The sequence below is a fragment of the Artemia sp. Qi Xiang Cuo genome, chromosome 14 (assembly GCF_049724085.1).
Source record: "Artemia sp. Qi Xiang Cuo chromosome 14, ASM4972408v1, whole genome shotgun sequence".
Classification (NCBI taxonomy): Eukaryota; Metazoa; Arthropoda; class Branchiopoda; order Anostraca; family Artemiidae; genus Artemia; species Artemia sp. Qi Xiang Cuo.
Window position 1 is genome coordinate 3,092,523 of NC_142807.1, and position 144,179 is coordinate 3,236,701.

Here is a 144,179-nt window from a genome sequence, read left to right on the forward strand (position 1 = left end):
GTATCAAAGTGTCTTCAGAACCAAATACGATAGAAGAAAATAGACTAAACGTACTGATATAGCATGTTAAGAATAAGAGCCGTGGCTAGGGGCCACACCTTCATAAAAATCTCATATAACACCTTTAGACCATAGAAGCTAGTGCAATATGAGCTTGTTTAATTTTTTAGTTGAGATGTGTCTTCACATCGGTAAGCAAGCCGTTTTACGGCCGGTCCATAATTGCAATAAGTTCAGGAACGCCACATATGTAAACGAACCATAAACTTCGTTGGATAAAAATATCCCCAAAAAGCAGTCTTCAGAGTATTCGCTTTATCGTTGCTTAGATTTTTAAATTTCATGGCAAATGACCAGGGATGTACAAACGGGAGAGGGCTAACGACCCCTCCCCCTCAATGCCAAATTTTCTTGTGTTTCTAGGCATTTATTATTTGAAATATTAAATGAAACTAGCTTTTTTATTATTGCCCCCCCTAAAAAAATCCTGTGTACGCGCCCTAAAACGACGACAGTGAAAAGAAACATACATTCACATGTCCTGGATGTCCTAAATGTTCTAAATGCACAGATCTTTAGTGTAATCAATTTAATTAATTAATTAATAGATTAATTAAATTAATTGCAAACATTAAAGACTAAATAGCTGTTTAGAAGGAAATTTGACTAGCTTTATCCCAAGTATATTTAGCTAAAAATAGTGAACTACACTAATTATAACTAATAAACTTAATTAAGCTAAGTAAGTCATTAAACCATTGAATACCAAATAGTCTTTCAGAAGATAATTTGACTAGCTTTATTCTAAGTGTATCTAGCTTAAATTACTGATCTAAATAGACTTATTTAAATCAGGCAAGCCAATTGAATAATTAAAACAATTGAAAATTTGATAGTTTTTCAAGAGGCAACTTAATATACTTCACTAAATGTACTTTACTAAAAGTACACTGAAACACACTTAGGTACACAAAAACAAAAGAGAACACAAAGAAACCTGAATAAGTTTTGCTTTGTGATTACGCGTTGCATTCAGAAACAGCAACTCCGTTTTTTCTTCCTTTAGTAGAAATAATTAACTTGGCAACACGGCTGCTCAAATGCATTCTCTACCCTTGGCAATTTGTTTCCAGATAACAATGTCTATCCATAAACAGATGCAACCCTATAATCACAGATATAATGTAATTGATTAAAATAACAGCGATATAAAATTTGGACAATTAAAACCAATTTGAACAGTGGCAAACTTCTCCAACTAGGAAACATATTATTCACCATAGTGATTTTTACTTTAAAAAAACCATGAGATTTTCTTTTGAAGCAATTATTAAAATAATAATCTCTTAAGGAGATACGTAACCCAGAGCACGATTAGTACTGCAATACTAAGATTTCTAGGTCACAACCTAGGAACAGGACCGTGAATAAGGGGGACGGACATCCCAATACCTGCGCCTTAAAGAGTATTAGTGCAAGATTTGTTTTCTTTTCTTTTGAGTGTAAAATGACATAACGACTTTTTTTTTAATTAAAATGGCTTCTAATTGATTTTTTTATGATTCTTTCTAATAGGTCAAAAGAAAGCTAAAAGTCTGAGAAACTTTACACAAACAGCATACAACCCCAGAATATAATTGCATGATACGGCCAAGAAGATGTTGCATTCAATTATTTGCTACCAACATAAAGGGCCAATAAATTGCCACATCATGCCACATTCATTTGTATTCGTGACAAGGCCGTACCCAGGATTTTCTTCGAAGGGGGTTTTACTAAAAAGAAGGGGGGTTTTACACAAAAGAATCTCAAAAAAGCATACAAAATATGTTTATCTCCATTTTTGTTACGTTTTTACGAGTCAGACAAACATTTCGGGGGGAGGGGGTTCAAACCCCCTACCCCCCTGGATACGGCCTTGATTCGTGAATAAATTAAAAAGGAGAGGAGGGGAGGGTAGCTTGAAGACAAAATGTCTGGGTTAAATAATAGACACCTGGAGAAAGGGCTTTGACCAAGACTAGGCAAGGCAATGTTTCGTAATTACGGAAAACTTAAGAAGTTAGCCTTTTAGTCTATAAGACGAACTTTTCCTGCACACAGAGGGCGCATAAACTGGGTGAGGTTCTCTTTTTTTACAAAAGCTTTCACAATATTATTCTGTGTGCAGAATGATATTCTACACACAGAATATAACACATCTGTGTGCACACAGAATATAACACATATGTGTTATGTATAATATAACACATTAAACAGCTGAGACACTTGCCACAGTTAGATATGATAGATAACACTTTTTTAAAGCTAATAAGTACTGTAATAAAGTTTAGGTTCTCCTAGCATTGGCCATCAGGAAGCTCCATCTAGACGGATCTGCACTACTAGGAGGTTCAGTTCTTAGATTTCTTCTCGAAACAGTTTGCTCCTCAATTATGGCAGGATTATCACACCTACTTTTCACATTTTGTTTATAGCGATACAAATCACTTTCGTCCCTTTCTTCCCATTGTCTTGGATGAGAAGTTGGTTCAACGTACAAAGGGTGTAATCTAGGATCAGGATACAGGGTCTCTTGTGACGACAAAGGCTTTTTTGTCGTTGGTTCTCTGAAAATAACTGGGTTCCGCATTGGGATACATTTTGACGGCATTGAAAAGTTCACAGAGATATTGATTTGATGCAAGAGAGACGATGATTGTGTAATATCTGGAAGCAGTGGCTCGACTAAAGCAAGTTCAATAGACATGGGGACATAGAATGTTCCCTTGGGGTGCAAAACAAAGATCGGTAAACTCTCTTGTTCATACTGTGGCTCTTGTTTTTGCCAAGTAGTTAGTTCGGCAGCAGATGAATTCTCGAAAGAGTTTGTATTATTCATGGGATGGTCATAATGTTTTAACGAGCCCTTAGACACAGAACGATAGGCAGGTTGTTGGTCAACTTCTATTTTCGTCTGCCATGCATTTTGAATACATACTGATCTTTTATCATCCTTTGAAAGACGTGGGCGCTTAATATCGTTGGAATCTGAATTCTGACTGCTAGTACGAGGAGATGTAGGCCTAAAAAAAACACTGAGATAAGTATTACCAAACAGTTATATCACAACATACCAAAGAAAATAAGAAATAACGGCATTTGCCAATGAAAATCAGCAAACACAGTACGTAAAGTTTTCCCTTCAGTTTTTAGTTAGAAACAACTTGCAATAGTCACCCTCTTGCTGTGTCGATTAATGATGCATGAGAAACAGCTAAAAGTTCTTGGATTCAACTTTCCTTTTTTTTTTTTTTTTACTAGCTCAGTCGGTTTCCAATAACTGTTCGTCTTCTTTTTTTTTTCAGGTGTTCTTTTCTTTATAAAATTTTCGTGTTACATGGAATTATATTTTTTTTTCATCTTATATTTTCTACATAAGTCATCTATTTTTTTCCGGATGTGAACTCCTCCCCCTCCCAAACAAATTATTTTTCCCGAAACTGATACTTTTGCATTAAACTTAAAATGCTTAGGACAGGGGTTCGAGTCCTGGTGTACCTACCGATTTTAGAAAAACTCGAATTAAACCTCGTCATAAGAAAGGTAAGAGTGAGGGCGGGAATTATAGAGGCATTAGCTTAGTTTCTGTAGGAAACAAATTACTTAGCATGAAGATACTTTTTAGGTTTAGAGATGCTGTTGATAAAATTTTAAGAGAGGAACAGTGCGATTTTAGAAGAGAGGATGCGTCAACTAAATTTTCAAAAAGCAGAACGGTACCAGCGCAACGCAGGCGAAAGATTTTTTATTTATTTTTTTTTTTCAGTTAAGAAACTGATCATAAGATACGATTTTGAAAATTGCAAGCATCTGTAAGGTAGGGACTTTTTAGTGTTTCATACATTTTGGGATGAAAAAAAAAAAAGGCTTTATTAAAACTAATTGGGAATGATGACAATGATAATCAACGCTGAAGAAAGCAAAAAAAAAAAAAACTGAAACTATTTGGCTCCATTTTCAATAACCTAAGTTGGGAAAGCAAAAAAAAAAAAAAAAATCAAAATCAAATAAAAGAACAAGGCGTACGAAAGAACGAAGAGGATAAAAAAAGAAGAAACAAAAATACAAAACGACGATCTGGATAATTTTCAGCCAGCGAACAACAAAACAAAGCAGACATTTCGGCAAGGACCTCCGCCAAGTCGTCCACCAGTGGTCAAAATATTATATATAAAAAGACAAAAAAAAGTATTTCAAATATTCAAGATTATAAAAAAACATTGAAGAAAAAAAAAACAGAAAAAATAAGCCACTTTATACATATAATGCAAGCAAAAGTAAAGGTTGACTGAAAGTCAAACCATGAATGAAACGACCATTCAGATACTATATTGGGCACTCATTCTATCAATGGCTGCAGATGTAGCCAGTCTATTGATCCGTTTTGTATAAACATTACAAGTTCATTCTTTTTTTTATGATGAGAAGGGATGTATGTTGAAACTGTCTTTGTTAGATTATCATAAATACAATTAATAAAATATCTTCAATTTAGTATAAAATACATTTAATTGGGAAAGGCTTTCAGAGAAAATAATCAAAGGGTTGTTCCACATTTTGCAATGAAGAAGTGAAGAACTACGGAGCCAAATTAATGAGTCAAAAATCTTTCCCCGGTTAAATCAAAGCGTACAAAAAGTATCAAGAGTATCAGGACTAAAATACATCGGGTATTGTAAGTGAAAATATTATCAATAGATCTGCTTCAATACTTCTGTTTTGATTTTTCTTTTTGTCTGACCTTTCCAAGTAAACCAAGAGTTTGCAGGAAGCCTCCCAACCCCATCCTTTTTGCATTCCTGGTATCGGTGCTTCACCTTAGGTAAGAATAAACGAGCCGAGGATACTTAAGCATACACCCAAGCCTGTGTTCTTAAAAAAAAAGAAAATACAGGAAACTTGATCTTAAAATCTGTCAAGTCTTGCGATTCGAACCGTGGACCTCCACATAACTATGAGCTATAACAATAAAGTTTGCGGAGTAATGCTTTAAAAATTGTTGATTTTTTTTATAATTAAACATGGCATCCTCCAAAGTACACCCCCCCCCGAGCTATAATGCACTTCTCCATTTGCATTTCTCATCTTCGGAGTATTCGCGAAATTATTTCTGTGTCACCCCTGACAAAGCCTCTAAAGTTGATTCTTTAACAGCCTCCAAAGTCTGAAAATGGAGCCCTTTTAAATTTTCGCTAAATCTTGTGAATAAGAAAATCAGAGGGGATTAAACATGACGAGTAGGAGAAGGTGGGTCTAAGATTTGTTGTGGCCGTTTTAACTAAAAACTGCTTAACAATGATGGCTGAATGCCCACGACCAATCTTACCACAAATCGGATCTCTTTCAGCAAATCTTTTCACGCCGACTTTTCGTTACTCCCACGTTGTAAGCAGAATTAACTGTCTGACGTTAAAAAACCCATTCTTAGAACACAATTACAAAACCATAAGCATAGCCTTGATTTTCGATCTTGACATCCTGGCTTTTTTTGGTCCGTGGCTAATCTGCTTTTTCTCATTTCATGATCTTCTTCTTAGTCTAAGGATTGTACTTGTCATCTCAAGCAAAGACACTGTCACTGCAACCCTCGCCCTAAACATTCGACGGGAATCAGGAATTAGGAGGGGCTCATTACATTAAAATTTTAGAGTAATAGTGCCCTTTTTAAGTCAAGTGATTGAAGGGCACCCCCCCCCTCCATCATTTCATCAAAAACAGCCAATAAGAATTTTGAGATAACTATTTTGTTCTGCATAATTGAAATGGGTCAAGTAATTTTGTCTTTGGTGATGACACCCCCCCTCCACAACTCTCAGGTTAAGGGTTGTAAGCAAGGGTCCTCAGGGCAAGGATTATGTTCTCAAGGATTTCGGAGTTTTCCCCCAATTTTTGAAGGAATTTCATCGAAACTCGTTGCTATTAAAGTCAATATCACTCTTCATCGTCATAATAGCAAAACACACGTGCACAAAAACAGAGCTACACTCAAAATGGTGTTGTTAAGACAGCTGAAAATTAATTGCGCGTCTGCGTGAAATGTAAACAAAGACTGCGTCAATACTATAACTCCTCTAGTGTTGCAATCGCCTTCACAAAAAAATGAGTCCGCGAATTTTATTGTCAAACCTCGTATTCTGGGTCTTATTAGCAGCAGTAGTTGCAGTATCATGACTGCAACTACTGCTGCTTCTCAAAATTCTTAGTCATGTAATTTTTAATGGACCCGCTGTATTTTTCAATTTCATTCAAATGGGATTTGGTCAAGAAGCGAATTAGGAATTCATACGACTTCTGGGTCTTATTAGCAGCAGTAGTTGCAGTATCATGACTGCAACTACTGCTGCTTCTCAAAATTCTTAGTCATGTAATTTTTAATGGACCCGCTGTATTTTTCAATTTCATTCAAATGGGATTTGGTCAAGAAGCGAATTAGGAATTCATACGACTTCTGGGTCTTATTAGCAGCAGTAGTTGCAGTATCATGACTACAACTACTGCTGCTTCTCAAAATTCTTAGTCATGTAATTTTTAATGGACCCGCTGTATTTTTCAATTTCATTCAAATGGGATTTGGTCAAGAAGCGAATTAGGAATTCATACGACTTCTGGGTCTTATTAGCAGCAGTAGTTGCAGTATCATGACTGCAACTACTGCTGCTTCTCAAAATTCTTAGTCATGTAATTTTTAATGGACCCGCTGTATTTTTCAATTTCATTCAAATGGGATTTGGTCAAGAAGCGAATTAGGAATTCATACGACTTAGCTGCATCCACAGTTAGTTTCAAAGATTAAGTCGTTAAAGTTTCATTAAAGCTTATTAATAAAAGAAAAGTTAGCAAGAAAAGAGTCAACCTTGTCCTTCAAAGGCTTATTGATGTTACAGGTTTTCTCAGTCACGAATAGCATAAAGTTCTGATAATTAATATTATTGGTTTATAACCTATCAAGAAAAACAAAATATGAAAGACTGAAAACCGAAGAAAAAGAGGAAAAACGAATATACCTCAACAAAACGTTATAAAGTCACACTTCTCCGCAAATTAGTAGATTTATTTATGTCGGCGCTGGATTTTATAATTCGTTAATCAACGCCTAGAAATAACGTAGTAATATGGTGCTTCTTGGATTTGGTGCTATTTTTGCTCCACATGGATAAAATGATAAAGATCCTCAAGAGCCATTAATGGCGCATATGGCACCAATATTTATTGACGTTTCAGTTGCAGAGTCTTTTTTACAGGGACAGGCACAAAGCCTGTCACCCAGCCTTGCAGCAGATGGGAACTCCGAGGCCCATATTGCCAAGCCGAGATTGGTCCACTGCGCTACCAGAAGTAAACTCGTTTAAGGGTTGCTAGGTCATATGGTTAGAGCATCATTCCAATAATTGTAGAACATGAAGAGAAGCAAAAGGAACTTCAAAAAGAAGCAAGAGCCACCATATGACGGCTCAGCCCCGTCTCCTTTTTTTACTTTTTCATGACAAATTATCTGGCTGATCATCATAACCTATTTTAAGGATTTTTCCTACTTTTATGCTACTATTAATCGATGCTGAAACAAGTAATTACAATACATTTTTCTGTGTATCTTTTACAGCATGTTTCGCAGCGCCAAGGACATTAAGCACTCGATATACAACTGTGCCTCGAGCTTGGTTGAATCATTAGATATTAAAAGAACAGTCAAATCTCAGCTTCAAGAAATCAACATACGGCTTAGATGGAAAACCCTTCCAGAGAGTGGATTTTAGATGAATTTTAAAGCATAAAGGTTTTTTACAATACTCTTTTTTGGCCGTTCCCTCCTTCAGGTAATCAGAGCAATTGGAGTTTTTAAGAACTTTTTAAGCAGATGTCTTGTCTTGAAAAATGGTGCAACGGTGCTCGGAAGGAGGTAAACAAATGAACTTGTAAGTAACTGTCGTAGACGCCAGATCGATCCTTATTTTTAAGGGTACGAATTGGTCTTTCAAATCTACACCCTGAAACAGTAACAGTAGCTCGGTGACAGCACTAACAGTAACAGTAGCACCCTGAAACACCCTGAAACAGTAGCTCGGTTCTGGATCATTTAGAGTAGTAGCAAGTGAGTGCCAAACAGTCCAGCGTGAAACAGTCAGTCATGACAGTGACAGTGACTCTGATAATCCGATAAACAGGAATTTCCTAACTGTAATGAAGTAAAACTTATGTTATTAGTGTTTGGTTTAGAAGAGGACATACACTAGACCGTTACCTATTTTTGTACAAACTTTAAAACATTACAGGTAGCCTAGGGTAGGAGTAAAAGTATTAGGTTGAAAACGACCTTTGAGATCCATATTAGGGCTGTCTGGGTAATTATGACTAGGGATAATGCCAAAAATTCTTCCTTCATTATTTTTTCCTATCAGAAAAACCCTGTGTAATTGATTTTAAAATTTACTTTCATATTTCTAATGATTTTTGAGCCTTGTACTTTCCATATTCTAATGCTTTACTATCCGTTTGCAAGTTTTTGGTTGTTATTCTGCCGCCCTATGGTTTTAACATTTTTCATTTTCGATACCTGATAATTCGATAGCAAAATTTTACCATTTTGACATCTGAGATTCAGTTTTATCCATGTATCAAAGTACTTTTTGAAATTTTCTTTAGACTGAAAATACATCGTAAATTGGTTGAAAAAAGAGCCCATCTCCTATTTTCTTTTCAAACAAGTTTGGATTATTCAAACTAATAATTAACTTTTTAAAATACAATTAACTTAAAATTCAATTTAACAAAAAAAGTATGCTTAACTGATGATCAAGTAAACTAAACAAGATCAATTAAACGTCTGTTATCCACAATTAACCAAGTCGATGTAATGAAATATCAGTTTATCTTACCTGAGATCATTATCAGCGCCAACGTCAGCAACAAACCTTTGCTTTATATTATTTTTGAACTTGTACGCTCCATATTCTGAAGATGAACTGAATGGGCTTGTTGGTGGGGTTTGTCGTCCGTCAAACAGCCTAGGTGGACCATAATCCACGTTGTCGTTATAACTATAATTGTGGCATTCTTCCAAACTTTTTCTAGTTAATACTCCATTTTCTTCCGGAATTCTTCGATCTGGAAGAGTTCGCTTCGCCTTAGGCCTGCAGAAGGCTTCATAATCTATAAAAAACATTACAAAATGACAAAATTGTGGCTTGAAGCTGCATCTTCATCTAGTTATTTTCAACAACATCGTTTTGTTGGACAATTAATTTGAGAGTAGGACAAATTACTTATCGGTAAATTTGAAGATAATTCGGCTACAATTGAAGCGATTGATCTTTACTTCCGTTCAGTAAATTATTTTGGGTTCACTTTTTCGCCAGCTAAAAAAGATCTTTGCTTTTAGTGTGCCAAGTCTAATATACTGTGTAAATGTTGCTTACGAATTATCTTATTGCTTGCGCTACTATTTTTTTTACGTTGTTTACGTTATTTTCGTAAATGTGATAGGTACCGCCATAAATAAACCTTTCGTAAGTAAAAGGTAAATTCAAAACGATTATTTTTATTTAACAAGCCTTGTGACAAACCTTTGTGCTGTAAGTAGTAAGTACATATTGAATTTGGGGACTTTACGTTCCCTGGCAGCTTTCCAGTGCATGTACCTATGGATCTGGTTTGGTGGGTATAATCTGGTTTGGTGACTTACCAGGGTCAGTCACCTATTGCTACGAGCGGTACATGCCTTACCAGACGGGTTTCTAAGGCAACACCCACGTTTTGGAACTAGGAGCGAGATTGTAGGTTGCAATCTGACTGGTTTCGTTTCACGGGTGCATTAATAGAACGACTAATGTTTTTGAAAAGGGTAATTACTTCTAAGTTCAATAACCAAGTTAAACTTCCGATGGTTAAGAAAGCGTAACGGGTAATTAAAGTATGAGGAATGGGATGCTATAATTAGAATGGTTTTAAGTTGAAAATTGTGACGTAAAAATAACTCTATTCGCGAATTTTTTGCGAAAAGATATTTGTGTGAAGGTATTGCGTTGGTTAAGAAAGCGTAACGGGTAATTAAAGTATGAGGAATGGGATGCTATAATTAGAATGGTTTTAAGTTGAAAATTGTGACGTAAAAATAACTATTTGCGAATTTTTTGCGAAAAGGTATTTGCGTAAAGGTATTGCGTTGGTTAAGAATGCCTCACGGGTAATTAAAGAATGAGGAATGGGATGCATGCATCAACAATACAAAGAATATGCTCAGATACTTAATAGATTTGACGCCTAAAAGAGACATTGGTAAAAGGTATTCAATAGCTTAATTGAAAAGTAACGATAGAATGACATTGTGACTTGACCTAGCTTTACCTCCCCGATATGGTCTGTATGATACACAAGTAACGTTTGAAATGTATTGCCAATTTAAAAAGAAATGCCTAGAATGGATTTTGAGGGGGTTGGGTTGCTTGAAGGGTTGAGTTGCACGATGGTTCAGTTGAAGGGGGTACAGTTACACGGGGGTTTACTTAAATTGGGTTGAGTTGCACGAGGGTTCAGTTAAAGGGGGTACAGTTACACGGGGGTTTAGTTAAATTGGGTGGAGTTGCACGAGGGTTCAGTAGCACGAGGGTTCAGTAACATGGGGATTCGGTTGTACAGGGTTTCGGTTATACAGGGATTCAGTTACATGGAGGGTTCAGTTGCACGAGGGGGGATTTGCGAATTGGAGGAGATGGGGTGATAGTGTACTGTATAATACACAAGTGATGTTTTGGAGAGTATTGTCAATTTAAAATAGTTTAGAAATAAAAAAAAAATTTAACAAGAAATGGCTGAAGTGTTTTGAGGGAGATGGGATTGCATGGAGGGTTGAGCTGCACGAGGGTTCAGTTAAAGGGGGTACAGTTACACGGGGGTTTAGTTAAATTGGGTTGAGTTGCACGGGGGTTCAGTAGCATGAGAGTTCAGTAGCACGGGGGGTCAGTTGTACAGAGTTTCGGTTATACAGGGGTTCAGTTACATGGAGGGTTCAGTTGCACGAGGGTTCAGTTAAAGGGGGGAGAGTTACACGGGGGTTTAGTTAAATTGGGTCGAGTTGCACGAGGGTTCAGTAGCACGAGGGTTCAGTAGCACGGGGGTTCAGTTGTACAGGGTTTCGGTTATACAGGGGTTCAGTTACATGTTCAATTTTTTTTTCAGTGTAATTGTATTTAGTGAATATAATGCTAACAAGGGGAATTAAGTTTTGAGGGGGATGTAAAAATGGTACTTATTTAATATCCCGGTAAACATACGACTAGAAATGCTTCAGGAGAAATAGACTATTGCTTCTTTCTGAACTAATCAATATTCCTTGACAAATATTTTTCTATTTTTACTGTGTTGCTATTATTCAAAACATTGCATTTTATATGCCACATGAAACTAGCGAATAATTATCGTGGCTTCTTAGGTGTTCAATTTTTTTTTTCAGTGTAATTAATAACATGAAAAAATGATGAAATTTAGATTTGGCTAAGCTCTATTTTTACTACTTAATATGAAGTGGGGGGGGGGTGAGGGCAAGTATTCAGTTAAAATAAAGCTAGGAAGGGGGAAATTAAGTTTTGAGTGAGGTGTAAAAATGCTACTTATTTAATACCCCGGTAAACATTTGACTTGAAATGCTTCAGGAGAAATAGACTATTGCTTCTTTCTGAACTGTCTGGGGAGTGGGTGGAGGCAATTATTTAGTGAAAATAATGCTAAAAAGGGGGAAATCAAGTTTTGAGGGGGGTGTAAAAATGGTACTTATTTAATATCTCGGTAAACATACAACTAGAAATGCTTCAGGAGAAATAGACTATTGCTTCTTTCTGAACTAATCAATATTCCTTGACAAATATTTTTTTATTTTTACTGTATTGCTATTATTCAAAACATTACATTGTCTATGCCACATCAAACTAGCGAATAATTATCGTGGCTTTTTAGGTGTTCAATTTTTTTTTTTCAGTGTAATTAATAACATAAAAAAATGATGAAATTTAGATTTGGCTAAGCTCTATTTTGACTACTTTATATGAAGTGAGGGGGTGGGGGCAAGTATTCAGTTAAAATAAAGCTAGGAAGCGGGAAATTAAGTTTTGAGGGAGGTGTAAAAATGCTACTTATTTAATACCCCGGTAAACATTTGACTTGAAATGCTTACCAAAGAGTATTTATATTCTTGTCACTTTTCGTTCCCCCAATTTTTCAAAGCGGGTGTTTACAACTAAGGGGGAAACCGGCCCGACCAAAGAGTATTTATATTCTTGTCACTTTTCGTTCCCACAATTATTCAAAGCGGGTGTTTTCAACTTAGTGGAAACTGGCAAGACCAAAGAGTATTTATATTGTTGTCACTTATCTTTCCCCCAATTTTTCAAAGTGGGTGTTTACAACTAAGAGGAATGGCAGAAGGATGTATTAGCGATGTTATAGTGGAGGGCGAGTTGCTAGCGAAAAGCCCGTGTGGATGAGTTGAAATAAAAATTTTAACAAGAAATGACTGAAGTGTTTTGGGGGATATGGGTTGATTGGCAGAAGAATGTATTAGCGAAGTTATAGTGGAGGGTGAGTTGCTAGCGAAAACTCCGTGTGGATTAGTTTAAATAAAAAATGTTAACACGACTTGGCCTAAAAGATCTTTGGGGAGAGAGTGTGATTGTCAGAAGTGCTTAGTAGTTATGTTATAGCTGAGAGCAAGTTGCTAAAAAATAATCTCAGCTAATAAGGGTTTTTGACCGTAAACTCTTGTTTTTTGTAAGAAATTAAGGAAAATACAATTCGGTGGTTCATAGGTGAAACTTAAGTCCAGGTATGGATCGAAAAATAAACTATTACTGTAGAATCTGAGCTAATAAGGGTTTTTGACCGTAAACTCTAGTTTCCTGTAAGAAAATTATGGAAAATACAATTCTCTCGTTCAAATGTGAAACTTAGGTCCATTCTCTGGTTCAAATGTGGAAAAACCCGTGTGGATGAGTTGAAATAAAAATTTGTTAACAAGAAATGACTGAAAAGTGTTTTGGATGAGATGGGTTGATTGGTAGAAGGATGTATTAGCGTAGTTATAGTGGAGGGCGAGTTGCTAGAGAAAAAACCGTGTGTATGAGTTGAAATAAAAAATTTTAAAAAGAAATGGCTGAAAAGTGTTTTGGGGGAGATGGGTTGATTGGCAGAAGAATGTATTAGCAAAGTTAAAGTGGAGGGCGAGTTGCTAGCGTATAATCTAAGCTAATAAGGGTTTTTGACCGTAAACTCTAGTTTTTTTGTAAGAAAATTATGGAAAATACAATTCATTCGTTCATAGGTGAAACTTAAGTCCAGGTATGGATCGAAAAATAAACTATATCTGTAGAATCTGAGCTTATAAGGGTTTTTGACCATAAACTCTAGTTTCCTGTAAGAAAATTATTGAAATACCATTTTGTAGTTAAAATGTGAAACTTAGGTAATTTCTCTGGTTCAAATGTGAAACTTAAGTCCTAGTTTTGGATATTCATAATTAATAAGGACTGATGGCTCTAGTTTCATATTTTTTTTTCATAAAAACAAACTATTTTTTTTTAAGCTTCTAAATTATTAAACCTTTTTTTTTTTTGTACTTATCTTAAAATGACAAAACAGGCTTACGACTCAAACAATTGTACTCTGTGATTGGTCAGAGACACAATGTGGCTTTCCCACTGGTATTCTATTTCCGGATATTGTCACTACCTAGTCTATTGTATGTATTAAATCAGTATTGTTTACGCAGTGGTACAATAAACACATAAGTCATATCTTTAAAAAAAGTGAAGATGGATCTTTTTGATAAAGTGTGTTCACATGTCAATGTTATTGTAGCATTGAATGCTGACAAGGAGAAGTATTTAAACTATGAAACAAGTAAAAATGGTAGCACTATTGGAAATGTATGTGTGCATTGTCATGACAGTAAGGAATTTAATTTAACTTTGGACATTTTGAATCTGTTCCATAAAATAGTTCACCATGTTCTCTCTTGATATTGTAGTTATTGTCTTCTCTTAGTTCATAATCAGTAGAATAATCATTATTCCATTTTGAATCATACACAATTTTTACTGGTGTCTCATGAACAGGCTCAATATGCTTTTCGTCTTTGCTATTATTTGATTCATTGACTGTTTGATGAATGCCAGTAACGTTTGCTGGTGCTTTGTTTTTCATCGTTTCATCTTTATATTCCATAGTGATATTTTCTGACAATCCCCATTTTATTTTTCTGGCAATTTCACTGTCTATTATCACAATATTTTTACACAGGTAACAGTTTCGGCACGTAGAAAAGATATGGTTTACGATATTAGTAGCAGAGTAGGCCTTTCTTTTCCTCTTTGCTTTCATTTGAATGCGAATACCTAAATGCCGACGAAAGGTTCTATCAATAGGTAGCATGTTACCTATAGCACTAGCATGAAGATACCCCTCTTCATCAATTATTATTTTTATGTTGGCATTCTCTTTGAGTACTAACATCTCTGGAAATGATACTTTCGCATATCCACCATTTGTATAATTGAATTTTTTTTGGTATTCCAAAGAAATTTAATTCCAAAGTGTCATGACAACGCACGCATACGTTTCCGATAGTGCTACCACTTGTACTTGTTTCATAGTTCAAATACTTCTCCTTGTCAGCATTCAATGCTACAATAACACTAGCATGTGAACACATTTCTAATGGGGGGTCATCCACATGTTCAATATACACTTCATCTTTGCTATTATTTGGTTCATTAATTGTTTGATTAATGGTAGTGACGTTTGCTGGTACTTTTTTTTTCATCGATTCATCTTTATATTCATTAGTGGTATTTTCTCCCAATGACCTTTTTATTTTTCGTGCAATTTAACTGTCTATTACAACATTATTTTTACAAAGGTAACAGTTTCGACACGTCGACAAGATATGATTTATGATATTAGTAGAAGAGTATGCATGTCTTCTTTTGATCTTCCGTTGAATGCTAATACCCGAAAGTTGACGATGGGGTGCAACAAGAGGTAGCATGTTACCACAAGCACTGGCAAGAAGATGTCCCTCTTCATCAACTATTATTTTTATGTTGGCATTTTCTTTGAGTGCTATAATCTCTGGATATCTCGCTCTTGCATATCCACCATAAGAAGAGTTGATTTTTTTGGTACTCCAAAGAAATTAAATTCCTTACTGTCATGACAATGCACACATACATTTCCAATAGTGCTACCATTTTTACTTCTTTCATAGTTTAAAAACTTCTCCTTGTCAGCATTATATGCTACAATAACATTGACATGTGAACACACTTTATTAAAATGCTCCATCTTCACTTTTTTAAAAGATATGACTTATGTGTTTATCGTTCCACTGCGTAAAAAATACTGATTTAATACATGCAATAGACTAGGTAGTGTCAATATCTGGACATAGAATACCAGTGGGAAAGCCAGCTTGTGTCTCTGACCAATCACAGAGTACAATTGTTAGAGCCGTAAGCATATTTTGTCATTTTAAGATACGTACAAAAAAAAAAGTTGAATAATTTCGAAGTTTAAAAAAAATAGTTTGTTTTTATGAAAAAAAAATATTGAATTATAGCCATCAGTCCTCATTATTATGAATATCCAAAACTGGACTTAAGTTTCACATTTGAACCTGAGAATTTACCTAAGTTTCACATTTGAACTACAAAATTGTATTTTCCATAATTTTCTTACAGGAAACTAGAGTTTATGGTAAAAAACCCTTATAAGCTCAGATTCTACAGAAATAGTTTATTTTTCGATCCATACCTGGACTTAAGTTTCACCTATGAACCAATTAATTGTATTTTCCATAATTTTCATACAAAAAACTAGAGTTTATGGTCAAAAACCCTTATTAGCTTAGATTTTTCGCTAGCAACTCGCCCTCCACTATAAATTCGCTAATACATCCTTCTGCCAATCAACCCATCTCCCCCAAAACACTTTTCAGTCATTTCTTGTTAAAATTTTTGTATTTCAACTCATACACACGGGTTTTTCGCTAGCAACTCGGTCTCCACTATAACTTCGCTAATACATCCTTCTGCCAATAAACCCATCTCCTCCAAAACACTTTTCAGACATTTCTTGTTAAAAAATTTTTACTTCAACTCATCCACACGGGTTTTTCCACATTTGAACCAGAGAATGGACCTAAGTTTTACATTTGACCCAGAGAATTGTATTTTCCATAATTTTCTTACAGGAAACTATAGTTTATGGTAAAAACCCGTTATTAGATTAGATACTAGAGAATCTATAGTTTATTTTTTGATCCATACCTGGACTTAAGTTTCACCTATGAGCCAACAAATTATATTTTCCTTAGTTGTCTTAAAAAAAACTAGAGTTTACGGTCAAAAACCCTTATTAGCTTAGATTATTCGTTAGCAACTCGCTTTCCGCTTTAACTTCGCTAATACACCCTTCTGCCAATCAACCTATCTCCCCAAAACACTTTTCAGCCATTTCTTGTTAAAATTTTTTATTTCAACTCATCCACATGGGGTTTTCGCTAGCAACCCACCCTCCACTATAACTTCGCTAATATATTCTTCTGCCAATCAACCCATATCCCCCAAAACACTTTTCAGTCATTTCTTGTTAAAATTTTTATTTCAACTCATCCACACGGGCTTTTCGCTAGCAACTCGCCCTCCACTATAACATCGCTAATACATCCTTCTGCCATTCCTCTTAGTTGTAAACACCCACTTTGAAAAATTGGGGGAACAAAAAGTGAGACGAATATAAATACTCTTTGGTCTGGCCAGTTTTCCCTTAGTTGTAAACACCCGCTTTGAAAAATTGGGGGAACGAAAAGTGACAAGAATATAAATACTCTTTGGTCGGGCCAGTTTCCCCCTTAGTTGTAAACACCCGCTTTGAAAAATTGGGGGAACGAAAAGTGACAAGAATATAAATACTCTTTGGTAAGCATTTCAAGTCAAATGTTTACCGGGGTATTAAATAAGTAGCATTTTTACCCCTCCCTCAAAACTTAATTTGCCCCGTCCTAGCTTTATTTTAACTGAATACTTGCCCCCACCCCCCTCACTTCATATAAAGTAGTCAAAATAGAGCTTAGCCAAATCTAAATTTCATCATTTTTTTTATGTTATTAATTACACTGAAAAAAAAAATTGAACACATAAAAAGCCACGATAATTATTCGCTAGTTTGATGTGGCATAGACAATGCAATGTTTTGAATAATAGCAATACAGTAAAAATAAAAAAAAATATTTGTCAAGGAATATTGATTAGTTCAGAAAGAAGCAATAGTCTATTTCTCCTGAAGCATTTCTAGTCGTATGTTTACCGGGATATTAAATAAGTACCATTTTTACACCCCCCTCAAAACTTAATTTTCCCCTTTTTAGCATTATTTTAAATTAATAATTGCCACCACCCACTCCCCAGACAGTTCAGAAAGAAGCAATATTCTATTTCTCCTGAAGCATTTCAAGTCAAATGTTTACCGGGGTATTAAATAAGTAGCATTTTTACACCTCACTCAAAACTTAATTTCCCCCTTCCTAGCTTTATTTTAACTGAATTCTTGACCTCACCCCCCTCACTTCATATAAAGTAGTCAAAATAGAGCTTAGCCAAATCTAAATTTCATCATTTTTTTTATGTTATTAATTACACTGAAAAAAAAATTGAACACCTAAAAAGCCACGATAATTATTCGCTAGTTTGATGTGGCATAGACAATGCAATGTTTTGAATAATAGCAATACAGTAAAAATAGAAAAATATTTGTCAAGGAATATTGATTAGTTCAGAAAGAAGCAATAGTCTATTTCTCCTGAAGCATTTCTAGTCGTATGTTTACCGGGATATTAAATAAGTACCATTTTTACACCCCCCTCAAAACTTAATTTCCCCCTTTTTAGCATTATTTTCACTAAATACTTAATTCCACTGAAAAAAAATTGAACATGTAACTGAAACCCTGTATAACCGAAACCCTGTACAACTGAACCCCCGTGCTACTGAAACCTCGTGCTACTGAACCCTCGTGCAACTCGACCCAATTTAACTATACCCCCATGTAACTATACCCCCTTTAACTGAACCCTCGTGCAATTGAACCCTCCATGTAACTGAACCCCTGTATAACCGAAACCCTGTACAACTGAACCCCCGTGCTACTGAACTCTCATGCTACTGAACCCCCGTGCAACTCAACCCAATTTAACTAAACCCCCGGGTAACTGTACCCCCTTCAACTGCACCCTCGTGCAACTCAACCCTCCATGCAATCCCATCTCCCTCAAAACACTTTTCAGCCATTTCTTGTTAAATTTTTTTTTTATTTCTAAACTATTTTAAATTGACAATACTCTCCAAAAAATCACTTGTGCATTATACAGTAAACTATCACCCCATCTCCTCCAATTCGCAAATCCACCCTCGTGCAACTGAACCCTCTATGTAACTGAACCCCTGTATAACCGAAACCCTGTACAACTAAATCCCCATGTTACTGAACCCTCGTGCAACTCCACCCAATTTAACTAAACCCCTGTGTAACTATACCCCCTTTAACTGAACCCTCGTGCAACTCAACCCAATTTAACTAAACCCCCTTTAACTGAACCCTCGTGCAACTCAACCCTCCATGCAACCCATCCCCCTCAAAACACTTTTCAGCCATTTCTTTTTAAATTGACAATACTTTTCAAACGTTACTTGTGTATTATACAGACCACATCGGAGAGGTAAAGCGAGGTCAAGTCACAATGTCATTCTATCGTTACTTTTCAATTAAGCTATTGAATACCTTTTACTAATGTCTCTTGTAGGCGTCAAATCTATTAAGTATATGAGCATATTCTTTGTATTGTTGATGCAAGCATCCCATTCCTCATTCTTTAATTTCCCGTGAGGTATTCTTAACCAGCTTAATACCTTTTCGCAAATACCTTTTCGCAAAAATTTCGCAAATAGAGTTATTTTTACGTCACAATTTTCAACTTAAAACCATTCTAATTATAGCATCCCATTCCTCATACTTTAATTACCCGTTACGCTTTCTTAACCAACTCAATACATGCACTCAAATACATTTTCAAAAAAAATTCGCAAATATAGTTATTTTTACGTCAAAATTTTCAACTTAAAACTATTCTAATTATAGCATCCCATTCCTCATACTTTAATTACCCGTTACGCTTTCTTAACCATTGGAAGTTTAATTTGGTTATTGAACATAGAAGTAATTACCCTTTTCAGAAACATTAGTCGTTCTATTAATGAACCCGTGAAACGAAACCAGTCAGATTGCATCACACAATCTCGCTCCTAGTTCCAAAACGTGGGTGTTGCCTTAGAAACCCGTCTGGTAAGGCATGTACCGCTCGTAGTAATAGGTGACTGACCCTGGTAAGTCACCAAACCAGATTATACCCACCAAACCAGATCCATAGGTACATGCACTGGAAAGCTGCCAGGGAACGTAAAGTCCCCAAATTCAATATGTACTTACTACTGCTGTATCGCATATTCAGCTTTTTTGTATATGAGAATTCCCTGAGCATGCAGTAAAATTCTAACTTAAAACAAACAGAAACTACTATGCACAGATAAATAAAAAGAAAAGAAACTAAAATGACCCCACCCTACCCACTTCAAACACCCAAAGACATGAGTTCGTTTGCGCTTTACTGAAAACAATATGTATGTCGAACGGTGAGTTTTGTATTTGTTAAAACATCAACAACAAGAAAATCCTGATAATAATCAGCATTACAGGAATGAAAAAATATTTCTTAGTATAGTTACATTTGTAACTTTCACATTATTTACAGTCTTTCCATACTTCACTGTGAAAAAGTTCAATTCCAGGAGTGAAATTCGGACTTTATGAAAACCAGGGCCGTTCCTAGGGTTGGTGGTGCCCGGAGCAAAATTAATTACAGTACCCACTCTCTCCCAACTCAAACATAAAACAGCCATAGAACCCCCAGCCGCGGTACAAACCCTCTGTCACAAGACCCGCGGCAGCTTGCCCCAGTCGCCCTCTTCCCTCGAGCGACCCTGGCGAATATTAAGGATTAGAGGTTTCAGTTCTACGGTTTTAGTGATAAAACACGGTCATTTTTAGTTTAAAAAACACTAAGATTGTCGCTAAAAAACGTTACGCAAATAAACAGAAATTCATTTCTGAATGGCCAGGTGGGAACTAAAAAAACACATGATAGTGGTTAACTATTCGAAAAATGTACTACATTAACAGAGAATTTGTATACATTTTTGCCTCATGCTTGTCCCAGAGTACATGGGTAATTTTTATCGAAAATGATCAGAAATAGGGTAATACAACACCCCCCCCCATCCTTATCTAAAGAAAACTGGAATTGTACCTCCATTATGCACACTGATTTTCTAGTCAAGAAAACTAAGCTTGTATTAATTGATTTAAATTCGGCAAAGCCTTTTATTTTCTTTCGAAATGCTGACTATTCACATGATATTATCCCCCGTTTCCCAACACGAGAAACTATCTAGCTTTTAGAAACCCCGTTTTTGGGAAACGTGCTAGATCGTTGGGAAACAAAATGAACATGCCAGCTAGCAAGACTGTCGGGGAAATAGAAGATAGTAATTAATTGATTTTTTCACACTTATTTAAGTTTGTCTGCTTATGGGGTAAAATCTTCAAACAGAGAATTACACGTTAGTTTAAAAATATTGCAAGTGTCAAAAACAAGTAATGCTGTAGCCGAGGCTGTATCCAGGATTAATGTTCAAGGGGGGGGGGGGTGCGAAAAAACTTAATTTGTTTGTATGAATTTTTATTAGTTTTTTTACGAGTCGGACCAAATTTAATGGGAGGAGGGATGTCAAACCCGGTATCCCCCCTCCCCTGGATAGGGCATGGCTGTGGGTATTGATTGTTTGAAAGAGAATTAGATATAGTTTTACGAGCAAAATTTTGTTATTAGGTAAGTATGTATCGTTACGTTAGTACATAATTCAGAAAAAAACACGTTTCTGTCCTAAAAATTACCAAAGACTAGAAGAGTAAAATATAAATATCTAAAAAACATTTTGAACTCTTTGCGCAATGGAAATTTAAAGCAATGTTATTTTCAACAACTGAGAATGAATTTTTAGAAGACAAAAAAAAGAAAAAAAAGACAAAAAAATGGAAAAAGAAACACACAGGGCAGTCATGACGCATTTTGGATGATTAGGAGATCGGAGTGTCTCCTAATCAGCCTTTTTTCCTTTGTTAGTCTCCTCGCTAGCAGATACGAGATAATTCTTACCAATAATTACCAAGATAATTCTTCTGAACCAATAGGCATTCCAAACATGTAACAGGATATTTTTTCAATATTAGGATGATTAAGAAAAATAAAATTATATTCAACTTTAGCGTTATTAGCGCTATTCGGCTTATTCCTGTTAGTTTCATAACACCATGGTAGGAGCTCGAACTCGAGGTTACTAGTCTCATAATGTAAAAGACGAATTGGGCAAGACTCCTTTAACTTGGCTCTTATCCAGAACTGCTGCTAGTGTGGGCTAGCACATTTTCTCATGAGGAAGAGCCAAAATTAACAATCAAAACGTAATTTTTTAGTATTTGGAACAGAAGTGATACTTTTATGACCGAGGCCCCTTTTGTCCCCTCAGAAATGGTTTTATGCCCCCCCCCATTGAAAAATGTGAAAAGGTGCCCATGGCTACAAGCAAGTAAAAAGTAAGTCTTTCGATAAATACCATGATGAAAAATTAATTCCGCAGAACTAGAAAACTGGACTAGAAAAAATAACCTATTGAGGGTATTCAAACTTCAATCTCATGACGGTGAATTTTTGTATCAATGCTATTAAGGCCAGACATTGCGTACTAAATCATTTGGTGTGCACTTGAGGTATCGAGTTAAAACCAAATCCGGCTCGGGGAACTCTTCAAATTTTGTTTTAGTGGCATTTTTTCGAAGAAAGGCAATATTGTTCAGTTCAAAACTGTGAATTTCAGTGAAAATTAAAGAACAATCAATAAGTTATTTTTCCCATAAGGTTTCATCTTCTTATTGAAGTCTGTTAAATATAAACCAAAGAAAGACACAGAGATTGCTGCCCTAAACTTTAATGTCTAAAAGTGTGCTTTAATGCCGTTGGTTTATTTTAGTGACGTATTTTCGCAAGTCAGTCAGATTATTCTTTATTGCTGGAGTGGCTAACATCTCCATTAAACAATGCCCATAAGCATCAATTCCCTGATGCTCAAACCTGGCCCTAAATTAAACCAGCTAAAAGAACTAAAAAACCTGTCTAGCCCTTTTGTGTGAAGAGTTAAGCCAGTAAAAAGAACGCAAATTTTTCGAATTGAATTTTGTCATTCAAAGATGGCTGGTAGAGTGTTTCTCACTCTACCAGCCAGTATTCCCAACTCCCATATCAACTGTTTATCACATGATCTTGTGACTGTGTCTTGGAAGATTTACAATGGGTTTGTAAAGAAGTTTAAAGATTTATATGTGGCTGGTGAGGGAAAAATGACATAGCCGTGCTACCCGCTAGTCACCCCCCCCAACCCTTAAACTTGCTGAGCAGACAGCCTCCAAATAAAAAAAAATACTTCAGGTACCACGGCTACAAACCATTGAAACACACATTTTTCGATAAATACTTAGATAACTAAAGAACCTGTGACAAAGACGTAAAACCGGATCAGAAAAAAAGAACCTATTAAGGGTCTATGAACTTCAGCTTCGTTTTAGCAGATATTTACATTGACACTGTTCATACCAGGAGGCTAAGAACTAAATTGCTTCGCATACACCAGGGTAAAAAAACATTTGCATACTAAAAGAGGACCCGGAGGCACAAAACCTGTATATCAATCTCAAACAATGTCAAATTGTGTCAAAAACCTGTATATCAATGTCAAATGTCAAAAAAAAAAAAAAAAAAAAAAAAAAAAAAAATTGCATACTAAAAGTGGACCCGGAGGCACAAAACATGTATATCAATATCAAACAATAACCTGTATTTCAATATCAAACAATAGCGTTAAACAATGCTAAAACCGTACTGCTACTACACACAACTCATTGCAGCACCAAACCACCCTGGTGCTGCAATACAGCTCTGCATGCTCCTCTACCAGATCCAACCGAAACTTCATCCTTTACGCCTTCCCGTGAAGTTCAGATTTCCTATAAATCCGTTAACCTCATTCAGGAGAGACTTGCTTTTTATCTGACCCCGTGTGGATTGTCAGAAACCGCAATCTTTAGTAACCTATCATCCTTCATTCGTAAAATGTAGCCTAACCAGTTCAGCCTTTATTTCATTATAGCCCTAGATAATAGAATCCAGTCCCATTTCCAGATCATGTCTGATATAAGGTCAGTCAAACAAGCAACTTAACCTGGACATTTCCTCCGCAAAACATTAGCCTATCTTAGCTTACAGCTTGTATCTACTCACCTTCACTGGGCGATGCACATCTCTTGTCACACGTTCCAGAAGAGTCTTCCGATCCGGATCCTCTTCTTGAATCCCCAGAATCTCCTCCTGTGGATGACGATTGTGGATTATCAGAGGACGAAGGGGATCTGGTATGTCCTTGATGTAGGGGAGGAATCATGTCAGTCTCAGGTACAACAGAGGACGAACTCTCGTTCCCGTTTCCTTCTAAAAAAAATTAATTATAGGTTTAAAGGTCCGTCCAGGTTTATCTTACTGTTTTTTGCTTTTTTTAATTAGAGCTTGTATCGTCTTAGCTCTCATTCATGTTTCAATAAAAATACATTCAGGGTACGGTATAAATCGAGGGTAAGACCAAGTTATAAATAAATAAAGACCTTCGCCTTCGAAGACAATCAAATTAACTGATAGATAAAAAAAAAAAAAATAAAGATCGACAATAAAATAAATAAAACAAATAAAACGGTAATATAAAAAATACATAAAAATCGACAATAAAAGTAAACAAATCGATAAACTAATAAAACCGACATTGCAACCATTCGAAGTCACTTTCTTTACGTTTAACTACACATTTAATTGTGCGACAAAGAACGTGATTTAGTTGCACATGGCGTTCTTCACTTTCTTTGGAATTTGAGCCAAAGCCAATCTCCAATTGGCATTTTTTGCATATCTGCGCACGTATATTTTTTAGGAATCAAACATTCTCAATTGTTTCATTTTCAGCGATGAAGCGTGAAAGTAACGTCTTTGGTCCTTTTTACCAAATCCGTCAAACTGAAAAAAAAAACACAGTGCCTTTCTCCTTTATTTTGGGTTCAGTTACTTACAAATCAGCTGTTGTAAATCAAAGGGCGGAATGCTGCACAAAATGAATTTTACAGGAGAGCGGAAAAACTGAAAACCGTGCCCACGTCTTTTTTTACTTATAAATTGCCCTTTACTTTGCCCTTTTTAAAATGTTTAATGGAAGAAACAGCCCCAAACCTTTAGATTTTTTAATCCAGAAAATAATATTAATAATGCAAGGCCATTGACAGGAGCCTTATCAAAAATGAAGAACTCAAATATTATCTAGTAGTAATGCATCCGAAATTATTTATAAGAAAAAAATATGCGTAAAAGTTCGAGAACAGTCTCACAAAAGTCTGGGAGGGCGATTTATGCAGGGGGAGGAGGTGCCCAACGCGTATTCTTGTACGTTACATATAATTAAAAAAAAATTAATACCCATTTTATAAAGACCCAGTTGTCAGTAAAGAAATAAAGAAAAAAAAAGTTTATTAGGCATTGTAGTAAATCATTACAAGTAAATCTTGACATCGGAAGCTCTATAACTAATTATTTCTGTCAGTGAGAAAATAGGGCATATCGCATCTTGAAAGAACAAGACTTCTAAATATTTTGAGTAACCAATTAAGTAAGAAAAAAGCGAATTAAACCAATTAAGTAAGGAAAAAGCGGATTAAACCAATCAATGAAATTTGCTTGCTTGCCAGAGGCCAGACTCTAAATCCAATTACTGCAAAATGTCACAGTCACATTTTGGGCTGCCGCAGACGAACTGCTCTAATGACATTTATTCCGAAAAGCCCATCGTACCCAATAAAGTACACTACCATAAAATTTTGACAGGGGTGGGGGTCATGCTTATTAGAATAAACAGGAAATATTTTGAGAATCCAAAAGGAAAAGGAGAAAATATATTGAACCATTTGATGTCTTAATTAATTGAAGGAGCTGGAATTTCTATCTATTTTTTTTTACCAAATGCAAAAAAACATTTTTTGAATTATTGTAGCGACATTGTCCTAATGACATTTGTATTGAGAAGTCTATCATGCGAAAAACGTTCTAAGGAAAGTCCGGAGACTGTTTATATGGAGAGCTGAACAAGAGAGAAGCAAAAAAAAGTTGATTTTGTTATAGGAAGCAAAGGCTCTTGAATTGTTTCCAACACGTGTGCAAAATCGTGTCCTGAAGGTAAGTAGAATCACGACATAGCATCTAACACGTGAAAATAGTATTGCCGCAAGATTAGTTACATTTTGAGGCCATAGCATATAAACACACATTGTCATGTAATGATAGTACAATGTAATGTGTACTATCGAATGATAGTACAAGTATAATGAGGTATTCGTCACTCAAGAACATTTTCGTTACTGGCGGACTGAGGGGGATGTCTAAGAAGACCAGACCCTCCCTATAGATGGTTTTCAACGAATGTGCAATGAAAAAGATTCAGAAAACAAGCATTTGTATTCTAAGCTCCTCCAACGAAGAGATGTGTAAACATTTTAGGCACTCAGACACAGCTTTGAATAGCTAGGCCTGGCCACTTGGAGTCAGTATTAGGTGTAATTGACTCTATACTTGACGTGAACAGAGGGCTGCTTTTACTTAGAAAAGATTTTCTTCTTCTTCATCCAAACACTGTCAATCTCCTTCGGTTTCAGACATTTGCTTCGGCTGACTCTTTGCTACCAAAAAATTATATTCTACCCATAAAAAAAAGTATAAGATTTCTTAAATATCTTCCAGCCTCTTTTCTCCCGATCCTACCTCAAATCGTACATTCGGTTTGGCGGTCTTGCTGGGTTATAGGAAAAAACCTAGCCCGGAACTCCTTAGATCTACAGCCAAGCTTTATACGATTTTTTTTATTCAAACATTATGTGACTCATCCTAGCCCCTTCCTACTCGTAACGTCCAAACGGTGGTTGACCCTTTTATGAAAATAACATATTTTGTAAATTTCTTTGAGAACGTGAAAATGCTTCAATTTTTTTTTATCGATAAGCGCTTGTTATCTTAATTATAGAAAGTTTCCAGGAAAGCTCCAGTAATCACTTGAACGTTACGAGGGGAGTGGAGGCAGCAACCACTCTCCTGTTCAGGGATTTTTTTGCAAATTCTAAATTTCAACGTTGTTCTTTGTTTGCATTTGATTTTTTTTTTTTTTCGTCAATTTAGCCTATTTTATGTTCAGCTTTTTTTTCTGTCACAAAATACAGAGGCTTCGCTATTGAAGAGGGGCTTCGCTTCGCTGTCATCTCCAAAGAGATGAGAGCCGATTCTAATCCTCTGATCCCTCGTCCTAAGGGATTTTGGACATCTTTACTACGCCTGTATCAAAAGTGGACAACTGGGCATAATATTTGTAAATTTGCAGACGCTTTTGATGCTCACTAAATAGCTTGTAACGTTGTAAAAAATAATTTTGCAGTTCTTAAAATTTCAGAAATTAACTTGTCTATTGACTCAAGATGGTTGAGTTATCATGTGACAAAAATAAGCATGTTCTGCCAAAATTTTACAAAACACGTGATTATACCCGGGTATACAACTGGTATGACTACTTGCTAGAGAGAATAAAAATTCTCTCTCTGAAACTCTTTCGATTAAGAAAATACAAAAAAATCACCTCGTGGTTAAAAATCACAGGTTAATGGGTTCATTATTTAGGGGTTCACGCTGAATTACTATTTGCAAACGACCAAAAGTTTTAAAAAAGCAAAATAGTGTTATTAAATTATATAAGAGAGAGACTGAAAGAGGCTAGGAGTGTAAGTAAAAGTTTGAGAGCATTTTACCAGGACCACATTTTGGGTAGATTTATCAGAGCTGATGAATTCCCAGACAGAAAAATTAGCAACCGTTATGGTCGCAACTGAATCCTAGCCCTCCTCATCCTGTTGCCTGGATAACCCTAGGATAAACACTAAGTTCGAGGTTTTGTTGCTTAGAGTCCTTTTTTGTACATATTTCTCGTCAACAGTGGATTCACAATGGCAATCTGAAAAAAGATCCAACGAAATAACCAAACTTACTGTTTACAGTACTTGTCTAGAATCCGGTTCACACGCGAGAATTGAAGTTTCGTTAATACTAATGAAATAAAACAAAATAGGATGAAAATAAAACAGTTCATGAACAAATTTGGGTTATATATTTACGCATTAGGGGGGGGGGGTAAAGCATAGCATATATTAAATACGTAACCTAACCTAACATAGGTACCTTTTTTTGCCCCTTTAACCCCAAAATTAAAGTTTAAATATCTTTCACAGAGTGAGCAATACCTCACTATGCTGAGGAAACTCCTTAGGATCTTTGACATTCTATATGCGGTTCTTCTCACGTGTGTACCCGGATTCTAGACAAGTACCCTGTTTAGTCTAGGGCCACATATAGGCATAAGGAGAGGGGCTGGAACTCAGCCCTGACGGTAGCGATTAAAAAGAGCATTTAAGGACAACCTGAATAGTACAATTATCTTTTACTTAGTGAATTACTCAACTTGTCCCAGGTTTCCAGAATTTTGGCTGAAGATTTATTTCTGAAAGGGAAGTGACCTAGACAAAAGTTTCACTGCCAGGACTACTTACCCTGGGCAATCAAACAGTTTGTGGTAACCACAGTTTATAGAATTAGCAGTATGGTCATTTCCTATCTCACCCATTATAAAAACCCAGACCGGGGTGCGAGTGCTCCAGAGAACGTTTTTGCAGATATAAACATAAGCGGCATCTGATCTTTTCACGGGTAGACAAGTCAGATTTCTCTTGGACGTGAAACTTGGCTTCAATGTTGGAACACTAATTTTGAAGAAACTAATTTTAAATTAATTTATTCCAATACATACATGAAAATCGGTAACTAGTAGTGCAATGTTATTATTAGATGTTTTTAGGAATTAAAAATAGGTTTCGAAGTCTCAAGTTGGTTTCAAAGGCATTTTGAGAAAGTTTCTGCCAAAATACGTGTTCCAGGGTAATTGGACCACTGATGGCAGATCAAATGAGAGGAGCTATTTGTACGCGCCGATATAAATATATATATATAAATTATATATATATATATATATATATATATATATATATATATATATATATATATATATATATATATATATATATATATATATATATATATGATTAGTTCAGATGTTTATAGGAATTACAAGTAGGTTTCGAAGTCTCGAGTTGGTTTTAAAGGCATTTTGAGAAAGTTTCTGCCAAAATACGTGTTCCAGGGTAATTGGACAGCTATCGGCATATATATATATATATATATATATATATATATATATATATATATATATATATATATATATATATATATATATATATATATATATATATATATATATATATATATATATATATACTACGAAAACTTTACGAAAAAAAAAGTTTTTTTTAAAGAAAAGCAAAGGCCATATTAAACTTAAGATCAGCAAAAATAAAAATTTCTGAAAGTTCCCTAAGAATTTTACGAAAAACACTTCTTAACAGACGTTTGGTATTTTCTTGGATAGGGCTATTATGGCAACTTTTACCACAACAACCAATAATTAAAACCCAAGTCCTAAAATTGGTCTCAATCAGGAACCCTCATCGCCATCTAAATTCAGAAAGTACAAAGATTTTCAAACAGAGGTGTTTATTGTTTAAAGTTCAGGAAAGGTCTGCCCATTTCATACGAAAACATTGATTGAAAACGAAAGTAGTCTTATCTAGAAAATAAATATCATAGAAAATAAACATCACGACGTGTTAAAAAAAATGATACACCATCCAGTGGTGGATCCAGAGGGGGGGGGGCGAGGGGTGCCCCCCTATAGTAGTATAAAGTAGCGTAATTTACCTAATTAACGCATGTTTGCATTAATTAAACTTGCTCCTAACTTAAGTTTGTCGGATCAACCTATTTTGCGCCCCCCCCCTAAAAAAACCTGGATCCGCCCCTGAAACCATCACACCCATTCCACCAGTTATTAGAAGAAGAAGAAATTCCTTATTTTCACAAATTTCATCAACCCCTCGCCCCCTTTTTTTTATAAAATCCTACAAAGGCCGATCAGTTGAGTCCACTGTATGTAAATAATAGATTAAGTAATAATTTGTATATAAATTAAGTCATACCTGTGAGCTGGGACACTTGCAAACCACTTGGCTGGCTTACCATGTTTTTTTCTGATTTCGCAATTACGAATAATGCACTTTGTAACCATTTCTCATTGATAGACGAAAACCCACTAACCCGCGAATGCAGAAATAAGTGGGAGGAGCTTTTTGTTCGCACCGAAAATAAAGACCAGAAACGATCTGCGATAAACTTACTGGATAATTCTATAAACTGTGGTGGTAACGAACTGTAAGTAAGGAGCGATTCTGGTCAATAGTAACCGAAACTCTTAAAAGCGGAATTTTGATACAAAAAAGGATGCATCAAAAGAGTTTTTTTTACGCTAATTCCAAATATATAAAATTCATTCCGTTTAATGTCACCCATCAAAAGCTACGACTCTTAGAAAATTTGCCTGATTTTCGAAAAACACCCCCAAAACGGCAAGCAATCTGAATGAAAACCATATAATTAGATTCATCATATAGGAAACGATCACGGATGTGTGTTTATTTGTTTCTTTATTTTTTCTGGGGGTACTCGTATCAAACCGATGGCTCTAGGAGATCGGGAGAGGGCTCATTCGAACAAAAATTAAAAAATCTTGTGTACTTTTTAGATGACCAAAAAAGATTGTGCCATAGGAAAGCGGCATTCTCTGCCATTTTGTGGCACCAAACTACGATTTTACCCCAAAGAGGATCAAGTTGCTTTGGACTGAAAATTCTGAGATAGCAAACCGATTTAAAGGTATTGAAAAACTATGTATTGAGCTCCCTAGTTGTAGAGAAAGTAATGCCACATGGTGGCACATACGTTAATGAAAATTCAGACAATCCATACAAGACAAATGGTTAATACGAACATCCATTTTAATCCTTGATTTAGGAGGTTGCTGGCAATGCTGCACAATACAACAATAACTAAGTTGATTGGCCTATTTTTTATGAAATTATGTTTAGTGGTGTATAATTGCCTATCAGCTATAATGAAAGGGGGAGGGACAGATGTCTAAAAGAGTGTATTTCAATTCTCTAATTGTCTAACTCTCCACGAGTCTTGGGATAAAAATAGAAAGGGATAAGGAAGAACTAACCTATCATCTCCCTCCATTTAGAATCAGCCTGAATAATGGTGCTGCGGAGGGATACCTCCCAGCTTATTGCAGGAATTTTTTTTCGAAAGTTTCGTTAAACTAAACTAATATGTTTCAGCTTTCATAACATAATATATAGGGATGTGTAAGTGCGCATCAGCTATTACAATGGAGGGGCGATGGGTCGTTTTGTAGGCGAGGGGGAATAGATGCTTCGAAGAGTAGCCTACGTTTTACTACCCCATTATCCTGAAAACTTGACTAAATATTCAAATTTTGTCTGGAATTTTAACTAAAACCCAATATTTTAATTCTAAAGCAGAAAATGGAAAAAAACAAGTTTTCTCCACTGAAAGTAAGGAGCAACATTAAAACTTAAAGCGAACAGAACTTATTAAGAGCCTCTTATCGTTCTATTTAACCGACCCTTGTGTTTCAGGAGACGTTCTTGAAGAATTGGGACAAAAAGTCAAACTGAGGAGGGGGCAATCTCCCTCTTATACATAATAATTTCTGTTCGTTTTAAGTTTTAATATTGCTCCTTACTTTCAGTGGAAAAACCTTGTTCTATTTTTTAAATAATATAGGGGAATCCAGCTCCCCCTCCATGGAAAGATCCTCTAGACAATTCAGTCCCGCGGAAAATTCACCCCCGATAACTACCATTAACATATCTCTATGTAAAATTGAATCTACTAAGAGAAAGTAAGACAAATAAAATATTTATCGTATAGGAATTCTGGCGAATCCCCCAGTGTAAAATTTTCCCTGAAAAGTTCACTCCAGAAAATCCCCTCCCCGTGAAAATTCTCCTGGTGAAAAATCCCCCAAAAAGAAAATTCACCCTTCCCCACCCGAAAAATGTATGCATATTTGCCAACAACTAATACTATACATAGCACATTTCATGAATTAAAGACCTTTCCCCAGGGGCTGTGGGGGTCATTTCATCTCCAAAGGCATAGCTATTGTACTTTTCAACTATGCTGAACAACATGGGTATCTCAAAATTCTGATCGAACAACTTTGGCGGAAAAAGGAGCGTGGTAGGAGGGCTAGTTTCCCTCTAATCTTTTTGGTCACTTAAAAGGGGCATTAACGCTTTTAATTTCCATTCGAATGAGCCCTCTCCCAATATTTTAGGACAACTGGTTCAATGTCACTCCTGTGGAGAAAAAACAAACAAATAAACACACATCCGCGATCTTTCTTTTGGCAAAAAAAAAAAAATATGCCAAATTCCACATTTTTAACTCTACAATAGAATTCTCTGAAACGCTAAACTCCTTGACTTTTTAGGGCGAATTCCTTGACTTTAAGGAAGTGTTTGACCCTTTTTCCGAAAATCAGGCAAATTTTCTCAGTCTCGTAACCTTTCAGGGGTAAAACTATACTTAATTAATCTTACATATTTCGAATCAGCATAATAAGTCGATTTTTTTTTTATATATCAACTGATACCAAAACTCCGCTTTTTAGAGTTTCGGTTACAATTGAGACGCGTCACTCCTGACTTACAGTTCGTTACCACGATTACTACTACTAACACTACTAACAACTCACCGCAGTTGTTACCCATCCCAACCTATTCAAAACCCCCTTCTTTACATCCTTCCAAGAAGTTCCCATTTCCCTTAAATCTCTCTTTATGACATCCTTCCACCCCAACCGTGGACGACCTGCTTTCCGTTTAGCCCTTGACGGTTGGCCGAAAAGGATAATTTCGGCAATCTGCAATCCTTCATCCGCAGAACGTGCCCAAACCATCTCAACCTTTCTCTCATTATAGTCCTAGAAAGCGGGATTGAACCGCACTTTTCGTACAGCCTGTTTGAAGTTGTTTGAAGTAAGATCAGTCAACCGGGTACCCAGAACAATCCGTAGGCAATTTCTCTGGGAACATCTAGCAAATCTTTATCCGCTTTTCGGAGCGCCCATGCTTCAGAACCATTTTTGACCACTGTCATCACTGTGGCTTCCAATATTCTAATCTTGGTTTGCAGATACATCTTCCTATTATTCCAAATTTTTTTCAACTGTGAAAAAAACCCTGGGCCTTGGCTATTCTACTTTTGACATCTTCACTGCACCCATCGTCTTTACTAATAATACTACCAAGGTAAGTGAAGCTGTCTCACCTGATCAATCTTTTCGTTAACAGACATCACCTTTTCATCTTCACTTATAGCACCCTGAACTCGCAAAACCTCTAAAAGCTCATTCATTTTGCTCACACTTTCATCTAGGATGCTTAAATCATCAGCATAATCTAAGTCCAGGAAAATTTTTCCTCCCCGGTACCCCACATTATATCTTGGTTAGGCCTAGGTATGACTTGAAAAACGATCGAAAATAACAAAAATAGAACAAGTTTTCAACTGAAAGTAAGGAGCAACATTGAAAATTAAAAAAACTAAATTATTCCTTACACGAGGGGGCTGGCCCCTCCCCGACTTCTGGCTCTTTCCGCTAAAGTTTGACTTTTTGTCAAGTTCTATAAGAACAACTGCTGAAACACAAGGGATGATGAATTGGAATAAGAAGCTTTTTTAAAGCACTAAAAAAACGGCTAACTTAGCTAAAATATCAAAAACACCGACATGGGAAGGCGTCATAACATCTAACCGTCAGGAGACCTTCGTCTACAAAATTCGTCATAAGACCAAAAAAAAAAATTCGTCAGAACCACTAACCGTCATAACATCTAAAATTTTAAAACTTTAGTTTTTTGGGGTTTAGGGGGGGAGGTACCTAGGTTATGTTACCTATTTAATATATGCTATGCTTTACCCCCACCCCCCTGATGTGCAAATATATAGCCGAAATTTGTTTCTCAACTTTTATATATTTATTACTATTATATAAACTTAAAAATTTATTTGACGGATTTTCCTTTTAGATGTTATGGCGTTTAGTGCTTGTGACGGTTAGTCGAAATGGTAGCATCCCCACCCACAATAATGAAACAATGAATTATCGTCAATGGTAATTGTCTCTTGGAATGCGCCCTTAGTATAACTGTTACTACTTTTCGTTAGAACGGTGGAAACGAGCCTAAATGTGTTTCAATTTTGACAGTCTGCATGTATTGGCATTTATTTCAAATACTAGAGAATGTGTGTCAGAGATAAAAACTCCCGGTTTCGAATAACATTGTGAAGTCACGTTGCAAGTTCACACGACTTTTCTTTGATGCTGAAATTCTTCATTAGAGTAAATGCAATACTGAGCCAAAGGTTATAAAACGTGAATGATCAAATAATTTCGGAGAAGACTGAGCTATGCAGTGTGATAGGGGGGGGGGACCGAAAATTTAAAGGAATCAGATCAAGAACTCGATTGTGGTCGCTATAATAGACAAGAACCATTTTATTGAGCAAAACTCTCTAAAGCAACTCAGTATAAAAATCATGCAAAATGAGCGCTAATCTAGAAATAATTCCCAGTTCTTTGTCCACTGACTGAAAACGGCTTTCGTTGACTGCTTATAGTTTATTTTTCGCTCTTCGCAATTTATGTCATGCATAGCCATTAAAATGGAAGGAAAATGTTGAAACGGATAAAAATGTTACGGAAAACGGAGTGATTACCGAAAAGTATTAAACAAATAACGCATAAAAGACGGTAAACTTGGAAAAAAACTATTTCATGCAGATAATAATCCGACTAATAAAAAGTCCGACTATTTTGGCTTGACATACGGACGTCTCTACCTTCTTATTTTTGTCTCGTTTTCCCTGTTGATAAACGCTTCTGAATGTGAAATCGAAATACTCAGATTTTGTATAATTCTATAAACTATTTTCTTTTGCCTTGTTTTTTTTCTAGGTTCACCGTCTTTTTATCATTTTGGTCCATTTTCAATATCTTCATTTTATTCTAAATATAAATGGAAAAAAATGCGGTCTAAGAGATTATTTATGTCATGCATAGTCAGTGTGGTCTTAGAACCTACTTCGAAATAATTCCTAGTTCAAAAGCTGGCGTAAAATACGTCAGTAGCGGTCGTTTTTAACTTGGAAAAACCCTCAGCTCTTAAGCCCTTTTTTCAAAGATTGAAACCTCAACACAGTAGCAAGTTTAATCACCCTGCAGGTTTTTAATTTAGGTCTAAAGCTGTGTTAAATGCAGGCATGGGATCAGGAATTAATTTTGGAGGGAGATGGAGATTTCGGGCGAGGAACCCAAATATGTCGAAAAAGCAAAAAAAAAGGAGAATTTAAATTACTATTACAAGAAAAAGCATATGCATTAGAATAAGAAATAAAGAAAAGAAGGAAACTAAGAATAATAAGAAATAAAATATAAGAATATAATATACAAGAATATAGAAATAATATATAAGAATAAGAAAATAATAAAAAATAAGAATATGAAAAATAAGAAAAACAAGAAAAATAAGAAAAATCATAAGTATTTTGAGGTTAACAGGCTAGTCCTTATCCCATCCACCATGATTATTGGTTCACTTACAAGCATATAGTAGAGAAACATTCCAGGTTTTATTTAATAACCTAGTTAGTATATTTGATTTAATGATGAGCCCCTTTAACATGCATCCATACAATAAGAAGCTAAACGGGGGGGGGGATTCCAACACAAAATTAGTCCGGAGGATCTCTTATCCCAGGTAATTTTAAATAAATAGGAACCCTAGAAACGAACTTTTTTAGAAACCTCCTTGCCTCCCTGATCAATCTCAATGCGCCGAGTCTGTGTGAAGCGAAGTCTTACAACATATAAGAGCTTAAGAATTTTCCAGCGACGGTTAGAGTAGATCCTCAGATAAGTTACTTCGAGGCCGAAATTCAATTCACAATTCTCATTTTTGTACATTTAATAGTGTTATCAGGGGTTTCTGGACAGATCTTTGCATATTCCCCGCCCCTCCCCCAATGCTGTGCAGATATAATATACCTGGATAGGTTACCTTGTATATTTGTATAAGATTTTTAAGCAAATCTGGTTCGCTAAAATGAGAAGCACACTCATTTAAATATTTTAGATGAAACAGGTAAAGATTCAATTTTGGCTCTTTTTCATAATTATAAAGTGCCAGGAAGGAGGAAAGGTGAGCTTTGAACTTTTAAATTATCTAAGACCTCAATGGGACCAATCTCAGAGGAATCCCACCGCCCATTTGTACACCGCCCTCAAGTCAACCTGCAAATATGACGTTCAGACGACACTGAATTAAAGAAGCTAGAAACAATCACATGGCAAATTATCTCAACCACGTGAGTGCATGCCGTTTTCGTTAGAATGGCATATGATAGTTGTGCTTACTATTACTTAATTAAATACTTATTCTTTACATAACAGAAATTTGGCAAGTCTCTAGTGACCTTGAGAGCCTTGTGAGCTCACTAATGCTGTGTCTAGTACACTCTTTGAATGTATACGAAATAAATCAAAATAACAAAACAATTCAAATAATTAAAGATTAAAAATATAAATTTGAGTCGTTAAATATATACTTGAAACATTTTTTAGGTGATTTAATATTATGACTGAAGACTGAAGACCACTGACAAAAAAGAAAACCATGTTTTCCCGAGAAAAGAAAACATGTCATCTGGTGTAACAGAGCAAAATCCTAAATAGCATCATTCAAAGTTTGTCTTAAATATTTTATTTATTTCAATTTTTTTTTTGAATTATTTTTTCATTTTCGCTCTACGTTAGACCGGAAATTAACAGACTCGCTTCTGCCAAAACAGAGCAAGATGAATTTTTCGCTATTCATTTTCCTTTTCCTTTGCATTTTTCCTTTTTGTCTACTTGTAAGTAATAATTATAATCCAAATTCAGTGTCGGAAGAGATTATTCAAAAACTCAGCCATATTAAGGGCCTGATAAAGATTTCTGAAATAGCACTTGCATCAAGTAGACTTTATCAGCCTAACTTAAAACATAAGAGTTAAAAAAGGATTTAGCAAAACCGTTTCGTTTCTAATTCTTGTTTTATATTGGACGGATTTCGGAACAAAGAATATAATACTAAACGCCTTATCTCAGGATAATTATCTTATATTTCGTATTTCCAGACTCAATAATGCCTAAACATGTCAAAAGGAAGAAAAATATTGCAAGAAAAAGTCATGTTCGATCATAAACAATTGTGCACGATACACGAACCCTTTTATAATTAATAAAGCTTGTCCAAAAAAAGAAAATATCATGCTACTTTTCCATCAGGATTATCACATTGGGCTCCTTGAAAAACAAATATGAGAAAAGAACGTGAAACGCTATTATAGAAACAAGGGGCATAGGGTAAATACTTCCCCTCCCCTCAAATCACGAAATTTTCACTAGTTCACCTATAATTTTTATGCGAATTAATTTACCCATTTTTGGCAATCCATTCAAAGTTAAGCTCCCCCCCCCCCTACCGATATCCTACTCATGATCTAGATGTTCTAGCAACGATAGCAAGATGTCCTGAAATAGGTAGCTTGGGAAACTAAGGTCGTTTGGTCCTATTTTTTTTTTCTCTGGAATGTAAGCCTATTCCCTTTGGGTCTTCCTTTTTGTTATCTATTAAATAAAAAAAACAAGTTTTTAAACTGAAAGTAAGGAGCGACATTAAAACTTAAAACGAACAGAAATTATTCCGTATATGAAAGGGGCGGTCCCCTCCTCACCGCCTCGCTCTTTCCGATACATTTTTTTATTTTTTAAAAAAACACAGTTGTGACACAGATTTACACTTTAGCGAAAAGCGCACGGCGTTGCGGAGCGGACAGCCCCTTTCATATACGGAATAATTTCTGTTCGTTTTAAGTTTTAATGTCGCTCCTTACTTTCAGTTTAAAAAACTTGTTTTTTTTATTTAATTTCTGGTCGTTTTTTAGTTAATGCAGCTTTTATTTGCATAAAATTTTTTACTTTTCTTTTGCTAAATGGATGTCTTTACAAATTAAATTACGTAACTAAATTCTATATTGGTATTTTTTTCTTCTGGCAAAAAATACAAAGTGGCAGATTTTTGCAGATATGAGCTTGAAACCTATGTTATAGGGTATTCTGATACGCTGAATCTGACGGTGTGATTTTCATTAAAATTCTTTCACTTGTAGGGGATATTTCCCCCTCTTTAAAAAATCGAGTAAATTTTCTCAGGCTCGTAGCCTTTGATGAGTAATACTAAACTAAATAAATTTTATATATTTAGGATCAGCATTATAAACACATTCTTTTGATACATTTATTGACATCAAAATTCCGTTTTTAAAAGTTTCGATTACTATTGAGCCGTATTGCTTGTTTTTTTATTGTTTTTTTTTTATTACGTTTATTTTATTACGTATATGAAGGGGTTCTCCCCTTAGTCAATAACACGCTCTTCACGCTAAAAATTAAAAAAAATTTTATTCACAAAGCCCTGAATCACAAAGGTCGGTTAATTAGAATAGATAGCTCTTTTGAAATCACTAAAAAAAACTGTAGCGTAAAGAGCTAGGTAATGAATTGGGGGTGAGCCCCCTCATATACGTTATAATTCCTGTTCGTTTTACGTTATAATATTCCTTCTTACATTTCATTTGAAAAAACTTGTATTTTTTATTTAATTTCTGCTCGTTTTTTAAATAATGCTTGGAAATCCGGCGCCCCCTTCATCGAACTGTCCCTTACCCCAAAGAAACATCCTCCACGGAAATATTCCCCAGAGTAACCCCCTCCTCTAGCCCCCCCCCCCTCTAGAAAAAAACCCTGAAAATGGTTGTATACTTCCCAATAACCAATAAATAATGCTGGCAAGTCCGGCGCCCCCTGCATGGCAATTTCCCTTCCCCCATGAAAACTTCCTTCATGAACAGAGCCTCCAACATAACCACCGACCCCCCCATACCTCCCACAACCAGAAAAAAAAACCTCCAGAAAACTTCTGTATACTTCCCAATAAACAATACTATTTGTTAACATTGGGTAAAGTTCATAACTTTTAGCCCTCCCTCTGGTAACTTCGGGGGATTAAGTCATCCTAAAAGACATATTTATCATATTTTCGACCATGCTGAACAAAATGGCTATCTCGAAATTTTGATTGGGTGACTCTGGGAAAAAAATAAGCGTGGGAGGGGACCTAGTTGCCCTCAATTTTTTGGTCCCTCTAAAAAGACACAAGAATTTTTAATTTCCGATCCGCGGAGTCCACTCACGATATTCTAGAGCCGATGGGACTATAAGATCGCCTTTGAAAAAAAACAAAAAAAACAAAAAAAAAACATAAAACCGCACCTATGTTATTTATTCGGGCAAAAAATGATAAATTCCACTTTCTTGTAAATAGGAGCTTTAAACCTCTACAGTAGGGTTCTCTGATACGCTGAATATGATGGTGTGATTTTCATTAAGATTCTATAACTTTTAGGGGGTATTTCCCCTTTTTTTAAAATCCGACAAATTTTCTCAGGCGCGTAACTTTTGATGGGTAGGACTAAACTTGAGGAAAGTTATATATTTGAAATCAGCATTGAAATCTAATTCTTTTGATATATCTATTGGTATCAAAAACCCGTTTTCTAGAGTTTCGGTTACCATTGAGCCGGGTCGCTCCTTACTTACAGTTCGTTACCACGAACTGTTTGATAATTATTTGATTATCTTTTTATTGATATTTCACTGGGCACATGAGGGAGTAGCTATGGGGGTGAAAAGTTGGAGAAATGTGTTTAAATTGTGTTTTTTTTTTTTTTTTAAAGGAAAGAAAATTCTATTTGACTATTTGATGACTAACAGCAAAGCTTGTCGGGGAAAGGAAAAAAAAACGCATTTTGCATCCTTTGTTAGTGAAGGAAAAATTATTCCCCCCCCCCTCAGAACAAAGTTTGAAGTCCCAATGAGTTGGCAAACCTGAGTCCCAGACATCTACTCAAATTTTAGTTTTTCGTCAGTCCGATGTTGCACTTCAAGAAGAAGCTGATAATTACACAACGAATTTTAAATAAAAGGATGAAAAGTTATGCATAAAAAGCTTATATTTACCAAAACATTCTACAAAGAAATGCAATCTTAACAAAAAGGAAATAGTCCAGCTAGAAAAAAAAATTCTCGTGAGTGGTATATGTTCTCACGAACCTTGGCCCATACTAACCAAAATTTAAAAAGGGTAAAAAAAAAAACGCCAAGAGAAGATGAATCGCCGTTTGAAGCAGATTCAGGAATGGTAACTATTATGTTGATTAGTCTTAATGGCGAAAGTTCATTGCAGAAAACAAACTTATGGGAATTTCGAAAAATAGCAAGAAACCCCACAAAAATGATTTCGGATTAAATGAAAACTTCCCCATTGGATTGAAAATAGCCAAAAATATAATCTAGGGTAATTAAAGACCCCCATCTTGATCAACAAGGAAAATCAATTTTTCATATGGGAAGCAGTTATGTGTCTCCTTTTTTTATGCTTGCTTTTTCGGGGTTTTTTTTTCTGTCGCCGCTAGTGGGGCGCTGAAAAATCATAGAGATTTTAATGGCTCATTTGAAGGGAAATTGCTATTTCTAGTGCCTTTTGCAAGTATTAAAAACATAGTAATAAATTAAAATGCAGTTTTTGACAAAGACAGCATATTCATATTCAAAGTGATGTAACCTTTTAGGGCAGTGATTCTCAAACTGTGATACACGTACCCCTTGGGGTACGCAACAATTTTGAGGGGGTACGCAGCCAGCCAAAAAAAAATAACTTTTAAAGTCTAGAACTGGCGATTTTATTTACATTCAAGCTATAGTTTACTAGTATCGGTAACTGAGAAGGGGTACCTTAAACATGTTGTGGGTAAAAAGGGGTACAGTGTCTAAATGAGCTTGAGAACCACTGTTTTAGGGTATGGTGTGATGATTGAATGACTTCACTACCTGATTCTCTGGGGTTCCTTCTTCAGTAGATCTGGGTAAGAAAAGCCAAAGGCTTTTTCCTGAATGTTTCAAGTAAATATTGCTAAAAACAATGTAATGATATTTGTAAATGTTTTTAAATAATATTTCTTGCTTGGTGCTGCACTGAGCTGTTAGTAGTATTAATACTAGCTAAACCGGGAATCAAATGGTATTTTCTGTAGTTCTTAGGGTTTTTATTGGATACCTAAAAAGAGGGATGAGATTTGTAACAAAAATAAACCAAGGGAATTGTAACTAACAGCTAATTTCTTTTTATTTTAATTTATGATTTTTCTCAGGATTTAATGTGGAAGCCCTAACATTTAATGATTCCCCAAAAGAGCAAAAAAGCTTTCTATTTCATCTAAAAATGCATTTTATTTCATTTTAGATCTTTTTCATTATTTATTTCATTATTTTATTCTATTTCATAGTTTCATCTAAAAAATTTCATTCTGTTTCATCTAGATTTGGCCTACGGACAAACTGTAGAAATCCTTCTATTTCAGCGGTAGTGCCTGTTTCTGTAGCGCCGCATAAAACGAGACTTCTTGGAATCGGCTATTATAATTGTTGTGTATATCGGAAGCAAAAATTCACTAGGCGCTATGTTATAAGAAATATATGTTACAGGTGAGTGAAAAAAACAAAATGTCTTTTGGGTTTAACGACTAGTATATGAACAGCGTTTCTTGATACTTAAAAAACTTTAGGCACCAAATGTATGGTAGAGATAGAGACTATTATGACAGCGAAATTTCAATTTCTTACTGTTTCTATTGTTAGATTATAACTATTTCTAATCATTATAAAACGTGCTTTTGAAAAAAAAGTAAGGTTTTCTAAGTAGCCTGAGCACTGATGAGTAATAAGATTAAAGAAAACGGATTGAACGAATCAATTGAGTATTTTAAAAGATTCAAACCAACGATATCAGTTGAAAAAAAAAATCACATAACGCCCAAGAACATATCCAGGAATTTGTTTTCGGGAGGGGGGGGGGCAAAAAAACTTTAAAAACGCATCAAAAAGGGTTTTTATTCTGTTACGTTTTTACGAGTCGAGGGGGGGGGGGGTAAACCACCTAACTCCCCCTGGATACGGCCTTGATAACAACTTTTGAATTATCATAGCTAATCTGCCAGATCCCTTAGATTTTTGCTGGCAATCCAATCTAAAAAAAAAAAAAAAAAAAAAAAAAAAAAAAAAAAATCCTAAGAGATTTTGCAGCTTGGTCATAGTACTTTGACGGAGGTATGTCCCCACCTTGTGCCACCTTCAGTAGCACTAATACATTCTGTTTGAGTAGTATATCGATCAATGCGTGAGTGATAACCATGAGTTGAAAATTGGGGGGGGGGGCTTTGCCCTCCTAGATTTAGAAAATACCTTTGCTTAGTATTTTTTTTGAAGGTACCATTTTTTGGTATCTTTATTGAAAAAGAAAATCGAAAAAATTGACCCCCCTTGATTTTGAAGACTACATAATTGCTCCTGCCTCAAATTTTCTTGAATTGACGCCACTGGTTAAGTTTAAGAAGTTTGGTTGTGAATCTCAGTTTGACAAAAATGTCACATGACACCTTTTGAATCATCGCACCCCCTGCTTTCCCCTGACATCATAACTTATAAAAAATGTTACAAACCTTTCACAGTTTTTTCACAGTGTTGACGGAGATGTGTCACCAATCTTGTGCAAGTCCCTTCGGGTGCGCTAACACATTCCGTTTGACTTATGTAACGAACTGTCTCGGTCATACAGTCGTTAAAACCTTTTCTGTACTGGTCTGGACTTCTGTATAATTGATCCAAATAGGCCGTAATTTCGCATTTATATGAAAGACATGTTGATTTATTGGTTTGGAGTCTACGGAGGTCGTCTCCCTCCCTGCACTCCCAGTGCGAATGGTATGGAGGCGGGGGAATAAAAAAAGAATACAAAATCAAATTAAATGACATACACATAAAGGCCCTGAGTTTGCTAGGGGGGCTTTCTTCACCCGCGTGCCTATGGCTGAAACGAAATATGACAGAATGCTATTCTGGCAAGAAACGCAAATAGTTATGAAAGAACAAACTTTTTTATTTATAAAACAAAAAATCAGAAAGAAATTGGATTGCGACTTCAGGCTAATGTATCTATCACACAGGTAATGTGTATCCCCTAAAAAAAAAATCGTAGTAAAAAAATTTAGCCTAAAAACCGTTTTCAATCCCACGACTGTCATTTGTCTCTCCTTGATATTAAGAGCCCCTAAAAAGCTAATTTGACTAAGCTAACTTAGCTTATAATAATAATTTCTCATCAAAGCATTTGATTCCTTCTCAACTTCGAAAGTTCTCGCACAGAAAATATATATGATAATAATAATAATAATAATGCAGAGTGGGACTCACTGCGAAAGACAATGAACAGAATTAAACCTAAGTACATATTTTGGCTGTATATTCAACATCCGTTTCCAGCCAAGAATAAAAACCAGATGAAAAACATATGAAGCTAGAAAAAATTCAAAACAAAAAAATGTAAAAGGGAACCAAAAGAAAGGGTCTCAGCGCCATTCCTCTATGCGAGTTTAGCTAAGACTGTCTACTGCCGGTGAAATATTCGCTTAGATTTTATACTGTAAAACCAAAAACAAATGACAAATATAATTGGCATCAAATACTGTTTATTTTTTGAACTCAATCAAAAGCCTTTTTAGAGCCGAATCTGAAAGGCCCTGGCAACCATCAAATAGACTAGATATTTTGGCTAATAAATCAAAGGTAGCCTAAATTAAAATAGTATCCAGCAATTCGTCTGCTTTATGAACTTTCTCCGTCGTTTGTTTTATAGACTTGATCATTTTAATTTCGGAAAGGTTCGAAAATACTTTAAATATAACAAAATTTTTATCTGTAATAACGACATAAATCTTTTGCTAATCCTAAATTATAAAATTCACCAAGCTGCTGGCATGCGCCATGGGCCTGAACATGCATCGTGTATCAGATAGCCATTTCAATTATTTCAGTCTTAGTGCAAAATTGCTTTTACCATCAAACTCTTTTTTTTACTTAAAAAAAGTACAAGGTACTTCTTTTTAAAGTGCAAGACCTGACCATCAGGCTATTTGATGCATGTATGCATTGTTCAAAGAGGTAGGGTTATTTGTCTCTCCAGAAATAAGAAATAATAAGACTGGCCTAGGGAACTACGTCATAGAATTAAGGCAATGGTATTAAGAGCAGAGTTGGTATTAAGAGCAGGCTGTATCAACACTTTGTAGCTGTTACGGTTGAAGGTTGGATCTAATATTTCAAACCTTTTGCTGTTCTTGAGTCATAGCTGTTTTCAAAAGACAAAGTTGCTATCTCTAGCAGCAATAAAAATCAATGCTAATTCTGAACGTTAAAACTCACCAAGTTGTTGGCATGCACCGTGGGCCTGCAGATGTCTCATATGCCGGATAGCCATTTCAATAATTTCAGTCTTTTCTATTCTGCCCCGTCCTTTTTTCATGTAGGAAGATGGAAGAAGGCGAGACAGATCTGCAAGGCAATTGTTCATCCTGTCGCGACGGCGCTTTTCTATTATTCGGTGTGACATGGGATCCTAAAATTGATTACTAGTTCAGTCACTTAAAGTAAGTCTATGATTATCCTCGATTCTTGGCCTAGCAAACATCCTTACTGCTAGCACCAGAGTCTAAAATTAAATGTAGGCATGCTCTTCCACTGAGCTTGACTCCAATTTTATTTCCACATTGGAATTACTTTTTTCTGAAGGAGGCTGATCCGAAACGAGGATAGGGGGGGGGGACAATTTACCAGCTTTTGTCCGAATTTTGCTCAGTACACTCTATTGAGGATTCCATATGAGGCAACGAGTTATTAGGAAGGCATTGCATATCCTTGCTCCCCCTGTGTCAAAATCCCCCTCCCCATTGACTCGCAACTGCATAAATGGTGAAAATATTGGTGGAAACAATTGGTGGAATTGTTCCACCAATTCAGCCTATTTTGTAATTCGCAATAGTTCATCCACTAGTTCAAACGAAATAGTCAAAAACTACCAAAGCCGATCAAAATAACGAAAGTCATGACGAATCTAGAAATCAACCCATTATAAACCAAATAATTTAGTTAATTTTCGTTATGGGTTGTCCGTAAAACAGCCAGCTATTGTGGCCTGAAGGGGAAATTCAGTGACTAAAACGTCATCTTCTTCTTGAATGTGTTAATAATACTTTATAAAAATATACTCTTTTTTATGGGGATTTTGTGGTTATTTGTAGCTCGAAACGTTTTAAGTTTCTGCAACTGGTGGATCTGGCTCCACTTTTCAGACAATTATGATCCAAAATAGCGGAACTGGTGGATTCCATTTTTTTTAATTAACTCGAAGCTTGTGGACCCCATTCACCACCCTGAAGATACTACTTAATACCAAATTATTTATAAATAGGGTGGTATGAGAAGCCCGGTGTGAACACAGAAACATAAAATACTTATCCATTCCACCTCCATTGACACTCCTCTTTCAACAACTCCTGTGAACTATTGAATGTTCTTGTTTTAATTCATAATAAGTTCTGTATTTACCACATTGGAATACAAATTATAATATATCAGTAATTTGCTACTCTGTAAGTATTTATAATCCCACAACCACACCGGGCCATTCTTATCTAGGCCACCCTACATCTCTTTAGTCCTTGCGAATAAGAAATACCGAAGTTATTGAATTGTTGGGTAAAGATTTTCTTTCTATGGCCAGGACCATTTAAGTTATCACATTTGCCTATATAATATGAGAATATCAAAGCAGCCAAAAACGCACAAGATTTCACTACAAAAAGTTTCAAGTGTCACAATATAATATTAAAAACCTACGCTGAATCAAAGTGCTCAATATACTTCTACTCTTCCATCAACTTTCTCAAGTAATTGCAATTCAGGTAAATTTACAGTAGCCTACATAGCACAGGATACTATAGTAATTTGGAATGAGCTACTAGTACCCTTCAGAAATTGTTCTAAAACACCACTTACGTTTCGGATAACAACCTTCGTTACCAGGCGCGTTAATTCACTAAATGTAGGGGGAGGGGCTAGTAAGGATCCTTTCAATTTTTTAATAAAGATACAAAAAAGGCTTTTACGAAACATGGGAGGGGGATTCTTACGTCGATTTTATCAATGAAACAGAAAAAGTATGTTCAAAATTTAGCGTGGGAGGCTAATTACTCCTCCTTCCCAATTCAAGGTCCTCCTGCTACTTTGAGTTTCCTACGATAGAGACCCAACATGACTTAAATAAGCTTCTAAGTATGGAATAAAGAAACTTGTAAATTTACCAAAACTTGAAGAATAAATAGACGATTTTATTAGTACAGAATACTTCACTATCTAATCTAGAGACAAAGGAACAGAAAAAAACAAGAAACAGGCGAAATCCACTAAAAGAAGATGGTTAAAAAGAAAAGGAAAAAAAAGGAAAGAAGCTAAGAGTTGGATCTCCTGCGAATTAGCACGGGAAGAGGTGAAAAACCGCTGGCGTCACTTACGATGATCACTTCATTAAAACAGGAGAAAACTTCAAAGGGACTTCTTTAGGATTACTATGTAATGCAGATTAATCAAGCTTAAATTACGGATTCAAGCTTAAATTTCTCGTCATTCTCAAGAATTATAGTAGTCAAAATTCGTCTGAACAAAGTTGGCCTAGCAAGGCTTGGGAAAAGCTTCACAGATTCTTCAATTAGGCTTGTTGAATTTAAGTCTGTAGGACTAGCGCCAGCTTCCACTTCAATAGTTCTTCCGGTACTTATTTAGTAACCGATAAACACGCGAGAAGTGAATTTTCTTTGATGCTAGTGAAATAAAACAAAATAGGAAAAAAATATAATAGTTTATGAACACAACTGGGCTACATATTTGCACATTAGGGAGGGGGTGGTAAAGTATAGCATATATTAATACGTAACCTAATATAGGTTCCCTTTTGTTTGCCCCTTTAGCCCCAAAAAACTAAAGTTGACATAGTTTCCCCAGAGTGAGCAACACCCCAGCAGTCAGCGGAAACCGGCTTTCCGAAACCCTGCTTTGAATAGCATCTTTGAAATTCTATATGCGTTTCTCTTCGCGTGTTTATCGGTTACTGAACAAGTACCGTTCTCTCATATTCTTTAGTATAGAGCCCATTCTAAACTTTCAGAGGCAAGGGGTTGCACTCTTTTAACCCCATCAGGTTTAAATTTGGGGCCAAACCCCTACTTTTTTCTTAACTCGACAGTTCCACGGTTTTTACAAATTCGAAAATTGAAGTCGACTGACAGATTTAATTTAAAACGCAGATATTTTTTCACACTTAATTAAACGCTGTACGTTTCTTGTTTTAACAAATTTTAGGCTTTGACTGACAAAACGATCTATATTAAGATAATTAAAAATGAGTAACTAAGAAATTGCATAAGGCGTAATTCACTTGTTTGGACACGAGACACTAAACATGTGCTGAAAACAAGTTTCAGTTTTGCCTTGTCAATGACACTTGGCATAAATAAGTCAGCGGTAGTCATTATGAGTACTTGGAATTTTTATTAATAAATTATACGGCTCTTCCATGTTCGTTTTCCTTTTTTTTTGCATAGGTGTCCATGTCACATCTGTAAAAGAAGGGATTAATGTCAGAGCTTAGTTTGATTTTTTCACCAGCGTTGCCACCCATAGTGTTTTATCACTATTATTTGAAAAAAACTACGCTTTCTAAAGAGTTAAAGAGGCTGAGTTAAAAGTTCGAACCTTAAAACGTACAGGGATTAGAAGGTACAGTTGGGGGGCTGCCGCCCCCCAAATCCCCCCGCTTTCGCAGCCTTTAAATAAAAAAAAATAATTTTAAACTGAAAGTAAGGAGCGACATTAAAACTTAAAACGAACAGAAATTATTCCGTATATGAAAGGGGCTGTGCCCTCCTCAACGCCTCGCTCTTTACGCTAAAGTTTTTATTGTTTAAAAAAAAGAGTTGTGAGAAAGTCAAACTTTAAGCAAACTTCAAGCAGAACTTTAAGCAACTCTTTAATTTCAACCTGACGCGCAGAGGCTCTTCCTATTTTTCAGTTATCAATAGTATAAGCCAAAAAATATTTTTCGAAGTTTCGACTATTTTAAAAGATAATTTAATTAAAAAAAAAGCTTTAGAATAACGAAATTATTACCCTTGTTGTTTTTTTTCGACCTGAGCCACAGTCGTCATCGTCCAATGGGAGACATTGATATGCTTGACCTCTAGAACAAAAAAACAAAAATAAAAAGAATTTAAATAAAAAGATAGCTAGTAGAAAATGAAAACATAATCTCACAAAAAAATTGAAAATCGTCTTAAACCTGATTAAATCGTGATTTTTCAGATCTAATTTTGTGCATATGCCGCTTCCGTCTTGCGTAATTCTCGAAGAAATTTTGAAATGAAAAAATAAAACTGCGAGCCGAGCTGAGGGTTAAAGCAGAACAAAAAATACTGAGAAACATGGTCAAAATATAGAAGTAGGTTCAGGAAACGCTTCTGTGAACTAAAATATAGCCCTGTGCTGTCAACTCTCTCAGACGAGCTATTGCCCTTAAAATAGATTTCAAGTAAAGACTAGGAGAGTGTTGCAAATCGGACTTGGGTACCGTATTTATTTTTCATGGGTGTAGCTAAGAATTTTTCCCAGAGGCGGTCAGCTAAATTTTTCAGAACACATTTTTCCACACACTTCTGAGCATTATTCTAGAGGAGCAATGAGTTTTTAAATCAGGTACCCGCAGACCTAAGTTAATCAAAAGACTCTACGTGAACCCGAGTTTTCCGATTATCGGCAATATCTCGGAAGTGGTATGGAAGATCGAGATGAACTTTCAGGGAGTGTTGGGGGGGGGGGGGGTCAAGTGGACCCCATATTTTGACTTGGCGAGGGAACAGAGGTAAGTTGAGAGACAGTATGTGTATCCAGGTCGCCGAAATAGAATATCTGAAAGATCTCGGGAACAGCTCTGGGGATGAAGTTGAAACTTTCAATTAATGCTGGGAAAAGGAAGGCAGAGAGAAAGGGACTAGGATCCTTTAAATTTTGTATTGGGAGAGCAAAAAGGGTAAACAATGTATGTCTCTTATCTAGGAAAACCTATTTGCACTATAAGCTTCTATGCAGCTTATAACCTATCCAGAGTTAAGATGCGAGATGGATCAAAAGACGGTATGTGTTGCTAGGTTATAAAAATGGCGTGTCTTCAATATCTCGAGAATGGCTTGGGGCATCCATTTGATTGAAATCGATTTGGAAGTTTTAGGGAGTGTTGACAGAGGAGGGGAGGGGACAAACACACGTCAAGATATGACTGGGGGAGAGGACAGAACTAAATCCACAGACAATAGGTGCAGAAATATTATCAAGACTATATCTGAAAAATTTTGTGAACCGCTGAGGAGATTGAGTTGAAACATGCAGGTGATGCAGAAGGAAGGGGAAGGGAGACTTCAAATTTTATGCTTGGAGAATGTCTAAACATTCAAAATTTTGCATCCTGAAAGCTGTGCCGAAGATAACAGCAGAAGCTATGTGTAATTTTCTTTGCGAGTCAGTGATACACTACTTTGGTCTTTTTGAAATTTTGATCACTGATTCCCATCAATCTTTCCTTTCAAATTCCATTTCACAGGTGTGTGAAAAATTAAACATCACTTTTTGTCATGCTATAAACCTCAATTGAATTGGTTGAGTGAGAATCGAGTGAAAGGAACAAAATCCGAATTAAAAGCTTATTGTCAGGATCATCCCAATTCTTGGGATATTTATTTGCCTTTCGTTCAGTATTTATTAAATTCTACTATTTCTTCCACAACTAAATATTCACCACATCACGTAATTTTTGGTAGGCAGCCTCTTTCATTTTTGGATATTCAACTACCATTTCCTTCAATTGCCTATTTTGACAATTATGAGAATTATATGGTTAACTTAGTAAAAAATTTATTTACGATTTACACGATTTGTGAAGAACAAATGGGAAAACAGAGAAAATCTCAAAAAATACAATACAATAAAAATGCTGTAGTGCTACCAGTTCTTTAACACGGGGCTTAGTTTATGACCAAGAAAATGCCCCTAATCCAAAGTACATTAATGGTTTAAGGCCAAAGTTTTGTGTGACATGCGAAGTTTGTGAACTTGTAAAGATTTACCGTTCCTGGTACAAGAATTTTTGGTGACTTCTGTGAGAGGGCCAGTGAATGGTCGTCTGATAAATCCTATCAATGATCCAGAAAGCTTTCTACGTTTAAATCCTATTTTCAAGGAAAAAATTTATATGATTAAAAAACCTAATGTTGCTACTAGTAGATTAAAATCTAATGACGAAGAGAAAAACAGCAATGATTATAGCTTATGTCAACGTCCGGGTGAGAAATTTTAGGTAGTTCAAAATTGTCTGGAGCAACCAGTAATAACAAATAAATCAATATCGGAGGAATCAAGAATTGTAGAATTGGAGTTAGAGACTCGTGGGCATAGGAGAATCGATTCAACATCATCTGTATACCCGCTTCCAGTAGAAACGCCAGTAGTAACTTCAGAAATAATGGAGGATAGCTCTGTTTCTAGCGAACAACATGAGGTTCAAATGGAGCCTAGTCTAGTTAGTGTAGAAGTAGATAAAGGGGAAATAGAGGTTAAGGCAGGCTCGAGTGTCTTAGGAGAAGCAATAGGAAAAAAAGAAATAAACCTCCAGGCTATTATAGAGAGTATTAAAATAATTATAGAGCTAAGTAGAGTAAAATTATTGTGGAGATTGGTGTCTTATTGTACTATAAACAGTGTTAGTAATCGTTGTTAATTCAAAATGAGGATGTAGCTAGTTTTTTATGCGGATTAGCTAGACAGGAAAAATGCTTTCTTTTTAACTAGGGAAAATAGAGAAATGAAACTTACAATCGAAAGGTATCTGACCAACTTTTCTCAAATGATATATTTATTTCCTTTTGATATCCTATAAATAGTAAAAGAACCGCATAATTTGGAAAAAAAAAGAATTAAAGCTTTGGTAAAAGGAAAGTAAAAGAAAATCTTATTGTGTTTCTGTTGAAGATTACCATTTTTGTTTAAGTGTTCTGTTCAAATTTAAGTTCTTTTAAAAGATATTCTGACGATGTGCAAATTTTTATATTAGGTGTAGCTATGCGAATTTTATGTAAACTTAGCATGACAATATAAAGTTAATTTTCAGTGACACGTGGGAAAATAGTTTTTTTGGTCGTTGTTTTTAATTTTTAGTGCCGTTATTTTATTTCTTGTCATTTTTATTTGAACCATTGTTTGAGTATATAAAATCGTTTTTTTTTTTTGAAAAAAAAAGATTTTTAAAAACCCGGAGCAAATCCGTAAAAATTTGGAATAGGTTTTTCTTGGTTAAAACCAATAATTAAAATTCTAAGTATATGTCAGAAATTCATATGTATAATCCTTCTCAAGGTCACTTGAACCCAGAATAACCCCACTATCTAAAATACAAACATTGTAAGTTATCAACAATCAACAACCCCACTTCTTAGAATAAAGCAATAATATTTCCTATCTGGAAGAAACTCAATGGTCAACAACCCAACCCGAATTCTCTTTATCAGAAGCTTACAGTTCTGTCAAATGCCCGGATGTGGATCTGCAGATTGTGTTGAATATAAGTTACCAATTTAGATTATTTGAGTCAGTTCGAATTCTGTATCTGTCCTCGCCATATGTACATTCACTGTATTATATGTATAAATAAACGTTTTATACTCTAAACATAAACTATGTGATGGTTAGAAGTTCTAGACATCCTCCACCGGTAGAACCCAGATAATAGGCCAACGCTACCATAAGGCCCTAAAGAGAAGAAGTCTCACTGTACAGAGAAGTAGATAATTCACAGAGAAGTGAACAAAGAAAGTTTACACTATTCACCGTATAAAAACGAAAATTGAAAGACATATTTACCCAGGTGAGCAAAATAGAGTATCCGCAATACTATCAAAAACGGCTTGGATGATCGAATGGAAACTTTCAGGGTGTATTGTGGGGGCAATTGGACCTCAAATTTTGACTTGGGGAGGGGAAAGAGACAAATCTGAAGATATTATGCGTGACAAGGCTATCAAATCAGCATCCCTGCAATATCTCGGCAACGGCGTATAGCTCGGCATATAGCTTGGGGTGGAGGGGGGGGGGGAGGGGTTTCAGGAGACTTCAAATTTTGTGTTGGAAAGGGGCTAAATTATTATGTCTCGAATCCAGCTAAATGTTTCTGCGCTTTGAGCTCATACTGGAATTAGAATTTATGCGCGTCTAGATAGCGGCGTAAATCAAAAGACATTACGTGGTACGAGGTAATCAAAACAGAATATCTGCAATGTCTATGGAATGGCTCAGGGTATCCTGTTGAAACTCTGACTGGTAGGAGGACAAAGCTAGAACTTATTTTTGACCTGGAGGTAGGTGGGGCTAAAGAAAATTATCTGATTCACCGAAAAACTGAAAAAATAATTAGAAACACCAGAAATATACAAATAACGTCCCCATTCAAGGTTCCTTCCAAGTATAATGATGGCTATCGTGACAATTGTATCCCACACCCCTATCTTTATGGTGCCAGATATAGCCCTAGGCTTTAAAAAAAAAATTGGTAAATATCTAGTGCATGAACAAATCTCGACGAAACACGCTAATAAATGTGCCTGAATTCGAAACACGCCTGAATGCTAAGCGATGGACATGAGCTAGATTGGGGACCCCATGTGAAAATGGAAAACAAAAATATATTGTTGGTATGTGTGTAGAGCATGGCATGGTTACCGCTAGGGCAACAGTCTAACCGTTGACGGTTTTAGGTATCCGTGAATAAGTTCTAAGGCGAGAGTGGAAGTTGGGACAAATGTTTGGAGGTGCCCACCTCACCTGCCCAGAGTCTCAGGCAAGTGACCCTAAATTTGAAAAAGTGGAAATTGGCTCAGATTTTCTAAACTGAGCTGAGACAATGAATAGATATTATTGGGAAAGTGATTGGAGACGCTGGGCATCCGTGAACAATGATAAATTGAGAGAGGAATTTGGGACAATATTTGGGGGTACCCAGCCGCCCAGAGTCTCTGGCAAGTGACCCAAAAATTTGTAAAAAATTCAAATTTTTTTCAGAATGTGGGGCTAAGCTTAGGCAACGAATAGGTACTATTTGCAATATAAAGATGGCCTTATAAGATAGTTTTGCCTGTTGTTTCAAGCACATTTATGGTCCTATGTCAATTTTAAATTCTTGGTCAACCTTCTTAAGACCATAGGCGGGTGTGCCTTGTTTGCCTCTTTTTTAAATTCTTGATCAGCATGCCTAAGACTCTAGGCAGGCATGCCTTTCCAAAAACTAACCTGACAAGTATGTGTCCAATTAGAGAGTCATTCATACTCCTGCCATTTACCCGTGCCCCAGCCATTGAAACATTTGCCTCTCAATTACTTGGACTATCTGTCTTGGCTTTTCTCTGTCTACGATTACCCAGCCCAGTGTTGATGCAACCTATGCAAACTATGGCCCAAAATACTTGACAACTTCAATTCAAAATCAACGGTAAAAGTAAGCTTTCTGCCGATGCACCCCCTCCTGATGGTCCCAGATAGAGCCCTAGAAATATACACAAAAATATTTAAAAGAAAACGCTAATACAATGAAATTCTTACTTTATAAAATTCAGCATGTTTCTAATAGGCTAATCAGATTATCAGGTTTCCCTTCATTGCTATCCACATTTTTAAGTCATTTAAAAAAAAAAAATGCTTTTATTCAACAATTCTATTGAATTACTGAGACAGACCTGGTCACCTGGTCAAGACTATTGAACAGGGTTGCTACCCTGACCTGGAAGAATTTACTAAATCGGAGACGAAAAATTTACAAGATCGCATCTGTTTTTACTAAATGCTCAAAAAATTATTATATATATATATATATATATATATATATATATATATATATATATATATATATATATATATATATATATATATATATATATATATATAATGTTACATTTCTCCTTACTTTTAATTTCTCTCAGCAAGCTCCTTTTTCCTCAATAAAAATTTTCAAACTGAGGAGATTCACCTTCACCCTGAGTGGTTTGCTTTTGCTATTTTTCTAATAGATTCTTAGTCATCTGGAGCCATAGCATCATCACATTTTCATTTTTGGTTTATAATGTATAGTAAACAAAAAGTTGTTTTCGTCCACCATTAGACGTTGGACCAGGCGGGTTTGCATACGAAAATAGGTCACTGCTTGTCTGTCACTGAGACAAACAAGCAAAATTGTAAATTGTAAAACAGACAAGCAAAAATTGTAAATTGTCATATGTTTACGATAATTTTTTCCCTGAATTCATGGAAAATAAAAAAAAGTCTTGTTTACTATAAATCCTGATTTTTTACTAGTTTTTACTAGATTTCGGGAAATTTATCAGATCCTCTAAATTTACTAGATTTTTTTTACTAGATCTAGTAAAATCCTACTGACGGTGGCAACCCTGCTATTGAATCACAGACAGATTTCACCTGGTCAAGAATACAATGAATCGTTTTACAAGGCATGACGCATCACGAGATAAAAACAACGAGGAAATATATTATTTAGGGCTATATCTGGGACCATCAGAGGGGTGGGGTAATTGTCAAAAACACGACTATCATATTGCGAATTGGCATAAAATAAGGAAGACAATAGGCCCAGTAGACTACCATGGGCGCCCACAAGGAGGGCAAGGGGGCACCAGCCCCCCCCTGGCTGAATGACGGTGTCACAAATTTGTATTAATTAAAAAAAAACTTTCCACAGAATAAGTTTTCAAAGAAAAGAAAAGAGCTCTATTAAGCCAAAAATGGGCAGAAATTAAGTAAAGTAATCTTCCAAGCGTAAAACTACCACAAATCATTGTCAACATTTAAATGCAACTCAAGACGAACATACACTATATTAAGTTGCCGAGTCAAACTCAAAACGAGCAAAAATTAAAATTACTGGGGCTGACAACCCCCTCACCTTCTCAAGACCAGAACATAACTTAGGCTTTATCGAAAAAAGAAATGACTGTAGATTGTCAGTTTAATTTAGCTACACTGATATTTATTCCTTAAAATAAAAAACGGGTAAAAAAAGTGAGTAAAAAAAGTTTTTTACTTATTTAACTAAAATCAAGTGAAAATATTTAAACATATTTTGTTTTCAGTAAAGCGCAAATTAAGTTCTGGTCTTGAGAAGGCATGGGGGTTATCAACCCTACTGTTGTTAGTTTTTGCTTGTTTCGAGTTTGACTCGGCTATTTATTCTAATTTCTGTTCATTTTCAATTATTTATTGATAGTGATTTGTGGTAGTTTTACGCTTGGATGATTACTTGACTTCATTTCTGCCCATTTTTGGCTTAATGGGACTCTTTACTTTTTATGAAAAGCTTGTTATGCGGAAAAAGTTATTTTAGATGAATTTCTGTTCGTTTTTTATTGACAAAATCATTTTCGTGAAAAAAAATCTTTTATCTTTTTGGGTTTTTTTTATAAGAATCCATAGTTTGGCATAATTGTGGGGGTTTGACATGCCAAAATATCCTTAAAGACATAGTTGCATAGTTGCTGGACCGTTCTACTATGCTGAACACAACAGTTGTCACAAAATTTTGGCTAGATGTGTTTGGGAAATAAATCGGCTTGAGAGACAGGCTGATTGCCATCTAATCTCTTTTTACTCTTAGAATGGACCCTAGAACTTTGGATTTTGAATCGAATTAGCTTCTTTGAATGTTTCAATGATATTTCTAGCTATTATAGAGTGTTGCTGCCAATGATATTGCTCATATGCCTTTTTGAAAACCTGCATCTATACAGTTTTTTCGTTTAATTAGAACGCCCCCTAAACACTTCCTAGAAGTTTCACCTTAATACTCTAAGCGTCATTAGTTACAGTAAATGTAGTTGTAGTACTAAAACTATAAACATAGTGCCTTCTGACTAGTTCAAAATCCCCCACAACTTACTCTTAAAGATCTAACTTAATAATATAAATTTTTCTTGAGTATTGTTTTGTCACCTTTTTGAAAGTTCACATGATCATAGTTTGTTTTAATTTAGTTCAACGTCCGCCTAAATATTTCTTATATTTGATTACTGAAGACATTGCTATATTCTCTTTGCACTATTGCCTACAAAATGGTTATCTCACAATTTCGATCGAATGTGTTTGGGGAAAAGAACATATTACGGAGAGGGGAGGGGCTAATTTCGTTCCATATTGCCTGATCCTTCAAATGTACCCGAAAGTATACAATCCCAATTAAAAGAGCCTCCTCTAATGTTCATAAGACCCCTTCTTAATAAAAACCTTATACCCCCCCGGGGCATAACTTAAAACCCTTATCCCGATACTTTGGGGGGTTTTTTCAACCCCAAAGAACGTATTATGAAATGTTTGGACTATTTTTGAACAAGATGGCTATCTTAAAATTTTTATCGGATGCATTGGGGGAAAATATGACGTAGGCGGGTATAGCTGCCCTCCGATAAATTTGACTCTTAAAAAGGACTCTTCAACTTCCGGTTTTCAATCCAAAGTTTATACGACCACCGTTTCCATAAAAATCTTAAATGCCCTCAGGGCATACCTTACAACCCTTGCCCTGAAGACTGTGAGGGGGTTTTCATCCTCAAAGACATAATGTCTGGACTTTTAAACTACGTCAAACAAAATAAATATCTCGAAATTTTGACTGGAAGTGTTGAGGAAATGATGGACGTGGGGGGGGTGATTGCCCTCCATCACTTTGACTGAGCCCTTTTCGAAGTTTCTACGACAACAAATCAGGTGCGTTTCTGGAAAATACGACGTCTGTGTGTGGGGAGGGGCTATTTGCCTTCTGATCACTTTCACTCTTAAAAAGAGCACTATATCTTCTGATTACCAATCCAATGAGCCCTCTTTGAAGTTTATACGACGACCGTTTCTATAAAAACCTTATATGCCCCCAGTGCGTAGCTTATAACCCTTGACCTGAGGGCTGTATGGGGGGGAGTTATCCTCAAAGACGTAATTTCTGGACCTTTCAACTACAATGAACGAAATGGCTATCTAAAAAATTATGATTGAATGTGTTTGGGGAAATGAGTGGTGTATTGAGGGGGGGCTGGATGATCTCCAATCACTTTTGACTGTTCAAAAGGCCAGTAGAACTTCTGATTACCAATCAAATGAGCCCCCTCTGAGGTCTATACGACCACCCTTTCTATAATAAAAAAACTTATAGCCTATCCCCACAGGGCATAGGCCCCTAACTTACAACCCTTGCTGAGGGTTGTGGGGGGGAGGGGTGTTGCATTCTCAGAGTCATAGTTTCCGGACCTTAAAACTACTACTGGTTGCCCTCCATGGGGGGAGAGCTGGTTGCCTTCCATGAGCTCTTTTGAAGTTTCAATGACATTTCTTTCTATAAGAAGTGCCCTGGTCTAAAAAAAACATAGGTAAAGTTCTACGAAATCATATTATTGAGTTAGGAATAAATAGAATACACCATTCGATGCCTTTTTTTTATGCTGATTACGAATTTAATAAGCATTTCTATCGGAAATCCAAACCCCTACCCCTACAGGCCTAGAGACTATCCCAACCCTACCCCTGAAGGGACAGATGTAGGGGGGGGGGGCTGAAATTCGAATAGAAATACGTATTATATTCGTAATCAGCATAAAAAAAGGCATTGAATGGTGTATTCACTTTATTCCTAACTCAATAATATGATTTCGTAACCAAAACATATTGTGCCCACATCGCTCTTTACTTAGGCAGCGCTATCGCGCTGCCTATGATATTTTGTCTTGAGATTTCAATTATACAGCACTGGAAGTGTCGATTAGACCAGGTAAGCTCCCCCCCCTAAAATTCAGTCTATGGGCGCCCATGTAGGCTACTAGCCTAATCTTTTTGTTTTACAGGCTACTGTTTCATTCAGAATCTACACTCTCATCAATATTTGCACATTAGAGGGGGAGAGGGGCAAGGGGAAGTTTCAATCTCATTTATATCAGAAAAAATATACCCCCACCCCCCTAATGTGCAAATAAATACCCTGAATTGGTATATATAGGGGTGGGGGTGAAATTCATTTCCGACAAAAATGATTATTATATTTGGAAAAAGCATAAAAAAAGCATCGAGTGGTATGTTTACTTTATTCGTGAGTCAATAATATGAACAACGAAAAATTTACTGGCTGCTTACCTGTCATATCCTAATCCATTGCTGCCATGAGGAGAATCGACCCAATATTTATCCATAATTATTAGGAAGGTGAATACCCGTGCAGATGCGATAAAATTGAAGGAATTTGAATAAAAACAAAAGAAATCTTAAAAAAGGTCATTTCTCATCACAAAGCCGACAGAACTAGTGTTTAGGAGTTGAGAATCAATTCAAGACTGAATCAACTTATCACCCGACGGGAACTTCCATCTTCAAAACACGTGTAACATCTCGTGGGACAGTACACTCTTTTTTTGTTATTTTTGACATTGGATTATCTAGGGCTCAAGGGTCTGAAGAAGTTTGTGTTTCTGTAATCACAGAAAATAAGATGATTCTAAAATTACTAGAGACATTATAGATATATAATAGTCTATCTTAGTGGTAACATTATAATCTATCTTATTATTGATTTTACATTATGTTCTATTCCTCAATATTTTCTATATTTATTAAATCTTCAAGGACAAACTATTAATTGCACTTTTTCCGACAAAAAGGAATTTTAAGGCCCACCCCTCCTGTCGAAGAAGATTTGCATGCGTTTTCCACTATATTCTTTTAAATCAATTACTTTAGAGTATATTTGAGCATTAATAGAAAAAGATATTTATTTACAAAAAATAAAATGAAGAAATTAATTAATCACACAATTAAGAGCACACTTGAGAGTTGAGATTGGATCGTTCAGCATCCTTGTGATTTCCACAGGGCGTCACGCATGGTCTGTCGTGGCTTACATGAATTTCTGCCCTGGATCGATTCTTCTAGCTTTCTTTTAGCATTTTAGCCTCTAGGCTTGCCTCTTTATTTAGTGTTCAAGAAGGGAACTAGCTCATTGCCATTTTTATTGTTAAATCTACTTGATTTTAATTTGAGGAAAAAAGCTCTCAGACGAAACGGGCCCTTGTGGGTATAAGGGGCCGTGTGATGCATATGAATAAGTAGGAGTAATCTTTTGTTAGGGGGTCGAGGTCATTAGCGTGGCTATATTTGATAAATGGGCACAATAGTGTTTACGACTGTAAAATAATTTCCTATAAGCCAGTGGGAAGCAATAGTGTAAACACGTGCATTGCCTCGTGTGAATATTTCTTTCTTTAGTCATATTTTATTTATTAAGGTAAACAAATGCTAGTTTATCATATTTATATTTTTAGTTAAAAAAAAGTTACACCCTTACAATAGAAAAAAAATATTATTAACTAAATAAGAGAACACCCGAGTTGGAACCAACATAATGTCCGAGGGATTCCGCGCAGATTTTCAATTAAGAATAAATAATTCCTTGGAAATCCTGCCAAGGTACCCTTAAGGTGGCCAATCAGGAATTTATCCCCTTGGAAGACCAAAAATCTATAGGTGGGACATATTTTGGTAGAATTCGGAAAACATGTCGTTTTTTGCGAATAGACTTTTTCGAAAGAAGTTTACCTACTTTGAAAGTTTCGCGGGTTTGCACTCGCCCTTTTCTCATCACTAGGAAGATTTTTACGGGGGCCATTGGACCAAAAGCTTACCACAAAAGCCATACAAATTAAAAAGATAACATTTAACGAAAGCAATTTATTTTTAGATATTACAGTGCAGATTTCGAATTACTGGGCTTGGACAACAACAATGACAATCCTCATAAACCGGGGAATATATTTAGATGTTTTTGGTTGCATCCTAAAGTTGTCTGCTTTCTTTTCAACTTAACACTCGTGACATTTGCTATCTTATTGCAAAATACAAATCGCGTGAATAACCACGTGAAGAACAATCATTTTTCTATAGCCTAGTCAAACAGAAATTACCAAGGATCGCAGCAATAGGATGTATGAATATTGAATGTGAACCCGAAATGCGGAATTAATATATACAAACTTGCTAAGAAAAAATTATATAAAAAAACACGTACAAAACCGACACAGCAAAATATGACAAACAAAATAGGAGCGCATAAGTCCCTAAGTAGCTTGCGGAGAATTTAAATAATTAAATTAAAAAACTAAAAAATTAAAAAGTAATTTAAAATGATCTAAATAGTCTTTGCGGCCATGAACTCAATCCAGTTTGATACACGATGGTAATTCTTCAAAAACTCAAGCAGACTCACTTTTCAGTAAAGCACTAGTTTTTCAGAATTCTATGAAAATAGGGAAATATCACGAGTTAGTTTATTTGATTCAGTTTTGCAGATGTATGTTACATAAACAGTGAAAGAATTATTTTTGTTAGTTATTAGTTTCAATTTAGCTCTTTATGAACACTTTTTTTGTTCGTTTTTAGGTTTTAGAAATATATACACGATAAACCTTACAATAAGATCTTTGGGTACTTATGTACTATCTGTAACACACGTGCCCTATTATATAGGGAAGATGCTTAAGAAACTAGTCAAACGGGTTTCTTTCAATAGACAATTGGATTGGAAACCCTGGTTTTTCATTGCGTTTACAATACTTAAACTATTGGGTTTTGGTGTTAAGGGGAAAAAAGGTACCTAGGTTGGTCTACGCTACGTATTTAATATATGCTTTGCCTTAACCCCCCCCCCCCTAATGTGCAAATATATAGCCAAAATTTGTTTCTAAATGATTATATTTTCATCGTAGTTTGTTTTATTTCATTAGCATTAACCAAACATCACTTTTCGCGTGTGTTACAGATAGTACATAAGTACCGATCTTTGTCTAACTTGGGCGAAAAAAAAAATAATAAAGAATCCAACTTGAGTTTTCGTTAAAACAGTGTACTCAATATAGGTTTTACTTTCGCACCTCTCTTACAAACTTTTCCTTACAAAAAATTTGCAATTTTGTCACATATAGAGCCCAACGGTTATATTATTCCTGGTACCTTTGAAGAGTTGCAGAGATTTTAGAAAACTTAAGGCTATTAAAAGAATTTCAGATATCTACTTAATGTAATTAAAAAAAAAACTCGTGTTAGCATTATTGCAATTTCTTTGCGGCAATACTGCAAAAAAATTTGAACTTTTCATAAGAAAATATACTTAGCCTACGTTATTTTTGCTTCTCAAGACCGTAAGATTTTAGGAGAACTGATCGTTAAGGTCATATCATTATGATAAATACATTGTTAAAAAAAAAAAAAATCCAAATTCGGATGGGTAATGCGTTCCTCCTGCACCCAAATGACGCGCCTGTATGTGACGTCAAAACCAGTGACCAATTCAAGCACTCCTCTACGGGACAAGGGAATAAAGCTTTGCAGGGTTACACATTCCAACTCTCCTAAAATGTCCAAGTGCCCAGTTATCGCTGGAGAAAAAAAAAAGAAAAATCCTGATGTTCTGTTAAGGTTTCAAGTTCTTTTTCGAAATTTGCGAAAGTGTTTTTAGCACTTGGCCTTTACTGTTAGGGTGAATATAAATAGTATTTGCCGCTATTTCTAAATAAGCAGGGTTGTATTCTATTCCCCTTTATATGGATTATTTTGATGGACTTTGTCTTAAGGAGCACAGGAAAGGCAATGGGAGACCACGGAAACAAATGGGGAAGAAAAAAGAGGCCTGAACTTAGATTGTGCTGATGATTTAAGCATCCTAGATGAAAGTAAACAAAGTGAATGAACTCGTAGAGCTTATATGAGTTCAGGGTGCTAGAACAGGTTTGAAAATTAATGTTAAGAAGACTAAGTCACTAAGGCTAGGAATAAGGGAAGATGAAAAGGCGACGTTGGGTAATGAAAAGATTGATCAGGTGGGCAGCTTCACTTACCTTGGTAGTATTATTAAGAGAGACGGTGGGAGCAATGAATATGTAAAACGTAGAATAGCCAAGGCTCAGGGTGTTTTTTCACAGTTAAACAATATTCGGAAGAATAGGAAAATAAGTCTACAAACCAAGATTAGAATATTAGAAGCTACAGTGATGACAGTGGTTAAATATGGCTCTAAAGCACGGGGGCTCCAAAAAGTGGTTGAATATTTTCTAGATTTTTTCCAGAGAAAATGCTTACAGATTGTTCTGGGTACCCGGCTAACTGAACGTATTACAAACAGTAGGCTCTACGACAAGTGTGGTTCAATACTGCTTTCTAGAGCTATAATGAAAGAAAGGTTGAGGTGGCTAGGGCCCGTTGTGCGGATGAAGGATGAAAGATTGTCAAAGATTGTCCTTTTCGGCCAACCGTCTAGGGCTAAACGGAAAGCAGGTCTTCCTCGTTTGGAGTGGGAGGACGTCATAAAGAAAGATTTAAAGGAAGTGGGAACTTCCTGGGAGGGTGTAAAAAGGGAGGCTTTGAATAGATTGGGATGGAGGAGGAGCGTGAGTAGCTGTGTTGGCCTGAGGTGACTTGGTGCTGCGGTAAGTTGTTGTTAGTATTAGTAGTATTAGTAGTAGTAATTATTCCCAAATATGTGAAAACTAACTTAAAGTGAAAGCATTTCTACCAAGCAGTTTTTTTTTCAACACTCGCTATTTCATTTTCACTTATTAAGAATACTGGGAGGGGACTTTCAACAGGGAAATTTTAAGTATCTGGTTAAGGATTTTCGGCCATGGAGACAGAAGCACGTAGATATGTTCAAGAGCTTTCAAATGAGCCATTAAACATCCCTCTGCGATGTTCCAGCAGCCTACTAGCTCTGATAGTCAGCAGATGATTTATTAAACTTAATAATGGGGCTGGTAGGGGGAGCGTAGAAGAGGAACTAATTGAAACCTCAGGTTTAGGGTTTCCGACCGTTGAAATTATGATCACTCTGTTCATGCTTTCCAGCTTTTCCACCCCAGAAATGATACTAAAAAGAGCCATTTCTTGTAGGCCTACAATATGGCACTTCATGATGGCTTTATATCACAGTTCATATATTATCCAGTATGATCATTCTCTATCTCACCCATTATAAAAACCCGGACAGGGGTAAACAGGCTAAACAAGCTAAGGCAGAAAGAAGTGGGAGGAGCTTTTTGTTCACGATGACCAGAAATGATCTGCGATAAGCTTAAAAGCTAATGCAGAAACAGGCTAAACAAGCTAAGGCAGAAAGAAGTGGGAGGAGCTTTTTGTTCACGATGACCAGAAATGATCTGCGATAAGCTTACTGGTATATTCTGTCTACTGTGCTTTATATATACAAATTTTAAAAGGACACAGGTATCCTTAGGGCCGTTTTTAAGCACTAGGATCTTACATCTTTTTCCAATGACTACTGTTTTTTCAACTCATCTTAGCTCTGAGATCTCAAAACTCACTGATGTTAGCAAAACGCTTGAAAAACGACACAGCTCTGCCATATAGAACATAGATGAGAGAACTTTGATGATCTACTAACCATTGCTCTCAGACCGCTGATTAGAGCAGAATGATGAAAGACGTTTGCACAAAAACGACCAAAGATGTAAGATCTTTGTTCAAAGATTTCACTTTTAAGCGTTTTCTGACAAAAGATGTAAGATCTTAGCGAATTGATGAGTGAAAAAACGCCCCTAAAGATTGGCTGTCAAAGGAGTCTTTGAACAACTCTTTATGATGTTTCGATGCTCAACTAGCGGCGAAGAAAAAAAAAAGATAAGACATATTAGTGCTTCCCATAGAAAAAGTGATGTTCAAGATAGTTCAAGATGTTCAAGATGACTCGTTGTTCAAGATAGGGAACTGTATTTCTTCTCTACAGTTTTTGACCATGTGTTTTAAATGGTGCATTTTTCGTTTTGATTTGACGCTGTTATCTTAGGGGTTTCAGGTTTATTTTTGGAAATCCGATTAATTTGTTTTTGCAAGTAACTGTTAAAGATTAACCAAAATAATAGTTGCCATTCCTGAATCACCTTTAAATGGCAATTATATCCCATTTAACAGTTTGGTACTTGTATGATATGCGCCATACCTCTCAAGTTGTTCATTCATTGACGCATCATAGAACCGGTTTTTTTCGTTATTTTCTTTCAGCTTATGTGTGAAAAACAAGGCAATGAGAAGTGACAGAATAGATGGAAAACATAATTTGGGCTATATTTTTGCATATTAGGGGGGGGGTAAAGTATATGGACAGTGTGAAGTTAGAAACAATTCTCACTACATAATATGCAGAATAATTGTACCTAACACATTAGGCATGTAGATCCGCCATACTTTACCCCTCCCCGCACCTAATAATCAAATATATAGGCCAAATTTTTTTCTAAAGTGTTATATTTTTATCTTACTTTGGTATATCAAACAGTTCGTGGTGACGAACCGTAAGCAAGGAGCTACCCGGCTCAATAGTAATCGAAACTCTAAAAAACGGAATTTTGATACCAATAGATACTTTAAAAGAATCGGAATTTTAGACTGATTTCAAATATATAAATTTCGTCAAGTTTAGTCTTACTTATCAGTAGTAAGGCCATATGCACTTGAAAATATACATTCAAATATACGCCTGAGGCATAGATATGTGTGTATATTTTAAACGAATTGGGGTTACCAGGGTCATTTGCCTATTACAATGACCTTCCGGTTTTTCTGGTAGGTAATTCTAATCTAGAGGTCAATACATCTTTCAAAGAGGAACGAGTACGCAATACCGGTCCTAGTGTGATTGATTTTTTGGACAATTGCCTTTAGTCAAGACTAGTTTTTTAGGAATGTGTCGTTGCTAAAGCTAACTCTCATTGGAAAAAAGGGGTATAAAGCTTTTTGTTTTTGATCATAATTGCACCATGGATGTATAGTTTGACGTGGGCATTTTTTATGAGCCAATCAGAGGTTGTTCAATATACGATAACTTGATTTGTGGTTGGGATTTGAATAAAAGTAATGGTTATGTTATTTGCTTGCATGTATAGGAATTCCCATTTTATTTGCTTGCATGTATAGAACTTCCCATGTTTTTTGCTTGCATGTATAGGAATTCCCATGTTATTTGATTGCATGTATAGGAATTCCAAAGTTATTTGATTGCGTGTATAGTAATTCCCATGTTATTTGCTTGCATGTATAGGAATTCCCATGTTATTTGCTTGCATGCATAGGAATTCCCATGTTATTTGCTTGCATGTATAGGAATTCCCATGTTATTTGCTTGCATTTATAGGAATTCCTATGTTATTTGCTTGCGTGTATAGGAATTCCCATGTTATTTGCTTGCTTTTATAGTACTTCCCTAGTTATTTTATTGCATTTATAGGAATTCACTAGTTATTTGCTTGCGTGTATAGGAATTACCATGTTATTTGCTTGCATGTATAGGAATTCCCATGTTATTTGCTTGCTTGTATGGGAATTCCCATGTTATCTGCGTTCATGTATAGTAATTCCCATGTTATTTGAGTGCGTTTAGAGTAATTCTCCTGGTAAGTGCGTGAGTGTGTATGTACTTCCCTTTTGTTTGATTGCATGTTAAGGCCTTGCACTGTTATTTTGCTGGAGGTCATCGGATGGCCATGTCACTTTGAGTGTGTTAACTGTATGTCCAAGGTGCTTGGCGTGCAGGTATATGTATTCCAAAGGTATTTGATTTGATTTATAGGAATTCCCTTTTTATTTGCTTTCATGTATATGAATTCCCTAGTTATTTGCTGATATGTATAGGAATTCCCAAGTTATTTGTTTGCATGTATAGGAATTCCCTTGTTATTTGCTTACATGTATAGGAATTCCCTTGTTATTTGCTTGCGTGTATAGGAATTTCCATGTTATTTGCTTGCATGTATAGGAATTCCTATGTTATTTGCTTGCGTGTATAGGAATTCCCATGTTATTTGCTTGCGTGTATAGGAATTCCCTAGTTATTTGCTTGCATGTCTAGGAATTCCCAAGTTATTTGCTTGCGTGTATAGGATGTCGCTTGTTATTTGCTTTCTTGTTTATTATTTACCATGTTATTTTCTTGATTTTATTTGAATTCCCTTGTTATGTTCTTTGTTTTTTTGGAATTACCCTGTATTTTGAGTGACTGTATTTGTATTCCCTTGTTATTTGCTTGCATGTATAGGAATTCCCATGTTATTTGCTTGCTTTTATAGGAATTCCCACGGTATTTTGCTTTCGTGTATAGGAATTCCCATGTTATTTGCTTGCGTGTATCGGAATTCCCATGTTATTTGCTTGCATGTCTGTCTGAGCCTCTTTTGGCTGTTTGTGTCTTTTCGGGCAATGTGTCTCTCTGTTGGATGTGTGCGTCTCTTGTCTCTTTGGGCTGTGTGTCTCTTTGAGCTGTTTGAGTCTTTTTGGTCTGTTTGTGTGTCTCTTTGAGCTGTTTGAGTCTTTTTGATTTGTTTGTGTCTCTTTGGGCTGTTTGAGTCTTTTTTGGGCTGTGTTTGTCTCTTTGGGCTTCTGTCTCTTTGGGCTGTTTGTGTTTCTTTGGGCTATGTGTATCTCTTTGGGCTGTTTGAGTCATTTTGGTCTGTGTGTCTTTCTTTTGGCTGTTTGTGTCTCTTAGGGGTCGTGTGTGCCTCTTTGGGCTATGTGTGTCTCTTTGGGACGTTTGAATCATTTTGTCTGTATGTGTCTGTATGGGTGTTTTTTTTTTTTTGTCTGGGGGGGGTTATTTTGGGGTTTTTGGTATCGTTTGGCTGTGTGTCGCGTTTGAATTTTTTATTCATTTATATCTGTTTTTTTATCTTTTATATTTTTTTTTATTTTTTTGTGTGTGTTTGTATCTTTGGGCTTCTGTCTCTTTGGGCTGTTTGTGTTTCTTTGGGCTCCGTGTGTCTCTTTGGGCTGTTTGAGTCATTTTGGTCTGTGTGTGTGTCTCTTTAGGCTGTATGTCTCTTTGGGCAGTTTGAATCTTTTTGGTCTGTGTGTGTTTCTTTTGTCTGTTTGTGTCTCTTATAGGCCATGTGTGTCTCTTTGGGTAATGTGTGTCTCTTTGGAGGGTTTGACTCTTTTTGGTATGTCTGTCTCTGTATGGGCGTTTCTGTGTCTCTTTGAGCTGTGTGTGTGTGTCTTTGGGCGTTGTGTGTCTCTTAGGACTGTGTGTATGTATCTTTATCCTGTGTGTGTCTCTTTGGGCAGTGTGTGTCTCTTTAGGCTGTATATCTCTTTGGGCAGTTTGAATCTTTATGGTCTGTGTGTGCCTCTTTTGGCTGTTTGTGTCTTTTTGGGCTTTGTGTCTCTCTGTTGGATGTGTGCTTCTCTTTTGGCCGTGTACGTCTCTTTGAGCTGTATGAGTCTCTTTGGGCTGTGGGTGTCTCTTTGTGATGTGTGTGTCTCTTTAGGCTGTGTTTGTCTTTTTGGACTGTGTGTCTTTTTGGGGTGTTTGAGTCTTTTTGGTCTATGTTTGTCTCTTTGGGCTGTTTGAGTCTCTTTGAGCTGTGTATGTTTCTTTGGGCTTTGTGTGTCTCTTTGAGCTATGTGTCAATACGTTTAAGCAATAAATATCTTTAAGCTTAACCCGTCTTTATTCTTTAGAATAGTTCTATTGTAAGCAAGTAACAAACTCTTTCCTGAAGTCGCCTCTTGGATACACAATGCAGAAACTTCATTTAAGAAACTATGAAAAAATTGTAAGTAAGTAACAAATTCTTTCTTGAGGTCACCTCTTGGATACACAATACAGAAATTTCATTAAAGAAATTATGAAAAAATTGTAAGTAAATAGCAAATTCTTTCTTGAATTCACCAGCTGGATAAGCAAAAAGACATTTCGTTCAAGAAATTATGACAAAATTCTAAGTAAGTAACAAACTCTTTCTTGAAGTTACCTCATGGATACACAATGCAGAAATTTCATTTAAGAAATTATGAAAAAATTTTAAGCAAGTAACAAACTCTTTCCTGAAGTCACCTCGTGGATATGAAAAATTGTTAGTAAGTAGCAAACTCTTTTTTGAATTCACCTGCTGGATAAACAAAAAAAGACATTTCGTTCAAGAAACTATGACAAAATTCCAAGTAAGTAACAAACTCTTTATTGTTTTCATGACTTAGATACACGATGTAGAAATTAAATTCAAGAAATTATGAAAAAATTCTCAGTCTAAGTAGCAAATTCTTTCTTGAATTCACCTGTTGGATAAACAAAAAGACATTTCGTTCATGAAATTATGACAAAATTGTAAGTAAGTAACAAACTCTTTATTGTTTTCGCGAGTTAGATAAACGATGTAGAAATTAATTTCAAGAAATTATGAAAAAATTCTCAGTAAGTAACTATTTCTTTCTTGAAGTCAACTCGTAAGTAACAATTTCATTCTTGAAGTCAACTCTTGGATACAAAATACGGGAATTTCATTCAAGAAATTAGAAAAAATTGTAACTAAGTAGCAAATTCTTTCTTGAATTCACTTGTTGAATAAACAAAAAGACATTTCATTCATGAAATTATGACAAAATTCTAAGTAAGTAACAAACTCTTTATTGCTTTCACGAGTTAGATATACGATGTAGAAATTAAATTCAAGAAATTATGAAAAAATTCTCAGTCTAAGTAGCAAATTCTTTCTTGAATTCACCTGTTGGATAAACAAAACAGACATTTCGTTCAAGAAATTATGACAAAATTCTAAGTAAGTAACAAACTCTTTATTGTTTTCACGAGTTAGATAAACGATGTAGAAATTAAATTCAAGAAATTATGAAAAAATTCTCAGTCTAAGTAGCAAATTCTTTCTTGAATTCACCTGTTGGATAAACAAAAAAGACATTTCGTTCAAGAAATTATGAAAAATTCTCAGTAAGTAACCATTTCTTTCTTGAAGTCAACTCTTGGATACACAGTACGGAAATTTCATTCAAGAAATTATGAAAATATTTGTAAGTAAGTAACAAACTCTTTATTGATTCCACCTCTTGGATATACACTACAGATACTTCATTCAAGAAATTATGAAAAAATCGCAAGTAAGTAACTTTTTTTCTCTTTATCACAAACAATTTTCACTTAGCTACATGATGCAGAAATTTAATTCAAGAAATTATGAAAAAATTCTCAGTAAGTAACAATTTCATTCTTAAAGTCAACTCTTAGATACACAATACGGGAATTTCATTCAAGAAATTATGAAAAAATTGTAACTAAGTAGCAAATTCTTTCTTGAATTCACTTGTTGAATAAACAAAAAGACATTTCATTCAAGAAATTATGACAAAATTCTAAGTAAGTAACAAACTCTTTATTGTTTTCACGAGTTAGGTATACGATGTAGAAATTAAATTCAAGAAATTATGAAAAAATTCTCAGTCTGAGTAGCAAATTCTTTCTTGAATTCACATGTTGTATAAACAAAAAGACATTTCCTTCAAGAAATTATGACAAAATTCTAAGTAAGCAACAAACTCTTTATTGTTTTCACGAGTTAGATATACGATGTAGAAATTAAATTCAAGAAATTATGAAAAAATTCTCAGTCTAAGTAGCAAATTCTTTCTTGAATTCACCTGTTGGATAAACAAAAAGACATTTCGTTCAAGAAATTATGACAAAATTCTAAGTAAGTAACAAACTCTTTATGCTTTTCACGAGGTACATAAACGATGTAGAAATTAATTTCAAGAAATTATGAAAAAATTCTCAGTAAGTAACCATTTCTTTCTTGAAGTCAACTCTTGAATACACAGTACGGAAATTTCATTCAAGAAATTATGAAAATATTTGTAAGTAAGTAACAAACTCTTTATTGATTCCACCTCTTGGATATACAGTACAGATACTTCATTCAAGAAATTATGAAAAAATCGCAAGTAAGTAACTTTTTTCTCTTTATCACAAACAATTTTCACTTAGCTACATGATGCAGAAATTTAATTCAAGCAATTATGAAAAAATTCTCAGTAAGTAACAATTTCATTCTTGAAGTCAACTCTTAGATACACAATACGGGAATTTCATTCATGAAATTATGAAAAAATTGTAACTAAGTAGCAAATTCTTTCTTTAATTCACTTTTTGAATAAACAAAAAGACATTCCATTCACGAAATTATGACAAAATTCTAAGTAAGTAACAAACTCTTTATTGTTTTCATGAGTTAGATATACGATGTAGAAATTAAATTCAAGAAATTATGAAAAAATTCTCAGTCTAAGTAGCAAATTCTTTCTTGAATTCACCTGTTGGATAAACAAAAAGACATTTCGTTCAAGAAATTATGACAAAATTCTAAGTTAAACGATGTAGAAATTAATTTCAATAAATTATGAAAAAATTCTCAGTAAGTAACCATTTCTTTCTTGAAGTCAACTCTTAGATACACAGTACGGAATTTTCATTCAAGAAATTATGAAAATATTTGTAAGTAACAAACTCTGTATTGATTCCACCTCTTGGATATACAGTACAGATACTTCATTCAAGAAATTATGAAAAAATCGCAAGTAAGTAACTTTTTTTTTCTCTTTATCACAAACAATTTTCACTTAGCTGCATGATGTAGAAATTTAATTCAATAAATTATGAAAAAATTCTCAGTAAGTAACAATTTCTTTCTTGAAGTCAACTCTTAGATAGACAATACGGAAATTTCATTCAAGAAATTATGAAAGTATTTGTAAGTAAGTAAGAAATAATCTCTATTGATTTCACCTCTTGAATATACAGTACAGATACTTCACTCAAGAAACGTGATTAAACACGTTTTGAAACTACATGCTATTTGCATGCCTTTGCTTGGCACCTTTCCAAATGAGCGGGGATTCCCCACTGCTTTCTACACATTGCAAAAAGTGAGCAGTACGAAAACTCCAAGTTTTTAACCAGACTGGTTTTTTAGACATCACACCCACAGAGATGAAACACACACATAGAGACGAGACATGCACAGACAAGACACACAAACAGAGTCATAGTGAGAGAGATATCCAAAAAGTTGGGTTGATCTAGGTTCACTTAGAGTGGCGAAGCAGTGGGGAATCCCCGCTCATTTGGAAAGGTGCCAAGGAAAGGCATGCAAATAGCATGTAGTTTCAAAACGTGTTTAATCACGTTTCTTGAATGAAGTATCTGTACTGTATATTCAAGAGGTGAAATCAATAAAGAGATTGTTACTTACTTACTTATAAATACTTTCATAATTTCTTGAATGAAATTTCCGTATTGTCTATCTAAGAGTTGACTTCAAGAAAGAAATTGTTACTTACTGAGAATTTTTTCATAATTTCTTGAATTAAATTTCTACATCATACAGCTAAGTGAAAATTGTTTGTGATAAAGAGAAAAAAAAGTTACTTACTTGCGATTTTTTCATAATTTCTTGATTGAAGTATCTGTACTGTATATCCAAGAGGTGGAATCAATAAAGAGTTTGTTACTTACAAATGTTTTCATAATTTCTTGAATGAAAATTCCGTACTGTGTATCCAAGAGTTGACTTCAAGAAAGAAATGGTTACTTACTGAGAATTTTTTCATAATTTCTTGAAATTAATTTATACATCGTTTAACTTAGAATTTTGTCATAATTTCTTGAACGAAATGTCTTTTTGTTTATCCAACAGGTGAATTCAAGAAAGAATTTGCTACTTAGACTGAGAATTTTTTCATAATTTCTTGAATTTAATTTCTACATCGTATATCTACCTCGTGAAAACAATAAAGAGTTTGTTACTTACTTAGAATTTTGTCTTAATTTCTTGAATGGAATTTCTTTTTGTTTATTCAACAAGTGAATTCAAGAAAGAATTTGCTACTTAGTTACAATTTTTTCATAATTTCATGAATGAAATTCCTGTATTTTGTATCTAAGAGTTGACTTCAAGAATGAAATTGTTACTTACTGAGAATTTTTTCATAATTTCTTGAATTAAATTTCTGCATCATGTAGCTAAGTGAAAATTGCTTGTGATAAAGAGAAAAAAAGTTACTTACTTGCGATTTTTTCATAATTTCTTGAATGAAGTATCTGTACTGTATATCCAAGAGGTGGAATCAATAAAGAGTTTGTTACTTACTTACAAATATTTTCATAATTTCTTTTACAAATATTTTCATAATTTCTTGAATGAAATTTCCGTACTGTGTATCCAAGAGTTGACTTCAAGAAAGAAATGGTTACTTACTGAGAATTTTTTCATAATTTCTTGAAATTAATTTCTACATCGTTTAACTTAGAATTTTGTCATAATTTCTTGAACGAAATGTCTTTTTGTTTATCCAACAGGTGAATTCAAGAAAGAATTTGCTACTTAGACTGAGAATTTTTTCATAATTTCTTGAATTTAATTTCTACATCTTATATCTAACGCGTGAAAACAATAAAGAGTTTGTTACTTACTTAGAATTTTGTCTTAATTTCTTGAATGAAATGTCTTTTTGTTTATTCAACAAGTGAATTCAAGAAAGAATTTGCTACTTAGTTACAATTTTTTCATAATTTCATGAATGAAATTCCCGTATTTTGTATCTAAGAGTTGACTTCAAGAATGAAATTGTTACTTACTGAGAATTTTTTCATAATTTCTTGAATTAAATTTCTGCATCATGTCGCTAAGTGAAAATTGTTTGTGGTAAAGAGAAAAAAGTTACTTACTTGCGATTTTTTCATAATTTCTTGAATGAAGTATCTGTACTGTATATCCAAGAGGTGGAATCAATAAAGAGTTTGTTACTTACTTACAAATATTTTCATAATTTCTTGAATGAAATTTCCGTACTGTGTATTCAAGAGTTGACTTCAAGAAAGAAATGGTTACTTACTGAGAATTTTTTCATAATTTCTTGAAATTAATTTCTACATCGTTTATGTAACTCGTGAAAAGTATAAAGAGTTTGTTACTTACTTAGAATTTTGTCATAATTTCTTGAGCGAAATGTCTTTTTGTTTATCCAACAGGTGAATTCAAGAAAGAATTTGCTACTTAGACTGAGAATTTTTTCATAATTTCTTGAATTTAATTTCTACATCGTATATCTAACTCGTGAAAACAATAAAGAGTTTGTTACTTACTTAGAATTTTGTCATAATTTCTTGAAGGAAATGTCTTTTTGTTTATCCAACAGGTGAATTCAAGAAAGAATTTGCTACTTAGACGGAGAATTTTTTCATAATTTCTTGAATTTAATTTCTACATCGTATATCTAACTCGTGAAAACAATAAAGAGTTTGTTACTTACTTAAAATTTTGTCATAATTTCTTGAATGAAATGTCTTTTTGTTTATTCAACAAGTAAATTCAAGAAAGAATTTGCTACTTAGTTACAATTTTTTCATAATTTCTTGAATGAAATTCCCGTATTGTGTATCTAAGAGTTGACTTCAAGAATAAAATTGTTACTTACTGAGAATTTTTTCATAATTTCTTGAATTAAATTTACGCATCATGTAGCTAAGTGAAAATTGTTTGTGATAAAGAGAAAAAAAAATTACTTACTTGCGATTTTTTCATAATTTCTTGAATGAAGTATCTGTACTGTATATCCAAGAGGTGGAATCGATAAAGATTTTGTTACTTACTTACAAATATTTTCATAATTTCTTGAATGAAATTTCCGTACTGTGTATCCAAGAGTTGACTTCAAGAAAGAAATGGTTACTTACTGAGAATTTTTCATAATTTCTTGAAATTAATTTCTACATCGTTTATCTAACTCGTGAAAACAATAAAGAGTTTGTTACTTATTTAGAATTTTGTCATAATTTCTTGAACGATATGTCTTTTTTGTTTATCCAACAGGTGAATTCAAGAAAGAATTTGCTACTTAGACTGAGAATTTTTTCATAATTTCTTGAATTTAATTTCTACATACTATATCTAACTCGTGAAAACAATAAAGAGTTTGTTACTTACTTAGAATTTTGTCATAATTTCATGAATGACATGTCTTTCTGTTTATTCAACAAGTGAATTCAAGAAAGAATTTGCTACTTAGTTACAATTTTTTCATAATTTCTTGAATGAAATTCCCGTATTGTGTATCCAAGAGTTGACTTCAAGAATGAAATTGTTACTTACGAGTTGACTTCAAGAAAGAAATAGTTACTTACTGAGAATTTTTTCATAAATTCTTGAAATTAATTTCTACATCGTTTATCTAACTCGCGAAAACAATAAAGAGTTTGTTACTTACTTAGAATTTTGTCATAATTTCTTGAACGAAATGTCTTTTTGTTTATCCAACAGGTGAATTCAAGAAAGAATTTGCTACTTAGACTGAGAATTTTTTCATAATTTCTTGAATTTAATTTCTACATCGTGTATCTAAGTCATGAAAACAATAAAGAGTTTGTTACTTACTTTGAATTTTTTCATAGTTTCTTGAACGAAATGTCTTTTTTTGTTTATCCAGCAGGTGAATTCAAAAAAGAATTTGCTACTTACTAACAATTTTTTCATATCCACGAGGTGACTTCAGGAAAGAGTTTGTTAATTGCTTAAAATTTTTTCATAATTTCTTAAATGAAATTTCTGCATTGTGTATCCATGAGGTAACTTCAAGAAAGAGTTTGTTACTTACTTAGAATTTTGTCATAATTTCTTGAACGAAATGTCTTTTTGTTTATCCAGCTGGTGAATTCAAGAAAGAATTTGCTACTTAATTACAATTTTTTCATAATTTCTTTAATGAAATTTCTGTATTGTGTATCCAAAAGGTGACCTCAAGAAAGAATTTGTTACTTACTTACAATTTTTTCATAGTTTCTTAAATGAAGTTTCTGCATTGTGTATCCAAGAGGTGACTTCAGGAACGAGTTTGTTACTTGCTTACAATAGAACTATTCTAAAGAATAAAGACGGGTTAAGCTTAAAGATATTTATTGCTTAAACGTATTGACACAGAGCCCAAAGAGACATACACAGCCCAAAGAAACATACACAGCCCAAAGAGACACAAACAGTCCAAAGAGACAAACATAGACCAAAAAGACTCAGACACCCCAAAAAGATCCCACAGCCCAACGAGACACACACAGCCTAAAGAGACACACACATCATAAAGAGACACCCACAGCCCAAAGAGACGCATACAGCTCAAAGAGACTTACACGGCCCAAAGAGAAGCACACCTCCAACAGAGAGACACACAGCCCAAAACGACACAAACAGACAAAATAGGCAAAAACATAACATAAATATTCAAACTGCCAAAAGATATATACCTCATAAATATACACACACTGCCCAAATAGACACACACAGTATAAATAGAAATACACACTTTCCTAAGATACACACAACGCCAAAAGAGACACACACACAGCTCAAAGATACAAAAAAACGCCCATACAGAGACATACATACCAAAAAGATTCAAACCCTCCAAAGAGACACACATTGCCCAAAGAGACACACATGGTCTCTAAGAGACACAAACAGCCAAAAGAAACACACACAGACAAAAAAGATTCAAACTGCCCAAAGAGACATACAGCCTAAAGAGACACACACACAGACCAAAATGACTCAAACAGCCCAAAGAGACACACATAGCCCAAAGAAACACAACCAGCCCAAAGAGACAGAAGCCCAAAGACACAAACACAGCCAAAAAAAGACTCAAACAGCTAAAAGAGACACAAACACATCAAAAAGAATAAAACAGTCAAACGAGACGCACAGCCCAAAGACACTCACAAAGCTAAAAGAAACACAAAAAGACAAAAAAAAAAAACTACCCAAAATGACACATACAGACCAAAAGATTCAAACGTCCCAAAGAGACACACATAGCCCAAATAGTAAAACACGACCCCTAAGAGACACAAACAGCCAAAAGAAAGACACACAGACCAAAATGACTCAAACAGCCCAAAGAGATACACATAGCCCAAAGAAACACAAACACCCCCAAGAGACAGAAGCCCAAAGAGACAAACACAGCCCAAAAAAGACTCAAACAGCCCAAATATACAAAAACAGATCAAAAAGACTCAAACATCTCAAAGAGACACACAAACAGACCAAAAAGACTCAAACAGCTCAAAGAGACACACAGCCCAAAGAGACAAGAGACGGACACATCCAACAGAGAGACACAACGCCCGAAAAGACACAAACAGCCAAAAGAGGCTCACACAGACATGCAAGCAAATAACATGGGAATTCCTAGACACGCAAGCAAATAACATGGGAATTCCTATACACGCAAGCAAAATAACGTGGCAATTCCTATACATGCAAGCAAATAACATGGGACTTCCTATGCATGCAAGCATATAACATGGGAATTCCTATACACGTAAGCAAATAACATTGGAATTCCTATACATGCAAGCAAATAACAAGGGAATTCCTATACAAGCAAGCACATAACATGGGAAGTCCTATACAAGAAACCAAATAACCTGGGATTTCATTTAAACGCATTAATATATCATGTGATTTCCTTTACATGCAAGCAAATAACAAGGGAATTCCTATACATGCTTGCAAATCACATGTGAATTCCTATACACGCAAGCAAATAACATGGCAATTCTCAGACATGCAATCAAATAACAAGGGACTACATAAACACTCTAGCAAATAACATGGTAATTCATATGCATTATATAAAAGAGCAAGTTTATTACTTTACATTCAAGAAATTAACAAGGTAATTCAAAGACATGCACGCAATTAACCAGGGAAGTCCTATAATTGCAAGCAAATAAGATGGGAAATCGTATACATGCAAGCAAATAACATGGGAATTCCTAAACATGCAAGCAAATAACAAGGGAATTCCTATACAAGCAAGCAAAAAACAAGGGAATACCTATACACGCAAGCAAAATAACTTGGCACTTCCTATACATGCAAGCAAATAACCTGGGAGTTCCTATACATGCAATCAAATAACATGGGAATTCCTATACAAGCAAACAAATAACCTGGGATTTCCTATAAAGGTAAGCAAATAACATGTTAATTCCTATACACGAAAGCACATAAGTTTGAAATTCCTATATAAGCAAGCATATAACATGTGAATTCCTATACACGCAATAAAAGAAACGGTTATTTTCTATACACTTAGTCAATCACCATGCTATTTCATATACTCGCACGAAAATAACATGAGAATTTCTATACATCAATGCAAATAACAAGGTACTTCTTATGAATGCCAGAACAAAAGAAGGTAATTCCTATACAGGCAAGCAAATAACCTGGGAATTCCTATTCATGCAGGCAAATAACATGGGAATTCCTATACACGCAAGCAAATAACATGGGAATTCCTATACATGCAAGCAAATAACATGGGAATTCCTATACACGCAAGCAAATAACATGGGAATTCCTATACATGCAAGCAAATAACAAGGGAATATCTATATCTGCAAGCAAATAACATGGGAATTCCTATACACGCAAGCAAATAACATAACCATTTCTTTTATTCAAATCCCAACCACAAATCAAGTTACCGTATATTGAACAACCTCTGATTGGCTCATAAAAAATGCTCACGTCAAACGATACATTCATTGTGCAATTCTTATCAAAAACAAAAAGCTTTATACCCCTTTTTTCCAATGAGAGTTAGCTTTAGCAACGACACACTCCTAAAAAACTAGTCTTGACTAAAGGCAATTGTCCAAAAAATCAATCACACTAGGACCGGTATTGCGTACTCGTTCCTCTTTGAAAGATGTATTGACCTCTAGATTAGAATTACCTACCAGAAAAACCGGAAGGTCATTGTAATAGGCAAATGACCCTGGTAACCCCAATTCACTTAAAATATACACGCATAACTATGCCTCAGGCGCATATTTGCATGCATATTTTCAAGTGCATATGGCCTTACTACTCTTATCAAAAGTTACAAGCCTGAAAAATTTGCCTTATTTTCGAAAAAAGGGGGAAAAAACCCCTAAAAGTCTTAGAGCCTTAGTAAAAACCACACCATCAGATTCAGCGTATCAGAGAAACCTACAGTAAGGTTTCAAGCTCTTATCTGCAAAAATGCGGAATTTTGTATCTTTTGCCAGAAGAAAGATCACGGATGCGTGTTTATTTTTTTTTTCTTTTCTTTTCCCCAGGGGTGATCGTATCGACCCAGTGGTCCTAGAATATCGCAGGAGGCCTCATTCAAACGGAAATTAAAAGTTCTAGTGCCCTTTTCAAGTGACCAAAAAAATTAAGGGCAACTAGGCCCCCTCCCACCCTAATTTTTTTCCCAGAGTCACCTGATCAAAATTTTGAGATATCCATTTTGTTCAAAATGGTCGACAAGAATAATAGGCTACCTATGTCTTTGAGGATGATTAATCCCCCACAGTCCCGAGGGGAAGGGCTGAAAGTTATGAACTTAGCCCAATGTTTACATATAGTATTGGTTATTGAGAAGTATACAGACATTTTCAGAGGGGAATTTTTCTGGTAGTGGAGAAGTTTTTCAACTGAAAGTAAGCAGCACTTCAAAACTAAAAACGAACAGAAATTATTACGTATATGATTGGGTTTGCCCGCTATTCAATACCTTGCTCTTTACGCAAAAGTTTTTTTTTATAATTTCATAAGAGCTATTTATTCTAATTAAAGGCCTTTGTGATTAAGGGGTCATTCTTAACGAATCAGAACAAAATTTGAACTTTAGCGTAAAGGCCGAGGTATTGACTAGGGGGCAAAGCCCCTAATTTACGTATTAAGTACGTATGCATATAAAAGCGGACTGCGTCAGATAATTTGCAAAACACGTATATCTGTTACTAATAAAAACGTTCGTAAATAAAATTAAACATCTTTTAAGAGAGCCATCTAGGCAAAAAAAAGTAAAATTAACATATATATATCGTTTTAATTATTCATGTACGGTGAGCTAAAATCAAAACCTTCATTAATTCAAAAACTTTCAGAAATTAAATTTAAAAAAACAAGCTTTTTTTAACTGGAAGTAAGGAGCGACATTAAAACTTAAAACGAACTGATTCCGCATATGAAAGGGGCTGTCCCCTCCTCAACGCCTCGCTCTTTACGATAAAGTTTGGCTCTGTCTCATAACTTTGTTTTTAAAACAATAAAAAACTTTAGCGTTAAGAGCGAGGCGTTGAGGAGGGGACAGCCTCTTTCAAATACGGAATAATTTCTGTTCGTTTTAAGTTTTAATGTCGCCCCTTACTTCCAGTTGAAAAAAAACTTGTTTTTTTTTAATTTAATTTCATTAGGAACGAGCGTCGAGAAACATATTTTGAACACACAAGATTGAGCGTCAGAGAAGAACATTAGGTAGGGCGTATATCATCCAAGTACCAATATTTTTGGTGCCTTTCAAGTCACAGGAGAAAGCCCACATCGAGATATCAAACATGCTATTGATAAACAGGTTTTCGCTGACTAGTGAGGTATAAACAAACGGTTTCTCACTGCAAGAACTATATTTAAACTTTAGTTTTTTTGGGGTTTAAGGGGAATAAAAGGTACATAGGTTGGGTTAGGTTACGTATTTAATATATGCTAGGTTTTACACCCCTCCCCCTATTGTGCAAATATATAGCCCAATTTTGTTCATATTTTCATCCAAGTTTGTTCATATTTTCATCTTATTTTGTTTTATAATTAGCATTGACGAAACTTCACTTATCGCGTGACTACTTATATCTTAATAAGTATCACATTTTTTTTCAAAACACCTTTTAAAACTTTTTTAGCAAAAGTTACAATCTCTTTGTTAAGCCTATGATAATTAAGGCAAGAAATACTAACTGATCATTGATCATTTTTATCGTATTTCTGTCATAAATTGAGCCTGTTCAACTGTGGTTTTGCTGACTTGGCTATTGCGTATCTCCAAATCCAGTTTTTAGTCCACGTTTCTATTGAGTAGTCACGTGCCGACTAGCGTTGTTCAAATCACGTTGAAAAGATCATTTTATACATGGGTAAACTGAAGAAAGGAACTTATATTTCTATATCTTAGACATAGTTGTAATTACTGGACAAATATTTCATAAAATTTTAGATAAAACTAAGTTCACAGGTGAAAAGCGGGTAAAATTTTCGTTATTAATATTATTGACTTACGAATAAAGTAAACATATTATCAGGGCGCCGGAAGTAAAAAATGTGACATATACCCTGACGGAAAAAGGTATCGATGAAAATGGGCCCACCCTCCCCCCCCTAAATCGACCTTATTGATTCGAAAAATAACAACGGCACATTCGTACGAGGTGGCAAACACCGCGAAACTTAGGGTTTCACAACTTGTGTATGGCTCCTCAGTGGACATTGTTGTTCCAGGGAGTCTGATGCGCCTTTTTTCGCAGAAACCCTAGTATCAACGACTAAAGCAGCAGTATCCAAGATGCCCGGAGGCCAAGGAATGTCTTTTCAACCACAACATACTAACTTTTTTTTTATTTACTGTAACGCTAAATCCATTACTGAGTTTTGTTTGAAACAATACGTAATACCGATGTTGCCAGCAAAATTCTGGTTTGTACAGGCTTCTGGAGAGGCAAGTTTGGGTCCAACTGAAGCCTAATTTCTGCTGCAAACTTTGGCATAAGTTGGCCTTGATGGCAACCCAATTAGGTGTCCGAACTCTGCTGTAAAATGATTAAAAAAGGCAAGCAATTTTTGATGCTGTGCCTTATCACAGAATTGTCACTGACTGAGATAGAGACTTATCGGCTACAGACTATCAGATTCGCCAGACTATCATACATTACAAGACATACAGACTACCAGATATTTTATGTCCTAACAGACATAAAATATTGCATCGAAAACCCTTTGGTTTTAGGATTGTTTTACAGCCAAATTCCGGAACAGATAGGGCTTGCCAGAGTGGCGGATTACTGCAGACATTTTCTTCAGGATCAGGGCTTGGTATAAATTTAGAATTGTATCCCCTGATGAGCAGTTCTTTAAAATGTGTATAATAATCCTAGTTAACATATTATCCAAGGGGAGAACCTTTATCATCAAGTCTTTCCTCTTTTTCCCTTCTTTTTCCAACTTAAAAAAAAAACAAATGTCAATATTCTCCATGCTAAAACGCAATGCGTAAATATTTTGAAATTGGCCCTATAAATTGCCAAATAAATTGTTCAATAGATAGTGTTCATCATGGTCACTGTTAATTCTGTTTTTTTTAATGAGCAGTGGCAAAAATACCGTTTTTTTTTTAATGAGCAGTGGCAAAATACAAAACATGCACGGAATTGAAAAGAAATGAAATGGACATAAAAACCTATCCTAACCTAAACTATATACTCTGTATATATACTCTGGGTATAAGTAGTATGTACATATTGAATTTACTTGCCTGTATAGGAATTCCCAGGTTATTTGCTTGCCTGTATAGGACCATGCTATTTGCTTGCCTGTATAGGAATTCCCATGTTATTTGCTTGCCTGTATAGGACCATGTTATTTGCGTACTGCCATAGGACCATGCTATTTGCGTACGGCCCCAGGAATCTCTATGTTATTTGCGTACGCCTCTACACCTATTCAAAGAGATTCAGAACTCCCTCACATGGTATTATACTTCTAGTTGGGAATTGCGCAATATGTTATGAAGGACAAGTTTCTTACATAATTTCTACTTCGTAATATATATGGTACACATGCCTTTTAGGGTAAATCCGTGTCAGAAAACCAGTGTGTCTTGTTTAGGTGTTAATATATTCAGTTATTTTTTTGTATATATTCAAGTTTCAAATTATAATTTTATACAGATTGAATAGTTCATTCGTTCTATCAATATCTATATTTTACAATCATTTACATCGATAGAGATATGGAATCTTCTAAGCGACTTCTGGTGAGTAAAATTTTCTTATATCGTACATGAAAAATTAAAACAGAATTTGCATATTAGTTTCGGCAGATTTAATTCGGATATGAAGGGTCGCCCCCTCCTGAATATCATGCTCTTTACGCTAAAGCTGTTAGCACTTTCAAAAAAGCTTCCTATTTTAATTAAAAAGTCCCTGTTTTTTTTTCTTCAAATTTCGGTAAATATTCAAAACAGGGCCAGTCAGTTTTCTCACTATCTGATTAAGTTTAGCATGTTTACAAATTTGTTGGTTAAATAGCTTTCTAAAAATTGAGTTATGAATTAACTTACGAACTATGCCTGAGTACGGCCCAAGGGCCGCACTCAACGTAACAACCAAAAATATAAAAGAAAAATTATACTAAAATGCAGAATTTAAGACTATTTTTTAGGTTTTAAAACAACCCTAAGCATTAAAACTTCAACGACGTCAAACAGTTCGTGGTAATGAACTGTAAGTAAGGAGCGCCCGTCCTCAAAAGTAACAAAAATTCTAAAAAACTGAATTTTTGATACCAACAGATATATAAAAAGAGTCGACTTTTTTTGCTGATTTCAAATACGTAAATTTCATTAGGTTTAGTCTTACCTATCAGAGGTTACGAGGCTGAAAAAATTTTCCTGATTTTTGAAAAAAAGGGATAGACACCCCTTAAAAGTCAAATGATCTTAATAAAAATCACACCATCAGATTTAGCGTATCAGGGAGCCCAAATGATAAGGTGTCAAGCTCCTATCGGTAAAAATGTGGAATTTTCTATTTTTTGCCACGCAGAAGAATGATCACGGATGTTTGTTTATTTCATCACGATTGTCATGTAAAAATTTGCGGCGCAATGTAACTGAATTAGCATGCATATATTTGAGGTAATGAGATACAAAAACCTTCTGGGTGTTACAATTTTATAGCTTTTATTTAATTCTTTATGAACGACGTCTGAAACACAAGGATGGTCTTGGGGGCTATTTAGCTAAGCTTTAATTCTTAAATCGTTTGTAAATTTTTAAAAGCTGTTCCTTTCAAAACAAATATTGTTTAATAATTTAGTAAATCGACTTCTTATTTGCTTGCGGTGAATAATGCTATTTCGCGATTGACATGTAAAAATTGGGGGGGGGGCACTTTAATTGTTGACATGGAAGGAGAAAAAAGTTCTTCGCTTACTATGATTTATTTAGTCCAGGTTTATTGCTTGTGTCATTTTTTCAACTTTTGGGGGTTTGGTACTGTGATATTGAAGGGGCAGTGCCCTCTCATAAGCTAAATAGTTTGAAAACTGAAAATGATTTTTATTTTAGAATGTTGTTGATCAACCATCGCAGCAAAAACGTGCAAAATTGGATGAAACTCAGGATAACACTGAGACGGGATTAATTGAATCATTGAATGCAATCAGATCAACTGTAATTCGTCTTGCGCCGCATTCCGAAGGAGAGAAGGAATCTCCCGAGCTAGCTGTGATTATCGACGTAAGTTTTAAACAGATATTCTGAAAATATTTTATTAATTTAGTAAATCGACTTCTAATATGCTTGCGGTGAATAATGCTATTCCTCCCCCATCTCTCTCTCTCCCCTTTCTGTCTCTCTCTCTCTCTTTCTTTCTCTTTCTCTCTCTCTCTCTCTGTACTTGTCCCTGAGAACTGACATCAAAGTAACAAAAGTGAATACATTGTCACGATAAAAGTTTTTTAAACGTGACATTCCTCCCAATAAACACTTGCGTAAGATTTTATTTCGTGAGGAGAGGGGAACACATCCTCGATAAAAACTACACGTAAATAATGAAGAAGACCTTTCCATCATAAGCAACCGATTACAATCAAAACAATAGGAAAAATTTTTCTGAAGACAGTGGAATTCAAAACTTTAAATGAATATTTCGCCCCTATGCCTGAGTACGGCCCAAGGGCCGCACTCAACGTAACAACCAAAAATATAAAAGAAAAATTATACTAAAATGCAGAATTTAAGACTATTTTTTAGCTTTTAAAACAACCCTAAGCATTAAAACTTCAACAACGTCAAACAGTTCGTGGTAATGAACTGTAAGTAAGGAGCGCCCGTCCTCAAAAGTAACCGAAATTTTAAAAAACAGCATTTTTGATACCAACAGATATATATAAAAAGAGTTAACTTTTTATGCTGATTTCAAATACATAAATTTCATTAGGTTTAGTCTTACCTATCAGAGGTTACGAGGCTGAGAAAATTTTCCTGATTTTTCAAAAAAAGAGATAGACACCCCTTAAAAGTCAAGTGATCTTAATAAAAATCACACCGTCAGATTTAGCGTATCAGGGAGCCCAAATGATAAGGTTTCAAGCTCCTATCTGTAAAAATGGAGAATTTTCTATTTTTTGCCACGCAGTAGAAAGATCACGGATGCGTGTTTATTTCATCACGATTGACATGTAAAAATTTGCTACACAATATAACTGAATTAGCATGCATATATTTGGGGTAATGAGATACAAGAACCTTCTGGGTGTTACAATTTTATAGCTTTTAATTAATTCTTTATGAACGACGTCTGAAACACAAGGATGGTCTTGGGGGCTAATTAGCTAAGCTTTAATTCTTAAAAACTTTTTTTTCTTCTTTTAATTGTTCAGGTGGTGGGACAATGACTATGAAAAATTCACATAGTTTATTAACTTTATAAAAATAATGCTTATTTCACATAAAAATAAGCCGCTTTTTTATAGATTAATGATATACCACTGCCATTGAGCAATGAAACATCAGCATTTACTGAACCAATTCTAACACCACCAGAGGAGTTCAGAGACGAGCCATCGGCATTCGTTTTAGACTATATGGAATGGCATAGAGATTTTCTTAATGATGGTTTTGGGGAGATGGCTAGCGTAGATGATTTAACTTGTGACTTTGATATGATAGAGGGTCCGGACTGGGTAGATTGATTTATGTATGAACATTTAGATGATTCTACTAGTGAAACTGAACCGAGTTCACATATAGAAATTACTTCACAGGACAGTACAGGCTGGCTCGATCGATTGTCCCCAAACACACTGGAAGACATGCTGACTAGCCCAAGGGACTTAAAGTCATCCTTCCATCTAATTCAATTGAACAGACGGGGGATGGTATTATTGATAATTCTATGTCACCCCCCCACCATTTCCCTTAATGATACACCTAGTGTTAATAATAGTAGTAATACAACAATGCAATTTGCTGGACCTAATTTTTCCGGGGATGTTTTTGACGATAGTTTTACTATTAGTGAATTGAGTCTTATACAAATAGGTGCAGGACATGAAAATAGTGTCATGTCCCAGGAGTTACGTGAATTTTATTTGTTAGAGTCTGCTCTAAGTCACTTACAAACATATAGGGTAGATTTTAACCCTCCCGAGGAAAACGTGGTTGACGGGAGCATTATTTTAACTGACCCTGTGAATGTTCTTCATACCTACATCGACAGAATTCGAGCACAAATTGATATTAAGATTCAGAATTCGGGGGGGGGGGGGCAAGGGGGGGTTAATGCATCAGTGAATCAAAAATTTTATTTTAAAAAGGAGCCATACGGGGGTATTTTTTATGTTCCTTTTTCAACTGGTAACGAGACTTTTTACCCTGGTCTAATTGACTTTGGGGATAACAATTACAACCGGGTAAATAAATTACTATCAACTTTGGATAAATTTAATGAGAGGGGAAGTCCACCATTTTATAAATTGAACGCATGGATCTGAATATCAGTAGATTTAAAAAAAAAACTTTATTTTAAGGAGGGCGGGTAGTAGTCGATGAATGAATTTCCACCAAGAATTGTCGGCTACAGGAGGAGTTCAGGGTTTCAATTTTGAAACGGGGCTGCAATGCTTTAAATATGCATTTTTAGCAGCAGCTCATAAAACATTAAAAAATGAATCGTCAATGAAAAATCTCGACAGACTTGCTCGTAATGGTGGAAAAAATTTCCCTAAAGTAAATTTTGATTGTTTAGAGGGAAAGTATCCGGTGTCCTTGAAAGAAATATCCATATTTCAAAATGTTAATGAAAATCTTGGGGTGGGGGTGGTTGTTCTCCAGTATGACATGGAATTTGTAAATGGGGGAAAGAAACCAAATAAAAAAGTGGTTTTATATTCAGTTAGGACACCGATGGTGGATAATGTTTAAAATTGGGTTTGGGTTATTTATGAGCCTCCTAAAGATGTAAATTCCTACGGTCATTTTTTCCCCGTTACAGCAATAAGTCGACTCCTATCCCAAAGCAAGAAAAAAGGAGAATGTCTCTATTGCCCCATGTGCCTTTCCTCATTTAGGTCTGAGTGAACATTCTCGAATCACATGAGCAATTGCAAAATTCATGGGAATCAAAGAATTGAAATGCTGGTAGAAGGCAAAGATACTTTACAATTTAAAAATTTCAAAAATTCCCTGCTACAAGTTGATAAAATATCTTTAGATTGTGAATCAAGACTGGTGGAGGTATCAGACCCATAAGGGCCAAATATTGTCAAGGAACACACACTAGTTGCATGTTCCTATACCCATGCCCTTTTTAATTACAACAATAAAATGCAGTTGGGAGAGTTTTTTTTGGCAATGGATGAGGAGGGTAGCATGGAAATGTTAGTGGTGTTTGTAATAAAAACAGCAAACAGCGCAATTTCAAGATTGCGTCACACCAACTATCCAATGACATTGTCAGATAAAGGGCAACCGGTACTAGAAAAGGGTACGATTTGCTAGGTTTGTAGGGTTGCTCTTGCCCCAAAAGACGCGGTTTAGGATCATAGTCACCTTATTAATCCCAATTCAACGGGAAAAAGTAAATTTCGGGGGTAGGCTCACAATTCATGTAATTTAAAATTAAACAGCAGCTCTTTCTTCCGGTTTTTATACATAACTCTAACTACGATCTGAAGTGTGTGCTACCAGCAATGGCACCTCTTCAAAGAAATGGAACTGTTGATGATGCATGGGTGATAGATATCTTTTCCTACAGAATCACTCCTAAATCAGCGGGAAAATTGCTTGTTTTGGAATTTATTTGAAAATTGGTTTAAGCCGACGATGAGTACACAAATGTAATTTACTTTTTAGATTCCTACAGTTTTTTCCCCAAATCATTTAGTGAACTGATTGAGTTGCGGAAAAACTATGAAGACTGCAACATTGTCCCCCTTCTCGAGCAACATTTTCTATATGATTTAAATGATTTGTTGACGGTCAAGGGCATATATCCTTATGATTATTATTGTTCCATGTCGAGATTCGCCGAGGAAACTATTCCTTGTATTGAATCGTTTTACGACAGTCTTCACGATCGTAGGTGCACCCCCGATGAATACAGTTTTGCTAAAAAAGTTTGGGCAGAGGAAGGGTGTAAAAATGGCTTTGACTACTGCAAGCTGTATTTGTCGAGTGACGTGTTAACTCTGTTAGACATTATGTGTAAAAATACGGACAAAATCTATGGGGAATTTAATCTTGATTTGGGCCATTATTTTTCATCTCCTCATCTAGGGATGGACCTCATGCTAAAAATTAGTGTGGAAAAAATTGGGTTAATCACTTACATTGATCAGCACCTGTTCATTGAAAGGTCAAGTGAGGAGTGGATTTGTTTTTCACGGGGATCGTATCTTGGAAACAGATCCAACAGGAGAGAAGACGGGGACAAAATCGGATGCAGTTTTCCTTGATATGAATTCTCTCTACCCCTCGGCCATGTCCCATGCGCTACCTTGCGGTGACTATAAATGGCTCAATGACCCTCAAGCTCCCCAATTGCCCCAACATTGACAACAGTGTTGAGGAGAATGGACCGGCTAGATGGTTTTTTGAAACTGATGGGGAGATACCAGTCGAGCTTCACGATTCAGTAAAGGATTTTGTTTTCCCGTGCATCAATAGACCTGTGACTAAGGACTCTTTGAGCCCTCGCAATAGGCGTTTAGTCGAGGTGGACGGATTGCATTGGTCACCTTCAAAACAAAAACTTATTGCTGACCTTCTGCCCCAAAAAAACATACTTGTACATCATGTGACTTTAAAATGGATGTGCAACAACGGTTTCAACGTTACAAAGGTTCATAGAGCACTCCAGTTTAGCCAAAGTGTTGACACTTTTGTCAACAAACGTTCTGCAGCGCAGACAAAAGCCAAAAAAGAAATTTATAAGCTCATTTTGAATTCGGCTTTCGGTAAAATGTGTGAGAGTGTTCGCAATAGGAATCGTTGTGACATCGTGACCAATCCCGAACAATGTGCTCGAATTATTGCCGATCCAAATTACAATTCCTTCACAATCATTGCCCCGGACATGGTACTATTGAATAGAAAAAAAAAGACGCATTGTATTAAATAAAAATATTGCTGCACGCAGTGCTATCTTGGAGATCTCTAAAAAGCTCACGTTGGAATTCTACTACAATGTGGCTAGGACACTGTGGCCAGAAGAGGGGCAAGTAGAGGTTTGCCTTGGCGGCACAGATTCTCTACTGCTAAAAGTAAATACCCCAAATCTAATTGATGATTTTGCGCCCGATGAAATTTTTAGCTCACGGATGGACTACACCAATTGGAGTGGGCTTTACCCAGAGCTAGTGAAACGTCGGGCGCCAAATCAGATTTTATTTTTTAAATCAGAAACGAGAAGCAACATAATTTCCCGTGGTGTGTTTGTAGATCCGAAGGTGTACTTTATGCAGACACACGACGAGGAAATCAAGAACCGTTGCAAAAGAGTACACATGCGCTTTGTAGATAAGAATTTCGATGCGGACATCTATAGGAATGGTATGGTTCAAAATACAATTCCGCGAGCTAAATTGCTGGCAATTCGTTCCCTCAAATACAAGAACTTTACTGTAAATGTAGAAAAATTGCCATGATTACCATCTCCGACAAGGTCTATGTTTGTCAAGACGGTGTGACTACCCTCCCCCTTGGACATTATTTAACTTCTGACCGGGCCGAATGTGTTATCCCTAGGGAAAGTCTCGGTTTGAAGAAAGTCCAGTAAATTTTTCCTAAGACCTTTAGGGGGGGGGGCCTCGCGGCCTTTGGGGGGGGGCCTCGTGGCCCAGGGGGGGGGGGGTGGTCGCCAGCGGGGGGAGCACCGCCACTATCAAAGTTATCTTTTTTTTTACTTAGAGCAGATTTTTTTTGTAAATATACATGTTTCATTAAAAAAAAGTGATATTATTTCAAGTGCTTTAATCTAATGTTGTATTTTTTCTATAAATAAACAAAAAAAGTATTTATTTAAGTGTTTTTCTCTGTGACTATGTAAAAGTTGTATTTTTTTTATTATAAATAAATTTAAAAAAAGTGTATTTTTTTTCATGTTTAATGTGCTTTTTGTTTTTTTTCAATGTAGTATTTTTTTTAAGTATTGTTACTTTTTTTCTGCATATAATAATAGAGAATATGATTTTTTTATTCGTCTTCTTATTATTATTATTCTTGAACGGAGTAGGGGAAATTATTTAGTCATTAGAAAGTTATAGTCTACGGCTAGGTGTCCGAGTGAACTATTGAAGGGAACACGTATCAATTCAAAACACCATTCAGATCGTTTTTGTGTGGGCCGTCAATGTCGGGCAAAACAACACTTTTAAGTAAAATAATTAAATATTGTGATAAAATGTTTGTGGAAAAGCCAAAAAAAATATACTATTGTTACAGTATTGGGCAGGAGTCATACGATAAAATAAAAGCAATTGCTGCCACCATGGGAGTGGTGCATATACAGTTCATACAGGGACTTGATGTTTTCAGCATTATTGAACCAAACTCTTGGCTGATCATTGACGATCTGGCTGAATCTATTGAACAATGGTCCCAGGAAATTCTACAACTGTTCACTGTTCGCTCTCATCATGAACAGATTTCCGTTACTCTGGTTCTACACAATCTCTTTCATCAGAGCAAATGTATGAGAACACTTGTTTTGAGCTGTACCTATTATATCATCTACAAAGTTGTTCGAGATTATATCTCACTATTAAACCTATATAGACAACACGATCCAGCCGCTACCAACATTAAGATAAAGGCTTAACAAAAGTAGAAAAATAAACACCACTGCTACATACTGATTTATCTGAGTAATAAGGCACACGATGAAATACTTGTAGTCACATATGTTTTTGAGGAGGACTTAACAATATATCATCCCTTTGCGTGTGTCGTCTCTGTGTTTGTGTCGTCTCTGTGTTTGTGTCGTCTCTATGTGTGTGTTGTCTCTGTGTGTGTGTCGTCTGTGTGTGTGTGTCGTCTCTCTGTGTTTGTGGCGACTCTGTGTTTTTGTCGTATCTATTTGTGTGTCTTCTCTATGTGTGTGTCGTCTTTGTGCGTATGTCATCTCTATGTGTGTGTTTGTTGTGTATGTGTGTCGTCTCTGTGTTTGTGTCGTCTCTGTGTTTGTGTCGTGTCTGTGTTTGTGTCGTCTCTGTGTGTGTGTCGTCTCAGCGCGTGTGAAGTCTCTATGTGTGTGTCGTCTCTATGTGTGTGTCGTCTCTGTGTGTGTGTCGTCTCTGTGCGTGTGTCATCTCTTTGTTTGTGTCTTCTCTGTGTGTGTGTGTCAACTCTGTGTGTTTGTCATCTCTGTATGTGTGTCGTCTCTGTGTGTGTGTCGTCTGTGTGTGTGTCATCTCTGTGTTTGTGTCGTCTCTGTGTGTGTGTCGTGTCTATGTAAGTGTCGTCTTTGTGTGTGGGTCGTCTCTGTGTGTGTGTTGTCTCTGTGTGTATGTTGTCTCTGTGTGTGTGTCGTCTCTGTGCGTTTGTCGTCTCGGTATTTATGTCGTCTCTGTGTTTTTGTCGTTTCTATGTGTGTGACGTCTGTGTGTGTGTGTCGTCTCTGTGTTTTTGTCGTCACTGTGTGAGTCATCTTTGTGTGTTAGTCGTCTCTGTGTGTGTGTCGTCTCTGTCTGTGTGTGTCGTCTCTGTCTGTTTGTGTCGTCTCTTTGTGTCTGTCATCTCTATGTGTGTGTCGTCTCTCTGCGTGTGTCATTATTTTCGTGTGTGTCGTCTTTGTGTTTGTTTCGTCTCTGTGTGTGTGTCGTCTCTGTGTGTTTGTCGTCTCAGTGCGTTTGTCGTCTCTCTGTGTGTGTCGTCTCTATGTGTGTGTCGTCTCTGGGTGTGTGTTGCCTCTGTGCGTGTGTCGTCTCTATGTGTGTTTCGTCTTTGTTTTTATGACTTTTCTGTGCGTGTGTCGTCTCTGTTTGTGTGTCTTCTCAGTGCATGTGTCGTCCCTATGTGTGTATCGTCCCAGTGTGTGTGTCGTCTCTTTGTGTCTGTCGTCTCTGTGTTTGTGTCGTATCTGTGTGTGTGTCGTCTCTGGGTGTATGCCGTCTCTGTGCGTGTGTCTTCTCTTTGTGTGTGTCGTCTCGGTGTGTGCTTCGTCTCTGTGTGTGTAACGTCTCACAATCAAAGACGTCTCACAATCAAGACGACACACACAGAGACGACACACACACAGAGACAACGCGAACACAGAGACGACACATAAAAAAAACGACACACACACAGACGACACAAACACAGAGACGACACACACAAAGAGACGACACACACAGAGAGACGACACACACACAGACGAAACTAACACGCAGAGACGACACAAACATAGAGACGACACACACATAGAAATGAAATGACACAGAGACGACACACACACAGAGACGACACACACACAGAGACGACACACACACAAGTACGACACACACACAGAGACGACACATATAGAGACAACACACGCTTAAAGACGATACACACACAGAGAGTACACACACACAGAAACAACACACACATAGAGACGAAACACGCACAGAGAAGACACACACACAGACGACAAACACACAGAGACGACACACACACAGAGAAGACAAACAAACAGAGATGACAAACACACTCAGAGACGACACACACACAGAGACGACGAACACACATAGACGACACAAATACAGAGAAGAATCACACACAGACACGACACATATAGAGAGACGAAACACGCAAAGAGACGACACACACACAGAGATGACACAAACAAAGAGACGACACACACACAGAGGCGAAATACGCACAGAGACGACACACACACACAGACGACACAAACACAGAGACGAAACACACACAGAGACGACACACAAAAAAAAGACACACACACAGACGACACACACATAGGGACGACACACACATAGAGACGAAGCAAACACAGAAGTAACTAACACACAGAGAGGACACAAACATAGAGACGACAAAAACATAGAGACGACACACACACAGAGACGACACACACACAGAGACGACACACACACAGAGACGACACATACACAGAGATGACACACACAGAAACGTTACACAAACAGAGACGACACACACACAGAGACGACACAAACACACAGACGACACAAACACAGGGACGACACACACACAAAGACGACACACACACAGAGACGACACACAAACAGAGACGACACACACACAGAGATGACATACACACAGAGACGAAATACACACAGAGACAACACACACACAGAGATGACACATACACAGAGACGACTAACACACACAGACGACACACTTACAGATACGACACACACACAGAGACGACGCACACACTGAGACGACACACACATAGAGGCAACACACACAGAGAGACACACACACAGAGACGACGCAAACACAGAGACGACACACACACAGGAACGATATACGTATAGAGATGACACAAACACAGAGACGACACACACATAGAGACGATACACTCACATATATGACACAAAGAGAGAGATGACACACACACAGATACAACACAAACACAGAGACGACACACCCACAGATGCGACACACACACTGAGACGACACACATAGAGACGACACATGCACTGAGATGCATACACATAGAGACGAAAAACACACAGAGACGACACACACACAGAGACGACAGTCACACAGAGGCGACACAGACACAGAGGCAACAAAACACAGAGATGACACACAGAGACGACACATACACAGAGACGACACACACACAGAGACGACACAAACACAGAGACGACAAACACATAGAGACAACACACACAAAGAGACGACACAAACATAGAGACGACACACACACAAAGACTACACACACATAGAGAAATTACACACTGAGAGACGAGACAAACACAGAGACGACACACAAGCAGAGACGACACACACACAGAGACGACAAACACACAGTGACAACACACACACAGAGACAACACACACACACAGAGATGACTCATACAAACAAACGACACACACACAGAGACGAAACACACAGAGAGACGACACAAACACAGAGACGACACACACAAAGACAACACACACATAGAGACAACACACACACAGAGACGAAACAAACACTGAGAAGACACATACAGAGACGACAAACACACAGAGACGACACACTCACAGAGTCGACAAACACACAGAGATTAGACACACATAGAGAAGACACACAAACAGAGACAAATACACACAGAGACGACAAACAAACACAGAGACGACACAAATACAGAGACTTCACACGCACAGAGACGACATATACACAGAGACGACACACACATAGAGACGACATAAACACAGAGACGACACACACAGAGACGACAAACACACAGAGGAGACACACACACAGAGACGACATACACATAGAGACGACACACACACAGAGACGACACACACACAGAGACGACACACACACAGAGATGACACACAAACAGAGACGACATACACAGAGACAAATACACACAGAGACGACAAACAAACACAGAGACGACACACACACAGAGATGACACAAATACAGAGACTTCACCCGCACAGAGACGACACATACACAGAGACGACACACACATAGAGATGACAAAAACACAGAGACGATAGACACAGAGACGAAACACACACAGAGAAGACACATACACAGAGACAAAACACACACACAGAGACGAAACAAAAACAGAGACGAAACACACATAGAGACGACACACAAAGAGACTACACACACACAGAGACGACACACAAACAGAGACGACACACAAACAGAGAAGACACACAAACACAGATGACTCATACAAAGAAACGACACACACACACAGACGACACACACAGAGAGACGACACAAACACAGAGACGACACACACACAGAGACGACACACACATACAGACAACACACACACAGAGAAGACACAAACACAGAGACGACACACACCCATAGACGACAAACACACATAGACGACACACAAACAGAGACGACACACACACAGAGACGACAGACACGCAGAGACGACAATCACAAATACACACAGAGACGACTAGCACAAAGAGACAACACACACACAGAGACGACACACACAGAGACAAATACACACAGAGACGACAAACAAACACAGAGAAGACACACACACACAGACGACACAAATACAGAGAGAAGACACAAACACAGAGACGACACACACAGAGACGACACACACACAGAGAAAGCACACACACAGAGACAACACACACACACACAGAGACGAAACAAAAACAGAGACGAAACACACATAGAGACGACACACACAGAAACGACACACACACAGAGATGAGACACACACAGAGACGACACACAAACAGAGAAGACACAAACACACAGATGACTCATACAAAGAAACGACACACACACAGAGACGACACAGACACAGTAACGACACACACATAGAGACGACACACGCTTAAAGACGATACACACACAGAGATGACACACACACAGAGACGACACACGCATAGAGACGAAACACGCACAGAGAAGACACTCACACAGAGACGACACATGCAAAGAAACAACACACACACAGAGACTACACACACACACAGACGACACACACACAGAGACGACGCACACACACAGATGACACACACACAATGAGACGACACACATACAGAGATGATACACACACTCAGAGACGAAACAAACACAGAGACAACACACAAAAAGAGATGACACAAACACAGAGAAGACACACACACAGAGACGACACACATATAGAGACGAAACACGCAAAGAGACGACACACACACAGAGATGACACACACACAGAGATGAAAGACACACAGAGACGATACACAAACAGAGACGAAAAACAGGCAGAGACGACACACACACAGACAAAACAAACACAGAGACGAAACACACACAGAGACGACACACACAAAACGACAAACACACACAGACGACACACACATAGAGACGACACACACATAGAGACGACACACACACACAGAAGTAACTAACACACAGAGAGGACACAAAGATAGAGACGACACACACATAGAAACGACACACACAAAGAGACGACACACACACACACAGACGACACACACACACAGACGACACACACACTGAGACGAAACAAACGCAGAGACTACACACACACAGAGACGAAACACACGCAGAGACGACACACACACACACAGACGACACACACACAGGGACGACACAAACACAGAGACGAAACACACACACACACAGACGATACACACACAGGTACGACACACACACAAAGACGACACACACACAGAGACGACACATACACAGGTACGACACACACACAGATACGACACACATAGAGACAACACACGCACTGAGATGACAAACAAACAGAGACGACAAACACACAGAGACGACACACACGCACAGAGACGACACACACACAGAGGCGACACACAAACAGAGACGACAAAAACACAGAGACGACACACAGAGACGACACACACACAGAGACGACACAAACACAGAGACGACAAACTCACAGAGACAACACAAACAAAGAGACGACACAAACATAGAAACGACACACACACAAAGACTACACACACATAGAGACAACACACACACACAGACGAGACAAACACAGAGACGACACACACACAGAGACGACAAACACACAGAGAACACACACACACAGAGTAGACACACACAGAGTGACGACAAACACACAGAGACGACACACACACAGAGACAAATACACACAGAAACGACAAAAACGCACAGAAGACACACACACACAGACGACACAAAGACAGATACTTGACACGCACAGGGATGACAAATACACAGAGACGACACACACAAAGAGAATACACAAACACAGAGACGACACACAGAGAGACGACACACACACAGAGAAGACACACACACACAGAGACAACACACACACAGAGACGACACACATACAGAGACGACACACACACAGACGACACAAACACAGAGACGACTCACACACAGAGATGACACCCACATAGAGACGACACATGCACAGAGACGACACGCACACAGAAACGACACACAACCAGAGACAACACACACACATAGACGACACAGAGAGAAACGAAGCACACAGAGACGAAACACACACAGAGATGACACTCAAACAGAGACAACACATACACAGAGACGACAAACACACAGAGATGACTCATACAAAGAAACGACAAACACACAGAGAGGACACAGACACAGGGACGACACACACATAGAGACGACACACGCTTAAAGACGATACGCACACAGAGATGACACACACAGAGCCGACACACCCATAGAGACGAAACACGCACAGAGAAGACACACACACAGAGACAACACACACACAGAGACGACACATATACGGAGACGACACAAACACAGACGACACAAACACACAGACGACTCACTCACAGAGACGACACACACATATAGACTAAACATGCACAGAGACTACACGCAAACAGAAACGACACACAAACAGAGAAGACACATACATAGAGACCACACACACAGAGACAACACACACACAGAGACGACACACACACAGAGATGACTCATACAAAGAGACGACACACACAGAGAGACGAAACATACACAGAGACGACACAAAGACAGAGAGGACACACACACTCAGAGACGAAACACACACTGAGACGACACACACAAAGAGACGACACACACACAGAGAGACGTCACACACACAGAGACGACAAACAAACAGATACAACACACACACACAGACGAAAAACACACACAGATCACACACACACAGATACTACACACATAGAGATCAAACAAACGCAGAGACAACAAAAACACAGAGACGACATACACAAAGAGACGACTAACACACAGAGACGACACAAATACAGATAAGACACACACACAGAGATGACACACACAAACACAAAAAGAGACGACTATCACACAGAGACAACACACACTCAGAGACGACACACACATAGAGGTGACATACGCACAGAGATGACACTCACACAGACGACACACACAGAGATACGACTAACAAACAGAGACGAAACAAATATAGAGAAGACAGATAGGACACAGACTAAGAGACGACACACATAAATACACACAGAGACGACTATCACACAGAGACAACACAAATAGAGATGAAACAAACGCAGAGACAACAAAAACACAGAGACTATATAAACAAAGAGATGACTAGCACACAGAGACGATACAAATACAGATAAGACACACACACACAGATGACACACACAAACACACATAGAGACGACTAGCACACAGAGACAACACACTCACAGAGACGACACACACATAGAGATGACATACGCACAGAGATGACACACACACACACGACACACACAGAGAGACGAAACATACACACAGAGGACACACACACAAAGACGACACACACAGAGAGACGACAAACACACAGAGACGAAAAAAATAGAGAGAAGACACAGAAGACAAATACACAGAGACGACACACATATAGAGACGACACACGCACAGAGAGTACACACACAAAGAGACGACACACACACACAGAAGACACACACACAGAAACGACACACACAGAGAGACAAAACACACAAAGACACGACACACACACAGAGACGACAGACAAACAGAGACGACACACACACAGAGACAACACACACACACAGACGACACAGACACAGAAACGACACACAAACAGAGACGATACACACATAGACAACACACATACAGAGACGACACACACACAGAGACGACAAACACACACAGACGACACACACAGAGGGACGACAAATGCACTGAGAAGAGACACACACAGAGACGATACACACAAAAAGACAACACACACACAGAGATGACACACACACATACGACACACACACAGAGACGACGCACATACACAGACGACACACACACACTGAGACGACACACATACAGAGATGATACACACACTCAGAGACGACACACACACAGAGACGACACACAAAAAGAGACGACACAAATACAGAGAAGACACACACATAGAGACGACACACACATAGAGACGAAACACGCACAGAGACGACACACACACAGATATGACACACACACAGAGATGAAACAAACACAGAGACAACACACACACAGAGACGAAAAACTGTCAGATACGACACACACACAGAGACGACACACACACACAGACACCATACAAACGAGACGACACACACGGAGAGAAGACACACACAAAAAAACGACAAACCCACACAGACGAAACACACACAGAAGCGACAAACACATAGAGACGACACACACACAGAATTAACTAAAACACAGAGAGGACACAAACACAGAGACTACACACACATATAAATGAAGCACACAGAGACGACACACACACAGAAAGAACAACACACACAGACGACACACACACAGAGACGAGACACACACAGAGACGACACACACACACACAGATGACACAAACAGAGAGACGATACACACACAGAGACTAAACACACACAGAGACGAAACAAACACACAGACGACCCACACACAGGGACGATACTAACACAGACACGACACACACACACACAGACAATACACACACAGAGACGACACAAACACAGAGACGACACACACACACAGACCACACACAAAGAGACGACACACTCACATAGATGACATACACACAGAGACGACAAGCACACAGAGACTACACACACACAGAGACGACACGCACACAGAGGCGACACACAAACAGAGACGACAAAAACACAGAGACGACACAAAGAGACAACACACACACAGAGACGACACACACATAGAGACGACACAAACACAGAGAAGACACACACAGAGACGACACACACACAGAGAAGACACACACACACAGAGACAACACACACAAAGAGACGACAAACATACAGACACGAAACACACAGAGACGAAACAAAAACACATACGACACACACACAGATATCACACCCACAGAGAGACGACACATGCACAGAGACAACACGCACACAGAAACGACACACAACCAGAGACAACACACACACATAGACGACACAGAGAGAAACGACACACACACAGAGACGAAACACACACAGAGATGACACTCAAACAGAGACAACACATACACAGAGACGACAAACACAGAGAGATGACTCATACAAAGAAACGACAAACACACAGAGACGACACAGACACAGTGACGACACACACACAGAGACGACACACGCTTAAAGACGATACGCACACAGAGATGACACACACAGAGCCGACACACCCATAGAGACGAAACACGCACAGAGAAGACACACACACAGAGACAACACACACACAGAGACGACACATATACGGAGACGACACAAACACAGACGACACAAACACACAGACGACACACACACAGAGACGACACACACATAGAGACTAAACATGCACAGAGACGACACGCAAACAGACACGACACACAAACAGAGAAGACACAAACAGAGAGACGACACACACAGAGACTACACACACACACAGACGACACACACACAGAGATGACTCATACAAAGATACGACACACACAGAGAGACGACACAGACACAGAGACGACACACAGACAGAGAGGACACACACCCACAGAGACGACACACACACTGAGACGACACAAACAAAGAGACGACACACACACAGAGAGACGACACACACACAGAGACGACAAACAAACAGAGACAACACACACACACAGACGAAAAACACACAAAGATCACACACACACAGAGACGACACAAATAGAGATGAAACAAACGCAGAGACAACAAAAACACAGAGACGACATACACAAAGAGACGACTAACACACAGAGACGACACAAATACAGATAAGACACACACACAGAGATGACACACACAAACACACAGATAGACGACTATCACACAGAGACAACACACACATAGAGACGACACACACATAGAGGTGACATACGCACAGAGATGACACTCACACAGACGACACACACAGAGAGACGACTAACAAACAGAGACGAAACAAATATAGAGAAGACACATATGACAAAGACTAAGAGACGACACACATAAATACACACAGAGAAGACTAGCACACAGAGACAACACAAATAGAGATTAAACAAACGCAGAGACAACAAAAACACAGAGACGATATAAACAAAGAGATGACTAGCACACAGAGACGATACAAATACAGAGAAGACACACACACACAGATGACACACACAAACACACATAGAGACGACTAGCACACAGAGACAACACACTCACAGAGACGACACACACATAGAGATGACATACGCACAGAGATGACACACACACAGACGACACACACAGAGAGACGAAACATACACACAGAGGACACACACACAAAGACGACACACACAGAGAGACGACTAACAAACAGAGACGAAAAAAATAGAGAGAAGACACAGATGACAAATACACAGAGACGACACACATATAGAGACGACACACGCACAGAGACGACACACACAAAGAGACTACACACACACACAGATGACACACACTCAGATACGACACACACAGAGAGACGAAACACACAAAGACACGACACACACACAGACACGACACAAACAGAGACGACACACACACAGAGACAACACACACACACAGACGACACAGACACAGAAACGACACACAAACAGAGACGATACACACATAGACAACACACAGACAGAGACGACACACACACAGAGACGACAAACACACACAGACGACACACACAGAGGGACGACAAATGCACTGAGAAGAGACACACACAGAGACGATACACACAAAAAGACATTACACACACAGAGATGACACACACACATACGACACACACACAGAGACGACGCACATACACAGACGACACACACACACTGAGACGACACCCATACAGATATGATACACACACTAAGAGACGACACACACACAGAGACGACACACAAAAAGAGACGACACAAATACAGAGAAGACGCACACATAGAGACGACACACAAATAGAGACGAAACACTCAAAGAGACGACACACACACAGATATGACACACACACAGAGATTAAAAAAACACAGAGACCACACACACACAGAGACGAAAAACTGGCAGATACGACACACACACAGAGACGACACACACACACAGACACCACAAACACACAGAATACACACACAGAGAGACGACACACACAAAAAAACGACAAACCCACACAGACGAAACACACACAGAAGCGACAAACACATAGAGACGACACACACACAGAAGTAACTAACACACAGAGAGTACACAAACACAGAGACGAAACACACATAGAAACGACACACACAGAGAAAACACACACAGAGACGACACACACACAGAAACGACACACACACACAGAGACGACACACACATACAGACAACACACACACACAGAGAAGACACACACACACAGACGAAACACACACAGAGACGACACACACACAGAGACGACACAAACACACAGACGACACACACACAGTGACGATACAAACACAGAGACGACACACACACACACAGACGAGACACACACAGAGACGACACAAACACAAAGACGATACACACACAGATACCACACACATAGAGACGACACACTCACTTAGATGACATACAAAGAGAGACGACAAACACATAGAGATGACTCAAACACAGAGACGACACACACACAGAGTCGAAACACAAACAGAGACGACAAAAAAACAGAGACGACACAAAGAGACAACACACACACAGAGACGACAAACTCACAGAGACGACACAAACAAAGAGACGACACAAACATAGAAACGACAAACTCACAGAGACAACACAAACAAAGAGACGACACAAACATAGAAACGACACACACACAAAGACTACACACACATAGAGACAACACACACACACAGACGACACAAACACAGAGACGACACACACACAGAGACAACAAACACACAGAGACGACACACACATAGAGTAGACACACCAACAGAGACGACACACACACAGAGACGACACACACACAGAGACAAATACACACAGAGACGACAAACAAACACAGAGATGACACACACACACAGACGACACAAATACAGATACTTCACATGCACAGAGACGAAACATACACAGAGACGACACACATATCAGTGTTGATTCAGAGTTCATGGTGAAAAGACCTGTTTTGGATTCAAATCTATTGCAAAGGATTATATCAATGCAAAAAACCAACAAAGAGAAAAATCTCTAAAAAAAAAAACAAACACCCGAGACTGTGGCCAGTGGAGAGAAAAGGAAAACAACAGAAACAAAACAACGCGGATATTTCGCCTGTATACAAACAAGGCGTCTTCAGCACGAAAGACACAAAAAAAAACAAAATAAAACTAAAAAGCCAATAAAACCACCACCAAAAAAAAAAAAAAATAAAAAAAATAAAAATAAAACTCCAATCGGCTCAAACTGATCCACATAGTGAAAAGATGCTAATATAGAGTTACTTCAGTGAGTACATAAGAGTAACTGAAGAAAAATAAAAAAATTGTAAATTACTTTAATTATTCAGTTGCGAAATAATCCTTTTGTTAGCTATTACTGAAGCAAATCGTTTTGGTCTAACAGGTAAAATAGTCCCCTGGTGATTATTTAAAATCTTTACTCCCTTATTGACAATTGAGTCACTCTTTAGAAGGTTATCATAAATTGGGTCAATATTTAAATTACCCATGTCCCTCTTTATGGAAAGGTTAGCAAACATGTGTTTTTTAATTTCTATGGCTTCCCTGGCCCATTGGGTGTACCCCTTATCATTAGAAATACCCAAGGCTTCATCAAGTTTTACAAAATGATCTGGTTGAAGCCAAATATGCTCTGCTAAAGCTGAAACGAAAGTTTCTGGAGGCTTGCTTAATTGTAGGGTTTTTTCTATTGAATTACGGTGTTCAATAAACCTTTCAACAAATTGTTGGTGAGTCCTACCAATATAGAACTTCCCACAAGAACACGGAATTTTATACACCCCACTTACTAAATTTCCCCGAGTTAAATCCTTACCAGAACTAAAAAAACTACCCATTGGCCTAAGCGATTGGAAACATGTATCAATACCAAACTTACGTAAAACCCGTGAAAGTTTCTCCCCCAAACCAGGTACATATGGTAATGAAATGAAGCTTTTTGATACAACTAAATCTAAAAACTGAGAAACCTCAATAACCCTACTACTATGTTTGGCCCGTCTATTTTCAATTATTTTATCAATGAACTTAATTGGATAACTATTACAAAATAAAATATCCCTCAAGTATAACAATTCCGAATCCAGAAATTCCTGGGAACAGATATTAAAGGCTCTATCCACTAGTGAAATTACAACCCCCCTTTTCACAGACATAGGGTGGCAAGAATGAAAATTTAAATACCTATCATTGTGCGTAGGTTTTCTGTAATTCGAGAAAAGTAAATGGAGATCCCTTTTAATTAATAAAATATACAGAAAAGGTAATTTATTATTATCCTCAAATTCAACTGTAAATTTAATATTATTATAAAAACTATTCAAATGCTTACAAAATAGGTCTAAGGAGTCCAATCCATGTTTCCAAACGCACACCACATCATCCATGAACCTATCCCAGAAGCAAGGGGAGATTCTAAAACTGTTTATAGCGGAGGTTTCAATGGCATCTATGAATAGATTTGCCAATAAAGGAGAGAGAGAAGCCCCCATAGGTAACCCAAGAAAATTTGTCTATAAAACTCCCCTCTAAAACCAAAATAAAAAGAAAATTCATTTACCAGAATAATTAGTCTCATAATGACAACCATATCCGGACTGGCTAACGTCACATCTTGTAATAAATCAGTGTTTTTCTAATTTAGTTTTTAGAATATCCTCGCACCTTTTTAAATCACAATTTGAATACATGGACACAACATCAAAACTGCAAAGAATTGAACTCTCCTCCAGCTTGAAATTGCGCAATTTATTAGTAAGATCAGTCGAATATTTTAAATATGATTTTTGTGTTCCCAAAAGTGGACCCAAAGCTACCGACAACCATTTTCCTAATTTTAAAACAGGTGACAAACAAGTTGACACAATGGGGCGGAGGGGGGATCCAGTCTTATGAATCTTAGGTAGACCATAGATCTTGGGTGCCGAACAACCCCTAGGATACTATTTGTTATAAAACTGTAGGGTAATGTGAAAATTATTTTTCATTGACTCTAATTCCTTTCTTGTTGTTTTTACATATTTATCAGTAGGATCAAAATCAAGTTTTTTGTATGTACTAGTGTCCGAAATAATGGATTTCATTTGATTATTATAATCTTCAGTGTTCATAATCTTCTACTGGATTTCTACTGGATTACCAGCTTTCTACTGGATTATAAACAAACCTGTGTGGCAAGTTTATCTTTAATGAACTTAATTTACTTTTATTCAGCGCTCGTCGCCTGACCATCACGTGTACTTCGCGTGTGTTGGTTTAAATTATTTTTGAAGTGAATTTATAATGAGATGAGCGTTTCCGAGCTTTTGTATTCACCGCTGTTGTACTTTGTTTTTGAAAATTTAAGTGGTGTTGATGAAGCCGTTATTTTACGGAAAGGAGTGGACTTTTTTAAAGATTTGAAAACTGTTAAGTCAGAGAAAGAAAATCTACGGAGTTTTGTGAATGAAAATGACCCCCCTGTCAGAAGGGGCAGTAACGCAAGTCTCAGTCACCTGCAAGATATTATAGACTTTATGAAGAAATGTGATGCCGATTGAAAACAGCTCGCTTGTTTGTCATCAAACGGCCTACAGAAGTCAGTCTTATCTCTGCTGCAGCGTTTACGCATGTCACAGCCAAGCTTACGAGCCTTGAGCAAGCGATTTCGCTAGTTTCTGCTAAGATTGATTCGTACAATCTGAACTTTCCCCAAATACCTACGATTAACCAGCTTGCTGCGTGTGATACACATACTGCAATTTTGATTTTCGATTTCTCACTTGAGCATGGTGACCCGCTAAAGAGAAAATCAGTAATAGACTCAATTTCTGGTCATCCGCTGGTGTCCACAGTGCAAGCGACTAAAAAGCGGTGGACGGTGAATATTAAAAAAGCTGCAGCTGAAGATTTTTGCAAATCAGAAAAAGAAGCTCTACCTGGCTCTAGTGCAAAAGTTTTATCTAAAAAACACCCTGGTGTTATTCAAGAAGTCCCGTCTGATTTTGACCTTGAAATGCTACAGAACCAGTTCGGTATAATCAGGTCTAGTCGGTTTGGAACAAGCAAATCGGTTAAGCTTGAATTTGCAGACGCGATTACTAAAGGATCATTTCTGCGAAACGGTGTGAAGATTGGGTATGAAAACTTCCGTGTTTATGAGTTCAAGCAATTATCAAAGTGTTGCTTCAAGTGTCGTTCCCCTGGGCACTTGGAAAGTGAATGTACTAGTAGCAATCCCAAGTGCGCTCGTTATGCTGGACCTCATTTATCTACGAACAGTGATCGGTGTACGGAATCTCTGATATGTGCCAATTGTGGAGGATCTCATCTTTCTTACAGAATACGATGGCCTGTGATTAAAAACATCACTGATAAGGTCTATTCTCAGAAATGAATCCAGACATAAGTAGAGTCTCATTTAATATTAATGGAACGAGAGGCAAGGACTTTTTTATTGATGATCTGTATGTTAATTACGACGTTGTTTGTCTCCAAGAACATTTACTGACTGCCTTTAGCGAAAATTTTCTGAGACGAAGCAGTGATCACGTTGTTTTTGTGCGTCCAGTTAAAATTACGCGTGGCCGCCCTTCTGGCGGCTTAGCATGTGTTTTTAAGAAAAATATTTCTGGTGGGAGTCCTGTGCTTTTCCAATCAGATGACACTTTTTTTGCAGTGCGTCTTGGTAATGTTGTATTAATTAATGTCTATCTGCCATATAATGATTGTTCCATTCGTTCACTTCAGAATTTCTTTTGTGCTTGTAATGGTCTTAAAACTTTAATTCAAAAGATATCGGATAACGGGTTGCATTTTGTTATTGCTGGTGATTTTAATACCGATCTGGTTTCTGATAATGTAAGGAATGGTCAACTTCTTGATTCTGTCCCGGCTTATAAAATTGTTCGGAAGTCCCATGATTACATGTATATTAACCACTCAGGTAGTAAATCAGACATTGATCACGTTTAAAATTTGTTCTGTAGCTCTTGTCTGGTTGCCAGTTACGGTTCATTTTGACGAGAATGATCTTGATCACCTTCCGATGTCTTTTTGTTTATCAAAGTCTTTTGTTTGTTCTGAAAGTATGTGTAAGAGTCGTGGTGTACGTTCTAAATGGTTTTATAAGCCTGATCGGAATGATGTGAATGTTTCTGTTTATTTTATAGCTTTGGCTTCACTTCTAAGTACGATTTATGTTCCTTATCAGCTTTTGCAGTGTAGTCAGAATTTTATTTATGCTAAATATGAAATAGACCGATATTATCATTCTATCCTCTCCGCTATGAAAGAAGCTAAAAAAATTTCTGTCCCAGTAAAGCGAATCCGAAAGAATACTCAAAAGCCTCTTTGGTCACTTGACCCTAACCTTAAGGCCTGTAAAAATAAAGCTAAATTTTGGCTAAAAGTTTGGACAGAATGTGGTCGGCCGAGGTCCGGCAATTTTTTTCTTATTAAACAGAAAACTAAATTAGAATTTAAGAAGTATCTAAAAAGTGTCCGATACCGAGGGCTTGATTTTCCTTCTTCGCCTACAGATTGGAGAAAAGTAATTAATTCAATTAAAACAAAAGATTCTGATGTGAGTAGTACTGATATTCCACCAAGCTTTAGGCATGCATATTACTTGAAGATTTTCTCCGTTTTGAATTATTCTGTTCATAGAAAGCTTGATGAAGCGTTTGCTAAAATTGTACTTATATTTCTAAGTCAACGTTTTGTTTTGCCTATATCGCGTTGTGAAGTTTTGAATGCTTTGAATCATGTTAAGTCGAAATCTATTGATGCTGATGGTATCTCTAAAATGCATCTAACTCCCCATTGTGCTGAACTTGTGTCACATCTTGTGCTTTTGTTTCAAATGTGCTTGGCATCTTCTGTCGTCCCGGAAAGCTTTTTGTGTGGCAGCGTGACTTCAATTTTAAAAAAAGGTAAACTACCAACAGATTGCTCTTCCTACAGTCCAGTTTCTGTTTCTTACAAGATTAGCAAGGTCTTCGACTGTATTCTTTTACATAATTTAACTCGAAAAATTTCTTTCTGTGGTGAAATTTAACTAGGGTTCTAACCTGGTGGGGGGTGCCAACATGCTCATCGTGTCCTTTCTTCTATTCTACTTTCTAATCCTTCTAAGGGTAAAGGCGTATATTTCTGCACACTTGATCTTTCAAAGGCTTTTGACTCTGTTGTTCATAACCAGCTTTTCTTTTCTTTGGCTTCTTCTGATGCTAATTTTCGGTTATTTACCTTCTTTTGTTTGGTATTCTAATTCTTACCTCCGCCTGAAATCTTCTCCAGAAACAACTATTAAAGTGCTTCGTGGTGTTAGGCTGGGAGGTGTTTTATCACCAACCCTATGCTGATGACATTCTGTTGATTAGTCGTACTAAGTCTGCTCTTTCTGCGATGGTTTCCTTAGTTTCTCAGTCTTTCCTAAATATTGGTCTATCCCTGAATCTTGACAAGTGTGAATTCTTATCTTATAATCTGTCTTCGTCTACTCCTCTGGTATGTAATGAATTTTCTGTACTTTCTGTCTCTTCCTTTCGGTGGCTTGGTATTACTGTTTCTAATTCTCTAGCTCTTTTTCGTAAACAGATTGTTGCTGATTCAGTAAGAAAAATTCAGTTCAGTTATTCGAAAATTGTAGGAAACCGTGGAAAATATAACAGAAGAGCTCTTGGGCGCTTGTTTTCGACTTTTTCTGATCATTCTGTACTTTATTTTTCGGTTGTTCATTCTGTTCTTAAGCTAAAGGATTTAAAAAAGATTAAAGTTACATATTTCAAATTTTGCAAATTTCTTCTTTATATGCCGCAATGGACTAGAAATCGGTATCTAGTTAAAAATTTATATGTTACGGATGTAACTCAAAAGCTCGGTGACCTACACAAAAAGCTTTCTGCAGATGCATTTTGTAAATTTGGCCCTGACCACGGTCTTTTACAGTTCTTTTCGTTTTTTAATTTAATTGCTAGTGTTTTTTGAGTTTTTTTTTTTTTTTTTTATTATTATTATGTACTCCACTTTTACTACTTTTTGTTAGTTGTGGGTAATAAATAATTGATTGATTGATTGATTCATATATGTACGCTTTTCCGACTCAAGATTAAAAAGTGCATACTACAGCAAAGGTTTTAGCAAACCAACTATTTTGGGAATATGCAGTTCTCCCCAGAAGCCTTCTCAGCGACAACGGCCATTGCCTTAGAGCAAGAACGTTCGAGAAAGTAATGGAATTGACGAAGAAGAATTCCAAAGAAACCTAGTGGTTCAAGAGATATTAAAAAAGAGGATAAATCTAAAGAAGCAAAAAAATTGGAAGAAATACAAGATTTGTCTAAACTTCATACGCTAGACTCGCTTGCAGTCTTGACACAGAAATGGCTAGCTGAACAAACACCAATTATAAGGATAGAGCTGACGGCCTGTGAAGCAGAAATCTCTTCAAGAGAAATAGTTAAACCTATTCACTCAAAGATAAGAAGTTTAACAGAAAAATTGTGAAGAAAGATTAAAATACCATAAATTAAGTATGAATTTCCAATCTCAGCGACTCAAGTTGCCAAATCGGTAATGCAGAAAGCAGAGTGTCTTAAAGAATAGAGATTACAAGGCTTTGACGAAACAATGAAACCACGGTTAAACTCAGAACCCTGTGCACCACACTATCGGAACCATGGAATCACTTGTCAATATGATAAGGAAGTAAAAGAAAAGTTGGGAATTCCAAACCCAGAAGAACACACGTGAACTGAGAAAGGAAGGATTAGCAATGCCCCTAGACAACAAATATTCGATTAAAGTAATATTAATTTTTGAAAATGAAAACGGGTAAAAAGCCTCTAAACAAATATCTACACTTTTTTAGAAATCTTAATAAATTATAAATATTCAGAATCAAAATTAAAAGGCAATTGGTTCAATAGGTATATTGAAAAAAAGAAAATTTGTTTGGGTGGGAAATTTTTTTTCAAAAAAAGGGAAATGCAAACGTCAAATCTGGAAAAAAAATTGATAAAATTTAAACATAATATTATTAGAAAATGTAGCCAGATTTAGATTAATGGCCATATATGTCCAAGCTGGTTCCAATTTCACTGTAGATAGTTATAGCCAAATATAGGCCTTCATAAACTATTGGTCGTGAACCAAAATTGGGTCGCGTAGCAAAATCATGGGTTTACAAAATAATTTAAAGTCAAATATTTAAATCTTAAAGTCAAATATTTATAACATATTACAGGAAATGGCATATATTGTAAAGTTGATGAATTTTTAAAGACTGAAGGACTAGAATTGAAAAATTGCTATGGAATATTCACAGATGGTGTAAGAGCGATGACGGGTAAAAACATTTTTACTCACTACCTCACTGCTCACATTTTTACTAACCTTTACTCACTACCTCATTCAACGAGATGCCCTTGCAGCCAAAAAATTACCACCAATGCTTCAAAATGCCTCAAAATGCTGTTCAGATTATAAATTTTATTAAGAGCCATGTCTTTAACAATCACATATTTTCAAATCTTTGTTAGGACATGGATTCCGTCTGTACAGCTTTATTATTATATGCAGAAGTAAGATGGATGTCAAGAGGTCAAAGTTTTAGAATATTATTATTATTAAAAAACGGAATTGAAATTTTCTTAACCAAACGAAAATGTGAACTTGCTTCTTTTCATAAAAACGACTTATGGCTATCCAAGCTTTGTTATTTGTTGGATATCCTTGGAAAAATAAACGGTCTCAGCTTGTCTCTTCAAGGAAGACGTTGCGATATGTTTACTTCTAATGATAAAATTGAAAGTTTTATAAAAAGAATAAAATTTGGAAGGATAGGATAGAAAAAAAATCATTCGAATATTTTCCAGTGTCGACAATTTATAATCGAGAGAAATCATTGTAAAACTTTTATTGCAAAAATTATTGTAGATTACTTAAAAGCACTAGAAACCTAGTTCCGTACATATTTTATATTAGATATAGATTTCAAAAAGGTAGCTTGGATTCAAAATCTCTTTTGTATTGATTTAGCTGAGATTGATCACATGCCACTTAAAGCTCAAGAGGAATTTGCTGAGCTCTGGAGTGATCCGAACTTAAAACTACAATTTCCAAAACAAATCTTGACTGAATTCTGGATCTGAACTAGAACTGAATTTTCCACAATCGCAGATATGGTATTAGTTGTTCTTCTACCATTCAACACCACATATTTGTTTGAAGTTACTTTCTGAGCTTTAACAAATGTGAAACTCCAATATAGTTCATTGCTAAAAAAATGTTTCAGAGGTCTTAAGTCCAGCAGTGTCAAGCATTTGACCAAAATTTAATTTGTTATGCAATAACTAACAGGCACATCCATCTCACAAAAGTTTTTCCTTCCATTTTAATTTAATATCTACCACCCAACGACTGCTTTCGAATATATTCAATTCAACTAAGATGGTCAGAATTCTCTTTTATTTATGTTATTGCAAAAAAAGCAATTTTGTATATTGTTACCTAATAAATGAATCATAAAAAAATATATATTTTTCTTTCAATATTATGCTTATATGAGGTCGCCAGGAAACTTGCAATCATAAAGTGAATGAAAAAGGTATAGGAAGCCCTGGTCAAATCTAATAATTTTTTGGAAATAAATGTTTAATCTTTGGAATGCTTTTTGGGATGAAGTGGAAATTCTAAGGGAGTGTTTTAGAAGAAAGAACTGGGGATTGAATTTTGTCTAGGGAGTAGTGGGCAGAGGGTAAGGGTTTAAATATTTGATCTTCAATCTGTTCAAAACTTTTGTCACTAGGAGCTCTGTTTTGGACTAGAATATAGTCCTTGTGGAGAAGTAATGTAGACCGAAAAAAAAACATGCGTACCTAGGTTTTCAAGATAGTGTATCTGCATGATCTCGGGAACAGCTTGACAAATCAGGTTTGAAACGATGGTATGTGAGGCTTAAAAAAATATGTTTTTCCCATCCTTCTTTTATCTCATCTCTCCAATCAGATGGGAAATGATATTTATAAGTTTTTTGATAAGGTGGTGCTATTAGCCTAGAAAAAAACACTTTTTTTAGTCTCTGATAGGTTTTTAAGCTATCTATAGAGATATGGACTTGGCCAAGTAGACCTTTATGAGAACAAAAATATTCGAAGATTTGTTGAATATATACGTGACTGCTAAAATTGGGGCCGACATTTTTTTCTTCTCAGACTGGGTCAGACTTGCAGGGAATTTAGACAGAGATAAGTGGATATCAAAGAAGATAAAACCTGTGGAAGCAAATTGTTGTATTGGTTTCTTGACATCCCATATGTTTCGTTCATATGGAAATTGTTATTTTCTCTTCGTCTTTAAACAAAATATTGAGAGATTTAAACGACTATGCCAAAGATTTGAAGCTTAGTAGAAAAAGTTATTAGAAATCAGATATGCTGTAATAATCAAATATCTTTGAATATACCTCAGTATAAAAAAAAAAAAACATTTAATTGTGACCTCAGTATGAAAAAAACATTTAATTGAGAAAAGAGCAAATAACTGGTAATTGCAAAAATATTTCTATATATTCTATCAAGGGATTGCAACAATTCAAAAACCTTAACCCTTTCATTCCGTAGGTAACCATATGGTAACCATTCCTTCCACGTACCGAGTGTCTCTTGTAGTTCAGATACTGCTTTCGAACTTAAGACCGTCAGATAGTACAAGTTCAGCCCTCCGTGTTGAGATACTTTTTGCTCTCCTAAATGGCTCCGTAAGTCGTCAGCTTATCAGTGAAAACAGTAGTTTTTTTGCCATGCCTAAAAAGAAGTTTTTACGAGAGCGGGCGTGAGTGGGACTGTCTAAGACCTAGAAATCTACACAGGAAAAGGCTCAGTTCCGGCTAGTCCTTTGGGGCTGGGTGCTCACGTTGTCCTTCGACCGATCGACAATGGGCCACGGGGAATGAATTTCAAGCTGTACTTTGACATTTCTTACACATATGTTGACCTTATTCATGCCTTACGCACCAATCAAGGTATTGAATCATGTGGGACGATAAGGAGTAATCTCAGGAAAGGTGCAATTTTAGAAAGTGTTGAATCATTGAAAAAGAAAAGGCTTGGAAGCTATGATTATAGGCTTGAGAAGCACGTGGAAGTCTCCATTGTGAAGTTTTTTGACATTAAACCAGTGCATTTGGCCTCATTGTTATGTGCCGTAGCTCCAGTCGACCAGTGTCAAAGGTGGGAGGGACGTACTCGTAGTCATATTAAGTTATATCGCCCATGTGTTGTCCGTGAGTATAACAAGTCAATAGGTGGCCTAGACTTGTCTGATATGCTTCTGGAGCTCTACCGCAAGACATACGGTTCAAGAAATGGTACATGCAGATAGTCAATTATTTCCTTGACTTAGCTGTAAACAATGTTTGGCTTCTACAAAGGCGAGAGTGCGAAGACCTTGGTAGACAGAAAAATGTGCAAGGGGTGCAACTAGCCTAATTTTCTGCGGTAAATGTAAAGTTCGGTTGTGTCTGAATGGAGACATAAACTGTTTTATGAACTTCCATATGAAGTGAAATGAATCGATTTTATTCTAAGGTGACCATATGGTAACTATTTCTATTTCAGTTTGCAAATGAAATAAACAATTGAAGTTGAAATTTACTTGAAACTAAGCTTATATTGACTATTATTCCAAGGTTTCAGAATTTTTCAAGCACTCCTTCAATGTTCAGGTCTGATAGTGTTAAGAAATCGAAACAAAAGTTTCAGTAGAAGTCGTTTTTAGAAATTGGACTTGCTTTAATAATCAAATATTTTTAAAAGGAATGCAGTTTGAAAAGGCAACAAATTACCTGCGGTTAAAGGACAAGCAACAAGGATAATCCATATAAAGAATCCATATATAGAAGCTTGCCGTGTGCTGAGTGCACATAGATATAAAATATCTTTGAATAGAATGTAGTATTAAAATAAACTTAACTGGTTAAAAAGCAAAAAAACTGGCAATTCCAAAAATATTTGTATATATAATAACAAGGGATCACAGAAATTTAAAAGCTTCAAAAAACAAACCAAAAAGTTTGAAGTTTAGCAGACATCGTGGGTAGAAATCGGACAAGCTAAAATAATGAAATGTCTTTGAATACACTGCAGTATGAAAAAAAATTTAATTGAGTAAAGAGCAAAAACTGGTAATTGCGAAAATATTTGCCAAACTGTAGCATAGTAGAAATCGTTGTTAGAAATTGGACTTGCTTTAACAATCAAATACATTTGAAAAGACACAGTTTTGAAAGATATTAAATTGCGTAAAGACCAAACCAATGCTAGTATTAAAAATGGATTGACATATTTTTACAAGGAATAACAACAATTCAAAAACCTTAAAAAAGGAAACCAAAAGTTTGAAGTTTAGAAGAGATAGTTGTTATAAATCGGACTTGCTTTAATAATCAAATATCTTTGAAAAGACTGCAGAATGAAAAGAAAACAAATTGTATGCAGTTAGAAGACAAGGGACAATGAGAATCCATATATAGAAGCCTACCACGTGCCGAGTAGCGGGGCCCGGTGACAAAGCCATTGGGTTCCCGGTACTATAATTATATATATATATATATATATATATATATATATATATATATATATATATATATATATATATATATATATATATATATATATATATATATATATATATATATATATATATATATATATATATATATATATATATATATATATATATATATATATATATATATATATATATATATATATATATATATATATATATATCCTTATTAAAATATATAATAAATTATATACACGCCGGCGGCGTTTTGAAACTTCGGCGGCGGTCGGTCGATGCACCGGTTTGGCGCCGGGGTCTACTTGGAGTGTATATTAAACCTCAGTCGGGAAAAAATGTCAGCACCAAGATTCATCAGAAAAATAGCCAGACACTTATGTCTGAAGTTATGAATTAGAACAACTGGAGATATCTGGGACACGTGTTCCGAATGAAAGAATCAAGAATTTCAAATGAAGTGCAGTGATGATAGTTCTGAGGGTATAGGCGAAGAGGGAAACCCAGCAATATGTCTGGACATACGTAAAACAGAGACCCAAGACACAAACCCAAACAGTCAGTAGAACATCGGTCAACCAATATTTAATTAATTTTTTGTTAGCACAACTGTCTTAGCTTATAATTGGGTTCACTCGCCTAACACTTTAGGAAGACGATCCATTTTAGGTTTTGGACGCTTATTTGCCTTCCAATTCCCGGCGACATGTTGTTCAACAAATATCGCATTCAGTTTTTGTTAGTGCAAATGTCTGAGTTTTTGAATTGGGTTACTCGCCTTCCCTGACACTCTATGTAGATTAGCTAAAATAGGTCTTGGATGCTTGTTCGCTTTGCTATTCCAGGCAATTTGTTGCTAAACTAATATCTAATGAATTTTTGTTAGATCAACTATCTGAGCTTGTGAATTGGGTTTCTTGCCTGCCTTTTACTTTAGATAGTTTGGGCCCCACTATGAGGCTTTGGACGCTTGTTTGCCTGTCTTTCCACACAAACTAATTGTCCTGTGTCAATTCTAAATTCTCGGTCAACCTGCCTGAGACCATAGGTGGGCAATCTAATGGGCCAATGTCAGTTTCAAATTCTTGGTTAACCTGCAGGAAACTCTAGACCTTTCCAAAAGCTAACGCACAAGTATTTGTCCAATAGGTGAGCCATACTTACTACCGCTGTTTACCCATGCCATTTAACCAAACACATTGAAAACTATAGATTTCAGCGTTCGCCTACGAGTCAATCCTGGGGAAAATAAGATTTAAAAACACCATCCTCATTTATTTATTAATACCAAGATACGGTAAGCTTTAACAAGCTTGTCGCACTAAACAATTATAAAAAAAAGTCTATAACAATGTCAATGACATAACAAAAACATATAGTAACTGAAAACATTGAAAACAATATTACTGAAACATACAATAGCATACCAACTTAACTGAAATATATCTGTTAATAATTGAAATCTACCAAAAGGTAAGCATACAAAATAACTGAAAACCCACTGTCACAAATCAGCTTATACAAAAGTAAAAATATTCTCAAAATGGATTGTGATAGGACCCAGTATAGAAATCTGTAGAGGCTAAACTACTTTTGAAAGACTGGACCGTGGTACTTGCAACTATTTCTGATGGAAGTGAATTCCAAGTCTTCCACACTCGGCTAGACAAAGAGTTTTGGCCTTATCTTTTCTGTGAACATGGTGGGTAAATTTTGTGTTCGTGTTGACGGGTACTACTGTATTCTGTAAAAGTGAAAAAGTGAATTGGGGTGGTATTATCAATATTCCTAACAATGCAGAATGTTTTTATTAGGTCGGCTCTATCACGTCTGAACTGGAGAGAAGGCCACTGTAGTCTTTGCATTCTCTGGTGGTAAGGTAGATGACTCAGGTATGGTATGAGTTTGGTGGCCCTACGTTGAACTCTCTCAACCCTCTCAACCCTCTTATTGAGGGGATACCATACTGATGAGCAATACTCAAGTACTGGACGTACAGTGGATACATAAAGTGAAATCATTGAATGAAGATTAAACTTAGAAAAAATACGCCTTAGATGTAGTAATTGGTAATTTGCCTTATGGGTGATATCCGATAAATGTTATTAAATTTGAGACTTGAATCAAAACAAATCCCAATGTCACGAACATACTCCACGCTTGAAATTAATTTACCAACAACAAAGTAATGGTAATTTTGAGGGAGTCTACGCAAATAGTGCACAGCATTGCACTTGGTTTCATTAATGAACATAGAGTTTGCAGTAATCCACTGTCCCAAAGCAACCAAATCCTCTTGAAGTAAAGAAATCTCATGTTCACTCATGACTGACCTGTAGATTTTTACATAATCTGCAAACATTTTTATGGTTGTATTCCTAACAACGCCTGGCAAATCATTGATAAAAAGACATAAGAGTACTGGCCTAAGACAACTGCCTAGTGGAACTCCACTTATGACAGACATAGGTGATGACAAAGCATCACCTACTGCAACCTCTTGGTTTCTATTTGTAAGATAATCTGTTATCCATGCTTTAGTTTGTGGGTCTATACCGCATAGTTGACATTTGTTTATCAGAAGTGAGATGGAAATTTTCTCAAATGCTTTGGAAAAGTCAATATAAATACAATCAAACAAAATACCATTATCAGCCATCAATTGAAAATCATGAATCACCTCAAGAAGTTGCGTGTTACAAGATTGTCGTTTACAGAAACCATGCTGAGCAGAATGCCATAACTTATTGTCCTCAAAATGTTCCAAAACTCACCACAATTTTCTCCGTTATACGGGAAAAGATTGATGTATTTGAAATTGGTCTGTAATTATTGAAATGGGACTGTGAACCATTCTTGTACAATGGCCTAATGATAGTTCTTTTCCAAGCTGAAGGACATATATCAGATGAGAGACAACGATTAAAGATATATGTGAGTGGTCCAGCAAGCACAGATGCAAGTTCACGTAACATCACATTGGAAAATCCATCAATATCTGGTGCCTTTCCTTGATCAAAATTTTGGAGTGTCAGATAAACCTGCTGGACTGTAAACTCTGAATCATGATGTAATTTTTTTCCTACAACTCAGGAGAATAGGTCCAGTAAATTTTATTTTTTAAATTGTTTTCGGAAAACGAATGAAAAGTCAGATTGACACTTTCGTCCTTGGACAGCAGAGAGAATAAAGTCCAAAACTGAAGAGTTGAGGGAAGAAGAACCGAGGAAAACCACAGTTCACGTAGCTGTGAAAATATGCTACCTATAACGATAGATAAAGAGCAACCTACACACAAGTTGTAGATGTCAATAATCAATAAATCACTAATAGGGCTCCGCAATCGTGACGTCACAAGGCTACTATTTGCGTGAATTTCAAAATTGAGGCGAAACTTGCCCAGGGTTGCCGCTGGTGTCACTTTAGTGTCACTTTTGACACTTTTTTTAAAAGGCACTTTTTGGGACACCTGACACTATTAGGACACTTTTTAGCAAAAGTGACAATTTTTTGCGAAGTAGCAGTATTTTACAAATAAAGAATTTTTTCAGACAAAAAACCGGATGGAAAACTGTCAATGTAGATATGCATCGATATCCTTTTTCTGTCAGTTAAGATTCTCGTCTTAACTCCGCGAGTGGCAATTATTGGATGTAAGAATCTTTCTCTGCGGTGAAACACGTAAACGTGTTTGTCTGTATCTGTGTGTGAGAAATTTTAATATTCTTATTACTGATAAGCGAAGATCACCCAGTGATCTTCTGTGCAAAATACTTGGCAATGAAAAGTAAAGAGACGGGCATTTAACTGCAATGTGGTGGAGAAGCCTTCAATTGTTTTCAGTTGTTTAGTTCAACTATTTTGTGTTGTTGCAATAATTTGTAGGCTCATAGACGATAAGTCAGTCAAGCAGTTTGCAATTCTTGATTAGGTCCGAATTCAATTTTTATGTTTTACTAGTTGAGGTTTAACTACAATTCAAAGAAAAAAAGAGCAAGAAAAGCTTAGAGTGTATTTTTGCGCTACTATTTTAATAGCTGTTACTCTGTTAATAAGTCACTGGGCCAATGACGGCTTAACTTTACGTGTCTTTTCATCGATTTCCGTGACTGGAGCTCTTGAAGCCCAGTGACTGAGAAGCTCACTGATGATATCACGCAACGACTCAGCAACGCAAAAACATCCAATGAGCTCACTGGTGTCCCACAAAAGTATTTAGTGACGTCTTTAGTGACTGGGCAAGTGACGCAAAAATGCGCTGTATCAATTTCGTTCATATTTTTCGTATATTTTCTTTGAACTCTTGGCACTAGACAAATAAATAATCACGCATAACTATCATACTAAAAACAAAATTGATACCAAAACTTCCATTGTCTTAAATCCTATGCAATCATTAGCAAAATCACAATATAATTTAACTTTTTTTTCTTACTTAAATTTATGTTACATTATTACATAAATTGAATTTGGACACATTTTCTCATTTTAGTTATTTCATTTCCATTAATTTTTGATTGCAAATGTACTTTCACACTGATACTCTAAATGCTCGTTCTTTATTATAAAGGTGCTTTCATATTGATACTTAAAATGCTAGTTGACGTTTCTTATGCCCTAGTCCCTGGAGACATCGTAAAGAAAAATTTACTAGGAGTGGCGAGAGTTCTCGTAAAACTTATTCTATTCAGGTTGTGATAAACAGATTAAATGATATAGCTGTCTTATTGTTTTTCCACAAGTTTTGCCAAATAAATTATTTGAAAGAGTTAGTGTCTGAACCACTATTAGTTGTGTTTATTATAGGGTCATCAAAAGCTCCAATCTATTTTCGTGGCGTTCTCTTCAGCATTTTCGGAGAAAAGAAAAGTTTCAAGCACCTGAATGCACTGCAATGATCCAGATGGTCCATTTTATGGAAAAAATGGATGAAAAACTCTCAATGTAGACGAGTATTCCTGTCCCTTTTTTCCGTTTTCTTGAAAGAAAAAAACTGAAGGTTTTTCCTCTTTTCCTTTTCCGTTCCTTTTTCAAGCTATGAACAAAGTCCGCTCAGAAAAAAAAGAGAAGAAAGTACTCTGTTGGACAAGTTCCCATTTTATACAGTAAGTACTAGTTGCGTTTTAGCGGGTTTTTAGGAGGAGGGCTGGAAAGTTGTCAAGAGCGGAAGTGCTGCTCAGTGCAGGAAATCATCACTGACTAAGTAAAATCAAAATTTCTTTTTTATAGTTGATAGATGGCATTAGATCCAACATTTCATGTTGGAGGTTGGAGAATTTAAAGATGTGGGAAACCACGTGGGGGTGATTCCACGCTGATTGGGCAATATTCTCAATATAACAACCTTGTTAACGTGTGCGCGAGTGACGCCACGCGCCGTGATGTGTAAATTTTTGGAAATTGACATTTTTTATACAAAATTGACATTACTTTGCCACCCATAGTGGCACCAAAAAAACCGGCTGAGCGGCAACCCTAAAGGTGCCTTTCACAGCCAATTTTTCTAGGAAAAAGGTAACTTTTAAGGTTTTGTATATGGCGATTAGCCTGATTTCTGCGTATCTCTTTGAATCCAGGGAATTATGTGCATGTTTGTGATTGCATAAATAAGCCCAACTGACCTAGGGAACTATTTTCTAGACTCATGGTACATTCAGGTAGCCTACTTTAGTCTGACTCAGAGTAGTCTAATAGGAAAGTGTTCATATGAGATGTTCAAGCGTAAATCCCAATCCCGACTATCTGAATGCACGTGTAGGTTGCCCTATGTCTACTTTCTTCACCATTTAATCATCCTTGTGTCCTGCCTGGAGCAGTAGATAAATTTGGAATACAGAACTATAGTGTAAAGGCTAAGAAATAAACATACCATTCAATTCAGAATTCAATCATTTACCTGAATATAACAGTCATTTCCAGTGGAAATTCCTTTTAGAAATCTAGGGTAAAGGTGCAGATTAGCTACCCCTGATAAAAACAACTTATTTCTTACTGTATATTATTCAGTTGGTAATTCTACTTTAGCTACTTTTGGTTATCTTGGAAAGGAGTTTGGTTAGGAAAATGAAACTTTCAGGGATAGATCTAAAGGCTAAAGCATGCCCTAGGAAGGTATTTTGAAGTATCTACCTTCAATCCTTCTCCCTCTAGAGGGCTCTGACCTTTAAAAATATGTGTGTTATAAAAGTGAAACCTTGTAATATAGATCTTCTGCTTAAAATGAAGCCCAACAAAATTGTTTTCAGCCTCGCAACTTTGCTCAATCCTGATTTATAGAGTTTTAAAGATATGCTAATACATTTCCTAAATTTTGAAAATTAACATTGATATGGCTTAAAATACTACTCAAATAACAGGAATTGCATTTTCAGAACTAAAGCCAGAGAAAAAGAATCTTATAACTGAAAATTAAGGTAAAATGTTGTTTTGTCAAAATTTCAATAGGTATAGACTTGTCATGTAGGCAAATTTCAGAATCCTCTAGAGGGAGAAAGAGAGGAGATAAGTACTTCAAAATACCTTCCCAGGACATATTTAGTCCTGTAGACCCATCCCTGAAAGCTTTGTTATCCTAACCTCACCCCTTTCCAAGATAGGTAAAAGTAACTAAAGTAGAATTTTACCATTCAGTAAATTGGGTTGTAAGGATTCAGAGATACTGCGCAGTAGACACAGGATATAAACAACTTACTTCTTACTGTATATTCTGGTTCTATTGGGCAGTATATCTGCACCTTTACTGCAGGGGTTCCTTCTCAGTAAATTTTGATTGAAGAATGATTATGAGATAGCTAAGAAATAATTATACCCTTTGATTCAGAATTCAATGTAGTATCCAAATATGACACCAATTTCCTCTGGAATCTCCTAGATTCTATAAATCAAGCTTTACAGGAGACAAAAGGATTCAAGGTCAGGCTGCAGGGTTGTGGCTGTGGTGGCTTAGACCCTGAATCCCAAGTGAGTCAAAAACTAAACTGAAACTAGGTTTTTCAAATTCCAGAAATTTCTAATCTGGATATTCCAGAATTTCTGGAATTAATTTCCACCAGAAATGATTTTTATATTTGGATAGAGGATTGAATTCTGAATCAAATGGTATGTGTATTTCCTAGCTATCTCATTATGGTCCTATATTCTAAATTTACTGCTATCCCACTATGGTCCTATAGGTAAAGGTGCAGATTAGTGACCCCTGGTAAAAAAATTGTGTTGAATTTGAATTGAAGTTGTCAAAAATTTTGTAGTAGGTTGCATAGGTTGCATCAAGACATGGCTAATTGTAAACAGACTAAAACCAAGACAGATTGTCTGAGTAATTGAGAAGCAAAATGTTTAACTGGCTAGGGGCATGGGTAAATGGCAAAAGTATGCATGACTCTTATTGGATACATACTTGTTTGTTAGTTTTCGGAAAGGCATGCCTGCCTAGAGTCTTGGGCATGTTGGCCAAGAATTTAAAATTGACATATAACTGTCAAATTACCTGTAATGAGAGACAAACACGGTACACCTGTCTATGATCTTAAGAAGTTTGACCAAGAGTTTAGAAATGATATGGAACTATTCATTTTCTTGATATAAGAGGCAAACAATTGTTTAAAGCCATCTTTATCTTTCAAATAGTACCTATTTGTTGCCTTAGCTTGGCCCTGCATTCTGAGAAATTTTCAATTTTTCACAAATTTTTGGGTCACTTGCCAAAGACTCTTTGTCACTGTCCCAAGCTTAGCATTGTCACTGTCCATAGGGAAACAAGAGATCTCTAGATTTACTGACAAATGGTGTTTTCCTCAGTGAAATGTTTCCATCATTGGTACTGAGGACAAGATATCAATAGGGACCTAAGTTTTACTCCAAAGTGAAAATCTATCAAAGTTAATTAGGATACGTCCTACGCCTAATTCAAATAGAAAAGACATAGGCTAGACATGACTCTAGAATCAATTGTTTATATCATTCTGAATTTAATATATCATTTGTTGGTAAATATTGACCTGTTTGCATAAATGACCCATGTATAAAGTGATCATACCAATTGATTTAGTAAAGGCTTTATCATTGTATGTTGTACCAGACAAATAAATTAAAGTGATTACTGCTATGTATAAGAATAAGACTGCTGGGGTTAAGGTAGGACATGAGGTTAGCTGCTGATTTTTTATTAAATCAGGATCTAAGCAGGGTTGTGTTCTATCTCCCTTTATGTAGCTTATTTTGATGAACTTTGTCTTAAGCAGCACAGGAAAGGTCATGAGAGACTGCAGAATCAAATGAGGAGAGAGAAGTCTCCTGGGCTGCAATTATGCTGATGATTTAAGCATTATTAATGAAAGTGTGAGTAAAATAAATTAACCTTTAGAGGTTTTGAAAATTCAGGGTGCTAGACTAGGTTTGTAAATTAATTTTAAGAAGACTAAGTCCTTAAGGCAAGGAGTAAGTGATGATGAAAATGTGACGTTCGGTAATAAAAAGATTGATCAGGTAGGGAGCTTCACTTGGTAGTATTCTTATTAAAGATGGTGGGAGCAGTGAAGATGTTAAAAATAGAGGTGACAAGGTTCGGTGTGTTTTTTCACACTAAGAAAAAGTCTGGACAAATTGAAAGATCATCTCCAAACCAAGATTAGAGTATTAGAAGCTATAGTAATGACAGTGGTTAAAAGTGGCTCTGAAGCATGGGCGCTTTGTAAAGCAGATGAAGATTTTCTCAATGTTTTCCAGAGAAATTGCTCACAGCATGTTTTGGGTACCTGGCTGACTGACTGTATTTCAAACGGTAGACTGTACAAAAAAATGTGGTTCAATACTGCTTTCTAGGGCTATAAAGAAAGAAAGCTTGAGGTGGCTAGGGCACATTTTGTGGATGAAGGATGACAGATTGCCAAAGATTGTCCTTTTCAGCCAAGTGTCTAGGGCTAAACAGAAAGCAGGTTTTCCTTGTCTGGGGTGGGAAGATGTTATAAAGAAAGATTTAAAGGAAATGGGAACTTCCTGGGAGGGTTTAAAAAGGGAGGCTTGGAATAGATTGGAATGGAGGAGGAAGAGCGTGCATAGCTGTGTTGGCCTCAGGTAGTTTGATGCTGTGGTGAGTTGTTAGTAGTAGTAGTAGCATACCACTTGATGCCTTTGTTATGCTCTTTCCAAGTATAATAGGCTAATTGCTTTACTTACAAATTCAATTTTAACCTGATGTCAGGTAGATTAAATAGGTACAGGACCTGCTGAGATTTTTTTTGTGGGGTCCTCTATATATATATTAAATGTTTAAATAAAATATGCCTGCATTGCAGTTGGTGTACATACACAGTGCAAAATTTGTAATATAGAACTATCCCAATTAAATTCAATGATATGAACTTTTGTGGGTATTGGTCTTCTATATTATGCAGTGCATGTCATATAATAATAAAGACATTAATAAATCTCATCCAGTAATAAAAACTTTTGAAAAATATATTAGTTATTTCAATTACTCATAATTTATCCTTACTGTCAAAAACAATTTGCTTTTAATTTCAAATTTTTTTTTGTTCATTTTGATAGTAATGTGGGGCCCAAGCGCTCAAATTACCCTTTATCCAGCCCTGCCTAATCTTTCCAACCTTTCCCAAATAAAAAGCCTATATTTATATTTCCCATGCAGTTATTGATTCTTGATTTTGTCATGGTCAATTCAATTTATGGGAAAACTGGTTTTTCATAGATTTTGAACATAAATGGGTTTTGTTCTTGAATGCAATTTTGAATATCCGGCCCACTTGTTATGTTTTTTCAAACTGATAACTAAAAACTTTGTTTTTACTGTACTAACAAGGTGTGCTAGATAGCTAACATTAGATCACCAGAAAAATATATTAATTGTAGTTCATAATACAACCCCACTCCATTTGCCAACTGGACACAATTGCAAAAGTAGCAATTATAGTTTAATAACTTATCTCTATTTTTACAATGGCTTTGTCATTTCTGCAATATAAAAACTTGCCTGTCCGTAAGGTTAATAGTTTTGTATCTTGATTATAACCAAAACAAGCTAATTTATAACCAGCAAAGATCACCATCCAATGAGTCATTTAATTCCTTGATCAAAAGCATTCAACTGAGTTAAAAAAGGGGAACCATCATTTTCGCTTGGAGAACATTTCCCCAAACAGAAATGAGCAGCCAAAGAGAAAGTACATCCTCCAAAGTTTCAATGAGATGTGAGATGAAGAAGGGCATCCCCTGCAATCTTCCTCCTATACAGAAAAAATTTTGCTCATTTTGTGGTTTTATATTACTCTTTACTTTCATAAGAACACTAAAGACCATAAATATTCCCAGGAATTAAGTGGGATTAAATATCAGTTTCCCTTCTAATGGACATCAAAAATTGTCCTGGGGAAAATTTTCAAGTGGGGGAGGGGGGGCACCTAGACCTAAAAAAAAGAATTAAACTATGCTTTCAAAATTCAAGGATAAATAAGTTTTGAAGAAAATTAAACAGGAAAATACTTAATAAGGTAATTTAAATAAAATATCCCTTTTTTTTACTCTCATGAAAACAAAGCTACTCCACCTCCACTCTAGAGTTTGAACAACTTTTTTTTTAATTTAGAAATAGTATGCAAAAAAAAGTGTGTTTTGGTTTATGTTTAACATCTGAATATTGACTTCAAGACCAACAAAATAATTTTACTAAAATAGTTAAGTTTATCCTATGCTAATATTAGTTAAATATGTTAAACAATATTTTCAGTTTAAACAGTAGAGTAACAAAAGTCGATTTAGGCCTATTCGTTAGGGTCTAAATAAATTATGAATATTTGTTAAACTAAAAAAAAGTGACGTGATTTTTTGCATCATGTGTTGAGAAATAGTTTTACATTCATGTAGATAATAGAGGCTACAGAACTTTTTAGCCTTGATTATCTTTTTTTATTCCTTTAATTTTAATTGTGGTATGAAGTTTGCCTGAAAAGTAGCAATTTACCCTGCATTATTTGAAAAAAGTTGCTAATTATTTTGCTTGTGAGACTTAAATTTTCTCAGATTAATTTTTATTAGTCACTTAATTGAATGTCACAGAATCTTGAAAGCCTTACAAGTATTAAAAATAGATTTTGGCTGTTGGCTGTCCACTGTTTTGGCGGCCAGAAGCTTGTTAGAAATTAAATGAAATATGCTGTTTTTTTTATTTACACTTAAAATCAATGTCAACGCTTATAATACAGTTTGATAGGAAATGTAGTTACTTGATTTTAAGAACCCTCATTGTTTAAAATATCAAGAGAAATTGTCATCACATTCCTAATGCTCTTGACTGCTGAAGAAGCTGAGTCTAGACTCTCAAATGTCTGCTATTAAAAAAAAATTAGCTTTACAGAGCTTGAAAGGAATCATTATGGCTTGTGGATTTCTAGGGACTTTGTGCTTCTACTCTGCTCTGTTAAACTAGAGTACCATATAGTCCAGTCAATCTAAACTATTTTTATGGGTTGCCTCAAACAAATTGCAACAGTTTTTATTTTGATATCATTGGAACCAGAATAAAAATATTTTTTCAACGTTTAAGAAATTGGTCAAAGCAAAATTGAAGTTTTTCTGTCATTTATTATAAATTTACGACCTAAAAAAATAATAATTTGTGCTTCTAAAAGTTGGTGATAAAAAAATACAGTACATAGATCACTAATATGGAATCAGTTCTGTTTTTTTACTCTCCCTGAGTCGCCCCCCCCACCACACCCACACGCGTACAGGATAAAACGTGCATTAATATACACTGGATATTACACAAAGTTGGATCCACACAGAGAAAAATTTACACTTCTTATGCCAAATTGCTAGGAAAAACCTGTGTCCTAGTATCTTGCATATCCCCCCCCCCAACGCACGCCAAATCATATAATTGGTTTTGCACACTTCTCAAAAATGTCTTGGGTCTGTAATCTTCTTCAACACTCTTGGTCAGAAATTATTTAATAGATGCAGTCATGCACATGAACAAGATGACCCATTTTGCCAACATTTGAGTTTAAAAGAAGACACATTCCAATGCATCATAACTGTTCCTCCAAATTCTTGATAGATTGAATTTGCTGGGGTTTTGCCCCTCCTATTTTGAAGTTTTGAGGTTTGAGAAAAATACTGCTATTTATCATGGAATCAAACTGCATGAAATTACTTCTGACAGTCAGGTTCAATACGTGGTGGACAGCGTTGATCACAACGTTTGGGCTCTTGATTGTTGAAACACCTCTCATGGCATGGACTTAATTGCTTCTGTAACCCTAGTGCTAATAGTCTTCTTAAAAAGTGTGGATAGGCAGGAGGTTGCTGCTGAGGAAATAAATGTAACTGGAAGAATCTTAATTGTCCAAAGAAAATCAAACAATTCTGTCCTTTTGATAATGAATTATGATCTTCATTCAGGATCCAAAGAAGATGAGATTTAAAACTTACATAGTCTTTTGCTCATGCTGTGGCATCTCTAAAAACCTAAACCAGGTTGGGTTGAAACAATGCAATCAGTCATGGTCAGAGGCCATCCCGGTAAAGCTAACATTTTCTTTCTTCCTATGATTTACCTTGCTTCAAGCAACAAGAATTGTATCCTTTCTACACTGACATTCATTGCCCAACAGGATGAATGGTATGGGTTTACTCTGGTTGTAACCTTTGGCCAGCAATTTTGTTTGAAGTCCGTGAATGTTATTGCTGCAGTAGAACGTTCTAGTAGCATTGTATAACTAGTGGCTAGACTAGGAGGACTCAACATCCTTTGAGTTTTGTCAGTCCCATTGGGATCTTTGATGGATGGATCTGGCCTGGAAGAAATCTTTGAATTAATGTACAATTCTGGTACAGTTCCTCATCTTCTAAGTGATAAGGCTGTTTCTTAAGCCCTTACCATTTAAGACATAGTACTTAACTGGATTCAGGTGTAGAACTTGAATTGAATGCAGAACTTTCATTGATAACCACTGCGCCTAGTGAAATCAAAGACTTTATATTAGAAAGGAATAGATGGACAAGGTTCTTTTAAACGCATCTCCTAGGTTTTCAGTCTCAAAGTCATAGCTTTTCCATTTACACTTAAATCAGAATGAAGTCAGGAGACTTGAAAAGGAAAACTTTGGATACAGTACATGGACATAGTTGCCATTCATTCAAATTTCCTCATGGCTGAACGAACAGGTCAATAGAAACTGCATTTACAAACAAGTTTCCGACATGCTCCCTTACCTTGCAGCAGCTCGTATAACAGCTCCACAAAGTCGGAATGGCACTACCTACAGCAGATGAACAGACTTGAACATACATGCCAAAAACCTTTCCTCTTGTTCAAAAAAGGCTTGTATCTTATTAAAAGATCAGACATATATTGAGCCTGTGCAAGTACAGATTTTTTCGTAGAATAAAAACTGATGAGAATTCTGAAAATAGCTCCCGGATTAAATAGAGGTAGAGGAACGACAAGAGTGAAGAGACTTCAGTTGGTCATGGGACGTCCAGCAGTTGCTCATGTTATTTTTTTGATGCAAGAACTGACAGATGTTTTGTATCACACAAGCAACTAACGCAAAGTCTTGTATTTCAGGGCAGCAGAGGGGTTGCAGAGACGTACAAATATTTATTGATTTTGTCAAGTCGTTGTCCCCTTTTGAGGCTTATCCGTTATTGTTTTAAAACCCTGCTTTTGGCTTGACTGCTGTAGAAAACGTGAACATCGACAAATCAGTGGAAGTCAGGAAAAAGGTTCTTGAGGGACTGGTAGGCAAATCTCTGAAGGAGCATTTGTTCAAAAAGAAGGACCAGGCAGTCCTTATAAACCCTTCATTGCTGTGTGAGTGTCTTCTAACGGTATCTTAATGACTGAATTTTTACAAAGAATCATCCATTACACATGAACCTTGCTCCTATTCTGCACTGATTTCTGATGATTCTGACTTGTTCCGAAAACCAAATAAACCAGAGCCACCAAAAGCTGTCAAATGACTTTTAGAAATTGTCGATGTTGGTGTAAAATATAGTCTGATTTGCACCAACGTCTTAGACAGGGACTCTTTTCTTCATAGGATTCTCTGGGCAAAGAAAGAAAAATATTCTGAGATCTTAGATTGATACTAAAACTACGTTTCATCCAAATATCTATATGCCATTATTATCTTTGATAGCTACAACATAGCTGCTTTGACGAAAGATGACTCATCTTGAGATAAACTGTATCACTTGATGGGAAGTACTGTTTAGCCAAGAAATGAGACTGACCACCAAAAAAGAGGAATTTTTTTTTTGTGTAAAAAGAATAAAGCCGTTTCGTCAGTAGACTATACTTTCTGATTATTTATGAGGCAAAGGTCTGAGAACCTTTATTCAAGATAAAGCTGATGCTGACTTGCTTATTGTGGTTGCAGCGGCTGAGCATTTGAAGACTATGAACACTGTATTTATTGGTGACAATACTGACTTGTTGGTACTGTTACTTCATCACTGTATTCCACAAGGTCTACCTGAAAGCTGAGCCTAAGGCAACCACTTTAGGTGCAACTTGGAGTATTGAAGCCATTGTTAAGAAAATTGGGAAGGAAAAGTTGCAAATTTTTTCCTTTTGCTCATGCAATTCTTGGCCGTGACACAACTTTTCTGCAGTAGCAGTGAATTTTTTTTCTGTAGTAATTTAACTTCCTTTAATGTTTTACTCAAACCAATATTTCCGCCAGATTTAGGGGCGGGGACCGAACAGTAACAAGGACAAAAATAACACAGGGTATATTCGTGATCAACGTACAAGATTTACCAATTACCGACAGTCGATGTTTCCGAATTAAATTGTCGTAAAAAAGTCGTCATTTTAGAAGAAAAGACGAAAAACGGTCAATTTCGCCTCGTCCGAGTTTGGTCGATTTTTTTTATATGTTTGAGATAATTTTTTTCCGGTCAAAATGGTACCAAAATCAAAACTGTTAAAATTTGTTTGAGGCTAAACTTTAAATTGACTGTAGGCTACTAATATCCAAGTGTTGTTTAAGGTTTTGCAAGCGGTATTATCTCTTTTCAGATATTGTCCTATGGACTTACCCCAAATTCCAAATATGGCTGAAGTCATCATCCTCTCTGAGAATTTTGTTGTCAAAATTGGTAAGTTTTCCAATTACATTTTTTTGGAACAAAATAAAAAGAAAGCTGATTTATGTATGGAATTATTATTTATGTTTCATACAACATGTATAGCCGGTGGGGTCTTAGAAAGTATTTCAGGTATTTAAGCTGATTTATACGGCTGCCGGAATTTTTTCTGAACGGTCAACTTTTATCTATTATCTTCACTGTTTTATTTTATTTTTAAAAAATATCTTTAGATGGTGTCCAACAGGCTTGACAATGTCAGAGGCAGTTGCCTATAGTAAAGGCCATAAGGCTGCAATGTTTTATTATTATTAGTTTTTACCAGAGGCATTTCATATGGTATAAACTTTAGAGGGGCTTCTTTCAATTAGAAATTGGAACTTCTATTGCCCTCATTAAGAGTTAAAAGTGTTCGGAGGGCAAATACCCCTCCCCCCAAACACACACACTCACCCTCTTTTTCCAAAATGTATCCAATCAAAATTTTTAAATAGCCATTTTGTTAAAAATAGTCCAAAAGATCAGATGACAAAACTTATGAGCTCAACACAACCCCCAAAATTCGGGGGGGGGGGGAAGTGTTGTAAGTTATTACCCAGGGGTATATAAGGTTTTTAAGGAAGGGGTGGTTTTATAAAATTTGGAGAAGGCTCATTTGATTGGAAATTGAACTTATAGTTTCTTTTTCAATGGTTTCAGAGTAACTTAAGGGCTACTATCTCTCCCCACACCCACTTTACCAATCATGTAACCTATCATATAACAATGCCTCCGTCTCCAGGGATGACAAAACCCCATTGAATCCTTGGGCAAGGAATATAAGTTATGCCCCAGGGGAAGGTAAGGTTTTATACAAGGAGTGGTTGTATAAACTTTGGATTAGCCTCATTTCATTGGAAAAGGAAAGTTCTAGTTCGCATTCTAAGAATAAAAAGTGATTACACTGCAACTAGCCCACCCAGTGTCCTCTTTTTGAAAGAATGTTGAGAAACATCAAAATTTTGGCAATTAAAAACGAATTGAAATTAATTTTAAAAAAACTCCATAAAAGAAGTTTTTTTAACAAAAGTAAAGACTATACTAAACTTAAGATCAGCAGAACGAAATTATTATTGAAAGAACAAATGAAAACCAAAATGACCAGACATTAAATGATCAATCATAGAAAACATTAAACAATTAGCATTAAACGATTCCCCACGTAGATACGCCCCCCCTTTACTCTCAATCGACTTCAATCACCAAACTACAATAAATTTAATCGGTCTTGTTGTATTAAAAATCTAATTATAATAAGTACTAAGTCTTATTCTCTTTTTCAATGATTTTTTTATTTTTTCATTCAGAAAAATATATTTAATATATACCTACCATTTTTTCAATTACTCCATTCTTGTTCTATTTGCAGATGTAGAGGGTGTAATAAGTTTGTAGTAAGAAAAAATAAGATTTTAATCACATAATTTTGTAAGTTTTTTATTACTTTTTTTTTCTCATTTTTTTTCTCAACATACTGTATAATTAAGTAAATTTTTAACTTTCATTATTTTCATTCCACTCAGAAAGAGGCGAAGAATTTCTCGTGACTGAATTACGAAGAAGAAAATATAAAATCGTCATTGGTGCGCAGTTAATGTCGACATTTACATTTAGCTAACATTTCGGACTTACACCAAGTAACTGTATGTTTGGTGATATTTACCGGTAAAGGTCAAGATTCTCCGGATTTTCACCTGAGAAAATCAATTTTGTTTTTGTACAAGTATCTTTCATCTGCACTTTAAAGTCAACTTAACCAGGGAACTTTGCCTTGATAAAATTGGTACAACAAAAAAGGCCACCAACACAAAATAAAACCGTAAAAAACTCAAAATTTGGAGAGTTGATCTGCACAAAGGTTGCCCTGTAAAAACTCGACTCGATTAACCTCAAGAAAAGGGGAGAAGGGAGCAGAATAGTAGAGGTCTTAGAGCGGAAAAAGAGATTTTGTTAGTTTAGGAATAAATGAAACTACGAGATGATGAAGAGAATAATTTTTGGTAAAAAGAAGGACGGACATCATGAACAGAAAAACTGTGAGTAAAATGGCTCAATAGGTTAGGGAATGGCCCAAAAATTCATTAAGAATCGTGATTTGTCCAGAAATGGGGCAAGCCCAGGCTTTGCTAGAGGCCACCTAAACAAAACAGAACCTTGAAAAAGAGCTTCAAGTAATAGGAATATTGCCACAGAAACTGGAAAAGAGAATTTCCCAATAAACTGTCAAACACTAAGTAGTTGTTTATACAAAAATTAATTACAATTATATTTTTTAATATTAAGCAATGTTGATCTTTTTGCTGTGATTTTCTATCCTTGATTTTGTAGCAGCACGAATGAAACAAAAAGTCAGTTTTTGATCAAGTAAAAGTGTTTAACCTGAGCAAACTTTTTTCAGTTGTAGCTAAACATCCCTCTAAAGCTAAACTAGATGCTATAGACTTGTGTCTTCAGACCTATTCAATTTTGTTTCTTTTCGACTGGAGGCACATGACCCTTTCAATTTCGGTTAACTTGTTATCAAGGCCGTACCCAGGATTTTTTTTTTGGAGGGGGTTTTACTCCCAATATTTTTTTTGGGGGGGGGCGACACAAAAAACCTCAAAAAACGCATACAAAATTTTTTTAATCCATTTTTGTTACGTTTTTACGAGTCAAGAAAACTTTTCAATGGGTGTCAAACCCCCCTAATCCCCCCACCCCTCTGGGCACTGCCGTGCGTGTTAGTATTGTGTATGTCCGAGTATTTGTCCCTCTCATTTGTTTTATTTTAGAAGATGCTTCATCAAATGAGTGTGAGCAGCTCTTTTACATTCCAGACCATTTGCTGTCCCCTAAACGTGAAGGTGCTCCTCTGAATACTTTTCCTGGCTTTTCAGGGCCATGTAAATTTGACACTGACACCCAGGAATCTGAAGCAACCTGTTTGGATAATGAAGGTATATCTTAAATGTTTGTTTACATTAGAATAAAATAAACCAAGTTATATTTTTATAAAAAGACTAAGCAAGGGCAAGTATCTTATATCTTAAGGTGGAATGTTTCTCTTATTTTATTCAAAAATGTTGGTGTTTGCTTAACTAGATTTGCTGTCTAGTGGGAATATTTTCAAAATGGTAAATATTACTTTTCAAAAGCTGGAGATTATAGCTTAAAACTGTAGTGTTTATATTTTTTCTAAATTAAGATTGAGTTTTGTTTATTATTCTGATTTCAAGGTGATATATTAATTTTGAATCAAGCAGAAAATGGACCGTTTTGGTAAGAACTGATCCTCATTTTCTAAATCCTTTATGAAGAAGATGATCGTGCTCTGACGATTTATTCTTGCTTGCAGGTTCTTACGGAATAGTAGGTCCACCGACCTGCAAATGATGCAAACAAAATACTGCAAAGATGACAGAGGTGTATCATTTGCTGTAAGACATGTATCCCTTGTCTTAAAAGTTGAGCCAGAATTGTTTCCTAATGTGTACCGCAATGCTAAAGTTTTTGACAACCTCTCGAAATTTTAAATGATGGTTTGCATTAACGAATTTGTGTAAGAAAAAAAACTCGATTTGTTATACTTTAATCAGCTCATCAAGAAATATTGATCAGCATTAACAGGAATTTATCGGTCTTGGATTAAAGGAAATTAGTCAGATATAATAAATATATATGCAGTTCAACCATCGGTTTACTTTTATTATGAATCTGAAGACTCACAATGTTCGTTATTTATCTGGGTCAGTTAATTTTTCATATGAATAAGGGTCAAATCAACTTGAATAGCAATACGTTCTGCGTATTTGTTTGTTTTAGATAATTTTTAATGTGTGTTAAGTTGCAGAATTTTAAGGTACATTGACAAGTGAAACCGAGACATTCAATTTGGGATTAAAACTGGAACATCAACTACCTCTTGGAATTTCGTAAAGTTTTTTTGCATCCACCTCTGACTCCCAGGAAAGGGATAGCCGTAATGAAGGTACGTTTTGAATATGCAGTGGTAATTTGGTTTACAAAATAGGTTCTTTCATAAATTAATTTTCAAGCCTCTTTCTCGAATTGGTGTAGCTTTCCCTCAACTGACACAGCTTCAGGTGCTCCTTGTGTAGACCAAAGAATTTGTTGGTCTAGTATCTTGGTATCCTGTTTGATGAAAACCATTCGTTTAGACACAATATAGCCATTATTAGGGTTAAGGTTTCACAGAGTTTGGGTGTTATTCAAAAACTCAAACACACCTATCCTGGATCTATTCTGAAGCTTCTTTTTTTCTGCCTTGTCCAGTCATATGTCTCTTATTGACCCATAGTATGGATGTCTACTTTTCCTTCTACACTGCGGTCGCTTTCTGTTATTTATTATAAAAAACCGCGTCTGATTATGGACACCAACCCTTCTTCACCAAGACCGCTTCTAAATCTACAGTCTATCTACATTCTTTCTTGTGCTTCTTTTGTTTTTCATCAGCTTCATGGCAATATTCCAAAATCTCTTCAAGAAACTCCTCAGTTTATTTCTGATTCAGCTCCATATAACCTTCGTTCGTCACATAATATCTGCATTCATCCTACTCCAATTGTGCGGTCAGATTTCAAACCCCTCATCTTTTGCCATTAGGTTTGGAACTCCCTTCCTTCTTCATTACATAAATACCACTCGTTTGGCACTTTCAAGAGGTTTCTTAATGACCATTTATTTAATAATCAAACGGACTAATACTTTTTTATTTTTTTTTTTTTATTTTTTTTTTTTTTTTGTGGAGTTGATGTCCCCTGATGTCCCCTGAATGTTTAGTTTGTTTTATGGTGGTCTTTTCTGCGGTATGACTCCCAGGCCTCAGGTATGACTATCAATATTTATTGCTGAAACTTGTATAGTTCACTAAGGAGTAGCATTCATGATAAATTTTATTGCTTTCGCACCATTTTATTACAGTTCAATAATTATAAGCCTTATGACTGAATTAACCCATAAACGTCAATTTTGCTACCTAGCCTCAGAAATAAGCAGAGCTGACTGAACTGGGATTTATATAGCTTTAAATATAAGTTTAAAAGGGCTGTATATGGCTTAAGTTATGATATTTTAATATCTTGGATAAGAGCTATGAATAATATCGTAACAGCTATTATGATGTTGGTTCTACCTGACAATTCACATAATTCTGTTTCGACGATATGAATTCACTTATAGTAATAATATTTTATTTTTTCTTTTTGAGTCTATTTAATATAATTAATTAATTTAGTTTATTTATTCTAATTTTTTCTATAGTTTCCATTTTATCTATATTTTCTTTTCTTCTCCTTCATATGTGAGTAGGTGATCATTTCAAATTTTCTTTTGTTTTTTTTATCTCTGAGTATGTAATTCATATGTCTTCCCTCTTTGTACAGGCCAATGAGCCTTTGAGGGATTAATAACATGTAATACTGTATGTGTATTTAATGAAGAATAAAACTTATCTTATCTTATCTTTCACAGGAAATTAAAAGGAAATATTAATATGAATCGCAGTAAAGAAAATGTCAAAGTTGAACATGAACACATCCTCAGATACGCCTATGGTGTTCTAACTTTTTACCTTTTTAGTCGCACCACCAACAATAATAAGGGAATGCAAGTTTTTTATATTTTCTTGCCTCCACGAACAGAAGAAACTAATATAAAAAATTTTTTTAATGTCACAAATACAACCGGATAAAATATTGCAATTAATATTAAAGCCTTTTGGTTTTGCTATGAACTATATTAAATAGCGGTTGCTTAAAACAGAAGTGTCATCGTTGCCAGTGTCGTCGCTGAGGTGGGTGGAGCAGTTCATCTCCCAATAATTTAGAGAAAAAAGTATTGAGTAACATAAAAACTGTTGTTGGCTTTAAGTTTCATTTTTGTTCTTTACTTTGAGCAGATAATTAATTTTTTTTAATTAATCTATCCTTGGCCTCAATATAAAAAAAATAAATAAAAAACAGGGGTTATACTTCCAGATGTGTTCTACATTAATGTCTATAAAAATATACCTCCTTAAAAACCTTATCATCAAGAAAGCAGGTGAGCCTTGTTACTGGTAAAATTACGAAAATGTACTATTTTTCCTGTTTCCCCACGTTTTCTCTAGTCGAATTGTTTCCCCTGATAGGTAAGGGTTTGTTTTACTTCTCAAATCTATCAGTTCAATACAAGATGTCCTTGTTATACAACATTCAATATGGACATGAATACGCCCTCTACATTTTATATATTATTTTTACTGTAGCTAGATAGGTCAAATCGGTTATAACTTAGTTGTATAATCTAGTAGGGAAGAAAAAGGGGTCAGCTCCACACATAGTTTTATTAATTTTTACTTCCAGTATCTATATCAAAGCTCCAATACAGCTCCAACTACTCTTATTTGTAATGACGCACTTTATAACGGTCTTTTTGAATCTAGGCACACAACAAAACGATATGATATAAGATTTATTTTTATGAGTCCTTGAACAGCTCTCTATGATTTTACTGTACTTACATGAATAATTAAAATGAAATTTGCATATTAATTTTACTTTTTTTGGTTAAATAGCTTTTTCAAAATTTTGATCTGACGTAACTGACGTAACGAACTTCTATATTCGTATATTTTAATTACGTATATTAGGGGTTTTGCGTCCTAGTCAATACCTCTCTTTTTAAGCTAAAATTTAAATTTTGTTCCAGTTCTTTAAGAATCACCACTTAATCACAAGGGCCGTTAATTAGAAAAAATAGCTCTGATGAAAATACAAAAAAAACTTTAGCATAAAAGCGAGGTTATTACAAGGGGGTGAACCCAATCAAATAGATAGTACTATTTTTTTTTATTACATTTGCATGTGACTTCTTACTTTCAGAGGAAAAAATTGTTTTTTTTATTTAATTTCTGATCGTTTTTTTCTAAGTAATGCTGAGAAATGCGGCGCCCCCTTCATATCACTGTTCCTTCCTCCCTTTAAAACATTCTCCCTTGGAAGATATTCATCCGTAACACCCCCCCCCCCCCAATGCCAGAATATATTATGTATACTTCCCAATAACCACGAATATTTGTAAACAAATGGCAAAGTTCATAACTTGCAAACCTTCCTCTGGGGACTGAGGGGGATTCAGTCATCCTCAAAGGTCTATTTATTGTATTTTTCGACCATGGTGAACAAAATGGATATCTCAAAATTTTGATCGGGTGGCTTTGGGAAAAAATGAGCGTGGGAGGGGGCCTATTTGCTCTCCATTTTTTTGGTCACTTAAAAAGGGCACTAGAACGTTTAATTTCTGTTTGATTGAGCTTTCTCGCTGATATTGTAGGATCACTGGGTCGATACGATTACCCCTGGGGAAAAAACACGCTTCCGTGATGTTTATTTTGGCAATAAATAAAAAAATTCCATATTTTTGCAGATAGGACCTTGAAATTTTTATAGTAGAGTTCTCTGACATGTTGCATTGGACGGTGCTATTTTCATTAGAGTTCAATGGGTTTTAGGGGGTGTTTCCTCCTTTTTTTAAAAATAGGGCACATTTTCTCAGGTACGTGACGTTTGATGGTTAAGAGTAAATTTGAGAAAAATTCATATTTTTGAAATCCGCATATAAATCTAAGCCTTTTGACGTATGTATTGGTATTTTGGTTTCTATTAAGCCAAGTCACGTTTTTAATAAAGTTCGTTAACATAAAATGTTTTATTTTCTAACACGAACTGTTTGTAAAACATTAATCTTTATTTTTTCCTGCATGAGATGTAGATAAGCCCCTCTTCAACACCTTGCTCTTCACGCTACAGTTTTTAGTACTTTAAAAAAATAACTTCTGATTGTTCTAATAAAACAAACCTTGTGTTTCAGGAGTCTTTCATAAAGAATTGGGATAAAATTCAAGCTTCAGCGTAAAGAGTAAGGTGTTGAGGAGGGGAAACCCCCACATATACATAACGATTTCTGTTTGTTTTAAGTTTTAATAAGGTTTCATACTTTCAGTTCAAGAAACTTGTTTTTTCATTTGATTTCTGATCGTTTTTTAAATAATGCCAGGAAAACCGGCTCCACCTCCACAGAAAGATCCCCCTCCCTACAGAACTATTTTCTAGATAATTCAATCTTGGTAATAATTTACCCCACACAATAATCGTTAACATGTCCATGCGTAACAATGAGTCAATCTAATGAAACCAAGACGCATAAAAAGATTTTTGTTTTTGCAACCTGGCACAGTCGCCCGCTGCAAAATTTACTCTGACAAGTTTACTCTCTGGACACGTCCCGCCCTCTAGACAATTCTCCATGTGGAAAAAAAACAGCGGAAAATCCCCCCCCCCCCCAAAAAAAATGTGCATACTTCCCAATAACAAAGGCAATACGTATACAACCCTGTTGTAGCACAGTGAATTGATGCTCTGCTTGCCAATACGGAGCACCAGGGTTCGATCCCCACTGCAGCAATGTTTGGCGACAAGCTTGCTACTTTTCTCTGTAAAAACACCCAGCAACTGAAACGTCGACTCGACGCCCTATGCGCCAGCAACGGCTCTGGAGGATCTTTATCCTTTTTTTTTTATCTTATACGTATACAATTGGCAAATTTTGCAACTTTAGACCTTTCTTTAAGGGCTCTAGGGGGAATTTGTTACCTCAAATGTATATTTGTTGGGTTTTTCAACTATAGTGAACAGAAAGGCTGTCTCAAAATTTTGATCAGACGAAATTAGGAGAAAAAGGGCGGGGGAAGGGGCCTAGTTGTCCTCCAGCAATTTTGGTCACCTAAAAAAGAACTATAAGTTTTAATTTTCGTTTGAATGAGCCCTCTCTTGATGCTCTAGGACCACTGGTTCGGTAAGATTATCACTGAAAAAAAAAAAATGAACACGCATATGTGCTATTTCTTCAGGCAAAAAATAAAAATTTGAACATTTTTACAGATATGAGCGTGAAACATATATAATAGGTTTTTATGATACGCTGAATCTGATGGTGTGATTTTCATTAGTATCGCTTAATAAAGTATCGCTTGTTTTTTTATTGTTTTTTTTTTATTGCGTATATGTTATTTTGTATATGAGGGGCTTCTCCTCCCAGTCAATATCTCGCTCTTTACTCTAAAGTTCGAATTTTGTTCGAACCACAAATATCTGAATTGCGAAGGCCGTTGAGCCAGAATAAGATGGTTCTTTTGAAAGTACTAAAAAAAACTCTAGTATAAAGATTGAGGTATTGACGAGGGGACGAAACCCCTCATATACGTAATAATTTCTGTTCGTTTTAAATTTTAATGTTGCTTCTTACTTTCAGTTGAAAAAACTTTTTTTTAATTTAATTTCTGATATTTTTTTAAATAATGCTGGAAATCTGGTGCGCTCGTCATATAAATGTCCCTTCCCCCAAGTAAACATCCTCTAGTTAATGATCCTCCCCCGTAACCTCCTCCCCTGATCCCCTCCCACCAGATAAAAACTCTCAGGGAAACTGCGGTATGCGTCCCCAAACCCCAAGATATAATTAGATAATGGGCGAATCACGTAACGTGCAGCCTGTCCCCTGGACAGTGTGGGCGGTAAAGTCATCCTAAGAGACATATCTGTTAGATTTTTGACTGTTTTGAACAAAATGGCTATCTAAATATTCGTATTGGTTGACTTTGGGAAAAAAATGAGCGTAGGAGGGGGCCAAGTTGCCCTCCAAATTTTTCTGTCACTTAAAAAGGGCACTAGATCTTTTAAAATCCGTTTGAATGAGCCCTCTCACGATATTTTAGGACTACTGGATCGATACGATCACCCCTGGGAAAAAAAAAACAAACACGCATCCGGGATGTCTCTTCTGGCGAAAAATATGAAATTTCACATTTTTGCAGATAAGTGCTTGAAACATCATTTGAAGGGTTTTCTATTACCCTGAATCTGATGGTTTGATTTTTATTGCCATTCTATCACTTTTAGGGGGTTTTCCCCCCTTTTTCAAAAATAAGGCAAATTTTTTCGATGGGTAAGACTTTATAACTTTTGATGAGTAAGACTAAACGTGATGAAACTTATATATCTTATTTCATCATAAAAATTCGATTCTCGTGATGTACCTATTGGTATTAAAATCCCCTTTTTTGAGTTTCTACAAATGTTGAGCCAGATCGATCTTTACTTCCAGTTCGTTGCCACAATTTGTTTGAAAGCAGCTTGACTTTGTCAAAATTAATTACAGTTGCAATTTAATTAATTTTCCAACCTCAGCTTTGGCTCACATTTTGATGGCCCGTTATGATAAAGAAACTGGATTTTTTTCTTAGACGCAAGGGAGAAAATTCGGAACAGAATCATTAAAATGTTCACCGATCTTTAAAACACATTTAGGCTTGTGTTTTCACAAGTTTTCTTACATCGATGTCCCTCAAGCTGGTTTTCGAAAAGAAGGGATCAGGGGGCACTCACCCCAGGTGTTGAAATTTTAGGGGTGAAAATTTGAAATAAATAATCTAACATCTACATTCATATTGTACTTTTTAAAAATTTGTGTTTATTGAATTAAAGTATAGGTCATAGTTGGCAGTAAATTACATATTTACTAAAAATACTTATATGATAATACTTAATACTAACTGCTAGTATAAGCAAATTGAAGTGGCCAGAGCCGTCACTGCTTTTTCTGAAGGATTGCACATGCCCTTGGACTATCCGTATGTGGACTCCCTCTTGCCCCCACCCCCAATAAAAATGCCAGAGCAACGCTCCTGGTGTTTACTAAAGTGGGTTTGTCTAGTTTGAAGATTTTCAAAATAGTAAATATTGATTTTTGAAAAGCTAGAGATTATAATTAGCACCAGCAGTGTTTATATTTTTTCTAAATTAAGATTTAAATCTATTTATTATTTGGATTTCAAGATAGTTATTTATAAATTTTGAAGCCAACAGAAAACTGGGTGTTATGGTTAGAACTACCTCCCAGAAAGTTTCACTGTAGAATTTTAATTTGATTAACTCACTAGATTCAAACAAGAATACATAATTAATTTTCTGGAGTAGTTTAAAACTCAAGTGATACATTTTTATTTGTAATCAGTGCATCACCAACCGGAGACATATTTTTCTTAACCTTAAGGATATTGGAAACAAAATAAAATGTTGACACTGTATTCGTCTTAGCCTAATATTGCAAACCAGGAATCCAAAATACACAAACAGACTAAAATAAGTTGCAAGTCCTTCCTCGACAAAGATGTGTTCTGTGTAACTGATGAATCTCATTTCTTTTCCTTAAATTTTTTGATATTTGTCTAAATTGTTTCAGACTTTTAATCAGCATTGTTTCTTCCAATTATTTCGTAAAAATGAAGTTGCTAACCCCTTAGACCCTTTTGAAAGGTATATCTCATGAAACAGCTCAAGTTTTGCTGTATAATCTTATTGAATATAGTTAGTACAATAAAGCTATCCGTTGTTGAGCCAGAAGTGTTTCCTAATGTGTACCTAAATGCTAAAATTGACAACCCCTTGAAACTTATATTATGATTTGCATTAACTAATTTGTGTAAGAAAAGAAAACTAGATCTGTCATACTTTGATCAACTCATCAATAATTATTGATCAGAATTTGCAATAATTTACTGGTTTTCGATTAAAGGGAAACTTTCATATGCAATAAATATATATTATATGCAACCATTGATTTAGTTTTATTTTTAATTAATTAAAAAAAACTTACCTAAATATATTTTTTTAAAATAAAATTAATGGTCATTTTAAACTTAAGATCAGCAGATACAAATTCATGTTAAAATTCAAAATCAAAACGACAAGAAATCACTATTAAAGAATAAATGAAACCCAAAACGAATAGAAATTAAATAAACATTCATAGCAAAAAAACATACAACAAGTAATAATATAAATGAATTAATAAATATTAAAGCGAGTAATGCTTCAATTGAATATGCAAATCAAGTTTAAAACGAAAAAAAAATATTTTGCCATTGAAGTATAAATGAAACCCAAACGAACAGAAATTAAATAAACTGTCAATGCAAACAAATATACAATAGATACTAATATAAATGAATCTTAAAGAGAGTGAAACTTAAATTGAATATGCAAATCAAGATTGAAACGAACAAAAATCACTACAAACAAGAGTTCGAGTATAGACTCCTTATCTCACAGTAAAAGTCTAAAACCTACTGCGTCATTGGCGCTTTACTGAAAACTATCTGCGTCTTGAACAGTCTTGGAAAATGTAAACAAAATCAAATTGAATATTTGATATATAATTATATTAATTGTTGAAACATCCTTCACTTCAAGGTTTTTTTCACTGTAATTTCTTTTTTCATTTTCAATGCTGTAAGAACTGGAAAAGAAAATATTTGTAATATAATTCGTTTTAAGTGAAGCGCCAATGACGCAGTAGGCTTTAGGGCTTTATAGTTAATTAAGGGGGCAGTATCCACACTCTTGTTTGTTGTGAAACCATATTAATCTTTTTAACAACCTTAGAATGAACTAATAAATTACACTGAATATTTGATATACAATGATATTTATTGCTTAAAGCTCGTCAGTTCAAAAATTTACTGTAATTTTAATGTTTATTTTCAATATTAAGTACAAAAGAAAATATTTGTAATATAATTCATTTTCATATGTAATAGAAGGAGTCAAAGGGGGCTTATTCGATTGGAAATTGAGAGTTCTAGTGCCCTTTTTAAGAGTAAAAAGTGATTGGAGGGTATTTTGCCCCCCCCCCACGCCCTTTTTTCCCCTAAAACATATAATAGAAATTTTTTGGAAGCCAATTTTTTAAATATAGTTCAAAGATTATATAACAAAACTTCGGGGTTGACACAACTCCCAAGGGCCTGTGGGCAGGCGTTGTAAGTTATGCTTTGGGGGCAAATATGAGAAGGGATGCTCGTATAAATTTTAGAAAGGGCTTATTTGATTGGAAATTAAACTCCGACTCCATACATATGAAGTGCCTCTGGAAAAAAAAATTGATAAAACATTGAAACCGTATGGCTCCTTTGCTATGCTATAGCGTTGCCTCTGATCTGAAGACTCCGAATGTCGGTCATTTATTTGGGTTAGTTAATTTGTCATATGAATAAGGGTCTTATGACTTTCAATAGCAGTATATTCCTCGTATTTGATTGTTTTAGATATCTTTTAATTTGTATTTTGTTGCAGAAGTTGAAGGTACCTTGACAATTGAAACCAGAACATTCAATTCGGAATTAACGCTGGGACATCAACTACCTCTTGGAATTTCGCAAGGTTTTTCTGCATCCCCCTTTGACTCCCAGGAAAGGGATAGCCGTAATGAAGGTATATTTTGAATATACAGTGATAATTTGGTTTACAAAATAGGCTGTTTCATATTTTAATTTTCAAGTCTCTTTCACAGGAAAGTAAAAAGAAATATGAATATGAGTCACAGTAAAGAAAATCTCTTAAGTGGAATAGGAGCAAATCCTCAGACATGTCAATGTGGGTCTAACATTTCCCTTTTTTAGTCGCACCGTCAACAGAAATAAGAGAATGCAAGTTTCTTATATCTTCTTGCTTCCACAAACAGAAGAAACTAATTTAAAAGATTTTTTTAATGTCACAAATACAACTGAATGAAATATTACAATTATCATTACAGCCTACCGCTTTTGTTATGATCTATATAAGATATTGGTTTCCTAAACCAGAAGTTTCTCAAAGATAGGTAAATAGCCAAATTAAGACAAAGTCATGTACCGTCTTACTGACTGCATTTCAAGCAACTAGCTGAACGAAAAATGTGGTTTAGCCCTGCTTTCCAGGGCAATAGTGAATGAAAGCTTGAGATTACTAGAACAGGTTTTGTGAATGAAGGATGACAGGCTGCCAAAGGCTGGCTTTATCAGCCTACTGTCTAGGGCCAAAACGAAAAGCAATCCCATTTTTCCTCGATTGGGGAGGTTGTAAGAAAATATTTAAAGGAATTTGGAGCGTCCTGGGACGTTGTTAAGAGGAAGGTTGTGAATACATTGGGATTGAGCAGGGGCGTTCTTAGCTGTATTTTCCTCAGGTGGCTTGTTACTGTAGTGAGCTTTTAGTAGTAGAAATTGAATGGAAGAATCCTAAAACGATCTTAAACTAAAATGAATCATCGAGTCAAAGCTGAAACTAATAAAAATTAACACAAACTTAATGATTTCTTTCAATTAGTGGAGATATTCCCTATCTACTATCCTGATTTTTTTTTTATTCAGAAGTGATGGTGTTTGCCCTTGGCGTCGTTGAGGGGGGGGGCAGTCGATCCCTCTCCCCCCTCAATAATTTGGAGAAAAAATCGTTGAGTAACATAAAAACTGTTGCTCGTTTTAATCTTCAACTACGTTCTTTACTTTGAGCACATTATTTTTTTTTATTTAATGCATCCTTTTTACTTATAAAAAAAATGTAAAAAAAAAAAAAAAAAAAAAAAGGTTACACTTCCTATTGTGTTCTACTTCAATATTTATGCAAATATAGCGCCGTAAAAACCTTTTCATCAAATAAATTGGATAGCCTATTTAATGGCAAAGTTAAAATAATGTACTATACTTTCTGTTTCGCCACGTTTACTTAAATTGATTCCCCAAATAGGAAAGGGTCTTTTACTTCCTAAACTCTTTCATTTAAATATAAGATCTCCTTGTTTTACAACATTCAAAAATGGATAAGAATAAACCCTCTACATCTGCAAATATTACAGAAATGGGATCACTTTAAAACAAGAAATCATAGGAAACCAGAATATTATTCATTGAAAACATGAAAAAAATCATCAAAAAAGAAAATAAGACTTTGAGCTTTTTACAATAATAAATGCACTGTTGCTAGATTGGTCAAATCGGTTGTAGCTTAGTCATAGAAGTTAGTAGGGATGATTGGTCAGCTCCAGAAATCCTTTAATTTTTTACTTCCAATATTTAAATCAAAACTTCAAATTCTTTTATTTGCAATTGAAACGCCTAGTGACAACTGATTACGTCCTATTCCTTGCGTTTTGGATTCATATACTAACCCATAAATGTAAAACTTTCTCTTTGTACAATACCATATTAACAATACCATGTTAACTTTTTGCTATTTTTGCTTTTCTAAATATTTCTTTTAACCAGCTCCAAAAACAAAAATTGACTTTAATGTGCTGAGGATTATTATTCTTATTAGTTGCATTTCACGCAACGCTAGTGCTATTTGCAGCTTAATGACGTGATGCTATTGTGGGTTGGAATAGTGCGTAGTTCAACTGCGAGATTTTATCTGCTTTAAAATTTTAAACTCACAAAATTTCTAATCTTGATCAAGTCTGGTTTTAGGGTAGATAATTGTACCTTATTTTGGGCTTTAAATGGGCTTATGAAGATTTCAATTTTTGAACATACTGTGGAAATTTCATCAAAGCGCAGTCCCCTGTGGAAAGGGAAAAGGTTGAGATAGATGCACGGAGCTCCACGAAGACTAATCATCCACATCCAAATATTTCATTCACAATTACCTTTCCAGATTGCGAAATTTCTGAACAGCATCTTATGAACAGCTGTTCATAAGAAATAAGAATTGTCAAATTTGATAAAACCAACAAAACCGTTCAGTGTTT

The 144,179-nt window shown here is 36.0% G+C and overlaps 1 protein-coding gene and 1 pseudogene across 2 annotated transcripts in view; one reads left to right on the forward strand and one right to left on the reverse strand.

Annotated features, from left to right (window-relative positions):
- Positions 1 to 1,168: 1,168 nt before the first annotated feature.
- cwo (transcription factor cwo) lies at positions 1,169 to 57,909 on the reverse strand. The gene is made up of 7 exons (XM_089099819.1): positions 57,729 to 57,909; positions 47,625 to 47,694; positions 43,827 to 44,019; positions 42,068 to 42,256; positions 23,528 to 23,734; positions 8,916 to 9,189; positions 1,169 to 3,065 (listed from the first exon to the last, which is right to left on the reverse strand). The coding sequence occupies exons 1-7, from the start codon at positions 57,782 to 57,784 to the stop codon at positions 2,330 to 2,332; spliced, it is 1,725 nt and encodes a 574-aa protein (XP_088955945.1). The 5' UTR covers positions 57,785 to 57,909; the 3' UTR covers positions 1,169 to 2,329.
- Positions 57,910 to 141,477: 83,568 nt separating this feature from the next.
- Positions 141,478 to 144,179, forward strand: part of LOC148944044 (uncharacterized) — a 6,408-nt pseudogene continuing 3,706 nt past the window's right edge. Inside the window, exon 1 of the transcript XR_016142836.1 lies at positions 141,478 to 141,886. The product of XR_016142836.1 is annotated as an uncharacterized LOC148944044 (transcript). The remainder of the gene's footprint in view (positions 141,887 to 144,179) is intronic.

Coding starts and splice junctions, on each gene's coding strand:
- cwo (XM_089099819.1), bottom strand. CDS start 57,784: ATGGATAAATATTGGGTCGATTCTCCTCATGGCAGCAATGGATTAGGA. Junction 47,695..57,728: donor AATGGATTAGGATATGACAG/GTAAGCAGCCAG, acceptor TTTTTGTTCTAG/AGGTCAAGCATATCAATGTC. Junction 9,190..23,527: donor ATGTGCATCGCCCAGTGAAG/GTGAGTAGATAC, acceptor TGTTTTTTATAG/ATTATGAAGCCTTCTGCAGG.